This window comes from Pocillopora damicornis, chromosome 2 (assembly GCF_964200805.1).
Source record: "Pocillopora damicornis chromosome 2, jaPocDami1.2, whole genome shotgun sequence".
NCBI lineage: Eukaryota > Metazoa > Cnidaria > Anthozoa > Scleractinia > Pocilloporidae > Pocillopora > Pocillopora damicornis.
Window position 1 is genome coordinate 583,668 of NC_142671.1, and position 121,896 is coordinate 705,563.

General features: G+C 37.7%; 12 protein-coding genes and 1 long non-coding RNA gene across 16 annotated transcripts in view; 8 read left to right on the forward strand and 5 right to left on the reverse strand.

Moving 5' to 3' along the window:
• LOC149049432 (uncharacterized) overlaps positions 1–163 on the forward strand; it is a 2,702-nt gene extending 2,539 nt beyond the window's left edge. The window contains exon 2 of the mRNA XM_089198668.1: positions 1–163. This exon is cut by the window's left edge and continues 285 nt beyond it. Coding sequence (XP_089054794.1) covers positions 1–41 — 41 coding nt within the window. The 3' untranslated portion in view covers positions 42–163.
• A 7,033-nt stretch (positions 164–7,196) lies between these two features.
• On the forward strand, positions 7,197–10,965 carry LOC149049433 (uncharacterized). Its single transcript, XR_016183250.1, has 2 exons — positions 7,197–7,606; positions 9,985–10,965. It is a non-coding gene; the product is annotated as an uncharacterized LOC149049433 (long non-coding RNA).
• Positions 10,966–19,400: 8,435 nt separating this feature from the next.
• Positions 19,401–27,259, reverse strand: LOC113679850 (uncharacterized). 2 transcript variants are annotated; one of them, XM_027196823.2, is made up of 13 exons: positions 27,062–27,259; positions 26,873–26,946; positions 25,754–26,018; positions 24,609–24,680; positions 24,419–24,475; positions 23,874–23,996; positions 23,366–23,625; positions 22,516–22,757; positions 22,311–22,387; positions 21,404–21,505; positions 20,988–21,078; positions 20,635–20,808; positions 19,401–20,295 (listed from the first exon to the last, which is right to left on the reverse strand). In XM_027196823.2, exons 1-13 carry the CDS (start codon positions 27,125–27,127, stop codon positions 20,123–20,125), a joined length of 1,776 nt encoding a protein of 591 aa, XP_027052624.2. In that variant the 5' UTR covers positions 27,128–27,259; the 3' UTR covers positions 19,401–20,122. The 2 variants fall into 2 exon arrangements, with proteins under 2 accessions (XP_027052624.2, XP_089051036.1); XM_089194910.1 differs by having other exon boundaries at positions 25,754–26,039; positions 27,062–27,251.
• A 958-nt stretch (positions 27,260–28,217) lies between these two features.
• Positions 28,218–37,971, reverse strand: LOC113679846 (ras-related protein Rab-27A). Of its 2 annotated transcripts, none has more exons than XM_089194936.1 (5): positions 37,703–37,971; positions 32,587–32,678; positions 32,241–32,386; positions 31,580–31,734; positions 28,218–30,662 (listed from the first exon to the last, which is right to left on the reverse strand). In XM_089194936.1, the coding sequence occupies exons 1-5, from the start codon at positions 37,862–37,864 to the stop codon at positions 30,525–30,527; spliced, it is 693 nt and encodes a 230-aa protein (XP_089051062.1). In that variant the 5' UTR covers positions 37,865–37,971; the 3' UTR covers positions 28,218–30,524. The 2 variants fall into 2 exon arrangements, with proteins under 2 accessions (XP_089051062.1, XP_027052621.1); XM_027196820.2 differs by lacking the exon at positions 37,703–37,971 and adding an exon at positions 34,671–34,859.
• Positions 37,972–38,567: 596 nt separating this feature from the next.
• On the forward strand, positions 38,568–48,529 carry LOC113679845 (guanine deaminase). Its single transcript, XM_027196818.2, has 15 exons — positions 38,568–38,905; positions 39,398–39,489; positions 39,891–40,062; positions 40,368–40,455; positions 40,868–40,967; positions 41,800–41,827; positions 42,182–42,289; positions 43,026–43,139; positions 43,472–43,569; positions 44,034–44,101; positions 45,742–45,891; positions 46,047–46,081; positions 46,408–46,491; positions 47,285–47,312; positions 47,793–48,529. Exons 1-15 carry the CDS (start codon positions 38,750–38,752, stop codon positions 47,912–47,914), a joined length of 1,443 nt encoding a protein of 480 aa, XP_027052619.2. The 5' UTR covers positions 38,568–38,749; the 3' UTR covers positions 47,915–48,529.
• A 934-nt stretch (positions 48,530–49,463) lies between these two features.
• Positions 49,464–50,600, reverse strand: LOC113679844 (cyclin-H). The gene has a single exon (XM_027196817.2). The coding sequence runs from the start codon at positions 50,511–50,513 to the stop codon at positions 49,620–49,622; it is 894 nt and encodes a 297-aa protein (XP_027052618.2). The 5' UTR covers positions 50,514–50,600; the 3' UTR covers positions 49,464–49,619.
• A 13-nt stretch (positions 50,601–50,613) lies between these two features.
• Positions 50,614–55,223, forward strand: LOC113679843 (RNA 2',3'-cyclic phosphatase ANGEL2). The gene is made up of 4 exons (XM_027196816.2): positions 50,614–50,866; positions 52,244–52,680; positions 53,029–53,098; positions 53,561–55,223. The coding sequence occupies exons 1-4, from the start codon at positions 50,701–50,703 to the stop codon at positions 54,814–54,816; spliced, it is 1,929 nt and encodes a 642-aa protein (XP_027052617.2). The 5' UTR covers positions 50,614–50,700; the 3' UTR covers positions 54,817–55,223.
• Positions 55,224–56,357: 1,134 nt separating this feature from the next.
• Positions 56,358–78,112, reverse strand: LOC113679842 (uncharacterized). Its single transcript, XM_027196815.2, has 28 exons — positions 76,787–78,112; positions 74,905–76,210; positions 74,249–74,382; positions 73,844–73,984; positions 72,943–73,019; positions 71,770–71,869; positions 71,266–71,376; positions 71,026–71,124; positions 70,649–70,717; positions 70,460–70,552; positions 69,640–69,705; positions 68,950–69,076; positions 68,088–68,240; positions 67,312–67,379; positions 66,771–66,818; positions 65,996–66,089; positions 65,396–65,472; positions 64,675–64,800; positions 63,754–63,800; positions 62,634–62,724; positions 62,258–62,395; positions 61,440–61,577; positions 61,279–61,330; positions 60,837–60,925; positions 60,196–60,247; positions 59,688–59,773; positions 58,955–59,074; positions 56,358–58,450 (listed from the first exon to the last, which is right to left on the reverse strand). The coding sequence occupies exons 1-28, from the start codon at positions 77,858–77,860 to the stop codon at positions 58,376–58,378; spliced, it is 4,851 nt and encodes a 1,616-aa protein (XP_027052616.2). The 5' UTR covers positions 77,861–78,112; the 3' UTR covers positions 56,358–58,375.
• Positions 78,113–78,162: 50 nt separating this feature from the next.
• Positions 78,163–88,265, forward strand: LOC113679853 (pyruvate kinase PKM). Its single transcript, XM_027196829.2, has 9 exons — positions 78,163–78,298; positions 80,255–80,424; positions 81,020–81,111; positions 81,541–81,657; positions 82,462–82,791; positions 83,145–83,423; positions 84,362–84,461; positions 84,730–84,949; positions 87,453–88,265. Exons 2-9 carry the CDS (start codon positions 80,262–80,264, stop codon positions 87,811–87,813), a joined length of 1,662 nt encoding a protein of 553 aa, XP_027052630.2. The 5' UTR covers positions 78,163–78,298; positions 80,255–80,261; the 3' UTR covers positions 87,814–88,265.
• Positions 88,266–88,331: 66 nt separating this feature from the next.
• LOC149049434 (ALX homeobox protein 1-like) lies at positions 88,332–90,412 on the reverse strand. Its single transcript, XM_089194939.1, has 3 exons — positions 90,232–90,412; positions 89,240–89,418; positions 88,332–88,792 (listed from the first exon to the last, which is right to left on the reverse strand). Exons 1-3 carry the CDS (start codon positions 90,356–90,358, stop codon positions 88,439–88,441), a joined length of 660 nt encoding a protein of 219 aa, XP_089051065.1. The 5' UTR covers positions 90,359–90,412; the 3' UTR covers positions 88,332–88,438.
• A 1,340-nt stretch (positions 90,413–91,752) lies between these two features.
• Positions 91,753–98,061, forward strand: LOC149049435 (uncharacterized). The gene has a single exon (XM_089194944.1). It carries the CDS (start codon positions 92,580–92,582, stop codon positions 97,413–97,415), a length of 4,836 nt encoding a protein of 1,611 aa, XP_089051070.1. The 5' UTR covers positions 91,753–92,579; the 3' UTR covers positions 97,416–98,061.
• Positions 98,062–101,800: 3,739 nt separating this feature from the next.
• LOC113679852 (guanine deaminase) lies at positions 101,801–112,149 on the forward strand. 2 transcript variants are annotated; one of them, XR_016183251.1, is made up of 15 exons: positions 101,801–101,965; positions 103,361–103,452; positions 104,167–104,338; positions 104,886–104,973; positions 105,883–105,985; positions 106,386–106,413; positions 107,276–107,383; positions 108,068–108,172; positions 108,388–108,485; positions 108,920–108,987; positions 109,708–109,857; positions 109,979–110,182; positions 110,267–110,350; positions 110,870–110,897; positions 111,273–112,149. XR_016183251.1 is itself a non-coding variant. In XM_027196826.2 (15 exons), exons 1-15 carry the CDS (start codon positions 101,831–101,833, stop codon positions 111,374–111,376), a joined length of 1,398 nt encoding a protein of 465 aa, XP_027052627.2. In that variant the 5' UTR covers positions 101,801–101,830; the 3' UTR covers positions 111,377–112,149. The 2 variants fall into 2 exon arrangements, 1 of the variants encoding a protein (XP_027052627.2); XM_027196826.2 differs by having other exon boundaries at positions 110,148–110,182.
• A 222-nt stretch (positions 112,150–112,371) lies between these two features.
• On the forward strand, positions 112,372–120,494 carry LOC113679855 (uncharacterized). The gene is made up of 4 exons (XM_027196830.2): positions 112,372–112,743; positions 114,036–114,669; positions 115,346–115,426; positions 116,017–120,494. The coding sequence occupies exons 2-4, from the start codon at positions 114,039–114,041 to the stop codon at positions 118,368–118,370; spliced, it is 3,066 nt and encodes a 1,021-aa protein (XP_027052631.2). The 5' UTR covers positions 112,372–112,743; positions 114,036–114,038; the 3' UTR covers positions 118,371–120,494.
• The last annotated feature ends 1,402 nt before the right edge of the window (positions 120,495–121,896 follow it).

Sequence of the window (121,896 nt, forward strand, 5' to 3'; positions counted from 1 at the left end):
GCGCTCTCGTGGCTTTTATTCGTGAAGTCTCCGTTTGGTGAACCTCACAAGAGATGTATTTCCAGCCAAAAAATCAAATTACTGATTAGTGTAAAACACGTGCTACCACTGTAAGTCGACCGTAATTTGTAACAAACAATAATAATAAAACAATTTGAAAATAGCCATAGAATCATTCCGTTATTGCTAAAGTAATACTTTCGTCCAAAGTGGACATCATTGTAAACATTCCCAAGTGCATGATTATTACAAGTGTTTTAAAATAAAAAAAATACCTCGGGATTAACTACACAATTCTTACTTTACAATGGTTTGCTGACAATGACCAAATTGAAGTGTATAAAAAGAGCTGTTATCCAAATCTCTGAAAAAGCTGGCTACAAATATGACGATATAAGAGTGAGTTATGAAGACGGTCAGGCAAGAGCAGGGCTTACAAAAACTATGCAAGACTACCTGAAAATAAACCAGCGACGAAAGATGGTGATGTCAACAATCACATTTTGACTATCACTGACACTTCAACTACATCAGTTAAGGTGTATGTTCTTAGGTTTGGCAAAGCCGGATGAGATTGTGTTTTAAAAGGAAATATTTCTTCTGTGTTTCTTTGTTTTAGAGTATTCTTTCTCTCCCGCAGAAAAGCACCTCAGAGATATGTTTCTCAAAACCTTTATCTAGGCATCATCTATTCTTTAAGCATATTTTGAAACTCTACGTTTCTATCAGGCGCGGAGCGTGAGAATTCGGGTTCTTTCTTTGGATGCGTAGCGCTTCTCTTTTGATAAATCCTTTATTTACTCCTGGTGGATGACACAAAAAAAAGTTCGTGTACTAAAGGGTCTCTGTCTCTTTTTAATGTGTTTGTATGTCAGGGGTCGATTCCCTCTTAAATAACTCGCGTCTAGGAATGCAATTTCTGAATCTGATATTATTCACACAGCCATCGGCTGTGAGTGTAACTGCTGCCATTTGTATTGATTCTTAAGCAAGACCGCAGAGTTTCGATTCTCTCTGAATGTCGTCTGTTGCCTCTAAAGAACGAATTCGTCACAGATGAATCACATGGCGTCATTATGCTGTTGGCATGCGCCTTTGCAGCCTAACTTCGCTAAAACTTCATTAAATAAAAAACTAAAAATGTGTAGTTTAGCGAGAACTACTAGCCAGCAATGATCACACGAATCGAGTATTTTGTTTTTGATTAGTTCGCTCCTTTAGTAATTTTATGCTCATTTTTATTTTGTGAAAATGAATGTACAATCACATTATTTGCCAATTTTCCGCCTGGGTAAGCCGACAACCTACTTAAGCATCATCAACATCGAATGCTAAAAAACTACGAAAACCATTAGAAAACACAATCGATGATTTATTAACTGCTATCTCATAAAATTATTAAGACGTTTTGACCAGCAAGCTGCTTGCCTAGCATTTTATTTGTCGTCTAGTGATTTCACGCGAGGGAGTGACCAGAATCCTCACTTAACCCTGAAGTGTGATCACAGCGCCTATGGGTCGTCATCATCTCGTAAAGTCAGCTTAAAAACTCTTTACGGTGGCCAATTTATGTTACCAACTCAGTCGATAAAAACCGTATTATTTAGGTATACCCCACTCGATCTATTGCCTACGACTTAATGCATTAAACATTGGTAGTTGATTTTTAAATATACCTTTTATTTTTCCCTTCTTATAGAGAAAAAGAGTTACTAGTTGGTTAAAGTTCTTTCCAAGAAATATCTTCCGACTCACGAGTCGTGATTTCTCAGAGACAATTTCTCTTTCAAGGAAAGTAATATCAACAAGACATGCAATCTCCAGCTAAAAGCTAATTGGAGAAAACTGATAGCGGTAACAAAAAATTTTTTTTTTTAGCTACGCGTTTTTCTTAATATAAGCCAGTAGGTCCCGGTTGTTATCTAATGCATGTTATCTAAGAGAAACCAGACAGTAGACCTGACGACGACACTTGTGGCAAAATTCATGTACAGGAAAGAGGTTTGAAATTCTTTATACTGAAGTGCCTTTTACTGCAAAACCAGTAAAAGAAACTGACAGCATTACTTCACCATTTGCAGTACACCACAATCAACTTTTCACTATAAAAGGAAAGGCAGCCAACTTAGTGGCACTAAAAAGGTAAACACAGCCAACGGTGTAGAGAAAAGCTAAGGCTGACTGCTGTATGAATGACCCCACTAGAACAATAAAAGTAACACTACGGCAGAATTTCACCATTAGTGTTCAGGATGGCAGAACATATACATTTTCCAATGTCAAAGTTCTAAAAGAGTAAAAGTCAGAGAGGTTGATGTTGGGTACATCCCTCTACAATTGCAGCATGTCAGAATCACCAGAATTTGCCCACCCTGAGGCTGAACCTCTGGAGCTGCCAGATTGTTTAACAACCACAGAGACAAAGGTACATTGTAGACATTATTGGTGTCACTCGGGCTGGAAAATACCGCTCCTGCTTACAGCACTACAAGAAAATAATATCTGATGGATTTTGTGTTTCCAAAATCCTGTAGTCTCATTACTGTAGCCTTACCCTGAAAAGGAGCAAATGCAAAGAAAAGTGCAAAGTCCAAGCCAAAGAGGCACAAGATGATATTTAGTTCGTCATGACATTTTTTCCATGAGGAAATTCAAGAAATATTTAACATCCTAAGTCATGAAATCTCACTATGTCTTACTAGAAGAGGCAGTCATTTCAGAAACTCAGTTAGATTCTTCAGAGTTAGAGTTCTTCAGTTTTGAAAAAAAATCTGAATTAGAAAAGGTTGTGGTTATTCATAGTGGTTAATAACAATAAAAGCTAAGTTTTTCGTTTGTCTCACGATATAGTCACGTGTGATGTAGATCGCGACGTTTCGACTGCACACTGCCAGTCTTCTTCAGTCATGCGTGATCTTATAAAGCATGATCCTCTGCTGTGATTAGTTGTTTTTCAACAGCTCTGATTGGTGCATTTCGATCCCCGCTGTTCACTCAGTGATGTGCTCCCTCAGCGGTCCGCTGTCGCACGGCTCTCCTGTTGTTGTGTTTTTTGATCGTGGGCATCCACGCTTCTGGAATTTCTATTCCACTATCCCTGTTGATGTTGTTAGGGTGAAGCCTTATATGAATTGCCTCTTTGACCCTACGTGTGTAGTAATAAGGGTCACGATCAATAAACTTTACTTCGTTCCAGAGTGCCTTGTGTCCGGTATTATGGCATGCTCTGAAACGGCGGAGGTCTCGGTACGGGCGAGTCGAATGTCTCGATCGTGCTCCTTAATTCTGTCTTGCATAGGTCTTTCAGTCTCTCCGATGTACACCTCGCCGCATTCACATAGAATCCTGTAAACTACGCCATCTTGTTTAGCCGGGTCGACAGCGTCTTTTGTTCGTACTAACTGAGATCTTAGCGTAGTCTCCGACTTGAAAACAACGCGTACGCCTTGTTGTTGTAGGCAACGGCGAAGCTGTTTAGACAGACCTTTGACATAAGGTAAAACCGCAGTAGCTTTAAACTCGTTGGCGGATTCGGTACTGTTGTTTGGTTTTCCGGTCTTGGTAAGTTTCTGCAAGAAAGAAAAAGGATAACCATTAGAAACCATCTTAAATAGCAGAGGAGAGGCGACCTTTTCTGAAATAGAAAAGTGTGCCTCTCCATGTTTAAGACATGTGATTACCTCACTAGACCTTGAGCAATGTTGGATGGGGGTTACTCAAGATCGAGGATGTTAAATCAAACATTTTCATCTGCAGGCAACAATGATGTTTTGTTTACATTCGATTACACTGAACTGCTAAAGGACTGTTAAAAGATTACTACAATCCTTGTCTATAATTGTTGTGTCATTATGTCTCTTTATAAATATTAAAGTGTCTCTCTATGTTGAAAATATGTGATGGCCGCATTTGACTTTGAGGGAAAAGAGAGGAAATCGTTGATTAGATCTAAAATAGTCAAAGTGTTACAATTTTTCTGTCCCGGTGGGGATCAACTCCAAACACTACAGAAAACGCTATTGTAGCCAAAATTGTCACTTAAACCACGCCAATGTCATTTCAAATTATACGGTTTTCTATTGCAGGTGCTTAAAGATCAGTAATTACGATAGGAATATTAAAACAATGAGTCAAAGACGATCACAAGCGGCGAGACACTTGAACACGATGGGCGCAAAAGCGAAATTAATGTTTAATCGATATTTACTGTACAAGACTCGTAAGCATTTTAGTTTGGTCTTATCTTTTATTCCATAGTTCCGATATATTCTTTTCCTTATTTTCTCTTTTTACTACTTTTTTCAAAGTTTTATCTCAACGCTATTTGAGGATCACAATAAGGTTAACTGGAAGGCAGAGGGTCTCAATTTGCTGTTGAGCGTAAAAATCAACAAATTTCAACCTTTAGTGTGGTCGTAAAAGAAGTTAACCAAAAAGGAATTTCCTTTAACCGCAACGCAGAGAAACAAACCTTTAGCCTTAAAATGGCCGAAATTTTAAACATTAGCTGTAAAAAACCATAGGGACCCTCTTTTTCCTTGCTGTGAGGGTGTTACGTTGTACCATTAGATACATTTTCCTCCTCCTTTTCTTGCATTTCTCAGAAGGAATGAATTTGCAATCCTCAAAAGAATATAGTGCATTGAAATTCAGTCGTGAATTTATCTTATTCTTTTTGCATTATTTTTAATTCCATCCTGTTTGAACATAATTTACTCATTTACTCCTTCCATTCTTTCCCATTCCCGAGAACACGTACCGGACATAGAACGGATATAGCAGTAAGTTTTTTTGTCTTAATCTAAACCACATCCCGCTTCAGTGTTTAAAAAAACCGAATACGTTCTGGAAAGAGGAAGCGCCTTAGAAATAAAAACAGTATTGATTTTGGTAAAATTTCCGTACAGCCCCATACTACATTACGCATTCAGTTCTTGGATAGAAAAAACAATGACAAAAACAATACGTTGTCAGTGGGAAAACAGATTTGTTTTGCAATAGTATGGGGCTGTGCAGAAATTTTACCTTGATTTTCCTCAGTCTCCCACTCTACATTTCTTTCGGTAAGTTTATGATTCTGCAGTTTCCTGAACTTAGCATGCACATCGTCCTCAAATCTATCGATGTATTTGTCGCTCGGTGCAGTTTATAGCTGAGGTTTTCAAAAGCAAGTGATCTAATGGTTGAAGATGCGACATCTTGAAATTTCAGTCCACGATTTCATTTGGCCACCTCAGTTCGCTAAGAGCAAAACTGCCAGTGAATGCCGGAGGTTTCTAACATCTTGAGTAATTTTTGCTATCAATTTTTTTTATCAAGTTTTCGTTTAGCACCATTTTAAGAAGGCCAAATTATTGCTGCATAACAAATCAAACCATTAAAGATAGGATGTACGTGTCAATAATTCTTGAGCCGAGTCTCATGGTGTTGAATATAACTGAACAATTTACACCAGATATTTCGTACTATGTTTTGTCTTGTTTTGATAGCTTATGGCGTCAAGTGCTACCAGTTTGCCGCCAAAGGATGGGATAACTGTGAGAAAATATAGACAAAGGTGACATCAGGGACGCAGCACCCACACATATAGCATAGGGTTTGTAGAGGGAAAGAGTGGTCAAGTTTCAATGTCCGTTTACGGAAAAGATTGCACTAACTGGTCTCAGTGCAGTGCTGAATCATCTACCTTCTGCAACAGGTGAAACCGAGAATTAACTCTGAAGTGTAAATTAACAGTAAAGTTAAGTACTGCAACAGTAAAGACCCTTCTTTGATAATCACCGACTGCGAAGTCAGCTGCTCGTGGTGGCGACGATTTGTGCAATGGAACCCGAGTAGCAATGGTCAGCGTCATCTTACTGTTGGCATGCGCTGCTGTAGCTCTTTTTCGTAAGTGTCCCAGTTGTGAACATTACGTAGTTTGGAATTACAAACATTACCAGTCTACCGATTTCGCATAATGATCAAGATCTGTGTAGTAGCCGATTCTTTCTCATTAAACATGAGCGGCTATTGTGAGCTGACCTTGTTTGTGACTAGCTTTGGCAATGAAACTGCTTGATGTAGCCCTGCTGTGAAATCATTTGCAACCTAGTTAAAGTTACAACTTTTTCTTTTAAAGAATTGCAAGGGAAGAACATAAACAACTTATGACGTTTCAATATGGGCTTTTTAGTGCCATAAAAAGTTCATGTCAAATGTTACGTGAATCGAGGGATCATAGGATTTTGAACTTCAAACATAAACATTCCGGGCGAAATTCTTCGTTATTTTTGTACAAAATGCCACTGAAGGACAGAATCCAGAGATTTTAAAAACCTCTTCTGTTTTACTCTCATAAATCCAACACCAGTTTTTTTCTTTCCAATATCCTCCACGTGATATGGCTGATACAATGCTCTTTAGCGATAAAGAAACAAGTCTGGTCGGGTCGACACGAAATGAAAAGCGAAGTATCGTCATCAGGATGAAGGCGTTGATACCTAAAAAATTAAATTTTACAATTTCAGAAAGTCTATGAGGCGCATTGTTGGGATCCTTGGAAGGACCCTAATAGAATATCGCGATGGAGTACGGAATTATCAGCTGGTTCTGTTTTCATATTCTGGTGTCTGATGTTAGCCCAGCGAAGTAATATCGATCAAAAAACATTTATTAAGTCGACCTCACATTAACTTGTATTGTGCTTAAGGAATTTAGATTATTAAATCCTCGTAGGTTCAGTCCTAGGAAACTTTCATCAAACATCAGTACGGCGTTACCTTTAGTTGCTATCGACCATATCATTTGGATTCAAAGGGGTGCAGTTTGGTCAGAGTATATAATACACTCAGTCGACTCGAACTATTTCGGGGGAAGATTTATAGTGTCCGTAATAGCGGGGTACGAGGGAGAAATAGATTGTTTTGTCTCTAAACAGATTTTAAATAATATGTAACTACGCAAACATAAAGTTTCTAACATGGCCTCATGAACCAGAAAAAGATCCAGCCGCAAGGAATTGAAGAATGGTTTCTTTACTTTCCTTTATCGTAATGTCGCTTTATATTATGTGAGTCGGGATTTTGGACGAAGTACTTAAATGTCCCTATAGCGAAAGAAAAAAAACAAGAGAAATGTCGCGCGCTGGGGGGAGGAGCATGAAAGTGTCTGCATTTCCGTATAACGATAGTCCGTAATAACGGGAGTTTATTTCAGTCATTTCTTTATGCGTTTCGGTGGGAGGCTGGCTCTTGTCCCCAATGGCGGGGTGTCCGTAATAACAAGGTGTCTGCAAGGCTATAGTCGACTGTATATTACTCTCATAGTCGGTTCTGAATTACAACACACTACACAGCACATCTCGTATACTAATATGGATCTGACGTTTTAGAAAAACCTTTCTGATTTGACACTAATTACATCTTTGAAGTCAATCAATATCGACCCATCAAGAACGTCAACTCCGGGGGAGAATGTAATTTTACTTATGAGTTCCACTGGCTGATCACAAGTCCGTAGAATAACAATCACACAACGACAAAACATCAGCAAAGAAGAAACTCGCCTGAATTCATCAAGATGAAAACACTATTTTTCATCATTCTGACCGTTCTCCTTACCAATGGTAAGTCTTATAACATAAATCACTATTGAGTTCTTTTGTTGTTGTTCAAAGTCGAAGTTAGTATTTCTTTTTAGTTAGTTTTATAATGAGAAAGCAACAAATATGCAGCTGTGCTCTGGTTGGCGTCACGTACGTGTATCGTTAGTTAGTGATAAAATCGTGGTTCGGTAACTATCTCATGCTAAGTGATAAAAATAGAACTATATTTAATCTGAAATATTGTAAGGGTTTCCTTATATTGGTGTTGGGAAAAAGAATGGAAATATTATATTACTTTAAGCCATTTGATACAAAAATTATAATAAGACAGGTTGATTATTTCTTATTCCCTTTGGCGGTCTCATCTGAGTACAATTTCTTTCACCTTTTTCTTATTGCGGTTCTGAATTTGGTACGGAAACAGTTGCTCCGTTTCTACGGTGATTAGATCTTGTTGTACTATTTTGTGATAAGCTATGTTTTTATGATGTCAATTTTCTAGTTGTGATCTCTCTGGTAAAAGTTAACCTCACACAGGAATTCCCGGAAACTCCTGCTTCTTATACTATTGATTACTTTCAGGCTGGTTTTTTTGGTCAAATTCTAAGTCAAATTCACGATTCCAGAATATTTCTTAAGTTTTAGGTTAACACCTTCAACACCTCTTCTTAAAAAGGTGACTCTGATTGTAAATAGCTTATGCTTTTTCATCTCCGCACTGAATTTGTAATTATATAACTTATGCGAATAACACGTAGTTTTCTTAGGGGCGGTACCATGGGTACGCCCCTTCTTCTCCGAATTTTCTGTTTACTCTGTTGTTATATAACAATCTTCTAAGTCTATTTTCTCGTAAACTATCTTTTCAAGCGTAATTTCAATTCTGCCAATAGGTTAATTATAATTTTCATATTATCAATCTTGTCTTCGTTCTGGCCGATCTTAATCGTAAAATTAAGAAATTTAAGGTAGAAGATGATTTTATGATTGCGTAAACAATTCGAAGGTGCATACTTAGTATGCAGGATCTGTCGTACGTACTCTATTGTGATTCGCTGGCTGAAACGGAGCGATCGCGATGTAAGAAGATTGACAGCTTAGAAGTATCATCTTTGGTGTCACCTTTATAAGCTGGTGCACGGCATCTTTCAATCAGAGAATATAGCAAAGTAGAACAGTGTGGACTTATGGCGAAAGGAATAAGTTGAACTGCGGTGAATAAGATCAAGACTGGCTAGTCCCCGAGAGTAAGAGTTGTAATAGGAGCTCATCCAGGAAATAAAGGAAATTCAACCGAGTGTTAGAGAGAAAATACTTCTAACACTCAAAACAGAGATGAATGAGAATCTTGGCGTTGCTGTCTTTGCACCCCAATTGTCCAAAGTTGAGACATTAGATGTCTAACACAAAAAACGGTATCAGCTTTTAAAACTGCATCACTGGCATATTCGTGATTATGTTAATAACAACAGAACAAAATACATACTGATAATTATCTCAAACCACGAGCAGAGCTGCATGCTATTACTAACATACCGAAATATACATGGAAGTCTATAAAACAACGGCAATCGTCGTAATTTGCGTTACTAGTAACAAATGAGCGCGTAATCTCTCACGACTTGCCTCCAAAGAAAAGAAGAATACCTCATTAACTTGACAGTTTTCTAAAACATTATCCAATTAAATACGACACTCTTACAGCAATACTCCTATAAAAGAATACGTAAACTATCAAAACTGCATCCATAAAGTTTAGCGTTTATGTTTACTCAACTACACTGAATCAGAACCAACTGCTCTCACTAACATAACGAAAAATCGATAAGACGAAAGTCTCTAAAAAAACATGCTCAAGTTGTATTTTGATACTACCAAAAGAAAGAGGAAATTTAAAATTGAGAGGAAAATGTGTTTCTAATCCCTCCTCACACTTCAATTGCAAAACTGAGACACGGGAAGGCTTCTCTTATTGACCGCCATGTCAACTTGCTACCTTCTGCAATGTATATTAGCATCACCGTTTTGCTGATTCATCAAAACAGACATCGGCTGTCAACACATGTAAAAAATATCACCCGGCCGAAAGGTTTTCGTCCTATCCATATGAATAACGGATTTTAAGTTATTAATGAACTGTCATATCATCATGCAAAACTTAGGAGATTTTAAGTAACACTAAATATTACCGCCTTCATCTACCATCACGCACTTGTCACGAACGTTGGTGATTAAATGACCAGTTCAGTGACCTAAAAATTTTGTTGATAAACTGGTTGACATCTCTTTATTTGACTTCTTTGTTTTGTTACTCAGTATTGTCCCAGACATGATACACTTTAGTATATTTAAATCATTTTTCATAGTGAAAACCAGTGCTGGTCGTGCTTTTCTTCCAGTAGTTGGGAAAACTGTGACAGGGTACATTCAGCGATGAACTGTCCGTCCGGTTACGACCGTTGTGGAAAAGCTTATGTAAAAAGAGAAGGTACTGGAATTCATATAACGGGTTACAGTAGAGGCTGTACGAACGCCAAGGAGTGCAATCCTGTAACAAATACTGTGTGTTATACGGATGATGGGTCAACAAAAGTCACCAAATGTGATATCTACTGCTGCCATGGCTCCTTGTGCAATGGAACCAAACTGTCAGTGGTCAGCACCATACTGTTTTTGGCATGCGTTTTTTGCTTATTTTTTTTTTAGTAGATTATAAGATGTGATTAACCATCAGATGGTTTACAGTAGCGATTCGTTACATTTGAAATTGTATGTCATAATCCTTTTTCCAGTTGTAATGAGCTCTAGTAAACTTTTACGCGATTTTTTATATGGAGTTTTCTCAGGAAGACTGCTTTAGCAAAAATTGCCATTTACAGCAGTTGTTCTTCCGCCACTGATTAAGCCTATTAAATGGACGTTTTACTTATCATCGTGCGATCCCGAAACAGCTACTCATTGAAGCTTAGAAGAAAAAGCTTTATTTCCCCCCCCCCTTTCCCGAAAACGCGGCAAGGTATTCTACTGTAGTTTTAGTATCAAATAGTTGCTGTTATTTCAAGAAACGAAGAAAAAAAAAGCGACGATTATTAGCGAATCATATGGCTTCCGTTGATGTTCCTTGAGTAAACACCCTTTGGAGAAAGAAGCAAAATTAAATCCATGATCTTGTTTAACGTCAGAACTAATATTCCATGCCGTCAGGAATTTTAAAAGTCCCATCAGCCAAAAGACCGTTTGTAAGAAGACGAGACTTTTCTGATTGTCAACTATTTGTCAGATTCTTTCAGTTTGATCACTTCGCCAATAGGTCATTTCAGTGACGTAATTAAATAATTTACGTAATTTACATAGAAATAAAAATACCCTTGAGCGACTCAGACATCTAGTTATTTTACTTTGTTACGTATTGTTTTGTCGTATCTCAGTTCATGCAGAACATCATGTATTGTTCAGCAGGTTACATCATAACCTTGGCAACAAGGCCGTCGTCAGCAGGTGACTCGGAGAGCTGGGTGACCAGCATTATTTGACACTAACGCCTGGGAGGGGGTTCGGAGGCTATTTGGGGGATCGCATGGTTTTCAGGGGAAACAGAGGGGTATCAGTCGTCGCTAACATAGTACAAAGGAGGTACAATATAAAATTGTCTGTCAATATGGGGGGGTGGGGGGGAGGTCGATTAAAATACTGAAGTGCCTTTTGAGTTTTACACCACTTTCGGATAAGTCCTCGTAATTCCAATAAATTTAGGCATTACTGCTGTAAATTGCGCAACAGAAACCGAAAAAAAAATGTTTCCAAGTTTGCTTGAAAGCCTTTTAAATCATCCTTTTCATAAGGTCTTTTAATTATGTTTCGGTGAAGCCTCTCTCTTTAATTTGTATTACCTCTGTTTTCTCTAATATCTATTGGCTAAAAATATGTTGAAGACGAGATCTAATTGGGACTAAAAGCGGTGAACCATCATCAGCTGATAAAGAAGCTGATGGATCTTTAGCAAAAAAAATGTTGAAAACATGCGTTCATCGTCTTCTGTTGTTTTGTCGCAGATGATGCATCCAGTGTCACCCCACCCCAAGACCCACAAATTATGGAGCCACGTTTCAATGACCAGCGTCGTAACTTCTGACATGCGCTTTGATAAATTTTCGCCGTTAACGTTCGTAAAGTTAATACTACAAATGATGTAAAAGAACAGATAGGGAATAAGAAAACAACATACAGTACAGAGATTAAAAATGATGCAGTTTTAGAACAGACCCTAACCCTAACTCTTAGCTTCATAGTCAAGGATGTGACTCTTGTTGGAACAAAACGTTAAACAGGGAGAATCTTATTTAACGAAAGCCTCATACTATCAACATGGACGAAATCTTAAAACAGATGATAATATTCTTTTCTGTTAAAAACAGGCATCGCAGTTTTTCTTGAGTTAGATTAAGACAACAACGATGCTCTATTTACATTCGATTACACTGAACTATACAACCCTTGCCTTAGTCGTTGTATCATTCTGTCCCTTTAAAAAATCTATAAACGTTAAAGTGTCTCTCTATATTTAAAACATATGATAACCACATTAGACTTTGAGGGAAATCGTTGATTAGATCTAAAATAGTCAAATAAATAATTTGTCCGTCCCGGTGGGGAACAACTCCAAACACCACAGAAAACCCTATTGTAGCCAAAATTGTCACCTAGACCGCGCCAATGTAATTTCAAATAATACTATTTTCTATTTCAGTTGTAGTTAAAGATCCCTAATTACGATAGGAATATTAAAATAATGAGGCAAAGACAATCACAAGCGGCGAGGCACTTGAACCGGCGATGGGCGTAAATGAGAAATTTATGTTTAATCGATGTTTACTGAGCAAGACTCACAAACGTTTTACCTTGGTTTCCTTTTTTTATTCTATTCATCGCTATTAGTTTGTTCTTAGATGTTATCGCTGTCAGTCATTTGCTATCATTAGAAGTTAGACCAAAGCATGTCTTTATCTCTTTTACATTTGCGATGTTTACCCTTTTTCTGTATTATTGGTGTAGTTCTCGTGCTCAGTTTTTTGTGCAATCTCTTCATTTTTAGTTAGGTTAATGTTACGTTTCGCAACGCATTTCTCTTAGTTTAGTTTCTGTTGTATTTCCTTTTAGTTCGAACCACACAACCTCAATCGCTTCCTCGATCAAACACAAATACGTCTCAGCGCTATCTTCTACAATTATTAAAAATCACTTCACATTCCGTGTGCATTCGAATTGTCTATTTAGCCGCTCAGGTAATCTTTTAAAGTTAAAGCGTTGTACCATTTGATATATTTTACTCTTCGGCCTTTTCTTGCATTCTCAGAACGAATGGATTAAACTCTTTCGCTGGTTCCCTTTTTGGCCTTCATCGTGTATTTATTGTATTTTCAATCCTCAAAAGAATGCAGTGAATTGAAATTCAGTCGTAAATTTATCTTTTTTGTTTTTTGTTTTTTAATTTGTTTTTTTGTTTTGTTTTTAATTGCCTCCTATTTCAACATAATTCACTCATTTACTCCTTCCACTATTTCCCATTCCCGAAAGCGCCTCTCGTGAAACTCAAAATCACTATTATATCACCTTGTTCACAAGCCTTGCTCATTAGCGTTATTCACCACTTTTCGCTGTAGAGAATCATTTTTTTCTCCCCCTCTAATCGGCAAAACTTTTAATGATGCCCAAGTTTAATCTCCCTGACTGAAAAGTTTAAGTAAGAAGCTTTACCGTCTAAAAGTACTTGATTGGCAAAAAAATAAAAATGGTAAGATAGATATCATGTGTCTTTAGGATTGCACCATTTAATGAACAGATATAACAGTAGGTTTATTAGTCTTAATCTCGACCACATCACGCTTCAGTGTTTAAAAAAACCATATACGTTCTTGGAAAGAGACAGCTCTTTGGAAATGAAATCAGAATTTATTTTCATCACTATTCCTGTCTACATTCCTTTCAGTAAGTTTATGATTCTGCAGTTTCCTCGCCGCATAAATCTATTGATGTATTTGTTGCACAGTGCAGTTTAAAGTTGAGGTATTCAAAAATGGTATTTCTGACGAATGAGTCTGCGAATAAGGCAGAAATAAATATTTTGTCGGCACGAGTACGACAAGGCCTGGGCCTTGGGCCCGAGCATCATGGGTAATGATGCAGTGGTATATAAGGGAAAGTATCGCACGTGGTGTCCATCTAGGCCTCAGAACCAACCGTTCACCTCTGGCTGATGACAAATTTAGTTTAGTTTGAAAACATATTTTCTTTAGCTGTGAAGCCTCGTAGGATGGGCTGCCAACTGCTCTGAGTTTGGGCCATGGTTCCTACACAGATTTCCTACCCAGATTTCCTGTCATGTTTTTCCCCCAAAGGGGTTTTTTCTGGCAGGTTTTTTCTGGCCTCTGTATAACCGTAGTTATGTCCTTGTAAGCGGTTGCCCATCTCTGTTAATCCAGACTTGGTGAAGTTTGCATGTTAGTAATGTATACCTTTTTTTTTTAATGTGTAAGGAATTGACTGTATATCAGGATTGTATATGGTATATCAGTTGCGAATATACGTATGTATGCATGCCCCGGGCTATGTATGCCTCGGGTTGGTTCTCGGCAGGCTTCCCTAAATAAACTTATTTGGTGTACACTACTGTGTTATTTGTTGTGTAGTGGAGACAAAATGTAGGTATTTTGCCTCCACTACTCAACCGGGCACACAAAGTGTTGATGTCCGGGTGCCGGTTTGCCAGCCAAGCCAGCGTTAATTTAACGCCAAATCGATATGCTTACAAAGGTCTCTTACGATTGAAGTGAACTAAATGTACACCCCCAACCAAGGTAGCTGTGCCACCCTTGAGGTTTTAGGATATCCTATGTATGACGTGTTGTACATAGTTACTTAAGGTGGTATGCATGGACAGCTTTAAATTTATACAAAAACGAAAACGAACAACTAAACACGGCGAGGGCTGACCGTGGAATGCTTTGCCGTACTAACGATCTCTACTTACAAACCAGAATCCCATAACCCTCCGCGCACCTCGCACCTCGCACCCGCCCCCAGTCCTCTGATATGTGCCGGCAAAATATTAATTTATGCCAATTAGGATTACCACAAATAGCTCTTATCGGAGTTGAGCACGCTACCCAAACAATCAAGCGGTATTCTTGTGAGTAAACATCAAAGCGAGGCTATCGGGTCAACATCGATCAGATTTGTGTGAGAAAGTGAGGAAAACTTTTAGAGTGTGTTCCACAAATCTTCCACAAGCGGCCTTTTTTCCGCTGAGGAGAAAGTGCAGTTGATAAGTGGTAATTGCCCACGGCATATTACTAAAGAAAAACTCAAAGAATGGTTGTCATTCCGCAAAGGGACGGCTAAAGATGGTAGTGCACGGTCTGAAGCAACGAAGGCCGAGTTATCTCAAAGGTACACAGATTGCAATATTTTTTGTCCCTTATAATTATTGCCATTGCTTGAAGGGAATATCGAAGCATAAGTTCTATATAGATTTGTTTTACCTGCCGCAGGGTCATCAGTTATATAAAAAATGGTTGGGAGAATAATTTTACGGAGAAGTGGCAACACTTGGCGGCAAGTAAACCACTGGAGCAAACGGCGACCGTCAATTGTGATTTCCCTGGATCTGCACAATGGGTTTCGCTGGTTGACGCGAAGGACGATGTCCCTTCATTTAATATTCAGAATATCGTGTCTTACTTTATTGAAAGAAAAGCTAAAGACAATGAATCCAACTATTGTATTTTTTTGTTCAGTTCGCGCTCCTTAGTTTGCCATTTCTCAAGTAAACATGAGATTTCGTCATTCTTTAACTGAAGTTGATGTTCCCAGTTTTCATCTACAATTTGAAATAAACCTTCACTTTCGAGATGTTCAGTTTCCATACCATCTGAAACAGATTTAAAATCGGTGTTTTCAATGTTTATCGGTTCGGGGGCTGAATGCTGCTGCGATTTCTCTATTTTTGTTTTCTTTGTGTTCAACGTTGCTCGATCAGCGGGCTCTTTCCTCTTTGGTTTTTCAACAGTAAATATAAACTTTGTCGGTACGGAATCTGGCTTCAAGCGAATTCTTTGTCCTCCCATTGGTTTTATGAAGCAATTAGCTTAAAAATGCTGACTACAGACATAAGAGTTTTGGTTTACCGGAGTGTTCTCTCGACGCAGTTTCACGAGCCATTGTGCCAGCAAATTCTTGTTTGACAGCGGCAGCGAATGCCATGATAAGTCCTTGCATTCCGCTATGGAACTTCGGTTTTGACACCCAAAAGCTATGCAATGTTTCACCATGGATAAAGAAACTAAAAACTCGAGAAAATATCAGGTAAATACCAAGCTACTGCTAATTTCCCTCTCTGCTTCCTTATACTTTAGAGCGAGCTAGACCCGATAGCCTCGTTTTGGCGTAAGCTCATCCGGAGACCGCTGATTTCGCGTGCTCAACTCCGATAAGAGCTATTACATGATCCAATGGTTGGCGATGCGACATGTTGAAATTTCAGTCGACGATTTCATTCGGCTTACTCAATTTGCCAGGGGCAAAACTGGGTGTCGCAGGTTTGCAACATCTTGAATAATCTTTGCTCTGAATTTGTTTATCAAGTTTTCGTTTAACACCGTTTGAAGAAGGCAAAATTATTGCTGCGTAACAATCAAATTATTTATATTTTAAGTTCATTGTAGCTGATGATTGTTCTCTGCCACGAGTTCTGCGCTCCGTTGGAAGTCGCTGTCAACCTATACCAGCGTGTACTCCAAATTGGATTATTTTTCCTTCAACTTGTTCCTTATTTTTTGTAGTCTGGTTACCTCGGATTTAAGTTGTCGTAACAACCCGGGATTAGGCCGAGTCTCATGGTTTTACGATTTAGTTTCGTACATTTTAGACGTTATTTTTAAATTGAGGTGGATTTGTCTAGGGGCTGATAATATGATTAAGGACTTACTTTTATTCAGTTGCTTTTATTTTAAGCGTCATTGCATCGATTATAGCAAAACAGGCCTTTCTAATTGGACAATAATTGCATCTTTGAAGTCAATCAATATCAACTCATTAAGAACGTCAACTTCGAGGGAGAAAGTGATTTTACTTATGAGTTCCACTGGCTGATCATAAGTCAGTAGAATAACAATCACACAACAGTAAAATATCAGTAAAGAAGAAACTCGCCTGGATTCATCAAAATGAAAACACTATTTTTCATCATTCTGACCGTTCTTATTACTAATGGTAAGTCTTATAACATAAATCATTGTTGAAGAGATATTTCGTGGTTCAAAGTCGAAGTTAGTGTTTCCTTACAGTTAGTTTTACAATGAGAAAGTAACAAATATGCAGCTGTGCTCTGGTTGGTGTCGCGTACGTGTATCATGAGTCAGTGATAAAATCGTGGTTCGGTAACTATCTCAAAACAGAGATGAATGAGAATCTTGACGTTGCCGTCCTAACTTGTGTTAGGTTATGAAAAACCAAAGGGCAACCGCAAAATCAAATAGCAAATGAGCTCGTAATCTCTCACGACTTGCCTCCAAAGAAAAACAGGAATACCTTATTGACTTAACAGTTCTCTAAAACATTATCCAATTGAGTGCGACACTCCTACAGCAATACTCCTATAAAAGAATACGTAAAATATCAATACTGCATCCCTTAAGTTTGGCGTTTATGTGTAAACTTTATGGACAATTTGCCCACTGAACTAGAATCATGTGCTCTCACTCACGTAACAAAAAATACATAGGACGAAAGTCTATTAAAAAACATTCTCAAGTTGTATTTTGATACTACATAAAAACAAGGGAAATTTAAAATTGAGAGGAATACGTGTTTTTAATCCCTCATAATTCGATTGCAAAGCTGAGAAACGGGAAGGCTTCTCTTGTTGATTACTATGTCAACTTGCTACCTTCTGCATTTTATATTAGCATCACTGTTTTGCCGATTCATCGGCAGTCAAATACGTGTAAAAATATCAGCGGTTTTTGTCCTATCCATGACAAATTTAAAGTTATTAATAAACCGTCATATCATTATGCAAAACTTATGAGATTTTTGTAATACTAAATATTACCGCTTGAATTTATAATCACGCATTTGTCACGAACGTGGGTAATATAATGACAGGTTCAGTGACTTAAAAAGTTTGTTGATAAACTGGTTGACATCACTTTATTTGACTTCTTTGTCTCTTTACTCAGCCCAGTATTGTCCCAGACATGATACACTTTAGTATACTTTAATCATTTTTCATAGGGAATGCCCTCCAATGCCGGTCGTGCTTTGCTCTAAATAGTTGGGAAAACTGTGACAAGGTACAGTTCACGATGACCTGTCCGCCCGGCTACGACCGTTGTGGAAAAGGTTATGTAGAAAGAGAAGGTACTGGAATTCATATCAAGGGCTACAGTAGAGGCTGTATGAACGCCAAGCAGTGCAACCCTGCAACAAATAACGCGTGTAATCTGGATGATGGGTCAACAAAAGTCACCAAATGTGATATCTACTGCTGCCACGGCTCCATGTGCAATGGAACCAAACTACCAATGGTCAGCACCATAATGTTTTTGGCATGCGTTTTTTTCTGTTTTCTTTTTTTTATTTAGTTGATTAAAAGGTGTGGTCAACCATCTGATAGTTTACAGTGGCGATTCGTTACATTTAAAATTATATGTCATAATCCTTTTTCCAGTTGTTATGAGCTCCAGCAAACTTTTTTTAATATAGAGTTTCCTCAGTAAGACTGCTTTAGCAAAAACTGTCAACTGTCACTGTATCAAATAGTTGCTGTTATTTCAAGAAACGAAAAAAAAAAAGCGATTATCATTAGCGAATCATATGTCTTCCGTTGATGATCCTCGAGTAAACGCCCTTTAGAGTGAGAAGCAAAAGTAAATCCATGATCTTGTTTAACGTCAGAACGAACATTCCATGCCGTCAGGAATTTTAAAAGTCCCCTCAGCCTAAAGACCGTTTATAAGAAGACGAGACTTTTCCGATTGTTAACCATTTGTTAGATTCTTTCAGTTTGATCACTTCGTCAGTAGGTCATTTCAGTGACGTAATTAAATAATTTACGTAATTTACATAGAAATAAAAATACCCTTGAGCGACTCAGACATCTAGTTATTTTACTTCGTTACGTATTGTTTTGTCGTATCTCAGTTCGTGCAGAACATCATGTATTGTTCAGCAGGTTACAGTCATAACCTTGACAACAAGGCCGTCGTCAGCAGGTGACTCGGAGAGCTGGGGTTGATCGTATTCACCAATTTAAAAAATGAGTATTACCAAAGTTGTAAGTATTTGTCAGAAACGACAAGCAGCCCTACCATCCGAAAAGTATGCTTAGGAAAGGAACCTTCGTCAGTATTTTCCTGTCTCGATCCTTTGGTGTGAATAAATGACATTTTCCTCTTGATAGGTGACCCATGCATCTTGCCTCGACACGTTTCTCGATATTTTACGCCCGGTGACCAGCATTATTTGACACTTTAACGCCTGGGTGGGGGGAGAGGGCTTTGGGAGGCTATTTGGGGGATCACATGGTTTTCGGGGGAAACGGAGGGGTATCAGTCGTCGCTAACAGAGTACAAAAGGGGGTACAATACAAAATTGACTGTCAATTTGGGGGGGGGGGGGGAGGTTTGATTAAAATACTGAAGTGCCCTCAAACTTTTGAGTTTTACACCACTGTTGGATAAGTCTTCGCAATCCCAATGAATTTAGGCATTTCAAATGTAAATTGCACAACAGAAACCGACAAAAATATGTTCCCAAGTTTGTTTGAAAGCCTTTTAAATCATCTTTTTCATAATGTCTTTTAATTATGTTTCGGTGAAGCCTCTCTCTTTAATTTGCATTACCTCTGCTTTCTCTAATATTTACTGGTTAAAAATATGTTTTGTTAAGGGAGAAGACGAGATCTAAGTGGGACTAAAAGCGGTGAACCATCATCAGCTGATAAAGAAGCTGATGGATCTTTAACAAAAAAACGAAAAAAATGTTGAAAACATGCGTTCATCGTCTTCTGTTGTTTTGTCGTAGATGATGCATCCAGTGTCACCCCACCCCAAGACCTACAAATTATGGAGCCACGTTTCAATGACCAGCGTCGTAACTTCTGACATGCGCTTTGATAAATTTTTGCCGTTAACGTTCGTAAAGTTAATAGTACAAATGAGGTAAAAGAACAAATAGGAACTAAGAAAACAACATACAGTACAGAGATTAAAAATGATGCAGTTTGAGAACAGACCCTAACCCTAACTCTTGTTGGAACAAAACGTTAAACAGGGAGAATCTCATTTGACGAAAGCCTCATAACATCAAAATGGACGAAATCTTAAAACAGATGATTATGTTCTTTTCTGTTAAAAACAGGCGTCGCAGTTTTTCTTGAGTTAGACCTCTTCTCTCGGCCAGTAATTGATCGATCATCTCCTAAGAGTTACTAAACATAACATAACAAACACATCATCCGCAACGTAATAGTGTTATCCTTCAATCAGGGCTTGATATCTCCATATCACACGGTGATAAATTCGCCGTGGGATCGTTAATTACTTCCAAAGGTTCTGGAGTAAGATCGTCCATTATCGTATTGTTTTCAAGTGAAACTTTATCTTCCGTTGAAGTTTGTTCGATCCTGTGTCCACTATCCTCAAGTTTGGTTTCTGTAAATAAGAAAATGCTGAAATAAATTGCAATTCTAACGCACCCTTCATTTCTTTGTCTCACTCATCAAGTGCGTAAGTGACAAAAAATGCGAGCATTTAGGGTAACCAGTGAAAACTCTGGCTGGAGATTAAAACAAAACTCATACAATTCAGTGGTCTTTGGAACAATGTTCGCGCTTTAGTTTAGCAACCCCAATAACGCAAAACTTTGCTTTAAGGTTTCTTTATAAAAATGATAATCCTATTAAATTAGATCACAGGTTTTGTAACTGTTCACAAACACCCTTGTTTTGCAATTACAGAGCGGATCAAAGCACAATCATAAAGGTGCATTACCGGTGGAGGGGACAGGGTGATCACCGCCATTCTCAGTAGGGGTGAGGTGGGGTTCTGCGGATGTCTCTTCTTTAATGTTATCAAGTTCCTCCGTGCCATCTGCTCTACTTTGTTCTGTTCTTTCGTTAGTTTGCACTAAGGACAGATCAAGCGAAGTACTTTCTCTTCTCGAATCTGTAATAAAATAAGATACTGGAAATTGGAGCTAGGTGGTGACCTATCAATGATTTCAGTATAAAAAGCTTACTGTTAATAACAGTTTTTAATGACACCAAGTATCTGAGATAAAACGAAAAAAGGACAAGATAAGATTAGGAATTTAAAAATCTCAATTTCCATTAGAACTCACTCACCTGATCCAGAAATGCTAAACAGTGATTTAAAATGCGCGTAGAGTTGATTCGCTTTTTCTCGCACTTTGGAATTCTGTTTGTAATTTCGTATCTGTAGGAAAAAGTAAAAAATTTCGAATGAACTTAGTCTTAAGAAGCGATCTAATGTTAATTAAATAATAACGATATTAAAATACGTCAATGATAGGTGATCAGAATATCTTCAAAGAGCCTAGTAAAGGAATCTTTGAAATGTTAACAGAAGTTTCCAAATACAGGGGAGATTGAGATCCCGACTGGGATTACTTTGGTCCTGTTCTGGAGATAATATCAAGGTTCATTACAGCACGAAATTCAAATTTATGAGCATCTGAATGAATAACCATGTAACACACAGTACATCTGTACCAGGAAGGTCCAGTAATATTTTACGATACCTTTTTAATGGTCTGAACTATGTCTGGGTTTTTCTTTATGATATCTGGGTTTATCTCCATTTCGAAGATCTGAGTGATAATTTTTAAACATCTTGGCACATCCTACAAAAGGTGGACATAAAACTGTTCAGTACAGGAAATGTTGGCAGATTAAAATGACGAGATGTTATAGTCTACACTCAAACACTGACATTGTGACACTAATTTTGGAGAAAACGGAGTTCTTAAAAAGACGTCTTGGTCGGAGCTTCGAGCTTAAACTTTTTCAGAGTCACTATTTGGCGACCTAAAATCTAAAATGTCGCCAAAAATGAAATTTTAGTTACCACAAAAAAAGGAAAGGAGAACATAAATATTGACACGACGTTCTATGGCGCTAACTACACTCTTTGTGTTCATAATACGCTGGAGAGATATCATCGTTTTTTTGAGGTTCATGCAACATTTTAAGTTTCATTATTAAGATATACGACAATAGATATACAAATGTTTGTTAAAAAAAAACAAACAAAACACAAAAAAACAACGGAGCACTTATAATACTTTAATTGATTATTTTTTCTCATAATAACGTTAGACCATAAGCACCAAGCACTTAAACACTGCAACTCGCTAAATTACACCCAAAACAAAGGTCACCAAATTGTTTACCACTCGCCATAGACACCTATGAGCACTGCTTGCAAACTAGACTCTATTTCCGCAGAGGAGGAACGCGGGCTCATTTAACGAACAGCAGCTAGTTATTGGGCCTACATGCAACTTAAGTCCAAATTCAATTTTGACAATCCAAACACTACAAAATTCTGTCCTTCTTTTGAAGCTTTCCAAGATACACCTAATATTTTGACACGTAACTTACTTTTTTCAGTTGTTTAGATTTTTTTTTAACAAATGAACCACTTACTGGAGCCTCGACAGTGAGAGACATCACAAGATCATAATTCATTTTGTCCAAAATCTCTTCCACTGTAGGAGGTGTTGCTAAATTAAATGAAAAGTTTATCAAACTTTAGTACATGATCACAACGACGTAATGAAAGAAATATGGACTTTACAAAATTTGCTCCACTGCATGTTTAGATGTACTTTTCATGTGTGCTCTAACTCACATTTTCTTCTTTCTCTTTCTTTTCTTTCCTCTTCCCTCTGTTTGTCTCTTTCAGCTCTTTCCCTCGCCTTCTCCCTCTCTCTTTCTTGTCTTGCTCTCAGCTTCTCCTTCTCTTTCTCCCGTTCCTGTTTCTCACGTTGTTTTTCCTTTTCCTTCTCCAGTGCTTTAGCTTTCTCAGCTGCCAGTTTTTCAGCCTTCCTTTGTTCAAGTTTTTCTTTCTTCTTCTTTTCCTTTAACATTGCTCTGAAAGAAAGAAAAAAGAAACAAATTTAACACAGACCACAAGCAAATGTTCTGATTTTGCAACTTAAGGTACCAGAAAAACATTTTACTAATATGTTCATAGATAACGATAATTTACGTATATTTGCAGCACAGGTATTGCTCATCTTTCCAACTTCGTATTCTTCAATGGTAATTGAAGTTATCATGGGTGGGCACTTGTACAGACACTCGACTAAATGTGTTATTAGCTATCATTGGGCAACCTGACTTGTTATAAATCGAGTAAAGGGTGTGAACCCAAAAAGTAATAGTCTTCAAGATACAGCTTATATGCTTCAAGCCTCCGTCTTATTTTGTCTGTTTCTCTGTGTCTAATGCCTTCTTCATTATAAGTTTCAGGATATTGAAATTTCTCCAGTCTTCTGTAATTTCAAAAAGTTTTAACATTTTCACTTTAATTCTTATTACATAGTATCATGATCTCGCTGAACTTGAGTAACATCACTTCCATCAGGTCTACTTTGTAGAGATATCGAATAGCAAATTCCTTTCAATACAGATAAACCTCATTTTAATGAGAAAGCAAATGAACTAGAAGACATTGATTTAAAGGAATGCAATCATACTTCTTCTCTGCAAGTTTTTGGAGTTTCTCCTGTTTTTTCCTCTCTGCATCTTTGCTTTTTTCTTCATCTTCTTCCTTTATCTTCCCTCCATCTTTAATGGCGTCCTTTTCCTCGTCTGATGTCTTTTCCCCTTCCTTTTTATCTTCATCTTTTTTCTTTCTGTCTTCTCCTTTCACCTTCTTGAACTTTGGTTTATCTTCTGCTTCTGTTTTTGTTTTTGCTCTCTTGTTCTTTGGTATACTTTCTTCTTCACTTGTTTCCTTTACAGAAGTTAAATGAACAATTAAATCTAGAAAAAGCACCTAAAACTTTACAACCAAGTAGCTGTCTTATCTCACTCTGACAGATACACATAACCCTACAATCAAACAAACAGTGAAAAAGCGTACATTAAGTCTTGTAATTAAGGCTTTTTGGCCCTCCTTCCCCTGGAGTGAGTAAGCATACTGAATTCAGAAAAATATAATCAGGTGTAAACTAAATTTACAAGTACAGCTATTATAATTACTTTCTGATCAGCATCATTTTCTGAACTGCTGCTGCTACTGTCACTAATGGCCTTTGATGATTTCCTTTTCTTCCCTGCCTCTTTGGAAGACACTCTCTTTTTCTTGGGAGCAGGTTTATATTCCTATAGTAGATGCAGAATGGATGTTGACTGGTCAATGCATTCATTCATTCATACCCTGTAAATAGCATGCTTTTTTCCTTCACTCCCCAGTCCTCAGTGAAGGAGTTATTTATCTTTACCATATCAATTCATTATAAATTAAACAGGAGATGAGATGGAAAAAAATATATCAATTAAGGGATGCTTTTTGACTAAAACTGTTATCTCAAAGCTAAAATTAATATAAATGTAAGGTAGACAGAGAGGATAATTTTCATTAAAAAATCTTGGGAGCAAAAGGCTCCTAAGCACCATTCACATACAAGTCAAACAACACATGGTTGCTAGTTCCGAGCTACTTCCCTTCAAAATTCAGCTTTTAAACCCACTGAGAAGCAATGAGTTATAAATAAATTGTTATAAAAGCCAGTAAATCCATTTACTTCTTCTTTATCACCATCTGAACTTTCCTCTTCTGGTGTTTCTTCTAAAGAACTTTCCTTGAAGAGAAAAACACCATGAAGACTTAACTCACTCTTATAGACTCCATGTATTTATAATCAACTCCTTAATGCTATCAGAATGATAACAATCATCCTGTATACTCAAAATTGATTTTTTAATATCTCAAACCTTGTCTGACTCTGACTTGTGTCTCTTTTTGCCCTGTGGTATCTTCATTTTTCTCTCTTCATTGCTTGCTTCCTATCAATAAGAACAAAAAAGCTTATTTAAAATTTTCTTGACAAAGATATATAATTCAAGAGATGGTTAATATGTATTTTAACTAGGAAGCTAGAGACAAGAAAATTCTACCGATAATGTGACTGATCTTCGATAGAATATTCCTAATAGGAGATTTCTTCTTCTCTGGGCTATAAATATATTGTGTTATTGACCAAGCATAAAGTCAAGTTGGCTTAGTATTGCATTATCATGGGCTGAGATGAAGTCAAGGTTCATGAAAATGTAAAAAAAAGAAACTTAAAAAATACAGGCTAATAGCCAACCATCTTGGCCAAACAAACTTGGTCAATAAATGATTTACTGTAGACATCTGTAGCAAAAAGATTTTCCTTTAACGAAATCAGGAACGACTTGTTTACTGTCAAAAGCTGCAAAGAAAGCTGATAGTGAAGGTTGGTATTTGCACAAAACTCAGTTCTGTTTTTCTTTGTTTCAACTGTCTTTGGCCACTTTTTGGGACTTACAGCTGTATAGCCAACAATGTCCAAAAGCTATGAATTTTGAAAGTTCCCTTCATGCAATTATTTATATTGTGTGTGGGATCAAAGCTCACAATCCTGAAAGGGCAATATGGGCAACATAGTTAGCTTGTTAGTCTGGGTTTGAAACTGTGCTGGGTCATTGTGTTGTGTTCTTGGGTAAGACACTTTACTCTAACTTACAGTGTCTCTCTCCTCCCCAGAAACCTGACAGAATACTAATGGACGATAACCTGCTGTGCACTTAAATCCTCTAGAGGGGAGAGTAACGATACTCCTGGTTGCTTCATGCTAAGGGAATCTGCATAAGCCCCAGCAGGATGGACCACTTAACAAAAGTGCAGATTTTACCTTAAATGACTAAGGAAGTTGAACCTTAGTCTTAAGAGAGGGACAAAGGAAAAACTAAGCTAGTCATGAGGATTACAACTCAGAGCTCATAATTCTACAATGGGATGCTCTTCCAAATGAAGATGCTCCTTGTCAGGCAAGTTACACTATCTACACTTGTACTCCACCCATATCTGCTAAGTCTCAAATATTATTCTTTACCTGTTTTGATGGCTTGGTATCTTCGTTATCAGAGTCTTCATCCTCTGACTTCTTCTCATCCCCAGAATCTTCGTCTCCTTCTCCCTCTTCATCCTCTGAATCTTGCTCATCCACATCCTGTCCACGCATACCCCATTTCACCTTTGGATTCTCCAAAATTTCCACTAAAGCTTCTTTGAAACCTCTTCTTGATCTATTTGAGTTTTTCAAAAATTTATCTTTGTTCTTCTCATATGGAAACAAATCTTTGGCTTGCATCACAGCCCTGGAAACATTGAAAATCATGCTACTAGTAGGTTAATAAGAAGTGAGATATCCTTCAATATGGCTTTTAATTCAAAAGAGGGGTTCAGGGAGCTGTCTCCAATAAAACAGTTTTAAAGTTCTGCAAGTCTGTCAAAAGTAAGGGCTTAAGATTGTGACCAATACAGGCACTAATGCAACTAACATTTTATGGCTGGAGATTAAAAGCTCTGGTTTAGATGCCCCCTTAGCAAGTAGATTTTTGAATGTTTCAATCAAAAGTTACACGGTCTAGTACACTGTCAAGTTCAAAAGGACCTCCTATTGTCTAGTTTTACTTTCGTCTCAAGAAATAAAGAAACTTGCATACACAAAACCCGTCACCAAAGAACACCTCTTGACCAAATTGGTGACTTTCCTAGCAAATTTAGTCATAATAGATTTTTTAAATCTTTTTATATACCATGGTGACCAAGATGGTCATGGCTTAGAGTGCTGGTATGTCTTTGGGCACTCAACCCTACTGTTAAAGATGACAAGAGACATAAAATTTATGTTTGTACACAGTGACTGATAAGACTTTCTATCTTTGACATAAGAGGTTCTGAAGCAATGTGTACACAATCATGATTAACTGATAAAAATCGCCTGGATCATGGTAAATCCTTGGTCAGGATGATCAACACAAATAAACCAACAAAAACAAATCAGTGAATAAGCCACCACAAAGGATTACACGTTACCAAACAACACCACAAACAATTTTGCTTACTGTCTTATGTACTGCAAAAGAAAATTCTTAGTTTACTGCCAACTCTTAATTACACGAGGAAACAAGAAAAATAGTGAACGAAAATGTGATATTTTTAAACTTACGTCTCGTGAGTACCAAAGAAGAAGATGGCAAATTTTTTAGGAGGAATTTTCTCGTCTTGTGCAGGAAGATCGATCTAAATCACGAAATAAAACAGAATGTTCATAACAAATGTCTCCTCAAGTTTGCTCACGCTCAGGGAACAAACTTCCTAGTTAATTAAATTAGTTGTCTAACATTTGACGACTTACTCGGGCTGGCCAATGCGGGTAGCCACGCATCTTGGCCCAGATTAAGTCACCTGGTGAATAAGACATTCCAAAGGTGTTCGCGAGCAAAATTTTGCGGACAATTCATAAAAAAACACTCAGGTAGCACAACTTCTCCTTGGTGCAGTCAGACAGCTTCCTCTGTGCAATCCTCTCTGTGCATGCATTGGGCTGTGTAACCAAGCCTTTGTAGATCTCGCGCCAGATCACTTGGAACTCTTCCTTTATTAGCGATATGACGCCATTTTGGGCCAAAAACAGTTATAGCTTTTTCTCATAATGATTCCAGAATGGTTTCCTAAGGAACCACAAGAGAGTTAAGCGTACAAGTCTTACCAAATTCAAACGAAATAATAACAGAGAAAGAGGGGTGATTATAGTATCGCATTTAACTGGATTTTAGGGGAACATTTATCAATATTATTGCTTATTGAAAATGGGTGATGGAAAGAAGCTTGTTTTAGCCTGAAGTAAGGTTAGGACTTGACAAGACAGGTGGTACATACCTATCAAGAATTCCTTCGGTAGACCCTCAATCACTTCTCCCTACCCCCACTTGGAATGAGGAAGAATTTATCTTCAAAACCAGGCAGGTAGACCGAAAAGAAATATCACAGTGCTTGGTAAGGAATTGTGCTCATCTTTCATTATTAATTTTACAATAAAAGAAGTTGCAATCTCAGTCCACTCCTTTAATTTTATATGGTCCTCCTATCATCAGATCACCCCCTTTCCATTAACTAAGGATAGGTGTAATATACTGTCTCAAGAGAGAGTGAGGTGCCAAGGTAATGGTTTCCTGTACACAGGGCTACACCACAAGGACAGAACTCTGGGATGTTAGAGGGAAAAGTGAGATAAAAGATATATTTGATGCTTTCCACCTTCATTTTGAAAAAGTACTGTAACCTCACCAACCCCAATTGTATTCCTAAAAGATCCCCTGAAACTTGCATGTTTGATGAAGTTGAAGCATTTTTAAAACTTTTTAATTGCATTGTAAAAAGCTACCTTCTAATAAGATAGAAATATCAGCAAAGAAATATTTAATGCAGAAATATGGTAAATATGTATGAAATGTAAGTGGTAACTCAAGAAGTATTTCCCCCTTAAAATAAAGCAATATGTATACTGGCTGTTTATCAACAGAAAATGTTTGTTTATTCATCATAATAATTATTTGGTTCCATTCACAATTTCAAGAGTTTCCATCACGATCTCAAGGGACTGCATTATAAATACTTGCACTGTCTAATGGTTAAATATCACAAATGAATAAAATGATGTTATCGCAATTTTGTATATGGAGAGGCATAATAATACGAGTTCCTTATGATTGTCAGCCACCAGACTGAAATAATACCTGACAAGCCTAAGGACTAATTCTGCAAGGTGGGACAAAATAAAGCTTACAGAAACAAACTACAAAAATTAAAAACCTGTCACAAACATAGACACACAACTAGGAAAGCCAGTCTTCTTGATGTTTGCAGGGAGAGAGCAAGACAGTTCATGAACAATGACTGAATTGCCCCTAAACAACTCTATGGAAATAAAAAATGTTGCCGGCCATTAAAGTTTTCCACTTCAGAGTAGTAGTAGACATATATACAAAAAACTTCTGTTTCAATGAACTGCAGAGATAAGGTCCTCTACCATGTATTCTTCTACTTTTACCTGTCATGGTTAATTAATTTGCTTCATCTTTAGAGGAAACCTCTAACTAGATTAAAAGTAAAACATGAAGCTACCTGGTTTATTCTCACAGGAACATGTACAGTACCACTCAAAAGTAAGTTGACAGTTTCCACTCAAAACTCAGAACTGTTAAGAATCGAGAATTGAGCATTAATTTTCAAGGGACTTTCATCTAACATTTGAGCGCCAGCTGTACTGTACTTTGTAAATTTTTTTTATCATGGTAAATCATTGTATGTGAGGTGTCCTTCCAACCCTCCTCCCTCCCCCTCCACCTACTTTTTCCAATGCAATCTTGATCATCCATTATAATCACACCTAACAAAAAGGCTCAATGATCATCTGTATGTCACAATTTAAGGAAGCCCTCAAACATTTCCATAAATGACGTAATCATAGACCAGGAGAATTTGTTTGAATCCGCTATCACAAATAAAAACTCTGTAACTGCCAAAATACAATAAAAATTATGGTAAACTTGCTAGCTATGCATTGCTATCCACTTTATAAATACTGGTTATATCACAAACCTTGGATGTTCATATTTCATCACTAAATTCAAAAAAGTGCATATGAAACATATTTTCATTTACATGATACTCAGATAATTAATTTGCAATTAAAACTACAAGTTAAATTGCAGTCATACCATACCCAATAGAGGCAGTTTAACTTGTTGCAATTATGCAAAGTAAACCTGTTGCCCTGGGCTTCTTAAGGGTGACAGTTGACAATTTTATATATAAATAAAAAACTTACAGCAAACCAGAGAAAAATTTAAGCAAAATTAATTACACACACTAACACAGTCTCCAGGCACTGAATGTCTCACTTTCAGTCCTCCCAAAAAGTTAAACACATTGTTCTGTACTAATAAATTAATGACTGTAATATACAAAGTCATAAAATTATACATTAAATGCAACTCTCTTGGTGTCATGGATATTATCATCATTAAGTTTTCTTGCATTTCCTCTTTCAAATGTTTAAAGGGAACCTCCACTCTTCAGGCAAATATTTCTAAAAAGGGTAAATGTATCAAACTTAAAATATTTGGAACTAAAAATTGTTCCTCTAACCTTGTTAGTTCTTTTTCTGCCTTTACAGCAAGTTTGAACTTCCTTTGTCTGCCATCTTGTTGAGTGCCCAAGGCACTCTGGGTTAATGACATGTAATGATTGCTGGGCCTCTGCCATGATCCAATGAACAAAGCTATCTGTACTTCCATTAGATATGATTCATGGAAGGAATGGCCCTTGAAATGTTCCAAATCACACATCATTAACTGTTGTCATTTGGGAAGCTAAAAAAGCAAAGCTTGGGATCCTGCTTGGTTTTGGCCCGATTACTGCACTCAAAAGTTACGCAATGAGATATTTTTCTAGGGAAAGCCCAAGGAACCCCCCCCCCCCCCCCCAGAAAAAAAAAAAAAGAACAGAGCATCCATTACATGTCATCAATCCAAAATGCCTTGCACATCTTAAAAAAATCGGCACACATGGGAAGTTTGGAGTTGCTATGAAGGCCAGTTTTGAAGGCCAAAAAAAATAAACAAGGTTAGAGGAATAATTTTAAGTACCAAATATCTTGTGTTTGATACATTTAAAGACTTTTTTTATGATATTTGCTTCAAGATCAGAGATTCCCTTTATGATAGTACATAACTATTTCAAAAGAAAATATTTTCATATGCACTCTAAAAAGACATTTGAGAAGTTATAATTATAATGATTGTTATCTGCCTTGTTCAGCATGAACAACCTGCTTGCGGTTCATCATTTGCTTCATCAACTTCTCTTAGTTTTGTACCTCTGTTGGGATTGTTGTTGAAAACACCATTAGGTAATGTGGCTTTGTCCACACAATTTTCCATTCTTGCCATAACCTGGAAAGTTAAAATAAAAGAAAAGTTGCTGCAATACACTAAAGTTCAATTAAAGACTGGTTACCATTGCATATCGAGAGTAACAGGTGATACTTATTTTGGCTTATTCTGTGGGACTGAGTGTCCTAAAGGAGGCTCCATATGGTTTTTGCTAAATGTTGGCACACACACTGCCATATTGTTTTTCTAGCAAATTTTTATGTTTTAGCTTTTCAAGGTCACTAAAAGCCATCAAAGGCAACGAGCAAGGTTTGGACTATCATTTACTGTAGTAAATGTTATCAAAATGATTTTCGTTATTAAGCTAAGGTTCCACGAAGGGAGGTGGTCCAGCAAATCTTAGGGAATGTGATAAATCTTACTTGAAAGGCCCCTATTTCATTTGTCACAAAACATTACAAAATGGGTAATTGTGAAGAAGAGCTCCCCAAAAAACCTGTTGGCCAACTGTCGGTCAACTGTCGGCCGACAGTTGACTGACAGGTTACCGACAGTCTACCGACAGCTAACCAACAGGTTACCGACAGGTTAAGAAAAAAGAAAAATTGTGTTAAAAACAAACAGTTAATGTGACATAACAATCCGTAATGGTGATGTATGACTCGACAGACTTCACCTATATTGGTATCTGTGTATGCGTAGGACTTTCAAATCTGTCACCTTTTAGCAATCTTTCCCACCATGTTTTCTTTTTGTTTGACCTCTTTTTCAGGCATAGAAGGCCTATAAATGGTGCGGGTGTGGTTGTTGGAACCCTAGATTCCATCACATAAAAACTGTATTGTGTTAAACTGTTTTTAACACACCTTTTCAGATTATTTCATATGTTAACACTTTTAAAGCTCATGCTATGTTTGCACCCAGATCTCATGCCATCAAAAAATCCTACAAAGCCTCCTTAAGATGCACTTTCTTACCTGGTCAAGCAAGGCCTCTACTGATTTGCTCACATTTTGTCCATTAAATGCACTAGTCTCAAAGTATTTCAGACCCAGATTCTCTGCCAGTGTCCTGGCTTCATTTTCGTCAACTTGTTTTTGGTCCTCCAAGTCTGCTTTATTACCAATTAAAACTACAGGAAAGAAAAACAAAACAGTAAAGTACACAGTCACTTAACTTACAAAACACATGCTGCTGCTGCTCTGGAATTGGCCATTAACACAATGACAGGCTTGGTTTTGTTGAACTGGGTTGGGTTGTAGACTGGTCTAGTCCACATGACCTCTCTGGACACTTGAAAAGAATTAGAGCAGGAGGTTCAAGCAATTGATGATCTTGATTGAAGCAAAATATATGCATAATAAACTCTCTGACTGTATAATGCGATAGAGATACACAGTTAAGTGAGCATGTAACTTAGCAGTATTTACCCAGCTTTCTGATTCTATGACAACCAGGCTAACCCAAATGATTGACATGACAGTAACACACTACTGAGATATAAACTTAAATTAGACTAAACAGAAGGAATTTCACATCTTGTTTTCTAAGGACACACTATAGGCCTTTTTTTAATTCAGTCCACTAAAACACAGAAGCAAGATTTTTTGCAATTCAATTGAAACTATAAACACATACCTATATCAGGGTTTTCACAGTAAGCATGGGTTTGTAATTGGCTTAACCAGTTCCTAATATTCAAGAATGACTGTTCATGTGTCAGGTCAAAGACTAGAAGAAATCCCATGGCATCTCGAAAGAAAGCTGTAGTTAAACTCCTAAATCTGGAAAAGAAAGGGGACAGGAATATATTAGATTACTGTGTAAGCCAGTGTTGCAACACAATATACAAAGCTAGATATAATCCCTGACAAAGGAATGTGTGATTCACCCAAAATGAACTTAAGATAGAAAGGATTATCACTGAACAATGCTCTGGTGTTTCTCTTGTGTTAACTTGGTTCAACTTGAAAATACACTGTACCTTTCCTGTCCAGCAGTATCCCAAAGTTGAAGATGCACCCTCTGACCTCTTGTTGAACGGGTGACTCCATCTGCGCCCAAAGGATGATGTATCTGAAAGAAATCTAAATGTATTCTCAAATGACCTCAAATAGGAGATACGTAACTGTTAGTAACATCTAAATGTGACAAACATTTTGTCAGGTTTAATAGTTTTTCCTGTGTTCTATGACTGAAAAATTATGATGATTTTCTTTGATCTCAGTCAACACAACACTAGGTTAAATTGTCAAAAAAAATTGTAAATACATGGCAACAATTTTTGTCAATGACTTTTTATGACATGATTGGGCTTCAGCTATTCAGACCACTTTTTCTAAACAAACCAAAAAATCACTTGCAAAAGTATTCCCGAAAATTTTGTTGAAAAAGTGGTTTTCCTAAAAGCTTGGTTACTGGCTACTTCAGGCAATTTTTCCAACTTCTTGCACAATTGTTTCTCGAATTAAATGCAACTAACAGCTGTTCAATGTGTAGACCTTCCATCTCAAGGTGATAAATGCCTTGTTGTTTGCCAAGGAACAGGTACAAACAAAAAAAATCCTATCAAGAACAAGTCTGAACTAGGTTTGGAATAGATTGTTTCACAAATACATTAGCCATATTCTTTGGAAAATATGTCCACAAGACCTACAAATATAGAAAAAAAATTAGGTCCTTCAGGGAAGAAAATGAGTCTCAAAACTTGGACAAATCTACATTATACAACAATGAAATCAATTTACCTCCCTTGATATACTGACAAACAAAATTTGTGTAATATTCAAATTTATAAATCATACATTTGCATTATTATCTAAAAAGGTGAGCAGCTGGTGTTATGAACTTAAAAGTAACTGTATAAAACATCACAAAACTTCACATTGCGATTCTTTGGCTAAAGTTGATGTAGCATTGATCAATTACTCAGAGGATAAATTAAGGAAGCCGTAACTTCATTTGTTATTTTAGAAACACACACATTAAGATCAGCCACACCATTCACATTTTTAGTCCCTCAGAAGCCAGGTGACATTGAAAAGAGATCTATACACTCTTAGAATTTCTTAGAAGTAAAATTTCAGTTCCGAAGACTGCTTCAGTGAGAAACCACAAAAAATTATAGAATTTATAAAATAGAATCAGTAAAGATTTTGTGGTGATTTAGATAGTTATTCGTGTGATCTAGGTATAGATTTAAATGAAATGATTAGAAATTGAAATGAATCAGACAATGAAGCTATTAAAATTCAAAAAAGAAGAGCTTCACAATTAAAAATGTAAAAACGATGAGATCTCGCCGACAGTTTTTTCATTTTAACGGCTAAAGACTGATGCCTTGGAACCACATTATTGCAAAAACTAGGAATTTTGCATGTTTCTATCTTTTCAGAGGGGAGATTCACAACGAAGTATATAAGTGAATTAAATAGAGAATCTTAAAATACAACGATCGTACACAAAAAATGTTCTCGGGACAATCAAACTTGTCCTTGCTCCCACAATGAACTTATGAACTGCTCTGCTTTGGGTTCAATTCGAACTCTGACATTTTCTAGGTTATCGAAAATACGAGCTTAGATCAGAGCGTTAGCTTTATAAAATATGGAGACAGTGTTAAATGGATATGGAACATCGAGATTACAAGTGATCGCTTAAGTCTCGTCGAGTCAGATGAAATTTAAATGCATACTTCTCATAGAAATCGACGTAAAAAAGCACTTTCACTTTCCATAGTTTCTACAAGACAATCATTAAAGGCTATCTCAGTTGTTGTGTAAGGTTGGATTCGAATTTAAGCATCGACTTAAAGATTGTTTTGTTGTTTTCTCAGAGGTAGAAGACCAAGGCACGTTGTGTATTATCCAAAACAGCGGACTTAATACGAGTTAAATCACAATTTCACCAAAAACTAGTGATTATTTTCTAAAAGCAAAAAGTATACACCCTTGAGCCTGAAATATTAATGTAAAATAAAAATTCTCGACGCAGAGGAATAATATTATTAGATGGATGTCAATGAATGTTCACGAGTTAAATATCAATCGTTGAAACTATGTAACTCACCACTCTCTTTTCGCGAAAGTCTATCCCTACAGTGGATATAAACTTAGGATTAAATGATCCATCCGTGTATTGAAACAAAAGGCTAGTTTTCCCGACGCCTGAATCACCGAGAGCCAAAAACTTTAACAGATAATCATAATCGGTATCCGCCATGTTTAGTTCGGGAGTTTTCCTTCAAACTTTGCGTACAAAACTGATATTTATCTAACGGCTTATCTGATTGGTCTGTTGATAACTCTTGCACTCTCTGATTGGTCACTCTTGGTTTGTTGTTGTTGTGGAAATTTGGCGGCAACAAGGTACGTGCAGTTATATATTAGGGTGGAGTAGGGTGAGGGACTTTTAGTCCATCTCTCAGATAAATACAGCCAGTTAATTAACTGACCGATATAGGAGAGATTTGCCGGTTACCTGCCGACGCTATATGTGGTGTAGAATTAATTTTTGAAATCAAGAACCGTATTTTGTGAAAAGCCACAAAATTCGTCCAGAAACTAGTCGATCGTTCGATACATGCATAAATAACGATTAAGTTATCGCTGATACAGGTCTAACAATGTATTCCATCCAAGCCGATACTGGACCAACATTAGTTATGATTTTGTCCATGGAAAATTCGCTTAAACTGAAGAAGAATGATTAAGAACCAACACCACCGAACTTAATTTAAACTTTTCAACGAAAAACAGGCTCATTCAGCATTCTCAGCGGAGTTGATAACGTGAATTGGCCACCGTATAGAGTTTGAAAGCTGACGTTTCGAGCGTTAGCCCATCTTCATTCACTTTGAAACTCTTTACGGTGGCCAATTTACGATATCAACCAGGTTAGTTATCAACTCAGTTGATAATACTTAAGTACCCCGTCATACTCTCCCACCGACACCGCACCACTGTTTCTTTAGAAACTTACCCCCTTTATTTAACGAATAGTTGGATAAATCTGGTTCAAGAGCTGCCCAAAGATTGATATCAAAAGAAGGTTTGCTCGATCTCATTATTCGTAATTGGCAAAAATAAATAAATGTACAACTTGAAAAAGCTATATAAAAATAAAGTTGGTGAAATCCTAGCATGCGAAAATTAAAGACAACTGCAGTTTCTTATCGCCACTGTTCACAGGAGAGTTTTAAATTTTTTTTCTGTAGAATGACACTTTCGCTGTTATGTCATTTATGTTGCAGTGGTATTGCATGGGAAAATACTTCACAGGTTCAAAAGATACCGCTTGTAGAAAGGTAGGGTAAGTGTAAAAGATATTGATGAAGCATTCACGGAATGGAATATCTCTGATGTACTTGTACTTGCGATTTTAATTGTTTAAATGTTAAACGATTGTTGACTTACAATCAGGGACGAAAGTCTTGACACGCTTCACTACCTTTTCAGTTTTTTTCCTCGAACTTTCATTTATCTCCCCCCCCTCCCCTCCCTCTCTTCGCCATTTTAAAGTTGCCTGGTATTGAAAAAATACCCACCAAGTTCAGGCAACAGTTCTTTTTAGAGGGGGAAGGAACGCTTTCAATTAACTTATAGAGATAAATTACAAGTTTACTGTTCAGGGCCTGAATGTCGACTCTGTTATGCGACTGGTTGTCGACCAACTAATTTTGCCACTTATTGTAGGCTTTGCGGTTCACGATAGTAAGATGAAACTAAACTTTAAAGAGTGACAACGGTGGCAGAGTCCCAGGATTGTCTAGTGTTCAGCATGGGGTTGGTATAAATTGCATGTATTCAGTGAGCTCTAAGCTACGGCCTGTGTCACTAGGATTGATGCGTGTCTTGTTGCACGCCAAAAAACATTAACCGAAGGTAAATCCCCTCCCTGACCCCTAGGATAACTGGAAAAATTTGATACAGGGGTTGTCCTCTTTATCAACTGGTATTGTTCCACTTATTTTGCCAGGAACTTGGAACACAGAAAGATCTGGGTACCCACGAGGAATCGAACCTCAGATTACAGCTTGGATGTTCGACCCGGGTGCCACTAAGCTATGGAGATCTCGTTGTCCAACTGTATGCGATCTAATCGACGACCGAACTAGAAATTTCATCACTTTTCTCATTCTATTCATGCACAAACCAGCTGGAGATTTAGTTTCGGAAACCCAATCACGAGCAATTCTAACCTTTTAAATAACATTCCTCAGGGCTCGATTAGGACTCTCTCCAGGCTGTACAAAATTTTTTGACTCTTTATTATACACACCTGTATGAATTGTATTTACGCAAGTCAAGAGAAGATGAAATGCCTTAACCTTTCTTGTACTGAAGCAATGTTGAGATAACTTTAAAGGACACATTCGAATAAAGAGTTCCGGGATTGGCGCATAAATCTTGCACCTAAAGCGACCGAAACTTGATACTCCATCATTGAAGGGCTATGGCGGAAACGTATGGCTCTCTTTGTTCTTTCAACTACACAATAAGTAATGCGCACTCAAATAAGGAAACATCCGCCCATCAGCTCTTGATAGAGAGGTCCCGACTAAAGTCAGGATCGCTAGACAGGTACCTGCCAGATGTTGACATTTGGTCATCTTCGACTAATGAATTACTGTTTATTGTATTTGTTTGTTAAAAAAGGATCCGAAAGAACCTTGAATACTACTGATATAAGCCTTCAAATGCAAATGCTAATGAGAAGGAATTCATGAATTTAAATCGAAAAGTCGATTACGTGTAAATATTTTTGTAGTCCAAAAATGTATTAGAGAAAAGTAATTTATTTTAATCGATTCTTGTGCTAACCTCATTTTGATACAACCCCCACTCTTGATTCGAACTATAAGAATCGCTACCTTCTCAAGCTCCAAATTATTGCATACGGTTATTGCTTATTAAAGAAAGCGCTTTTTTTGCGACGTCGTAAATTGAATGATCAATCGTATCAGTGGGAAAACAAGAGGAGTACATCACTTTTACATTGAGCAAATATAAGAAATATACAAATCTTCATTTCAACCTTTTCTAAAATGGTATCAGTCGAAAATTTATCTTTATGCCTTTAGGAAGGTGAATTATACATACCACTCGCTTTTCTCGAAAGTCAATCCCTATCGTGGGCACAAATCGAGGGTTAAAATGACCATCCGTGTATTGATATAAAAGACTTGTTTTACCAACACCAGAATCACCTAGAGCTAGAAACTTGATCAGGTACTCTCTTCCTTGGTCTTCATCGTCAGACATTATTACAGACTAGACAGTTTTTTTGTTTTGAGCAAGATGAAAACTACTGTAGACGATTCCTGCAGGGTCGATTTTTGGGAAATATCCCCACCTTGTTTTTAAATTTGGAACGATGCCGGAATCTTTCATGGCTATGTGACATCATGAAGTAAGTACTAAACTTAGGGAGTGACTTTTAGGGAGTTCTATTCACAGAAAATAACAGCTGCCACATGCTTAGCATCTCAGTATATTTAAGGAAAATAAGAACTAAAGCAAAAAAAAATTAAAACGTTAAAACAAAGGGTCGCAAACCGTCCATTAAATTTTTTAAAAACAAAAACCAAAAAAATTCTCCAGGAAAGTTGCATTTCCGTGAATTAAATGCACGTCCAAAGTTAATTTACAATTTGCGCAAACCATTTTTAATAGTGATATTGATATAATGATATTTTGTTTACTGCCAAAGCCACAAAAACGAAAGTTTGACAAAAATTAGCAAAGAAGAGTCTCTTTGAATTCGTTTAAGGAAGGCTTCCGTTACATGGGTGACGCGACCTTCCCTCATCACAAAGCAGCGTGTAAGAATGCACTTGATGTAAAACAACAACCATACTAACAACAAAAACACCCTCTCAATTTCATTTTCAACAACAAGAACAACAAAAATCACTTATGGTGCTACTCATCAATTTGCGTGACCACGATCGTTCCCGCCATTTTTGCAGAATGCGTGACCAACCTGTATCTAAGTGGCTAGAGACAGAACTATTTCCCCTCGTTGTTTGTACGGATGGTACACCCTGTAAACCAGTATCCCTTTGCAACGTTTGATCCTAGCAGCTCACGAAAGTTAAAGGACTAGATTTTGATAGAAGGTTCGGTGTACAGGAAACTTCTTCGCAAATGGAGAAGGAGACCTACCTGCAATCCAACATGGCGGACAAATACCAGTTTAAAAAATGTTCATATGTTTTCCGTGGAAATTTTGTCCACTCCACCTCTGAAAATGCGTTGGAAATATTACCAGACAAAATTTTAGGAATCAGTCCATCCGGAAAGGTTAATATGCTTGCTTGTTGTTCCATTAGAAAGAAATACGTCATTTTCGAATTTGAGCTACAGCACAAGTACTCCGTGGCTAATGCTGGTCGGGGTATTACAAGATACTCAATTTCGTCTACTGAATTCATAATATGAATTGGCCTCCGTAGAGAGGTGCTAAAGGTGATGTTTCGAGCTTGCGTTAGCCCTTCGTGAGAGCGGTAACGCTCGAATCATCAGTTCTAAACCTATTCCCAGCAACCCCTAGCTAGTTGTAAATGTATGCAGAATGCGTTGAGTGCAACTTCTTTTGATTTGTGCCTATAGCATGTTTTAGTCATTGCATTCATAGGACGTGTTTTACATAGCATTTGCAGAGAAGAGAGTTCCTGTATTATACAGATTTTGGTATAATAACATTATCTCCCATATGATCCTTGTTACTGTTGTCATTCCCCCCAGCCCCCCCCCCCCTCAAGTCTAGCTCAACTGCATTTTGCTTGGCTCTAGATTTTGTTCATAGAAAATGGTGAATCAAATCAAAACTTGTTAGAAATGCAGTATGGATTCACTTCAAAGGATGTAATCTTCTTAAAGCCAAGGTAATTAGCCTAGCTTTTATCAACTAAAATTCTAATAGACTCTAATCTATGGTTGTTTAACAACTAAATAAGTAATTTTAAAAAGAAATTGGTGAAATTGATACCTAAAATGACAAGGGGTGTTGGAAAATAAATAAATATATATATATATATATATATATATTTTTTTTTTTTTTTTCTGGTTAGAGACCAAAATTTAGAATTCAGTGTACGGTTGAGTCACTAAAGAAAGGTTTATCAAATGGTTACACAGAAACCTCTGGAAGGGGATTGCAACTGCTTGTATTGACACTTGAATACAAATTAGAGTCTTGTCTGTGTCATATAAGTATTGTTTTATAACTTACTAATTATTAGTTCCAATTTCTTACACATTATTTCATATGTCTGTATGAACAAAGGCAGTTTATCATGCCAGGACTGATTGACACCCATATTCATGCACCACAGTACAGCTTTACTGGTACTGGTTATGACTGTCATGTTGTTGATTGGCTGAATAAGTACACTTTTCCGACTGAGGCCAGGTTTGAAGATACAAACCTTGCACTTGATGTCTACAAGAAATTGGTGGTAAGTTTTTCATAAAATGGCTCTATTATGTTTTCTAATTAAAATGTCACTGAGAACTACTTTCTGAGATTAATTATTTAACAAACAGATTCCATGCTGACAGTAATAGATAAAAGACGACATCAAAATGTGATAACAAAAAAGTGTTATATGGGGGGCAGTTGTAAATGGTGACATTTGTGTCTATGCATCTGTCTTCCAATAGATCAAATGTAAGATACAATAATAATTTTAGCGATAACTTTATTTTACTGGTAATGGTTTGTATCACATTTAGTTTATCTAACAGTCATGTTTCTCTGAAGAGGAGGTTGCTGATGAATGGTACAACAACAGCATCTTATTTTGCCACCATACATCTTAATGCTACAATGGTTCTTTGTGATGTTATTGGTAAGTTATTACCTCACTTTAACAATGAAGTGGAAGAAAGTTGCAGATGTTAACTATAATTAGTAATTAAAAATTTTAGGCCCTAGATATCCTCTGCTAAGTGAAAAGGAACTATATTTAACTCATGTGGACAATCTTACAGACTTGTTATCAAATTTCCCCCATAGTAGTGATGTTCTATGTTTTAGTACTAAAATCCTGATTGTATAAGTCAGTTATAGAATGAATACATGTTTACATTTCCAACTTATGGTTCCTAAAAACCAGCATCTTGTAACCATTTAAATAGTGTTTCAAGTACTTGACCAGCCTGGTTATCAGGATTATTGATCATGTAGACTTACTTTTTTCTATTTTAATCTACTCTCCAAGGTCTTAATAAGTTAAGCAATCAAACCATTTTGTTCCACAGTGGAGCTTGGTCAGCGGGCATATGTTGGCATCTCTGATGTTGATTGTTCCCCTCAGGAACACAGGAAAACAACAGAATGTTGCGCAGAAGAAACAGAAAGGTACATTTCTAACAATTGTGCATTTTTAATGAAATTGTGATACTTGGAATTAACTAAAGGTCATGGTTAATATCTTGAATACAAGTTTTTCTATAAGAAAGGTTTGCAGAAAATAGCTGCTACTAAGAAAGGATATTGTGTGAACCATGGCCAAATCAATTCTTGTTTTTTTTAGGGGGGAGGGTGGGGGGCTCAGGACACTCGACCCTAAAAGTTTCTCTCTCCACTGACAGGAGTTGTGGGAACACTGTAATTGACAGAAACTTTACGTAAACTTAGTACAAACTAGCATGTCATTAGTGGGTATAGTATCTATAATTCATGTCACTTCATGTTAGAGAAACCAAAATTAATAATAAAAGTTTCATCTGTAGTTGGGAGAAACCATGATTGTAAGATTTATTCTAAGATCAAGGAAGGTCAGTTTAGTGGTGCAAGGAGATGATCACCCACCCATGAGGTCATTGGAAATTCTCAGGGGAATAAAGAGCAAGTCTGTTCTTGAGCCTGTTGGTTCACCCAACAGGTGCTTATCCTGCTTTCCAATTAGCAAGAAGCAGCTAGGAGTGTTACTACTTCCTCCTGGATAGGATGCTAATCCACTTCAAGGTTACCCTGCAGCATTTCAACAGGCTTCCCTGACAATTTGCTTGTACCCATTTATACTCCTGGGTGGAGAGAGGCATGCACTGTAAGAGATAAGTGTCTTACCCAAGAACACAACACATTGACCTGGCAAGTCTTGACCCAAAGTCCAATGCACTCACCATTATGCCACATTTGTCTCATTTCATGCATATTAATGTGCTTTAAAATGTGTCTTTATGAACAGGTTCATCAAACATGTGATTGACATGAATGTAAGTAGAATTGTAGGAAAATCTCCTACCTTATTTTTACCTGCAGACATTACTTTTAAATTGCCAATCATAGCTGCAGTATATGTAGAACACTTTTCAAATACAAACATAGAAATTGCTTAATGCGCCAGCAGGTACTGTTACCTGTTGGTAGAGCACCAAACTACAGAATTCAAATGTCTATGGCTCTTCACCTTGACATGAGGACTTTTTTTTTTCTCTGTCTGATATTTATGACAAAACCAATAACAATTTATCTTTTGTTATAACCTCTCACTACTTTCCAAAGTAGATTTACACATATCCTGCTTTACATTTTCTGTCTTGAGTGAAGTATATTATTTTTTTGTGTAGCATCCCCTTGTGACTCCTGTTCTGACGGCGAGAGGAGTTGCACATTGTACCAAATCACTTTTGACAATTCATGGAGAATTAGCCAAAAAATACAATGTCCCTATTCAGGTTAGTAAAAGAGCAGAGACTTAATTGAAATGCACATCTGAATTTCAGTGATAAATTTTTTTATAGTTGATCACTAATGTTTATTTGAGTATGGAAGGTGTATGTATGGAAGCAGGGTTGATGACTTGTGCAATGCCTCATATGCAGCACAACTCAACAACTACTGGCACCATATAAATAACTTATACATGACATTTAACAATTACAAACCAATAAAACAGAACTACCTAACTTTACCAATGGACTGAATCAGACCAATCACAACTTACTTATGCCACTTAAGTCTTACAAGCAATAGCATCACAGCAAAACTGATCAATCAGGTTATGCAAATGGATTTAGTAAGAACATTTGACTAACTACAACCAATCACTTGACTCTGATGATGATTTCTGCTCAGGTTGTCAAAACATCAGTCACCACTACCAACAACAGTCCTTCTCAGGTCTGCACTCTTCCAGACAATCAGACTAAATTTTCACATGTTACCCTGGGGTTCAAACCATTTACCATACTTGGTGAATAGTAAGCAGTGATTGTAAATAGCAAATTGGTTTGCTTCTTGCCAGTTTGAATTTTAAATCTTGCTTTGTTTTATTTGATTCAGAATTTTTGGGCAATTAATTGTTAAATCCCACCAGCCTCACTGCTATAATACATTTTCAAGGGTAAACATATTTTTTCATAGGTTTGACTGATTAATAAATCTCTTACTTGCTATTTACAAAAATTCCAGGGACATTTGCGTGAAATCAAAGATGAACTGGCTAGTTGGAACTTTGCTTCTGAGTTTTCTCAGACTTCTGATTTGGCAAAAATACTTGAGGAATGTGAGCTCCTAACAGACAAGGTAAATCCACTTATTTTAAGGAAGCTATGCCTTGAAAAAGTTTCATTCTGAAGTGCTTCTAGCCATGAAAGTAAGATCAATGTGAGGATTGAATCTGAATTGTTAAATTATCAGTTTTTGATTTTTGAAATTGGGTAGATGCAAAATAAAAATGCAAATGTGAAATATGAACAAAGGATTGGGGGTATACTGTATGATGTCCATTTCAAAGCCACAAGAGTAAAAAAAAAACAAATTTACAGCAGAACTTATACTTGAGTTGACAATAGGTTGTTAAAGGTACAATTTTTTGTAGTACAACCAAATGAATTTTCTGTTTTCTTCAACCATAGGCCTATTATGCACACTGTATTTATGTTACTGAGGAAGAGATTGACCTGATGTTGTTACGCAGCACTGGGGTTGCTCATTGCCCTATTTCAAATTTTGAGTACGTATGGGCCTCTTATTTTTATGTTTCATAAAATTATCACTCTTCAGACTGCTCCTATATAGAGAGCAAATAAAAATATTTGTTGGATGAGAAATTTGATAAGTAAATCTCTAAGTAGTACCACTCCAATCATTACCTGTTTCAGATTACCATGTCATAAAGTAAACTTAAATATTAGAAGTTTTTGATCATGGGAGATCTTACACATATAGCATATACACATGAAAGACATTTTGCAATTTTGATAACATCTTTCTAGGAACTTGGGTTTTCAAACATGGGAGAGTAATTAAATTTTTTTTACATAATATTTCCCTGAGGAATTAATAACTGAGAAGATTTTTGGCTGAGTCTTTGAGGCCTTATGATAAAAAACAGTGATAAAATTGTAATTAAGGCTATTATTTGGCTTTAATTTCCACTATACTGGACTGGAAATTTTATTTTTCTCCTAACTCAAGTTTGAAAAGTGGTGTTGCTGATATCAGACATCTGCTGGATAGGCAGTTAAAAGTTGGTCTTGGAACAGGTAATACAAGCTTTCTGAGACAATGATGTATGTTAACTTAATGTGTGCACCATAACACTGTATTAATTTTTAACTTTAAGTTTATCATTAATTGAGAGTTGCACAAAATCATTGGTAATTGTGAAGAAGAGCTCCCCGAAAAACCTGTCGGCCGAATGTCGGTCAACTGTCGGCCGACAGTCGGCCGACAGTCTACCGACAGCTAACCAACAGGTTACCGACAGGTTAAGAAAAAAGAAAAATTGTGTTAAAAACGACAGTCTACCGACAGCTAACCAACAGGTTACCGACAGGTTAAGAAAAAAGAAAAATTGTGTTAAAAACGAACAGTTAACGTGACATAACAATCCGTAATGGTGATGTATGACTCGACCGACTTCACCTAGTTACCGATCGACGGCAAAGTTGAAAGTATGTAAAGAAACGTTTCTTCCGAAATGTTGTTGTCAGATGCGTATAGGATATATCACTTGCGTAATTTACAACACACCAGACAATCTAAGAATCGCATTGGAAGATAATTTAATCGAAAAACTCGGCCAAAAACTCTGATAACCATAAGCTACGTATCAATACAAACATTTTCGTTCAAATCGCCCAACAATGCAACGCTGCCTCTTATGGTATGTTATGTATGTATCAATAATGTTTACCTTGTGCATTTGTGTTGCTTACATCGTCCTCTATCTTGCAGGTTTGGGATGAATTGCTATTTCCAATTTCAAGTTTAATAAATGATACAACTGTGAATCTTTTTACTCGTTATGTTAAGTAATAAATTACTATACGCAACAATTCGATAATTAGACTTGGATGCGTGATGCGATAATTGATTTAGGCGCGCGCCGCTAAAATCACGATTCTACAAGCCGACATTTCACCACTCACAAAATGGCTCCTTTAGGAGCCACCAAATCTTGAAAGTCAATTGTCAACGTATTACACATGTTGGATGTTGTATCAAGCGAAAACCGAGAGAAAACATTAAGGTTTGTGTCAACGTTTCACGGACAAGCTACCGACAAGCTACCGACAGGTTACCGACACATTACCAACAGTCGGCCGACTGTCGGCCGACTGTCGGTCCACTGTCGGCCGACAGGTAGCCTATATTTAGGGCAAAACCTGTCGGCCGTCTGTCGGCCAACTGTCGGCCGACAAACGGCCGACAGACGACCAACTGTCGGCCGACAAACGGCCGACAGACGACCAACTGTCGGCCGACTGTCGGCCGACAGTTGACCGACAGTCGGCCGACAGGTTTTTTGGGGAGCTCTTCTTCACAATTACCAAATCATTGGTGTCTCTGCATATAGTCTTTATCATCGAAACTATTGGATCTTAAGTCACTGTCCTAATCAAAATTTAATGGAAATAAGTTTCAGTGGTAGAATCAATACCAGATGAATTGTTGTTGTTGTTTTTTTTAATTTTACAAACAGTGAACTGAAATTAACATGCTTAAATGTTGAATAGAATGTACTATAAGCTTCAGTCCTCCTAAGTGGATATATTGCAATGAGTCCACTGGAAACTGAATCAGATGTGCAATATTTTGAGAGGCTTTTATTTAAAGTCTTGATATTTAGTATGAGGAGTTTTAACATTTCCCCCTCTTTGTTTCTCAATGGAGCCTACAGATGTCTCAGGAGGCCACTCTCCATCAATGCTTGATGTCATTCGTCAGTGTATAACTGCCTCCAATGTTGTTGCCTTCAGCAAGCCTGAATCTTACAGATCTCTGTCTTACAAGGATGCTTTTAGATTGGCCACTTTAGGGGGCAGTGAGGGTAAGAATAATCCCAAAACCTTTAGCATAAGGTTGATGACCATGGATTTTTTTCAACTTACATTCTAAATACCCATTATTTAGTTCAATTGGTTGTTTAAACTAAACACTGTGAATTGGGATCTGATTACTAATTATTATCTACTGACATTTCAGTTTTAGGATTAAGTGACAAAATTGGCAACTTTGAGGTAAGGATGAATGTGGTATTTTCTCTAGCAGCTTTAAATTCACAGAGGATCTAGCCTAGCTTAGAACAGTGCTAGAGTGCAGAACAATTTTGATCATATTGTGGCATTTCTTGGAGTGGACCTGCATCTTAACACAGTGTTCTTCTTTTTTTTTTGACATTGTAATGAATTAAATTATCAAATGCTACTTGCCCTCTTTATTATCATCTATAGATTAAAGAAAGGGTAATAAGGACAACAACTGTAACATATAACCTGGTTGAACACCAATTTATTCATTATATAGTGATAATACATGCTTTTGTTTTGAAACTTTTTCAAACAAGGTTAGCAAAGAATTTGATGCATTACTCATTGACCCTGATGCTGAGGACTCGCCCTTTGATTGTTTTGACAATGACACCTTAGAGGTAGGTATATGGCCACTGAAGGGTGATATGATTCCAGTCATCCTATATTCAAGTTTTATTGACTGTTATCAAATCCTTAGACCTACCCCTGGTGGTTCTGTACTGTTTTGCTTCAACAAGAGACTGAATAAAGGGATTCAAAGCTGCTATTAAATGCAACTTGTGTTAAACCAGTAATCATTGTTTATTATTTCTGGAGAAAGAAATGCAAAGTAATAGTTTTTGATCAAGTGTGGAGTTCCTTGATGGTGTAGCAGTAACTTAATGTTTTAAAGATTCACTGTGTGGTAACCTAAGAGCATAAAGTGGTTGCCAGTTGAAATAAATTTTGTTTAGATTGCTAGGAAACAAAAGGAAGAAAAACAAAAGCAAAAAAAATGGACATGTGGTGCACTACCTAATATTTTGTGGAAATGTCCAATTGACTTGATCCATTTGTTATAAAAATGTTACACCTTCATCAGGCTATCAAATATGGGTCACCAAATTGTCAACTTTGCTGCAAATTTTGGTCCCTCAATTTTTTTTTGTTCCTAATGTGACAAAAACATTTGTGGCTGGGAGCACCAACCAATATTTAACACATAGATGCACAACCACAATGCAATTTTGAATGATGGAGAAACTCCAGCAATAAAGATTCCCTCTCTGGGTAGTTTCCTCAAAATATTGATGAACAGCAAAGTAATGTGTGCATGTTAAATGAAGACTATACATTTCAGGCTGTTAAATGTTAGTATAGTTTAATCAATACTTATTTATAGTAATCTGTATTTTTTTTTTTTTCAAAAAGGATGTGATTCAGAAGTTTCTGATGCTTGGTAAGTCCAGAGCTAGAGTCATAACAATTATTACTGATTGAATTTAATCAACACTGCTTCATGAGAGTCTCAGTTTTAAATAATTTTTCGTGTGTTCAATGAAAGGAGGGAATTAACTTAATCTGATCTACAGTCTTCTGAAGCACTATTAGGTCTATCTCTTTGTTTTCTTGGTTGTACAGTTGTACCATGTAGATTTATTACATTTTATGATTACTTTTTTAGTTTTAAATTGTCACTTCTAGTAATTTATTTTTATTCCATGGACCTGAAAGGTTGATGATCACTTGCTCTGCTCCATTCTGATTTTAACATTAAATTTGATTACATAAGATATTTGCATATTTTTTAAAATCTGTGTTGATGGCATACCCTCAATTGACCTGACACTTTTGAGTCCTAACATAAGATAGTATAATTCCTGTTATCAACTTTAATGTCTTACTTTTTATCCTTTGCTATTAAATGCCATTTGTACAGGTGATGACAGAAACATTCTCCAAGTTTATGTGGCTGGGCGACCAGTAGCAGGAAGGACTCTTGTCTCTTCATACTTCTCTTCCAAAAGGAAACAAGGATTAGATATTGAGTTTACTTCCTGAACAATGAAGATCTTGCTCATTATCAGATCTCTTAGAACTGGAACATACCCTTACCTAACAAAATGCCTTAGTTATATTTCAAAATTATATATTCAGTAATACATATTTATACAAATTTATCCAGCATCCACGTCATAGTCATGTTAAACATGCCTAAATTATATTTTTGGTGTAGTGTTTTAAGGCCGAGTGAAATATATTATATTCATTTATGTAAAACTAGGTAGTTTTGAGAAATCAGTTATATCTAATCAAACTTTAATTTGCAGTTCATGTTTCTCTGTTTTGTCTAACTTTACTTTTTCCAAAATATACCCATGCCCCACCAGCAATAATTACACTTAATAATTCACTGGTAATTGAAAATAAATATTAGGTAGACCTTACATCTTTAAAAGGAATAATTTTTACCAAAGGGTCTTGATATTAGCAGGCAAGTCAAGAATTTATCCTTTAATTCACACACTTTCATGCTTTACCTCTTTTCTTGTTGTCACTATTTATCATAATTAGCATTGTTTTACTTACTAAATAATTCAACTTCCAATGCTTTGTACACTAATTAACTGAAGATGACAGAAGTTTCTATCAAAACATGTATTACAGACTTAAAAAGTTTTGTTGCTTTCTTTAATTATTTTTACCCTGTTTAAATTACCAATGTGTTCAGCCACATCTTCCCATAGGCCTTTGTTAGAATGCAGTGCTCATTTGAGTGATGCTGGTAATCCATGATTGTATTTGTTATATGGTTTGGGTCAACTATGCATCTTTGATTGTCCAAAAGCCATGCACTCCCCTCTCAGCCAAACAGATGCAAAACCAAAGCCAGTCACTACTTAGCAACTTCCATTTTCCCCCTGCCTCAGGCAGATTTGCTTCTTTTTTTAAGCTCTTGTTGGCTGCCTTCTATTTCAACAAAAAACATTTAGAGATTTACACTATCAGCTTGATTTTACTGTTTATAATATGGTAGTCTATCATCATGAACCCTGTCTTTAAACAAAGTCTGTCTTTAAAATTATTCATCAGGGTGGCTTTAAGGTTCTTCTGGTAGAAAGGGATTGTTTTAGGGATTTTGTACCTTGTTAACATTCAGTGGTAGGGTAAAGCAGAAACCAACTAAATGGAAGATGATAGAGAGGCATGGTGAGGGAAAATAATCATTTGTCCAAAATCCCAAAACAATAATGCAGCTGGGGTGCAAATCTTAAAATGTAGAGGCCAGGGTGCAAACCAGGTCACACCCATGTCTCCCCTTTAGATCTCAAGCAAGCAGATTTCAGATGTTTCCCATCCTACAGTGGGAAAGCTTTAATCCTTTAACTCCCAAGATCTCATTAGTAGTCCTCCTTACTGTCTGTCAAATGATTCTCATTTTGTTAGTTTGGAGAATTTGGTAGCAGATCAATCAGTAATTCCATAATTGATATCTTTCTTCATTCTCATCACTTGTCCACATGATACTGTATAGGTATAGTAAGGAGAAATTCTGTCTTGGTCACTCATGGTAGTTAGAGGGTTAAAAATGACATTACATAGAGAGGAATGCACAAAAGCTTTAACTTTATTGTCCTTTGAGTTCAAAACAAACTACTAGCACTTCTGATAAGGTACTAACAGTAACTCAACACAGTAGTTATAACTTTGTTCCTTTCCAAGGCAATCTTTTTAACTAGTCTCTTCTGATTTCTTGTCAGAGCCACTAGTCATCAATATCCATCGCTTTCTCCCTTTCTGCTTTCTTTTTCTTAAACAGTTTGTTATCAGGGTTGTTCTCAGGATTTCTACATGATTTCAGCTTCTGTTCTAAACTTTTGACCTCTTCTTTACTCACTGTACATTTCTGAACAGTAACCAGACTTACTACGTTCTCAATCTGGCGAAGAAGAAGTTCGTGTTGCTCACCCAAATTTGCACTTATGTAAGCGCTTATGTACTCACGGGATACACTAAAAAGAGCCGCTAAAGCAATTTGTGATGGCGGGTAAAGTAAGGAAACATCGGTCAACAGAGCTTTTCTGAGAAATTCTGCTACTAACGGACGCCATTTCTCAGGATCACCTGACCTTGGACACCTGGTTTTAAAATCGATGATAAAGCCTTCAAGTGGTCTATACGGATTGTGAACTGTTAAATGGAAGTCAAGACGTTGCACTAGTAGTAATTCATGAGCAAGAATAAAGTCTATGGTCTTTGCCCTCCGATCTACTGGAAGGATTTCTACAAATCTATCCACAGACAAATTATGCTCCTCAACTTTGCAAGCCATGTACAAACAGACCAAGAACATCTCTTTCGGAGGGTGATCCATGACTGATGTTTTTAAATAAAAACGTTTTAAGTAAGCCACAGCTGTTGCTGTCACAGCACTTGGTACAGAAGGTTGAAACTTTTCGCTAACTTCAATCAAAACACTTTGGTAGTATTCGACCAACTTCATTCCTTCCTCAACAATCAAAAAGTCAACATCTTTCTTCGCAGGGAAGTTTTCGCGAAAATTCTCACAGTAAACGCCGTTTACCTCCTGACGAATATGTCGTAGCTCTTCTTCACTTGAAAAAGTCCAATGCTTTCTTTGCGTACTGGTGTGAAACATTTTTGGAGGTTTCTCCTGATCACTTCAAATGCAAAGCAATCTTCCTTGTCTGAGCAGCTTGATCACATTTGTAGCCACGCCTTCACCTGCGGGCTCATGAAGGTCACGCTATTGATACCAAAAGAAAGGTACATTGCTGTGTAAGCGTTGCGAAACTACACGCAACGAACGGGTGACGACATATAGGATGAAAGCTGTAAGGCCGTTCTTTGCTCGAGCTGCCAAGAAGTGTAAATATTCATATGAGGGGGAAGTACATCAGACTTCTGCTGGAAAACAGTTCGGAAGGAAATCTACCGAAATAAACGACGCAATGGAAGCCATGAGCAGTGCATCATTGGTAGACATGCAAGGTTTGCGCGCTTCTTTTCGGAAATATTTCTACATAACCCGATACTTATGATTTATAAACAAAGCCTTAGTTTAAAAATCTGTTGTACTTGCAATTATTTTATTTTATCAAAGGACTGAATTCATGATGAAGTATGTGATTATACAGAAATCTTGCCTCTCGTCTGACATTTGTGTACAGAGAGCTCTAGTACGTTTAGTATTCGTGTAGAATATATTTCGCGTCGCATGAGTCGGAATCGTATAGGGAGAATCATTTCAGTCTGCTCTGCATTGTGTCAATCATAATGTCAGCTTGAACCAGTGCCATCGTATTCGCTTTTATTAATTTGTAAACGTTGTTATGCTGATGTAAGTTACATGTTTGAGTACTGAGGGAAAATCCTCGATCTTTCCTTTTTTTAAATGGTCCTTATTGTTACCTCTGCAAGAGATAGGAATTTCATAACAAGAAGAGTGCTGATACGTAGGCTGTTTTTGATAACACTTCAGACAAGCTTGGTGTTATCAGTGGAATGAGAGGAATGAGTGACATTGAAGAAATGTAAAATGGTTTCCGTGTTTACACAGCCTGATGTAAACACTTGGGAGGTTGGGAGAACACAAGATAAGCGTAGGAAACCACGACGCGAAGCGGAGTGGTTACCAGCTTATCATCAGGCTATGTAAACACAGAAACCATTTTACATTTCTTTTATAAAATAACTAATAAAAGAGGAACGAAAACCGTGTTTACATATGCTTATGTAAAATGGTTTTATGGCCAATCAGAGTGCGCATACTATTTGAATTATTTTATAATAAAAAATTGATACCACTTTTTAGCATTAATTTTTAGCAGTTAATGTCAGTGTTTACACATTGGATTATCACATTATTTCTTTGGGTTACACTGGCTGATATCATTGTTACCCTTAGTTACCCTCTTGTTGACATCAATAGACTGAGGAAACCTTCTGAATGAAGAGTGAAGTAGTTTTCACTATCAATGTCATCAACACAATTGAATGAGAAAACCCTCTGAATGACGAGTGAAGTTGTTTTAACAATCAATGTTATCAAAACAGTTGATAGCAAGGATATGATTACTTCCCTTTTGTGGATCAAATTTTGTGTTAGTGGGAAAGTGATAACAATCAATAGTAACTGATTAAAATCATTATTTTTAAAAGAAAATGGATTTGATTTCTTATCACTAAATAAGTCATGGTAGTGGTGTCAGATTGGATAACTTTTTCACTACTGTTCATTGCTGATGAATTGATGTTACCTGAAGTCGGCATCCACCAGTTCTTTTGAATATGAATTCTATTTTATTTATTTATTTATTTATTAGACCAGGAATGTTTATACTTAATTATTATGATCTTGTGTTGCAGTCCCTGAAGTTAGCAGTGCTGGGAACTTGAATCAACATGAGACTCCTATTAAAAACAATTCAGCCAACTCCACATATTGCACACCTGTTTATCCATCAACAACAACTATCAAACCAGTACAGTCAAGTCAAGATGAAGAGCAAAATGCTTCAAGTGGCTCTTATCAAGAATACTGCTCTGAAAGTATGGAACCCTTGCAGCAGCCTTGTTTTACATCTCCAGATGAGTTGGGACGTAGGTGGCACAATTTGCGAAGAAAATGTTATCGGCCACAGAGAAACCAGAACTTTACTTTTAAAGTAGTTTCTTACAATGTACTTGCTGATGGTTTACTGCATTCCAACAGCCATCTGTACTGTGGATCTGAAGAGTGGCTGAAAGATTGGGAGTACAGACGGAAAAATCTTCTGAAAGAATTGCTATCCTACAAGGCCGATGTAAGTATTGGTAATAGTGAATTGAATTATTGGAAGAAAACCTTCATTAAGTTTGTCAGGAGGAACTATTATCTGTAATTTTGAAATCTCTAAATTAAGAAAGTGTGGTCTTCATGCAAGTCAGCTGAATGTTTCATTTTTCCAATGAATTGAGTGAGGTACAGATGTTGTCACTGCTGGTTCAATCTTCTCCTTGTTTCTCACTTGTGTGGCATCAGAGTACATGTATGTTCTTTGCTTGTGGCAAATGAGGCAGAATATGAATGAATTCATGATATTTTATATGATTGCCACAAAGTTAAATATGATAGTCAGGTGTCTTGAATGTTACATATAATTATGTACTAGGTTTTGTGTCTTCAAGAAGTTGAAGATAGTCATTATGAGGACTGGTTTGAACCTAAGCTGAGGGAGAAAGGTAAAAATGACATTCATTTCTGAGTTTAGACAAGACTAGAAGAGGGCATGACTGACTAACAGAGTTTTTCTCAGGGTTTCTCTTCCCATCTCTAGGAATGATTGAGGGATAAAAGAAAGGCTGGGTATAAACTTGTGGCTAAGCCTCCAATCTTTAACTCATTGTTAAGGTCAAGTTTATCTTTGGTCTTGAGGGCTTTTCATAAGTTATCGAATTCTATGATCTCACAACTAACAAAAGTCTAGTCAAACCAAGATCATGTGTAATGTTTTTTCTGAAGGCTGTCTTCATCCTTATTGTGGTGGGATTATAAATTTACATCAAGGTGTAATTTTTCTTTGATATTTGAGCTCTTTAGAACCCCATAGTTCTCTTGCCTTTTTAGAATTTCTTTCACATGTGCATGTTGGTTAGAGACTTTTCTTAGAACCATGAATTTTAGATTTTAACATATTTTATTAGGTTATACTGGAGTGTACAAGAAAAGAAGTGGTGATAAAACAGATGGATGCGCTACATTTTTCAAGAAATCAAGATTTACGTTAGTGAAATCAGAACTTGTCTCCTTTAATAAACCAAACGTGAAGCTTATGGATCGTCATAATGTAGCTGTTGTGGTTCTTTTGAAACCAAAAGTTCCAGGCCGCTCATCTCGCAATTCAAACAATCTTGTATGCATCTCAAACACTCATTTACTTTTCAACAAAAAAAGAGGAGACATCAAACTTGCCCAACTTGCCTGCTTATTTTCAGAAATTGAGGAAATAGCAAGAATCTCCTCTTCTGGTCAAAGAAATGCAGCCTATCATCCCATCATTTGTTGTGGAGATTTCAACAGTATTCCATTTTCACCAATCTATGATTTTGTTATGCGAGGGTCTCTTAATTACAAAGGCATGCATCGTGATAACTTTTCTGGGCAAAGTCATATGCGCAGGAGTTACCCTCCAAGTCAGGAATTAAGAAGTAATATTATTCCTTGGGAACTAGGAATCACAACAACATGCACCAAGAGAAATGAGTCAACAGAAGTAGAGAGTGTTTTAAGTATTGATTGTGAGAAAGTTGATTTGCAACCCTCAGGAGTGGAGCCCCTCTCTACAGGATCTGCATCTTGTGTGTCAGCATCAAAGAGTGTGTTACCATTTGAGAAGAGTAGACAACATTTTTCATTGTCTAGACAGGCTGGTAATTGTGCTCACTTGCCAAGAAATCACCATTTAGGATCTCTCTGTTTCAATCCAGAACCTGGTTCAAGCACTAAACTTCAGTCAGATGTACGTGGAAGAATATCACTGCAAAACACTCAGCCATCCTCTTTAAACTCCACAGAAAATGAGAATGTTTCACGGGAAGAAGCACAAAGCAGTACACATCTTTTGGCAAAAATGACTGAAAAAAGTGTATACGATGCTACCACAATCCAACGGCACAATTTTTCTGATGTGTTTAGTGTGTACAGGCATTACTTTCAAGATGGGCAGCCAGAAGTGACAACTTTTCACGATCAAGTGTGCACTACTGTAGACTATATATTTGTTTCTCCTGGACGGCGGCAGAACTGCCAAAGGTGTCACCGCCGTCATGGATCCCTACAGATGACAGGGAACCTTGAGTTGCTGTCAGAAAGTGATATACAGACTCTTGGTGGCCTCCCAAATAAGTATATCTCATCTGATCACCTTGCACTAGTTTCTTCATTTTTGTTACATGTTTGAAACGCAAAACAACCCCTAAAATTTACCCAGCACAATGGAGGAGTTTTGTCTCCACATTTTTGTAAGTATTGATTTGTACAAAGATGAAGGTTTGGTATGAAATACAAATTGTGAGTTTCAAATCAGTTGTATTCCTGGTGCAAGAAGGAACTTGTTTTTATCTTCTCCAGCAATTTCTTAGAATTCATAAAGATTTCAACAGAGGATGAACATTACAAATCATTGGGTTCAACTTTCTTGTGTAAATGTTTTTAATAACTTCTCAGGACAGCTGTTCAACTTTCTTGTGTAAGTGTTTTTAATGACTTCTCAGAACAGCTGTTTTTATGCATGTTAAAAGAAAGTAGTTTTGACTAAGAATTTTTTTAAGCTGTTGTCATTACTTAAATTAAAATTGAAGTTAGCAAGCTTTTAGGGTGTGGTTCCTTGAGTCTAAAACAAATCCTCATCAACCAATATTGCCTATTGGGGAATTTTTCTTCTATCAGTCCAAATTGTTTATCAGTGAATCTACATTTAAGGAAGTTGTGGCTGTGGCCGCAGATTTGACCTGCGTTCTAGCCATGGCCTAATCATTGTTCTGTGTTTCCTTGGCGATTGTTCTCTCAACCAAGGAGTAGGAATGGTTAAGGTGATTCCTCAGAAAAAAAAAGTTATCCAACAATTTTTTCTTAGACTTTCCTTAAATTTTCCTTACCAGTGTCTTTTTCTAACAATACAATGAAAACAGATAGGCCACCGTGTTTGATTAAGAGATATGATGAGCCAAACTTACCCCATTTATGCCTGTACTGGCACTAATCACGCGCGTCATTTCATCGGTTCACAGTACATTTTGCTGCAGCTGGAGGCAAGGGTAGGACTGATCCTTTCTTGACCTGAGTGTACGAGCCACGGCGTGGGAAGATACACTTCTACCTTTCAATCTGCGCGTGTGAAAAAATTCCTCGAATAAGCGCTACATTGGAACCGCAGCGCTGATTAAATTTTCTGTTCCAAATGCGGCGATTACTCAAGGTGCCGCCTACTAAATTTCTGCCTCAAATGCGGAGCTTATTCGAGGGAGACGCTTTTTCGGGGCGGCACTTATTCGACTAATATGGTAGTTTGGAGAAACTGTTCTGTTCATTGTATCATGCGATGAACAACCTTAAATGGGCATGCCTAAGAATGAAGCCAATCGTTTCCATGGAAGCGTATATCTCGTTCCTATTACTAGCGCCCGCTCTGCTGGATCAGGGTAGCAGAGGTTGTGGAAAAGAAATTACTGAAACAGGAAATAAAGCACCTGTTTTCCAATGTGGGCATAAAACTTTTCTTGCCTTTTGCGAGTGAAAACACCGTCTTGTAAACATATATGCCATAGCGCGAAAAAGACCTTTTAAGAGTCATCGAAATACTTCATATCAACATGGTAACTTCTAATACACAAAACTGGAAAAGAAGAGAAATCCTGTGATAAGGAAAAATGTATCTAAGAATGCATAGAACAATGGGAGGATAGTCAACACCGTGATAGAACCAAGCAAGAGTACAAAGAGTTGCAAAAAAGCTATTTTATTTTTCCACCTTCTCCAAACTACGTTTTGCATCCATATTATTTATTTTGCTAAATTTACTTTGTGCCAGCACAAACTACCTCGGCCTATAGCATAGACATTTATTTTAATTACAATTTACAGTTAATAGAATTTCGATTAGCTTTCATCGTCAAAGTCTACAATTATTGACTCAATCAAGAAGCTCATTTACAACAATAGTAACAGGTGAAAATTTTCTGTGATCTGTTTTCCTTCTTTCCTCCTCAAGGAAAAAGAAACCAATTGGTCTCAAATTCCCAACGAAGAACTACAAGTCTACATAGGTTAACAGGGTCCCTTCGCTAAAGTAAACAATCCGACTAAAGGACACGCGTAATAAAACTTGATATAAATTCATTGTCGTCTCTGTTTGCGTTGGTCCTCTGCACTAATTGGTCAAACTGAATTGGTTGGAATCACTGTTCCTTTCCTATAATGTGATTTGTTCATTTTGTCTAAGTGACTTGGGTAAAAAAAGGGGATACCGTAAACTAAAATTCGTGTCTTTGCTGTAAACATATTTTTATATATTTTCTTAAATGAATAACCCATCTTTTAATATGTCTTGGAACTGCAAAATTCACCCACTCGATATTTCCATCATTTGAATTAGTCTTTCGATAACTCCTTTAAAAATCCTAAATTATTTGCATTTCTAATTAGCCTGGAACACCTCAAGGTCACGTAACTCCCGAAAACACTGATGGAAGGGAAAGTACTCGGTACTCCAGAGAGAACGAGACAATACTATGACAGAGGTTTTCACGTGAATAGGATTGGTTTACAGTGTATCATGTTCTCTAATTGGCTGAACATGCTGCACGAGCTTTTTATTGTTAAGGTCTTTTTGCGTAACAAAAACTACAATAACCCGTACTAAGCTTTTTTGATAGGTGTTCCAGACCAAGATCAGTTAAATTATACATAGCTCTTTACTCTGTGAGCCTACGTTTGTATTGATTCGAAAAACCTTCCAAGTTAAGAACTTCTAATGCCTGTTATAATAAAAATATTTGGATTTCTTAGATAACCAAAGCATCTATAACACAAATCAAAAAATAGAGAAAATATGTCATCGGTTTACAAAGACACAACTGCTCAGGGTGAGAGTACAATAGAGTGCTGCTTCATGTAAGGTTTCACTTAAAAATAACGTCAAACACACATTACATGGTTCCTGGTTTAAAAAATTAGATGAAAGTGCTTAATTCAAGTTGTTCGCGCTTCACTGTCTAATAATAACCATTTTTATCCATAGTTTAAGGGAAAAGTTTCAAATAAAAAATGCGGAACTTAATAATAATGTGTTTCCTTCCCTCACTACTACAGAAAAAAAACCCGGCTTTTTATCATCATTATCATTATTTCCATCAATGTATTTGACTAATCTCCAATTTTTAACTTATTTCTTTCTGACGAACATCTCAAAATGTTAACCTTAGTTTAACTCAATACTTTCTTCTACACTCAATCTTTTAAATCTGTTGATAGCTATTCTACCCCAAATTGCATACGAAAAAACTTTCATTTTCCTTTAAATACTGTAGCAAGTAGCAAATACTAACAGCAAGCAAAAGTTACCGTTTTGTACAAAACAGTTTTATTCCTAAGTCTTATGTGACGATCTATCCTTAAATATAAGTTGAATTAATAAAAATAAAACATTTAAAAAAAACTAAAATTTCTGCAGCTTATTGTCCTATCACTCCTAGCACTACCTCATACATTGTAGTAAGCGAAAAAAGAGGTTCAACAAACGTTGGTAGATAAGCAGTATAGGAAACCCCCCCCCTCCCTAAAAAAATACCTTGCCAAACTGAAGTGGGTCTTTTATCGAACGGGGCAGGGGAGAGCAATATCTACACCTGGTCAAGCAGGGGTAAAAGAAAAATCTCATCATTCCTTTGATCTCTTCGCTAGAAAATTCTCAATCCTTGGAATTGTTGATTCAAATTTCGGGATGGTAACATAAATTATTATCATCTCCTCTGGATGAGGGGCAGTTCTATCACGTCAATACTCGATATATCCACATGTTTGCCCTCTTCCCAGACCTAGAAACACACAAATATGGAGTACTCTCAACTTCTTTCATCCATACCAAGTGAAAGGAGTACCTATAGTTCAAAATAATTTCCTCTCACGCGCCTAACCTTGGCACTGGAAAAGGTGGTCGCTTAAAGAGAGTGGTCGCTTAGGAGACGAATAAAACAAAAAACTTACTATATACGGTATAGCATATCCTATATCCATTTTTTCCTTTTAAATTATCTTAGTGTGGAGTAACGGAAGGATTCTGCACAAGCTGTTTCTTATCAGAAACTTGACACAAAAATTTCTGCCGGCCACGAAAGTGGTCGACCCGGGTAGTTTATGGAATAATAGTAGCTTAAGGAATTTGAGCTGCAGAAGCGTTGGAGAGAGTTTTTTGACACACGATTTGACCAGACGGTCACTTACTGACAAGCACGGCCGAGAAGAGTGAGAAGACCGCATTACGCAAAATGTAAAATATAAGGTAAGCAAACAGTAAGTTCATTTTAATTGACAATGCTCACCTGCCCTTCCACTCGCCCATTTTTCAGTTTTTTAGTGCCTGTTCCATGTTTTCTATTTTCCTTCCATTTTCCTTCAAATTCCGTTTCACAAACCGATATTTCCCGCCCTTGGCCATGGCGCTGAAAAAAAAAAAGACAATTAAAAATTCTTGTACGAAAAACACCATTGATCTGATGAATAAAACAGCAATACGTGAAAGTCGGTTCGTTAGCAAAAGTACTGAAAATAAGCCTAAAAGCGGAGCTCGCATTTTGTTTTTCCCGCACGTCTCAAGGGCACAACGCCTTGCCCCGGCCAGGACTGGAACCCGTGTCGTCCAACTCGGAGCCCAGTGCACTGACCACTGGACTACTGGACAAAGCCGTGGCGTTGGCGTGCCCGCGGTACAGTTGACCACGCATGTTAAAAGTAGCACCTTGTACAGACGCCCGTACGGTCATAAGTCCAATTTTTTTCGGCTTGACGGGTTACTACTACCATTTAGTATAATTATGGGGCTACGCTCTGCGAGCTCCGCTATAAATCAAAAGGACTGCTATCGGTATTAGTGACAGGCAGTTTTGAAACTTATCACACTCAACTGACGAACAACCCCTCCCTTTAATGTGATGACATTCGCCAAGGCTGTCAAAAAAGTAGTTCTTGTCAGAGCTACCCTGTCAAACAGTTGCTTGTTGCCCAAGGGTTCAAACTGTTCACCGAAATGACTCAAATTTGTTAACATCAAGTTACCATATTATCTTTCCATTCGCCTTCGTATGCTCCCTCAGGAGTATTTTCGACACCTTTGCCGTGTTTGTGTCCATTCTTCCACTCCCCTAAGGTAAAAAGGCAAAATCAACAGAAAATGTTAAATTTTACGGAACCTCAAAGATCAACAACATACCCTTAGAGCTTTTTGGGCCTTTTCAAAACTAGGCATCACCGTTAGTTTTGGAAAACTGTGAACTTGCGTTGAGTGATTGTTAAAAATAATTCTCTTTTACAACGGAGTGAAATGGTAATTACACTGAAGTATCTAACAACACACGCAAGAATTTATTAAGCTGACGTTTCTAGCCCTTCGCTTTGACGAAGAGCCAATGCTCGAAAAGTCAGCTCAATAAACTCCTTACGGTGGCCTATCTACATTATCATCTGAGGTCATCTCAGTTGACAAAACCAAACTTGTAATATCCCCCCTCCCTCCCCCCCCCCCCCCATTGACCACGTACAGGACACCACAAAATGGTTAAGTTACCTTCATAACGATAGCCAGAAGAAGGGTCTGTATACATTCCACGTCCGTTTCGCTGTTAATTCATTGGAAAAGAAAGAATAAAGGGCAAAAATTGGCTTTGATCGACTTCACAACAAATGGAGAAGACTCAAGATTTTAAAACCTGGTTCAATCCTATTTAAAAATTGAGCGCATTTCAATTGAGTGTCATGAGACCAGAAACAAAGTTATTAGAGAAGCCAATTAGAACGGGGGAAAATACCACAGGAAGCCAATGAGAACGCGAAGAAAATACAAGGAAACTATCTGTGGCGCGGGAAACCAGCAATGATCACGTCACGATTGGTTTTAGTTTTGCATCTGATTGGTCGAGAGGGTGGGCCGAGTTTTGAACACCGATCTCAAAGCGATCTAAAGCAAAAATACCGCAATAGTGGATCATCTCAGAAATAGCCAATCGTATCAAGGACACACAACAAACAGCTAAATTGAACCTCCAACTGAGCAAAACGTATTTTGTCACTGTGGTAGGCTTTCGCAGCAATTAGACTAGCTCTCTCTCTTACTTGAAACAACAAAAAACTCGTAATTTTCCACATTTTGTTATTTCTGTTGGCTAAGGAGGAACAAAATTAAGCAAAGTTAGACCTAATTCCCCATACCTTGTCAAACTCCCAGTGACCAGTGTAACTAGCTCCGTTGGAATATTTCAATCTTCCCTCACCATGTCTCATACCTAACATCCATTCTCCTGAAAGAGTCACCAAATTTTCCAACTTTAATCAATGGTAGAACTGAAGAAAGTAACCTAAAAACTAAGATTCTGTTAACAATTTTCTAATATTTTTTAGGGGGGGGAACACGTCTCTGAGGATAGCGTGTTTTATGAAATTCAGTTTGATTTCAAATTTAAATATCAATGAAGATATAATGTCGTAGTTTCCTGGTGTTTCTCTTGGAACCATCCGAGGCTGATTTTCCAAAGATCATGTCCATTTTATTATGCTTTTTGACAAATTATATGATATTCAAACAAGTACTCAAACGGTTGATATGTGGTCAGTTTTATGTCAAAATTGCAGGAACGATCCAACAAAAACCTACCTTCATACACACTCTTCTTGTCGCTGTATGTCATTTTACCTTTTCCGTGGTGCTAATTAAAAAAAAAATTAATTAAGGATCAAAGTTGCGACGTGACGTGATAAAACAAAGTCAACGAGACTAACAAAATCAATTGTCAAAGAAGTGATCCGCCTAGTTACCAGCCCATTGTTCCAACAGCCGTCATACACTGATCCGTCCTTGTACGTCATCCTTCCCGTCTTACTGCGCAAGTCATATTCAAACACTCCCTCGTAAACATCACCATTGCTGTACTTCATAACTCCCTGACCAAACCGCTGTAAACATCAACACACAAAATTACTATCATGGGATACCAAACGGTTCAAATAAGACTGGAAACTGTTACCAGTTGTTTTTTTAGTTTACAGTGCAGACGTCTTGTTGGAGAGAGCGAGTAACCAAAACAATCACGCGATTCTTCACTAGGCCGCTTTGTTTGACTCCGGTTAAGAATGGACGGAAAGGGGCGGGGCATCATCCCACCCTTTGCCTTCTTCTTGCCTATCTTGCGATCTCCTCCCCCCCACCTACGGGAGTAATTTCTTTCACTACCAAACCTTCCTCTGCTCTAAAATTCAATGTGGCGGTAAACATTTGACGAGTCATTTTGGTGCCCACTCGCAAAGAACACGTCCGCATTAACCCTTTAACTCCCATGATCTCATAAGTAATTCTCCTTTCTGTCTGCCATATAGTTCTTGTGATGTTAGTTTGGAGAATTCGGTATTGGATCGACTAATAATCCTCTAATTAATATTTTTCTTTATTCTCATCAATTGTCTGCTAGATATTGTACTGATACTGTAAGGAGAAATTCTGTCTTGGTCACTCATGGGAGTTAAGGGTTAAAAGAATTCGAAGTTACGAGCCAACAACAAAACGTAATACTGCCAAATCATGATCCCTTCGCTTATGTTACGTAACTCTAAGAACAAGAACAAACAGCGGTGCTTACCGTGTTTTTAAACCAGTTTCCGTCGTAACAGTCACCATTGGCGTACTTCATGTATCCTTTGCCTGTGATATGATCTCCGCTCCATCCTCCAACGTAATGAGTTCCATCAGCCCTTCTGTAGTCACCGTTCCCTCCCCGCTAAAATAAATCAAAGCCAAGAGCCGATTTACGTTGCTTACGACCAACACTTGAAAGAGCTAACTCCATAAATGAAAATTTAGACGGTGGGCTGACTCCGCGAACGGGAAAGATGAAGAGAACCCTGTGTTCTGAATGGCTTCCCGAGCGGGCGAGAAGACAAATTAATCAAAGAGGGGTAGAAAACAACGCAAAATGAAGAAACTGAAGATACTGTGAACGGATCTTGATCGCAAACCTGATCTTCCATCCACTGTCCTTTGTACACAGAGCCATCAACATAATGCATCTCTCCGTGTCCACTGATCCGATCATTAGCAAACTGACCACTACAAAAGACAAACAAGAAAACAGAAGGATTTTTAATGGCAAGTACATGACAAGTCAAATGGCACACAGCTGTTGGAGCATACCAAATGTCAGTGCTTCTGGATGGAAGGATGACATTCCAGATCATCACAGTTACCCTAAAGCATTTTGACATATTTCATTAATAATTTGCTGGTGACTCTTCCCTGATTTAGATGTTGGCTCATTGAGTCAGTAACAGTGTCCTTTATAAGAACCAGGATCAATATCCCCCACGCCCCCACGGTGAGAGTCCAATCTGCTTGACAATGAGCCAGGCATACCAGCAGCAGGGCTGCTTTAACCAAGATCATCTCTTCTCTTATGGTTGTTAAAACGTCGGTTGCTATCACAAACCCCAATCCTTTTCAGCCTTACCTTGCCCGGTCTATGACACAACACGATCGTTGGTTCCCTTTAACCCTTTAAATCCCAAGATCTCATTAGTAATTCTCCTTTCTGTCTGCCAAACAATTCTCACTATGTTAGTTTGGAGAATTTGGTATCGGATCAATTAGTAATCCCATAATTCATACTTTTCTTTATTCTCATCAATCGTCTGCATGATATTGTACAGATATGGTAAGGAGAAATTCTATCTAGGTCCCTTAACTTATGTTTAGATGATTGCAAGGTTAGTCGTTGTAAAACAAAACAAAGCAAGGTGAGGCAACGAGACTTTGAAAAATACACACCCTCCCCCTCCCATATTTTATTTTTACCCTTCAATTTTCACAGTTATATGTAATCTAATGATAAAAAAAAATTCAAAGTAGGCATTATGTTAGTCTAAGAGCAGCCTCTAAATTCATGTTGCGCCACACACGGCGAAGCCCGTGGGTTTCTTATTAGAGAGCGATGCAGCCGTGCGAGAGGTCACGCAAACTTCACTCGACAGCTCGCATTTCGTGGCTTCTGCCGCACGCGTCCCATGGCCTGATGACGGGCTTGTAATTTGACGTCAGTCGCTGACTTTTATTTGAACCTTATCATTTATCGTTTCCACTCACTTGTAAACGTCACCACTGGGAAACTGCATCCACCCTTTACCATGTTTCTGTGGAAAGAATAAATTAAGATGAGGCAATATCGTTTGTTTATAAACAGCCTTCCAAATGACTAAGCATACGTAAAGACTGCAGACACACCAACCGTACATATATGAGATCCTACACACTCACTTTACTAAGCTAGGGGTAGAGGTTTATTTATTAGCTGTGCGTTCATCACCATACAGAGCATGTGGGAAGGTTGGAAAGCACGACAAATGCGTAAGCGTTGCTCGAGGTGTAACTTCTTGATTGCTCTCTTTACTTCCAAAGCCCTTATTATCTCGATGTATTCATGCTGTTGCATAAGCCGATAAAAACAACAACATTGTCACCAGTTTTATTATTGTCTTAGGAGAAAATCCCTCTGCTACGCCTCAGTGCATCTATACAGCGTACACAAAAAGAATATGAAGCACGCATGCGCCGATGAATTTAACAACACAAACTTACTGAATCTCAGTGGATAAGTCATAAACACGCATGCGCAGTTTAATCTAACCCCACCAAGTACTGAATAAGTCATGATGGATAATGTGCCATGACTGACCTATCCTGGAGTGCAGGCGTCTTATTAGAGCGAGCTAACGTTACAAGCTTGATCTAGAGTTAGAGTTCACTGTAAAGGCGAGAAGAAGTTCTTCTTGCCCCAACCCCTCCCCTTCCCTTATTTTTGATCGTCACTCGCCCCCTAGGTACCAGTTTCTTTCTCTCCCCAGCCTTCAACTGGCTCAATAATCAAAGATGGCAGCTAAAATTTCCACGAAGAACGTACTGAGTACACGCTCGTCAAAATTACGGCTGCTCTTAAGGCTATGACTAAACTAACATTAACACGGGAGACATTTAGACTATACATACTTGGCACCCTACCAACCCTACCTTGCTCCGTGTCCATTCCCCTTTGTAAGTCAATCCACTGAAACAACACAATTCTCCATACCCTTCGATTTCATTGTGAAAAAACTTCCCAGAGAACTCATCTCCATTTTTGAAGGTAATGGTACCCTAAAAAGAAAAAAAAAAACACCCTTCAAAATGTATGGATGTCTATCGTATTTGAAACATAGCGCGCTTATGCGCTTACGCTTCTCTCGTGCTCTTCAAACTTTCCGCGTGTATCCCGAACTTGATGTACACACGCTAAGCACCAACCATTCTCAATTAACTTGACATACCATTTGCTCAACAACCGCAAGCCTAAAAAAACAACGAATTATTAAATAACAGTTTTGGAAGGAAAAAGAGAGAAGCTTAATTACAAGCTCAGTTAACAGATTAAGTGACGAATATGTGACAAAGAACAAAATCTGAGTACCCCGAGAGGAAACCAACCCCAAATCTTTGGATGTATTTCTCTGGTTGACAAGTAAGCTCAATATTTACCATCTCTATATTTTTACTTTCAAACATTGTCGCTTCCCACACCCAACCTCTATGTCTGTTTTTTGCATCAGATTATAAAATCGAGAGGTCTGAGGTTTATGTTTCGGAATATCATTTGTTTTTTTTTTTGGCTGAAAAACTGTTATCATTGCTCATTAATTATAACGATACTACAATAAGATGACAATAAATATGGTTATATTTGAATACACATTACCTGGCCATGCATGTCACCCTCGTACCACTGTCCTCTGTAGATGTCACCATTTGTATATTCCATTACTCCTTCGCCATCTGTATCAAAGTGCAAAAAATAACCATGTCATGATTGCAATTCACACACTGTTCCAACCCTTTACTGCGTTTCATGTTCAAAGGCAGAATTTTTTCTTTTTTTGCCTTTCTATATACTAAAGAGGAACGAAGGATTTTGTCTACAAATTGAATTTTCCCTCACAAAAGAAGCACAAACTACCCTTTGACGTATTCTATATAATTCAAAATTTAATTTAAAAAAAATTCATAGTATGTCCTTTAACAATGCATGAGCTTTAAATAATGAAAGGTTTCACCTACTGGTATTTCTTGTGATACAGAAGCCCTCATTTTCCAATACACAATTTGAATTTATAACAGTTAACAACCAGCCCACGCCTTATTACCCATATGACAATTAGATGCTTCCTCCTCAAATGTTCCTTTGATACGTGATCACAATGTGTAAATAAAAAGAAGAAAAAGAAACCTCCAGACAGTAAGTATCTAACAGTCAGGGATGAGTCAGAGATCTTCCTTTGCGTGAACATTGTGTACATACGCTGTTTATCATCCAACCAATCTCCTCTGTACTTGTCTCCACTATTGTATGTCAACTCTCCCCAACCATTGCGATCATCATCCTCCCAGTTACCCTGAAAAAAATAATGAGAAATCAGGCTTCACCTTTTAAAACTTAATTTTCCAGCACCACACCCTGCGTCTTACAACCTAATTATCCTTAGTTTATAATTTAACTGTCCTGCAATCTTTTTCTCTTAACGAAAATCATAATTATCGTCAGGTGGAGCTTGCTCGGTTTTCCATGACACGTTTCTTGCATTTTTGTCTGTTATTCAGAGCATTTGGGAATTCTTCCATCCTGTATCCTGTAACATCCGTCAGTTGGTCGACATATGTTCTCTTTGGGTGTCCTGATGCTTGTTTGCCATGGCTTGGTCTCCAGAGTGGTGGATTTCCTGCTAGTTCATCTTTGCTGCGCCAGTAATGTCCAGCAAACCTTAGTCTTTGTTTGCGTATTGACTTGCTGATAGGGAGGGGGGGGGAGGATGTTGCCATATAGTTCCTTGTTGGTTGGGTGATTTTTCCAGGATTTGTTTAGGGCAGTGCGAAGCACTCTTGTGTATGCACCATCTATCTTATATTCCAAAGTTGATGTGAAAGTCCAGGTAAACGAAAATAACCTTACATACAAAACTCTGCACCCAACAGAACTAAGCCAGTTGGTTGGCTCCTAATTGAATCATTTCAAGACAATAATTGCCACATAAATCATTTGATAATAATTTCAGTTGCCAAGAGAATTGCAAAGATACCTGATATCTGGCTTGATTTGGCCAAGAAAGTGTGCCTTCACCACTCCTCTGAAAGAAAAAGAAAAATTTTTAAATATTTCATTCAATATTCTGCATTGCAGAAATATGGTGAGGTTTAAATCTTGTCAATGACCATTTTGAACTGTTTCTGTTTGGGTGTCAACAACAATGGAAGTTTCTGTGTAGGATTTTGTAGAAATCTGGTGTTCATGCATATTAACTTGCTAAGTATCAAACCCATTTAGTAGCAAATTAAGGGGGTGAGTTTCAACTTTAAGTAAATATACTACTTGTACTGATTCCATGATTGTCAAAATAGCTGCATTGCAATTTCTTAAACCCAGTGACTTGTCAAAACTAAAGCAATAATTCCTCTCTGGATCAGTGAATGTCTTCAAATGATTCATAACTCAAATTCCCCTATAATTTGACCACAGTCACTCAACCTTTGGCTCACAGTTATTGAAAACAAAAGAGGAACTTGAAACTACCACAAGAAAAAGATTACTACTAAAGTTATTTGATCTTTTCTTTCACTTACTTTTCCTGAAACAAAATTACCACAAAAGTGCCGTCCATCCTTGTAGGTGAAAGTACCTTTGCGTGTCTCTGAATATCAAACAGAATTAGCAACTTTTCACCATTCAAAGACTAAAGGTACATGTGGCCAATTTTTTTAAATCCCAATACAGAAATGGCAATTAATAATGGTAATAGGACTGAGTGAAGTCAACTCAGGCCTGTAGTCAAAAAGCAAACATTAAAATTGTTTTTAGAAAATGCACGTTAAGATATGCATTTGGCATATGTAGTGAGTCCTGCCCCACACTTCAAAGTGCTAAGCTACCTTTACAAGATTCATAATTAAAGCAGTAAAACCATTGTTGGAGTACACCCTGCAATAACAGGGAGTAGGTATTGAGGGGACTTTTACTTAAAATACAAATGTTTCTTTCTTTGCATTCATTTTTACTGTAAAGGAGACAATGGCTCTTAGATAGAGTCCTCTAGCGGACACTTTAAGTCTTAGAAAAACTGAACAGTTTTAACACTATAATCAACATGATCAGTTCACCTGGTTACATGCAAAGTTTATACAACATGATAAAACACACCCTGAATAAACAATATCCAATGGGCCTTGTTTGGAGTCATGAAAGAAGCCAACAATAGAACTGGTTGATGCTCAAACAACTGAAACATTAATCTTGTTATCATTACACAATAACATTTGCTTTGATCCGTATTTCATTTTTCCATCATAAAGTGGACCATTTCAAGGGTTTAATTAACAACCATTTCTCTGTACAAACATACCAATCTCATCTTTGTCTGTTGCTTCTGTTCCATGTAACGCCATGGCAATTCTTGTCCTGAGCTTCTGAAGCCAATCTTTTTTCTCTGTTTTAGTTCCAGCTTCTACAAAGTAAGACTGCTCTGGCGTGTAAACTTCAAGAGAGTCTTCCTTTCCTGAGAAAATGACAGAATTCTCTCGAGTTTTCATTGTTCAAATTCATCAATCACTTACTTCTTAAGACAGTTCATGAGATGCATTTAAGAGGATTTAAGGGCATTTTCCTCATGATGCTACACCTTCTCTGGATTGCAACTTGATATCTTTCCTCTTTCCAAAAGTTTCTTTGACATGAATCACAACTTCAAAAATTAAAGCAAAGACTATATATACATGATCAACTTGCACAGCTTTCAGTCAGAGCTTATTCAGCAGTGGTATTTCCAATGAGTACAAGCTCTTTGATCAACATTTTCCAGTTGAAACTGGAATTTGTTGCATCAATGTTTTCACAAGGGGGGAAAGGTGGAGAACCTGGAAAACCAATGGTGTAAAGTACAGAACCAATTACACACTCAACCCACACATGCTGCCAGATGTAAGGAATTGAACCCAGGCCATGGTAAAGACAAATGGGTCCTTTCAGCCATCCCTGCTCTCTGCGATGTTAGAGTTAAATTTTCCAAGAAACTTCTACCAGTCAGGGTTAAACCACTGGCCAGGAGTCAAGCCTTCCAATTATCAAGCTCAATGTGACAACAACAATTGATAAAATATTACATATTAAATTAATATAGCCAGATATGTAGGCCTGAGGTAAATTCGAGCCTTCCAAAGGGTCATCAGTTGGTAAAAAGTTAGTATTAGTATTAGTATTTTTATTACCTGATTGTGGATTGTTGCCTTCAAGATCCATGCACCACAGAGTGGCCAGCTCAAGAGTTTGCTCCACTTCACTAGTCTTGCTGACACCCTTCACAGCAAACACCAACATGTCACCAAATAACAAGCACTGGACAGAAAATAAAATGATTAAAAAGGAGGAATTGATCATGATATAATCATATTATATATATACACACACACACATATATATGTATATATACATATATTATATATAAAAGGTTGTTTAAGTCTAGTACATTGAGAAACATGAATTTATCATGAGTATTCTATTTATTACTATTTTCTAGTTAAGATGCATAGCAGTTCATCAGAGGTCATATTGCCCAGTGGTTAGTCAGATTTCCCCCACAATTTGTTGCTCCCATTAGTTGTCCCTGTAAGAATCACTCTGAAGATAACCAAGAAATTCTGTCTCAGTCACTCAAGAGAGTTAAGGGTTATTATTTTAATAGTTTAAATTTCACATATTAGATCAATATTTGTATATTGTCATCCATAGTAAAATTAGAACTATATCAGTAGTATTATATAACTGTAAATATGTAATTCAGTCCTCAGGCTGCCTGTATCTATCAACTAACTATCTACTATCCACCCAAAGCCTTTGAGTTTTGACAAAGAGCTGAAGAATAAAAAGTCAACATCAGAGGGCAATTTGGGGATAAGTACCTTGCGAGTCTTCTTGCCTGATAGGACCACATCAACCTCTTTGATTAGAGCTTGACCTTCAAATGCCTGTTGATATGTAAAATGATATAGTATTAACAGAAGAATGCATCTATACAATAGATGCTTATTAAGTGACATATGCAGTATAAGAAACTATTATTAATTGCACCATCAAAAATATCATCAAAAATATCATCAAAAATATCATCAGTTATCAATAATGATTGGTATAATTGCAGAAGTGATTATAAAGATGCATGCGCTCTGATTGGTTGAGGTTTGCATCATATCCCACTGCATTCACCTTCCATGAGGTGATTATAACAGGGGCACTACATTTCAAAATAGCTAACTCAGTGTTACAGAAGAAAAGAAAAATGTGATAGAAAACAGTTACAATTCTGAAGAACACAAAACATGCTACTAAGTTTGGGGTAACACTTTTCAAAAGAAAAAAAATGAAGTTTTTGTTGATTGAATTAATTAAACCCATTACATTCTAGAGGAAACTGGCTGCTTATCTGGATGCTAGTAATCAAAACCGATTGGATCAAGATGGTATCAACAACTGATGAGTTTACAACAGAATTCAAAGGCACCTGAGCAAATATACTAAAACAATTTTTCACCTCAGGCTCAGTGAATATTGTTGAATAATCCTCTCTTCTGTATCTCTGGGATTATTCAATAAAATTCCCTTTGGCTTTACCAAATAGTTGTTAATCATTAAATGGTTTAATCTCTTGATATATGCACCTCTAAGATATGCAAACATTGACTTAGCAGAGCTAACAACATCAATTATAGCTTTGAATCTCACCTCCAAACCTATAAGTCTTGATCTCAACTCTACCATTGCTTTCTGGCCAATGGATGTTTGTAACTGATTGTTGATGAATGCTGCTGTGTTTCTCTTTAGTAAAAGAATAGTACATAAAATAGCTGTTAGTTATAAGAGCTGCCATAACAAATTTTAAACCTTAGTATATCAAACGAATACACTTGTTACCATTGCACTCAAAGCCTTGTTCAATTTATTTCGGTCTGGGTGATTCTCTGGCGTCCTTTTGTAAAGATCCTTGAAAGAAAAATAACAAAATTTTGCTGCATCAACTTGCATAACCCTTTCACTCGCATGATCTCAATAGTAATTCTCCTTACTGTCTGCATACAATTCTTATCATGTTAGTTAAGAGAACTTGATATTGGATCAACTAATGATTCCCTGATTGATATTTTTCTTTATTCTCATTACTTGCCTGCTTTATATTGCATTGATACTGTAAGGAGAAATTTTGTCTTGAACACTCATGGGCAGTAAAGGCTCAGATAATATGGATTTGGTATGTAAAGCAATACATTAGGAATCACTGACAATGTGCTAACCTCCAGAAGAAGAAGATATCTTGGAATTCTTTGTACCACTGTAATCAGATATGCAGGAAGATTCAGCCCTGGCTGACAAACTGGATGTTCGTAGCATGACTGAAGGAAATTATTAACACAGTTAATCTATGTTGCCTCTAAATCACAAAACCATACCTTAGTCAAAGGTACATATAGACATATTTATTAAATAGAAAATGCTGAAAATAAGACACAGGTATTTTGAAGTATAGTACTTACATTTAAAAAAGCTTCAAATTCCTTCTTTTTTATCTTTTGCTTGTAAAGAGTCTCTGCAGAATCGTAGTTAGTACAATAATCCGCATATTTCTTCTTCATTCGTTCAATAACCTTGAATAAGGAAAATAACAATCAGCTACTATTAATAACTGAAGAGTACTGTCAATAATTGGACTAAGAAGAGGACAAACAAGTAAAGGGATCAGTTTGAAGTTATCTCAATTTCTCCTTAATTAAATAAAGAGGTCCACTTAGTTTCACTTCTCGTATGGCTTACAGTCAGTCTAACCCACAGTCTGATTGTTTATCACAAGGAATCTGGTTTAGTCCTCATATGTTATTTAAAACCTTAGTTGGCTTTCAGAGGAAATGTAAAGAAAAACATCCTCATCATGCCTCAGTTCGAGAATAGTCTTGTAGAATTCTGAACCCTAAATGTTTATTTAACAGAAGCTTGTTATATGCAATTAATATGTTGAAGAGTGTATCATTTTAGCCACCCACCTCATCTGTGAAAATGTCCCCTACACACTGCTCTTTGTCATGCCAGTGGTTGATTAGATAAAGAAGATTAAACAAGACATCTTTGTTGATTTGGAAGATACTAATAAATGAAAATACAGAAAAACATTTTACTCCAGTATGGAAGACATTCATCATTGTATTCTAGGTCAAACAATCCGAAAGACCATAAGCATGGTGACATCTTGATCAACAGTTAATCAACAGTCTTATGTCTTGCTAGCTACATAAACATGACCGAAAGATTAAATAACTGTAGACAGCAGTGTATGAGCCACACCATTTTCCCAAAAATTTTCATAGAAAATCAATTGTGTCACTCATCTGTGTGAACATCTAGAAAACATGCCACAAATTTGCATAAATTGACACCATTTATTGAACATTTTTAAGTCTGCATAACAAAAACTAAACAAGGATAATTTGATCATGGCTTTTGCAAGTTTGGTGGCTCCTAAAGTGACATTTTTGTTCATAAGCATTTTAAGCTTAATATATTCCTTGCGTTGGCTGGTGTTATGAACCTTCCTTGTTAGGATACCTTTATATGCTACATTGAGAAGCTAAACTTGACTTGACAAGGAACCTAGCCATGTACTGTGATAAAAATTAATATTTCAAAAGCTACTTAAGTCCCCTCCTTCCCTTCTCCTGATCAAATGCTTGGCTTCTAAGCTACAAATGAGCCAACAAACAAACCAAAGATTTCCTGTTTCTCTGTGGAACTCTATTGAAAATCAGAAAGGAATGGAAAGAAAAAATACTGGTTGAACAATACCAGAGTAAAATCAAAACATAAGTCTGAGCTGGCAAAGATGATTTCCATACTATTACAGCTGACATTATAGGTAAGGGTTCACAGTATTCTGTTTTCAACATTAGCAACTGTATGCAAAATAAACCAACTTTTTCAACACTCTTCAAGTGATTTCTTTCAATTTCTTTTCAAAAAAGTGTTTCAGAAACATGATTTGCCAAACTATGAGGTGCAGCTTATCTGCAAGTGTGGCTTATACCCTGGTGATCATAGTATGTAAGTCACTAAACATGAAACAATGAATAAAATTTATTAGAAAACATGGTTTAATAACAAGTCTCTGTCATGAAAGTAAACATTAAGAAAGTCATGAAATTTTCAAATTATCTTTGACTCACTCTTTTATATTACTAAACATTGTTTTGATCTCCTTCTTGTCCAACAATTTGTTTTCTTCGCAGGGCTTCATGAATAACTACATAAAAGAGATAAAATGTTGATTAGGAAAGAAAAAAAACTTTTCCAATGTGCACATGTGTAAGAACAATGTAGGTTCTGTCCTTTTACCTCAATGTGAGGGTTCTTGGGTGTGAACATGGCAAATAAAAAAGCAGCTTTTGAGATTCAGCCAGGTTATGGCTCCCACTTTTAAGAAATGGTTCCATAGTAACTACTGTAGCAATCTCTTTACGGCAAATAGGATAACAGACCATTGGTTTTATCAACCAAATGTAACTTGGGCAACCTTAAGCTGATGTTTCAAATGTTACCCTACGACAGAGAGAAGGGCTAACACTCAAAACATTAGCTTTAGAAACTTTTTGGGGCAGCTAATTCACATTTGCAACTCAGTTGATACAATCAAATTATCTTTTTATAACCCCATCTGACACAGCACCACTGACAGTAAGTACAGTAGTAACTACTGTAGCAATCTCTTTATGGCAAATAGGATAACAGACCATTGGTTTTATCAACCAAATGTAACTTGGGCAACCTTAAGCTGATGTTTCAAATGTTACCCTGCCACAGAGAGAAGGGCTAACACTCAAAACATTAGCTTTAGAAACTTTTTGGGGCAGCTAATTCACATTTGCAACTCAGTTGATACAATCAAATTATCTTTTTATAACCCCATCTGACACAGCACCACTGACAGTTTCTTTAGTTACATGTACTTCCCCCCCTTTATCTTGGATACAAGACCCTTGCTAACTCTCGGTTGTGTCTGATGTGTTATTAGTAGCCTTTTTGGTTACATAGCATACACTTTACCACATGTATCTCATTATACCTCACCTGGACGATAGTTTCCAGTCCTCTGATGTAACTCCTCTCTGTGGTATATAACTCCAAGGCTATCTGTGCCCGTCGATTGATTGGAAAGCCTGGAAAGGTGCCCGGCATGTTATCTGTGATAAGGGTTATAGGGTCTTGGTGCTTTAAGAAAAATCAAAAATATTATTGGCAGTCAAATATTACCAGTTTCTTCAAATCTGTAATTTTCTGCCTGTTCATTGCTTTTAATGAATTTATTAGCAGTGCTTAGCTGATATGGACCAGCTACTGCAGAGTCAGACCAAACCACAAATTAAAACTAACAGCATTGTACCATCAACTCTTTAAGAAAAGTGCATGAATGGGTTGTTAAATCCTTCAACCCTTAAAAGATCATTAACACTTTAAGTAGCTACATTTACATACCATTGGTTCAGTTGAGGAACTGGATGTAAAAAGGCGAGATGCAACATCAAAAACATTGTTTGGAAGTGTCATTGACCTTTCTGATCGCCCACGTTTTGGACGCTTACCAACCTCTCTTTGAGGATGTCTAACAGCTGTAAAAAGGGAAACACAAAAAATTCCAAGTTGTAAAGGACAAGTCCTGACAAAGCTTTAAGTAAAAATCATTCTATGGTACTTCACTGACCACAATCCAAATTTACTGTACTAAGATAACCACACAAATAACTTACCAAAAATATTTATAAATGCAATTGCTTTTAATACATGATTGACAGCTATTTCTTCGATAGTTTATCTTAAGAATAACTCAGACATCTTAAGAAAGATTTAAGCCTTTAAAATTTCTTCTCCAGCAGCCTACTGTCAAACAGAGACACTTAACTAGAAGGAAAATTGATTTGATACTTCCTTATTGATGTCACAACAAACTACATCATACAGGGTATTATCAACCCAGTTGATAAGATGAAATGGCCCCCATAAAGAGTTTCAAAGCATACATATCGCAGATATCATACAGTTTGTCTTACACACAGCTCGTTAACTCTTCAGGCTGCTCATGTATCTAGTTAGATCTCACTAGGTGAAAAATCAGATCTTAAAATCAAGTTTACCTGCAGTACTAAAAGACAAAGAATATCTTAGATTCTTGCTTTGGGCAGCTATTACTCTTGGAGGAGGTGAAGGTGTGACCTCATCATGCTGCTGTCCATCAGGGGACATTCCATCTGCCTCAGATTCAGATGCCAATACAGATGACCCATCTCTCTTAAATGAGCCACTGTTTTGAATTTTCTTCAATTCTACATGAACATCATCTTCTGGACTAAGTAATCCTGACTCTGTTTCAAAGGAATACCCTTTGGGATTTCTCAACTTTCTTGGGCGTCTTTTAGCCAATACAGGAGAAGGAGTATCTATACCTTCTTCACTTTCATTTACTTCCTTGTCATTTCTTCCATCCACACAATCGTCCATGGTTGATTCATTTGTTACTACACATTTTATTTTGCAATGGGTAGTTTGTTCTGTGGACACCGTGCCATCAACAGCAATGACCATGGTTTTTGAATCCTCTCCATTTTGTCCAGAATCATCTTTGCTTGTTTCATTTGTAAATTCATTGCTTGACTCAACATTATTCTCACTCATCATTTCTAATTTTTCAATATTTTTGTAAACATTACGAAATTCTTTATCAAGATCTAATGTCTCAGATATTGTTTCTCCAAGCTTTTTTCTAGCCTCATCTGAATGGGACTGTTCAGCATTTCTATCAGGGGACATGACCTCATTTCCATTTCCTGTACTCACTGGTGTTTGTCCAGTATCAGCAACCTTCAAGACTCCATTATTACTTATCAAAGGAAATGACCCAGTCCTTTCAACTGGTTGACTCTCTAAATCATCAACAATTTTGGTGTCACATGATTCTTCCATTAGGTTAGTTATAGTAGAATTTGAATTCATGGCATCTGTTAGAAAAACATTTTCATCACTTTGATCTGAATTCCTAGTGCTAACCATATCATCCTTGGTGGATACTGCTGAAGTTCCTTTGTCATTGCATGCTTCATCTTCAGCCTTTGGAGACTGTTTTGAGCTATTTCCAACACCAATTGTATCATTTGTAGTGATATCCACTATAACTGGACACTCGGAAGGAGGAAAATGAGAAAGCATTTGTCTTCCAGCATCATCTTCCTCACTATCACTCATAATGTTTAATGGAGATGCTTTATTTTCTCCTGTTGAATCCTCCACTGTTTTGAAGGTGTTGTTCAATGAGTCCCCTTTGTTACTGTCATCCTCAGAATCTGTTGTAACATTCACAATCTGAGTAAAATTTGGGAAAGCTGACAGGATTTCTTCTACTTGGAATACTTCATCATTGTAGTTGTATTGTTCAGCACTCTGTTCCTGTTTGAAAGTAATAAAGACTGATTCAAACAGAAGATGCTACTATTTTACAAAAATAACTATGGTGTTCAGACATTGAAATATGCTTGAGCTATATAAATTTAAACACTACCCTCCACAATTTACTCTTAAGATAAGGGGGTGGAGATGCACACATAGAGAGGCCAGAGGAAGGGACATAAAACTAAAACATTAAAAGGGTGAAACTAGATAAGAAATGTAAAACTTTTGTTGTTTCAAAAACATTAACCTGCAACGTCTCTAAATAGAGAGCAGGAGTATCATGGAAGTCAAGGGCAGGTGAGTGGGCACAGGAAGTGGGAGGTTCTCTCTCATGTTCTCCTTCTTCAAAGTGGATTTCATAGCTGAATAAGGCCAGATTTACCACATATCAAAAACAAGAACAATCCCATTCAATCCTGATTTGGGTGCAAAATAAATATCAAACAGCTATAGCAGTATTGGAATCATTAACTCAATCATTTACATTATAGGAAGACTGAAAATGAATTATTTTAATTATAATTAACCTAATTACTGCTTGAAGAAATCAAATTAAAGTGAACAACATCCCACCTCCTGAATACCACGGGCTTCTTCTGCATAGCCTACATCATATTCACCCTCAGAGCTCGTGTAGGAACTTGAGGACCACTCCTGATCGCTATCGCTGACAGAGCGTTCTGTTTCCTCTACTGCACCAACCTCTGTCTCCACCTGCAGATCACTGTCAGGGGAATCAGTTGGGACAAGGTCAGAAACATTGGCATCATCCTTTACCGCAAATAAAGTTTTGGTTTCAATGGTTTGCAGAGACGGCTCCTTAACATTAGAGATATTCTCCAAATATCCATCTACAACTTGAAATATTGATCTCTGATTAGTCTGGTCAGACTTCTGGAATTCACAAATTTCCTCGTGGTCTGCGGTCAAAGCAGTTGCTTCGTTGCTGTTTTCACCGTTTACTAAAGCAGGGCCATCAATATTTTCTGACGTTGTTGACGGTCCTACCACAATTTTCGCAGCTTCAGGCAATGTCAAAGACAAATCTTGGTTAGTTTCCGCCTCTTCACCGGCTGAGAAAAAAGATTCTTCATCTTGAGGACTTGCGCATTCTTCTCGTGAATTTTCGAAGCCAAGAGGAAGTTTCTTATCGTCTTCAGTCTCGTTCCTTAGGTTTGAATCTTTTTCAATCGCTGCATTTTTAACTGAACTCAGCGCTGCTTCGGTATTATTTTCACTGACAGCTATATTATGCGACCATGCGAAGGAATTCACAACACAAGTCCCATTGGAGCCTTCATCGCTCGAGACAATTTCACCCACACAGCTGTCTTTTAAAACTCCATTTTTTGTTTCAAGTGATTTAGTATCTGTCACTTCTCTCTCTGATAAATTTTCTTCATTGAAAGGCTCCCTGTTTTCTTTTACATCTCGATTCAGCGATTTCTCCGTAGCTTGGGTGCTTGTACCGCCATTAGTGATCGTTGAACCTTGGTTGCAGGCAGGAAGAGATGTGTTATCGCCTGTCTTATTGCGTTTTCCAGCTTTCTTTGGACGTGCAGGGGGAGTAATCTTCACCTCCTCTGATTCCATCATCATGTTTTCTTTTCCTTGTGATGTTGTAATTAAATTTTGCTCCCGATCCATAATTATTTCCTCAAACGCTGGGATAATGTCAACCACAACTTGAAAACACCCAAAAAGAAACGATTAATCAGTTCATTGTCTCATGCTTTGTTAGGCTATTGCAAAATGCACAGACACTCTAACCAAATATTTAGATCAATCCAAATTATAGTCTTGTAAACAAACCAAATCATCTATTGTGTCAAGTTGCGACCAAACTTCCAAGACTTCTCGCCTCTTGACGATCATTGCATGTAGAGTCACGTGCACATCAGCGGAAGTTACCTAGGGTGGAACGGAAGTGAGTAGCAAAAACACCTGATTGGCGGAAAATCAAGGGTACATTAGCCTGGGAGAGAAAGTGCGAATGTTCGCGTTGTTAGCCCTTGAGAGTTTTTTGCAACGACTGGTGTGCTGTCCGTGTCTACAATCTTCATACTTTCGTTGCAATTTGAAAAGGTAGGACGTTTGCTTTCACGGAGTAGCACAATAACCGGTGTCACCTCAGTTCACCTCAAGTTTCACCTCAGTAACAATAGCGTCCATTTTTCTTTTGCATCCATTTTTTGTTCGATCAAAGCGCGAAGTATGTGCGCGCAATACAAATAAGTTTGTCATTTCCATTGCACAAACGACTGGAGAATTGTACTTTCTGCTTAAAATTGAGCTTTTTGCTCATCATTGTTAAAGAAATGTGAGATTGTTCGGCGTTCGTAGTAGAAACAGTAATCACATTTCAGGCAATAGGAGGGAGTCGAACAGTAGTCAGCAAACACTTATCTAGTAATTTAATATTTCTTGTTCCATTTTGCTTTCATCCGGAGAGACGCAAACCTTCATATCCTAATCGCTTCTCGAGATAAATTTTGAAGGAAATTGCACCTCGAAATTACATTAATATGCCCGTAACAAAATACACCTTTTCTGGCAAGTTTCCTTATTTACCGGTACACCTTTATTGCTCCAGAACGATAACAAGAGTCGGCTAGGTTAGGTTAAAATTTAGATGTCTTTTCAAAGCAGGCCTTTTTTTTTCACTTCAGTAACAGGTAGAAGAATAATGTTTTGTTTAAAGCTTTGTTTTATAATTAGAATAGATTTCTCGCTTAATCCTCCACAAACTTACAACCTTATACTTCAGGTTGCGACTTATTTTTAGCGACTCCTTAGTTTAGCTAATTGGCACAAGCAACCAAATCGCCTTGGAAAAAGCTCGGTAAATTCAATATGGGTGGCTGAAGTGTACTCTCCAAAGCAGTGGTTGTGCAAGTTCTTTTCAACTCTCTGACGCCCAAAGTTTTGTGTCTAAGAAGCTGAAATTTCTAAGTGATGTTGTTAGGTGGAGCTACCACTTTAACAGGAAAAAACTCCACGAATACATAAGAATCTGCAGCAAGTAATAAAATATAAATACTTCCTAACAAAGGGCAGAGAGCAAACCATGCAACTCTACTGGTGTATGAGGCACTTTGCTAGTTTTGTCTGGGAATATGCTCAACATTATTACACAAAATGATCATTATATTGAAATAGAAAAAGTGTACAAAAAATAATGGCCAATTATGTAAATTGATAGGCATATGAATAACTGGAAATAAAAGAAAACTGTTTATTAATTAATTAACTAAATATTTCTATAGACATCAGAGTTGCAGAAGTATTTTGTTGGTTTTTGCATCTATACATGAATGGAAGGAAAAATTTAAGTTTTGCCAAAAAATCTTGATGTCAGTGTTGATTATATGAGAAGTAATGGCTAAATTGAAATTAACATTAACAGACGGAAGAGGTATCAAAATTGTTAAAAATAGTACTGTTTATAAAGTTACCACCTAGATATACTTGTAATAGTAAGAGTCTGTATCATTACTGGTAGGGAATGATGGTCAAAAAATTATCAAATAGGTTTTATTTTGATCAGATATGAGAAACTTGAAATAACAGAAGCATTAGAACTGTGTTGGAATTAGCATTAGTGGAGGAAATGGATGAATCTTGGACGTGAAGGAAAAATAATTTCGAACTGATCTTTAAGAAGTTGAGCTTTGTAAATGTTTTTTTTCCAAATGATTGTCTGTGGCAAGTATCTTATTAGCTGGCTTGGCTTCATTAATTTTGTTGGAGTATCTACATTGTATGAAAAGAACCAAGTTATATATCAAGTTATAGTAAGTATTGAAATGATATGTTAAAACTTTCTCAGAACTCAACTGATTTTGCTTCAACTGAAGTAAAGAGTTTCCTTATACAGAAATTTAGAAAAAGGTTCCCTTCAAAAAGGTAGATCATACACACTAACCACATACCATGTGCCACGGATATTCTGTACTTGATTATCTTTACAGCTGCTTGTTAAGTAGAGAGAAAGTCTCCAGGTTGAGGTTACAAACACTAATTTGTTCTGTTGTGACACAGCTGAATTATGTCTGCAAGAGGTGCACGTTTGGAATACGTGGGAGACTTGGATCTGCGTCAGGAGCAGTGGGCTGCTGCCCAGGCTACAAATTATCTGGACTTCATGGCAAACCTTGATATCGACCGAGATCCTCGCACTATTCGTAACTCTGGCCTGATCTGTACTTTAGGTAGGTAACAGTCTGGGAGCACTTATTCAAAAGGTGGTTGGCATATCATTTGAGGATTGCCATTTAAACATGGTTTTGAATTTTTTCATAAAAGCATCCATTTTATGTTGTGCACTGGAAACTCTCATCAAGGATTTTACACCAAAAGAAAACTTTAGCCTCAGTCAAATAATGTTGTCCTTTACTATGAATCATAATTTAGTATTAACTCATGCTATTACTGCTGTTCCTCAAAGTACTCACAAAGGTGGGACAGAAAGTGATTAAATAAGTGATCTAATAGTTAGACAATGAGTAGACTCCTGTATAAATCAACCAGATATAGTGGGGAAGCTCTTTGGCTTGAGAGGTATTTCTACTGTAGCCCAGTATTTATATCTTTAAAGTCAGCTTTGAACATGAGTGGACCTCAGTGTAGGGCTCTGGGCACTATACTATAGAGTTATTCCCCAAAGCTTCCTTGTGACATCTGTTATTTTTTCTTGGACTGTAAGATATTGAAATTGAGCTGTTTTGCACACTGTTTGGGTCTTGAGGGATGAATACTAGACTAGAAGTTTCTATTTGTAAAATTTGCTGTGTCAAATTTTTTTAGGGCCAGCTTCAAGGAGTGTGGAGATTATCTCCCAGTTAATTGAGAATGGCATGAATATTGCAAGATTGAATTTCTCTCATGGGACTCATGAGGTATTCTTTTTTGGCAAGTGTTTTTGTTTTGTTTGGTTTTTGTTTCTTTTTTATACTTCTAGAATGAAATAATTTATGACTGGTAATATTTATACAGATTCAGGAAGATTCATTATGTTCAAGATGGCTAGGGAAATTGTAACAATACTTATCCTTGGAATAATTTGTTACATGGGTTAGACCCATGAAATTAATACCCTCTTGTGTAGTGAAGTTTATCATAATTTGCATGTTTTACACACTCTTTACCTGAAATGATAAATATATTCATCATATTAAATCCAGAATTTAAGGACAGAGTCCCTTTCTTCCTTGAAACATACATTTTAATGGCAAATATCTGATATAAGCAGTGCCTGCCTACAGTATTTTTGCACTCCAAGAACCTGTAAGTAATGCCTGTCTTTCTGGACTTTCCGACATTTCCAGTATCATGCAGAAACCATTGAATTGGTAAGGAAGGCAGCAGTTGAAGAATGGCCTCATGCTGTTGCTGTTGCACTGGACACAAAAGGACCAGAAATCAGGACTGGGCTGTTGAAAGGGGTGAGTGCTCTGTAAAACTGCTTGTAATTGTAATAGGACTGGACTTCACACCATTATGTGTCTGGGTTCAAGCCTTGGCTGAAGTTAGAGTCACAAAGCCTCTCTACACCCAGGAGCCAAATGGGTGCTGGGTGAAAATCATAGTTTGTGTGGCTGAATGTTTTAAAGAAGGTTTGACTTCTACATGATGGATGGGAAATCCTACTTCCTGTTATTTTGTTGCTTCCCCAACCTCAGTTTCTCCTTAAAATTCCAGTAAAATAGTGGATATACACAGGTCAGAATGGTCAGCAAAACTTTTTATTAAGAAATGCTACAGTGGTAACAAACAGGAGGAGGTTACAGTAATTTTTCTCATTGCTACATGCTAGTGTAAGAGGTGGTGGGCTAATGGTTAGTGTGCTGGAATCTTGTTAAGAGGTCTGGCTCTGAAACCTGCTTAGGTCAATGTGTGTTGTTGGACAAAACACGTAACACTCACTGTGCCTCTCTCTACACGAGAGATAAATGGGTACTAGTGAATTGTCAGGGAAGCCTGATGAAGTGGTTAGGGGTAACCTTGCAATAGACTGGCATCCCATTCAGGAGGAAGTAGTGATATTCCTAGTTGCTTCATACAAAGGAAAGCGGGATAATCTGTGGCTGGGTGGGGCACTTGGTGCAAGCACAGAATTAACCAACCTTACCTGACCTTACTTCATGGGAGAGAAACTAAGAATAATGCTAGCCAGAATGAATTACTCTGCTACCAAGACTGTTCCTTTTTATTAAATAAATGACAAGTCTTGTTTTGTTAATTTACAGGGTGGCAGTGCAGAAATTCATTTGTCCAAAGGTGATATCATAAAACTTACCACGGACAAGGCATTCTTTGCTGAAGGAGACAACGAAACCCTTTATGTAGACTATGAAAACATCACAAAGGTGATGAAGGAAGGTGGAATTATATTTGTTGATGATGGACTGATTTCACTTAAAGTCGTGGAAATAGGCTCAAACTATCTTCAAGTTGAAGTGTTAAATGATGCTAAACTTGGGAGCAAGAAGGGTGTTAACCTGCCAAATGTTGAAGTCGATTTACCAGCAGTATCTGAGCAAGACAAGAAAGATATACTTTTTGGTGTGAAACATGAGGTGAGGGTTCATTCGTTTATTTGTTTTTTGAATATGTTAATCACGTACTGTCATTGATTTCCTAAAAAGAGTTCTTAAAGATGCCTTGATATTCAGCTTTGTTTTGGGATAGTGAGTTGCACACTTGTTTAGCAATCGTTTTTTTTTTTTCTAACTTGTTGAAAGATTCTTTTTCAAGATCGGCTCGCGAAGGTTTTAATTTCTGATGATTGGACTGGCCAGTACAGAAAAGTTTGAACTTATTTTCCAGGTTGATGACTTATGCTCTTTTATTTTCATAACCCTTACTTTCAAAATTTTTAGTCCTAGAGAGTCATACGTTATATCTATACATGTGTGTACTTTTTTTGCAGGTTGACATGATCTTTGCCTCGTTTATTCGTAAAGCTCAGGACATTCACGACATAAGGGATCTTCTTGGTTCGAAAGGGCAAAATATCAAGGTCATTGCCAAGATCGAAAACCACGAAGGAGTAAAAAAATTTGACGAGATTATGGAAGCCGCTGATGGTATCATGGTGGCCAGAGGAGATCTGGGAATTGAGATTCCTCCAGAGAAAGTGTTTTTAGCTCAGAAAATGATGATTGGTCGTTGCAATAAAAACGGAAAGCCAGTAATCTGTGCTACACAGGTAATCTCAAGGGCAAATGAAACACAGCTCAATGATGCAAATTGTTGCATGTGCTCTACTCGATTTTAATGAGGAGAATTGGTTGGCCAGAGAAGAATACTCACACGGAGAATTCTATTTTAGATCTTAGGTGACATTAAATTCAAAAGCCACTTTTAAAATCGGTCAAAAGTGAACAACCACCGGAATGATAAGGGCTGGGAACCAGATTTACGCAGATGGCAAACATCGAAGAAAAATTTTTTTTTGGAAAAGATTAATTAAGAAAAGCACAGTGAATGCCATTGCCTTGGTCAAAAATTAATATATTTAAGCAGGCGCTTAGTGGCAATCAAATAGGTTTGCTCCAATTGCCTGATGAAAAATTTTGCTCCCCTAAAATTTTCAAGTAAAAGCCAAATGCAAAAAAGCGCAGTTTAAGAGGTATTTCTTCACATCAAACACAGTCCTTCTTGCGAGCGCAACAAAATTTTTTCGCGGGCCTCGTTTCTCGAGCGCTCGTTTACATGAAGAAATTTGACGTGAATTAAAGTCAGTCACCAACGGTCAACTTTTAGTCGCTGGTTGCAAAACCTAATTTTTATACTGCATAAACCCAAAATCTGGTGACCCGAAAATAAACGAAACCTTTATGCTCACTACCAGAAGAAAACTTTCTGTCCAGGTCAGTCAATCCACTGTTTTGATAGATAAGAGAAGACTGAAACAAATCAACCAGAATTATACAATGAGTGGCCTTATGAGTCCGTTGTTATTTACGTTGTGTGTCCAGCAGATTTAAGAAAAAAATGAAGGTATTTTGCTGCCCCGATTTGATAGTCCAGTAAATGAAGCAGCGCTGAAGAAACATCCAAACTAGTTTGCGGATTGTAAGTCAGTTGAGGACGCGTTTTGTTTGAAATGTTGTCAATTAATATCATGTTTTATTTTTCCCACAGATGTTGGAAAGTATGATTAAAAATCCTCGTCCAACTCGTGCGGAGAGCTCAGATGTGGCTAATGCCATTCTGGATGGAGCGGATTGTGTTATGCTCTCAGGTTTGTGTCAGTGAATTCAACCAGTCAGAACAGTAAGCTAGAGAGAAGCTTAATTAAGCTGGGGCGAGGCATGTATTTTGCGCGGGAAAACTCGCATGATCTATGAAATTTGATTGGCTGAGTGGACAGTGTCGCCTCAGAAATAACCAGTAATTAATATTTGAGAAAGAGAGAGGCAGCATGAGTCGGTTCTAAGGATCTTAGATATGCGCAGTTTTGCGCGAAGTTATTCTCAATTGTTTTGTTCGTTGTTATTTGTTTACTCAAGGTGAGACAGCGAAAGGTACTTATCCAGTGCAAGCTATCGCCATGATGCACAAGATTTGTCGTGAAGCAGAGGCCGCTATTTATCATCGTCAGTTGTTTGATGATTTGAGGCACACAATGAACAGGGTGGCTGATACACACGAAACGACAGCCATCGCAGCTGTGGCAGCATCATTCACAGCAAATGCAGCCTGTATTGTTTGTCTTACACACACGGGGAAGTAAGTTAATCGTGTTCAAAAGTATGAGCGCATTTCGATTTTGTTATTCAACTAAAACCAAACTACACCTTTTGCCCTTCAAGAACGCAAGATCAATTTTCACTTTAATGTGAAGTACATTCTTTAATGCTATTGTGTAATCAATAATGACAGTTTTCAGCTAGATTAACAACTCTAGAATTTCAATTAAGTTTTTGTTCCAGTAATTGCCTATCCTTCTATTGCTTCGCGGTTTAAGCAACACGGGATGTTGGTTTGCATAAACCTAAACAGGGCGTGAAATTAATTTTTTTTTTTTCTGATAGCCACTTGGCTCCTAAATTCTTCAAAGTGGTAGCCAATTCAAAAAAAGTTGGTCGCCATTTTTAAAGACAAACAAAACCTTTTTTTACGCACGTTCTAGATAGACCCTCCAAAATTAAGTTAGGGAAAAGATCTTTAACGTGCTACAAAGTGGACACTAGGATGGATGATATGCAACATTCAAGCTCACCTAAATCCAAGATGGCGTATAGTTATCGATCGAGATGCATGTGCTGAGTTTTGGAAACAAACTTAACAAGGAAGTTTGCCGCGGATTTATCTCTTCAAATCTTTTTTATCCCCTATATCTCTTGGTAAGGTTATGATGAAACATTCTAGTCGCCAATTTGGTGACTAATTTTCAGGATTTGGTCGCCAAAGTGGAAAATTGAGTCGCATTGGCGCCTGTATTAGGCGCAATTTCACGCCCCGCTAAACCATTGAGTGCGTTTTCGGACCGGTATTACGTTCTTCGGCCTGCTCTGAACAGAATTCCCTGGCGATAGTCTCCCAGTGGAATGCCTTGACGTCTTGCTTTTTCCCAGTTGTTTAACTCCTCTTGAATGGCAGGTTAAGAGATCTCGGCCTTGATTGTAGATTTAAGAGTACTGATCGCTTGTTCCACGATGTTGACTGAAACAGAAAGTAAGGAGGTAGCATCTTAAGCTCTGTATTTGCTTTGGGGTTGTTAGCATTCCGACGTGCTGGAGCTCCATCATATTTAATCATCACAAGGTCGTCCGGATTCAGGTTCTGTCTTGCGCAAAGAAGTCGTTGAAGAGGCGGGCCTTCATTCTTCCAATTTGCTCTGTGAGATGGACGAGTCCATTCGGCGGAAACACAGCCATGATGATCGTTACATTTCTTCCGCACATTTCTTCATACTTAACGATGCGCTCGCTCGCCAACTCTCACTCTTCCATGACTTCTAGCCGTTCAAATATTATAGCCGCATTCATGAATGAAAACGGGGTGATTCACAATCCCCGAGGTCATGCACCAGTTAGCGTCATCAACGCGCATCTGAATAACATCTGGCTTGTCCCTATCCGCTGGTAATGGTCTAGCCTATTTCACACGTATCAGCATCCCGTCAAGAGCTTTTCCAATCTTCCTTTCGTGTACGAAAGGTTTTACCTGCAATCTTCTTCGAAGCTCTTGGTTTATTTCTCTCAAAGTAAGCAGGCAGTTCTCATTGATTACGACACCCAAGCACTCTTTCATTTCTTCATCCACTTTAACGTTGTTACGACCATCACGTGCCCTTTCACGTATTCGTCCCTCCCGGACATATTTTGCTATAATGCCTTTCGCTGTAGACCTGTTTACCCCCAAGGTATCTGCAACCAAAAGGTAGTCTTCGTGCTCGTCTTCAAACGTCTTTACTAATCTTTCTCGATGCTTGTTTGGAACACGGTTACGTATTTTGAAAGCCATTTCTGCAAGAAGAAACTGAACAGCTTCTTTATCAGATATAAAGACTCTTCGAAATCCTGTAGGAAAATTTAATAGTGAAATTGACATTTTATTGACGAAGAATAGAATGGCACTAATGAGCACTCAGTCGCATTAAAGAATGTTTTTACGTTAAAATGATTCGGTATTGGTGTTGATGAGTACTTCTTTTGATGTAAATATTCTAAATGAACATGCAAAAATCAAGACGACAATTTTTTCGCTCACTTGATCGCACTTAGGCGTTAATGTTCTATTCACTGAACCTACTGAAAATTTATCTTCCGCCCTTGAAGGGCAAATAGTGTATTTGCAACGCTCGATTAAGGCAAAGGAAAATGTCACGAAGAGCCAACGAGATGTCTAAGTAAATGAATGCAAACTGAGTGGAGGAAGAAAAAACGGGACCATTGAGTTTTGTATTTTATCTGATTGGTTGAGAGGGTTATAAAGAAAAACTTGTGCAATAACGTTAAACGTCTTTTACTCAGCTGAAAATATTCCCATTTCTCTCTGAGATATGGTGACTTAGTAAGGTCATTAATCGAACAAGTTGAATGTAACTACAAAATGCTCGGCAGTACACTATGTGGTGTTCTTACTCCAAGTGCTGTAAAGAATCGAGTCAGAAGAATTTCCAACTAGGTGATGTGTAAGTTTCTTAACCGTATTTCAGAAGAAATTACACTAAATTTTTAACATCGCATTTTTTTAAATAACAGTTTGCTTTTGCTCTGTCTTTTAGGACTGCTGAAGTTGTGTCACGGTTCCGGCCTCGTTGTCCAATTATAGTAGTGACACGTGATGCGCGCGTGGCCCGCCAGATGCATTTGTACCGAGGCTGTTTTCCTCTCATTTACGACAAACCGCCCAAAGACAATGTACTGGAGGAACATGATGAGAGACTCGAGTTCGCGCTGGATATGGGCAAAAGGATGGGCTTCATGAAACTTGGCAATACGTTCGTGTTCGTATCTGGGTGGAAGGCAGGTGCAGCTCACACTAACACTATCCGTATACTGACTATTATGGAGGAAAAGATTCATATTGCCAAGAGCTTGTCGGAGTCCGCTGACCTCAAAGGAAAAATGCAGATTCCCAAGTAGTTGTCAGCATTCGGTAGCTGTCTTGAATCCCAATTCCGTGTTTTGCTGTTGTGATCAGGGTAAAATTAGAATCGTTAACTACAATGGTTTTCCGTATTCTAATTGAATATTTTCGTTTTAAATAATAAGAGTGAATTTTGGAAAGAATTTTTTTTATTTATTAGCGCTCGATGGCTTTGCTTTCATTTGGTCTAAAGTTTTTTTACGTCTTTCGTGGATCTAACTTTTCAGTACTGGTGTGATTTTGGGCTTTGTTGTGAAATATAGCGGAAATGGAAAGAGTGAAACAAGTGCGGTGTGCATTGGTGAGAATACCGATATCATAAAACTTTGTTGTATAATCGAAAAAGTAATCAACAGCAATCAACTTTAAGACGCACTAAATGGTGAAGTCTGTTATCATAGAATATTAACTGATGTTTATGACGGGTCTAAATAAAGATATGAACTAATCTTTGCGACGTTACCTCAGTTTTCGAAAAAAATAAATAAATAAAGGAACTCCAACGGGTTTTGACAAATTGATGTCAAAGGTTTGTGTTACATACAAGATTGTTGGCTTGTGGTTTCACTTCTGCCCATACTTATTAGTAACATACTGAGATACTCTTATACTGTTGATGAGTTAGACACTTTTTGAAGTTTTGAGAGAACGGGTCAGACTATGAAAACCAAAAAACTTCGACATGTTTAAGTTAAACTTATCCGCATATGGGTCAGGATATGTTTGTGACTGATGCTCCGTAACATCTGTGTCAAGAGCTCTCCTGGTAACGGCTTGTAACATTCCAACATCACTCGACATTACAAAGCTGTTTGGGTGAGGCACATTAGGTGAGGAATTCAACAGTTGAAATTCTCTTGGTGCATTACCAAAGCAGCAGACGTGTTGAGCGCCGTCAAACAAACTAACAGCAGGATTTGAACTGCTCCCACGGTTTTCTTTCCTCCACCTAGCTCGTCTGTTCTTAAACCAAGTCTGAAAGAGATTGGTCGGAAAATTGAATTTTGCGAAGAGACTTTTGCTGCTGGGGAGAGAAAACTAGTAACATATTTCACTTTACAGTGTGATGAAATCTCACTGAATTGAAGCCAGCCTTTTTGCATTAAATTTTGTAACCACTCAAGAGTGGCAACTGTTTCTCTGTCTGTACGGCAGTAATGCAGAGGTCATGCAAACTCTACTCCCTTATTTGTTGGTAATAACCTCGCAACAATTTTTCGGACACGAAGCGACCCAATCAGCATTTTGTACTTAATCCTTAAAAATTTTTCGACTAAGCATACGGTGTTCTGCTCAGCTCTATTTCGATACATTTATGCAAAGAAACCCCTATTTGTGCTTCTTTTACCTTCATGAGCGGGTTTTGTGATACCGTTTGCATTTCTACTTTTAAAACTGGCAGAAAAACTACGTATATCTCACCAAAATGACTTCTTGAGAGGTCCCTAGTTTCTGTGATAGTGATTGCCTTATCTTTGGTGAAATGTACTGTGATTGGCTGATGGTTTCCAGCTCTTTCCGTTGCCAGGAAGTGAACTGTGTTCTCCGTTTTATGATTAGCTTGCCTGGGTCATTTCCTGACAACCCTTTTGGCTGCAAAGCTGAAAATAAACGGTCGTGGTCAAGAAATTCTTAATATCAGGGGTTTTGGACATGTAGTCTTAATAGAGTAATAAACGATTTTGTAGCCAGTTACTCCATTATTTTAGCTTCGATAGATTAAAACCAAACAAACAACTCCAGCTCTAATAAAGAAACCAAGAGAAACGTAATCAATACGGTGGTGACGAGCTTGCCTTAAAAACAGCTGAGCCTAGGGTACTATTTAAAAAACAAGTGCAATTGTTCAAACACGACACGATGTACGAGTTTTTGAAACAGCTTCCGCGCCTCGAGAAGAAAGAAAAATGGAAATATTCACGAATTTTTCCCATCCCGTTGGCAAGTTTTCTAGTTTCGTGTTAAAGAAATGAGTTTATCAGAGTTTGATGCTTGAACTCATTGTGATGCGTTAACTCATCGTGTTAGTGGCTGTCTTAGGATCTTCCATTATACTGACGCAAAGTCAGCTGTTTGAATCATTGTTTTAGTGGGTATCTGAGAATCTCAAAAGGAATGCTCAAAAGCATGTTACCCAAATGGTTTACAAGTAACTTATGTGGAAAAATGCAAAACTGAGACGATAAGAATTAAATTATCCCCTTTTGTTCGCTCTCTGTTAATCCTGACACAGCTCAAGAGACCAACTCAAATCTATGTTCTAACAAAGGGCTAAAGTTCTAAACGTCAGTTTTTCCGATTCGTCAGGGTGGACTATCTTTTTATCAACTTTTAGTTGGTAATCAGCAGGGTACAAGCTCTGAGGGATCGATCGTACATTTGCAAATTATTCGTGCCTCACGATTGAAACTTACAATCACGTGCCATGATCTCAGCGATCCTCTGCTGCTGACTGAAGCTGATCAAACTGGAATTAGAGCCCATCTCTGGCCTGGAATATACATAAGTGAAGCTCGTTGCTGTTGATGGATTAGTGTCCATGGGAAAATATGACTCAGACTGAGTCCGGCTACAACTGGTAACAAACGGCGGGAAAAAGGCCATGGCCACTGGAAAAAATAGGAGAGTTGACCCTTTCTAACATATAGATTTATAGCCTCACTTTGTGAGATCCTTACGTACATTCTGCATCATAGACATCCTATGTTAGGTCAACAATTCTTCCGGCAGAAAGTGACGTATTCTATTATTACGACAATTTCAATTCTACATAAATCTAAAAAAGTTCAACTACGACAAAGCTTCTGGTCAAAATAAAATAAATCCCGAGTCTGTTAATGTTTGTGGCTGTGGTCGTCTGGGAAACGAATCCTGTGACGACCAGTCTTTACGAAAGCAGAGTTGCGCCTTAAATTGATGTTGCAATCTTTCCCATTTTTAGAATTTTTATCGTTGTTTATTTTTATCCGTTTCCCCAGCAACATAACTTTTTGACGTATTTGCCAACTGGGTGTTAATCTGATCAACTGCTCATTACGAAAGAATTTTAGACCGCTGACCACAATGGACGTTGTACAGTTTGAGAAACGCCTTCCGTCGCCACATTAGCCTGGAATTTTGAGTTTTTCTTACGTTATGAGATAAATTGTCTACATTATAAACTCTCCTCCAAAGTGCTGCTTTGAAGTTAAAGGGAAAAATGATTGAAAAAAACAACGGAGTGGCCAAATTAAAAATCCCAGAAACCCTTTTAGTTCAATACGTGCAGATCACGTTCCGATAAAAAAACTAAAGGTGATGACGAAAAGCGACGTTGATAAAATAAGCTCTCATTCTGTTGAATGGTCAAAATTTCAAAGTAAATCAAATATCTTACTTAAGCGTTTCTCATGTACTGTAAATGTATACTTTTTATAGGGATAGCACGAATAATTTGCATGTTATTTCAGTTACTGAACGAAAATGCAATACCTTAAATGGTTCTGATAAAAACAGTTTTAGTAATTCATATTTTGTTAAAATCCCGCGTGGTATACCGGCATTTTAAAACATCAAGTGAAAGTTTAACTTTTAATGGTTTGTCACTAGATCAGTTTAATTTTACACTTTACTTTTTCCCAAGAGGGCACGGTAACGATTCCTAAAATCTGATTGGTCGTTAATGAGGTCCGGATTATCCTATCGACGCCCACGGGTACGGTTACGCTTTCGTGTGTCGCCTAGTACATCTCCTGTTTCCTTGCTTTTTTTCATTTATGTATTTCGCTTTGCTGGCTGGGCAGCATTAAATTTTTGAAGACTCCGTTCATGATCTCAAGCCGATTAATTTCTTAATAATTGTTTTCTCTCTCCCTCAAATCACTTTGGTTGCTTGCAAAAAGTTGGTTTCGAAACGAGTTTTTGATAGCAAATATGTAATTGAATGGATTGTGTTATGGAGAGCGCCCATGTTTTTTAGAGTGCGTTGTGTTACATAATTATTAAAAATAGAACGAAGAAGTTTCTAGAACATTCAGTCATGATGACTAAGCGAGAACTTTAAGGAGAACCTTCTAGAACCGTGACTCAGCATATTTTTGTTATGATGTAATCATGGTGTAATGTTTCTAAAAATAACAATATTACAGATCTCTAGAACATTCTAGAACTTTTCCGAAAGATATATAAGGAGTCACGCTAGCTTAAAGAAAAAAGGCCTTTTAGTGAGCTATAACTGCTGTTGCGAAGAGCCCAGAGGAGCGAGAGCCGGACAGAGTTGTTTACTGGAATTGAAAGCCGTGTGGAAGGCTACGTGAGAGAAAGAATTACGGACGTCGACAGTTTGTTAAAGATTTTCAAGAGAACTGTGAGTTGTGCGGTAGTGCACTGAGATTTAAGTAATAATATTTGTAAAGGGCTCTAAGTTATAGGGATACTGATTGTATTAGCATTTATATCGCTCCGTAGATAAGTGAAAAAGATAGTTATTGTATTGGTTGTCGATATCGCTTCGTAGTTATTACGTTGGTCAATAAAGTAGTTGAGTTGTACGAGTTGTATCTTTCTGGCGGTTTGAAAAATACCGTAACAGAAATTGGGGGCCTGTCCGGGAGCGAATTTTGTGGAAGTGTATTTAGAGCAGAGGTAATTGTTTGGGAGCGAATTTTGTGGAAGTGTTTGGCATATAAGTTATTGTCTAGGAGCGAGTTTTGTAGTAAAGGTTATAGTAGAGTATTCTAAAGATAAGTTATTGTCGACTTGAGTAGTCATAGAGTATATCAAGATGTCAAAGTTTAATCCAGAAGACTTTATGTCGAGTCCCGACAAAGGAGTATTTAATGCGTTAAGGAAAGACGAACTTATTTTATTAGCAAAGCACTTAGAGTTAGAGTCTAAGCAAGCAATGAGAAAGGATGAGATACGACAGATTATAGTAAACCACTTAGTGGATACTGAGGTTTTTGAAGGGACAATGTTAGAAACATCGTCAAAAACAATGTTAGAAATAAAAAAGTTGGAGATGCAAGAAAAGCGAGAGAAAGAGGAAAGGGAAATGCAAGAACGACTGAAGAGAGAAGAAATGGAGAGACAAGAAAGACTGAAGAGAGAAGAAATGGAGATGAAGAGAGAAGAAATGGAGATGAAGAGAGAAGAAATGGAGAGACAAGAAAGACTGAAGAGAGAAGAAATGGAAAGACAAGAGAGGCTAGAGAAAGAGAAACTGGCTTTTCAGCATGAAATGGAAATGAAAAAGTTAGAGGTACAAATGAAATTAGGATTAAGCTCGGATAGTGAAAAGCATAGCGAAAAGTTTGATGTTACAAAGAACATCAGGTTAGTGCCTCCATTCCAAGAAAAAGATGCTGATAAGTACTTTTTACACTTCGAGAAAATAGCTAGTAGTCTTAAGTGGCCTAAAGAGTGCTGGGTTATGTTATTACAAAGTGTATTGGTTGGTAAAGCTAGGGAAATATATACACAGTTAAGTGTAGAACAAGCTGTAAGTTACGACGAAGTTAAGGATCTTATTTTAAAGGGTTACGAGTTAGTTCCTGAGGCTTATCGTCAAAAGTTTAGAAACTATGAGAAAGTTAGTAGTCAAACCTACGTAGAATTTGCTAGGAGTAAGGAACAGTTATTTGATCGTTGGTGTTATTCACAGAAGGTAGATAAGAGTCACGATAAGTTAAGACAGTTGGTATTAGTTGAAGAATTTAAGAGGTGCATTCACAGTGATGTCCGAACGTTCATTAACGAGCAAAGAGCAGAAACGTTGGAAGACGCTGCACGGTTAGCAGATGAATTTTCGCTGAGTCACAAAGTGAACTTCGTGGAAAAGCCCCGTCAGCCTGACAGTAGATTTCAGCCTCCCTCCGCATCACGATGGGTTGGAAGCCAGCGGAGTAAACACAATGACGGAGCACCTCCCAAACGGAACCCTGGTAACCATTTTACAAATCGTTCCAGCTCCACCTCGCCAGGACAAAACAGGTTTGTTCCAAATAAGCCCATCAAGCCACCAACCTGTTATTATTGCAGAAAAGAAGGTCATCTGATTTCCAGTTGCCCAGAAAAGTGGAGATCTGCGCAAAAATATGGTGTGGAGTCGAAGCCCAACGGATTTGTTGCCAAGCCGTCGCCTTCAGTTTCTGAAAGTGAATGTACACCTCCGCGATTTTCTCGAGAGAAGACCCAGACAATCTCTACAAATGACGTCAGTGGTTCGTCTAAATCTGTCATGGATATGTTCCAGCCCTTTATTCACGATGGCTCAGTATCATTATCCCGTGATATGACAGATTCAGTACCGATCAAGATTTTAAGAGACACTGGAGCCTCACAGTCTTTGCTATTAAGCGACACGTTGTTGTTTTCTGAGAAATCGTCCACTGGTGCAAGTGTTCTAATCAGAGGAATCAGTTCCGAGTATACCCCAGTGCCGCTCCATACAGTTTTTCTGTCGTCAGATCTTGTGTCTGGTCCTGTGAAAGTTGGAGTACAATCAACATTGCCGTTCGATGGAGTACATCTTATCCTTGGAAATGACCTTGCAGGAGACAAAGTGGTCATTAATGCTGTCGTTACAGAGAAGCCTAGTTCAGAAAAGTCTCCAGACCCCGTCGAGAAGATAATTCCTGGTCTTTATCCTGCATGTGTAGTAACGCGAGCCATGAGCAAGAAGAGGAAAACCAGCGATGAAGAAATTGCCTTAGCGGACACCCTTATCAGTCGAGTTTTTGAGGATGAGCAGCCAAGTCCCTCCCCTTCTGAGCCAACAGAAATCCTACCTGAGAAGAATTTAACAGATCAGTCTGAGAAGATGTCGACCTCTCAGCTCATCGCTGGACAACGTGAAGACCCAGAAATTTCGCCGTTGTTTTCAAGAAGCGTTAGTGAAAACGAAGTATCACAGAACCCCACGTGTTATTTTACAAAGAATGGAGTGCTAATGAGAAAGTGGAGACCGCTCGATGTTCCAGCTGAGGACGAATGGGCTGTTAAGTACCAGGTTGTTGTCCCGAAAACTTACAGGCAAGACATTTTAAGTATGGCACACGAGACTCCCCTGGCTGGCCATTTAGGTGTGAACAAAACTCACAGGAAGATCTTGAATAATTTCTATTGGCTCAACCTGAGAAAAGATGTAGCTGAGTACTGTAGGACATGTCACGCCTGTCAGATGGTTGGGAAACCAAACCAGACCATTCCAAAAGCGCCACTGCAGCCTCTGCCAGCCGTTCAAGAACCATTCAGCCGTGTAATTGTTGATTGCGTCGGACCGCTACCAAGAACGAAGTCTGGAAATCAGTTCTTGTTAACCATCATGTGTGCGTCCACCAGATTTCCTGAAGCCGTGCCCCTGAGAAACATCAAGGCCAAGACTATCGTCAAAGCTTTAACGAAGTTCTTTACGCTGGTCGGACTTCCTAGCGCTATCCAGTCTGACCAAGGTTCTAATTTCATGTCTGGTATTTTTCAACAAGTAATGCACGAGCTTGGGATCGCACAGTATAGATCATCCGCGTACCATCCTCAAAGTCAAGGAGCTCTTGAAAGATGGCACCAGACTTTAAAGAACATGATGAGAGTCTACTGTTTCCAAACAGAGAAAGATTGGGACGAGGGAATCCACCTATTGCTGTTTGCGGCACGCGAGTCCGTCCAGGAGTCCCTAGGATTTAGTCCGTTTGAGCTCGTTTTTGGGCACACTGTGAGAGGGCCTCTTAAACTGCTTAAGGAGAAATTATTGTCAAGCAGTAGTGAGTCCATTAATCTTTTACAATATGTTTCAGACTTTCGTACTAAGTTATTTAGAGCTTGTGAACTAGCTAGAGACAATCTTAGTTCTTCTCAGAAGTTAATGAAGAAGAAGTATGATGTAGACGCTGTAGAACGTAGTTTTAAGCCAGGTCAAAAGGTTCTTGCATTGTTGCCAGTGCCCGGTAACACATTGTATTCTAGATTTTTTGGTCCTTATGTTATTGAGAAGAAGTTAAATAACCTTAATTACGTAGTAGTTACTCCAGATAGGCGTAAGCAGACGCAATTGTGTCATATTAACATGTTGAAGCCTTACCTAGAGAGAGATAATAATGTAGTTAAAGAGCCCGTAAACGTTAATGTAGTTATTTCTGAGCCCGAAGACTTAAGTAGTGAGTTTAGTAATAGTCATCTCAGTCCTACTGACACATCAAAACTCACCAACTCCGATGTGCTAAAGAATTTGGACTCCAAGCTGTCACACCTTGAAGAGAGTCAACGTCAAGACCTACAGAAGCTACTTGAAAAGTATAGTGACCTGTTCCCTGATGTACCATCCAGGACAAATCAGATTTACCATGACGTGGATGTCGGTGATGCTGCTCCTGTTAAACAACACCCATACAGGCTGAATCCGAGAAAACAACAGTACCTCAAAGAAGAGGTAAAATATTTGTTGGAGAACGATTTTATCGAACCAAGCAGCAGTAGTTGGAGTTCTCCATGTATACTCGTGCCTAAACCGGATGGGAGCTATCGGATGTGTACCGATTACAGGAAAGTTAATAGTGTGACTAAGACAGATACCTTTCCAATCCCAAGAATGGATGATTGTATCGATAAGCTGGGAAAGGCAAAGTATGTAACGAAATTTGACCTTCTCAAAGGATTCTGGCAAGTACCGTTAACGGATCGCGCTAAGGAGATATCAGCATTTGTAACTCCAGAAGGACTCTACCAATACAAGGTCATGCCCTTTGGTATGAAAAATTCTCCTGCTACCTTCCAACGTCTCATTAACAAAGTCATCGCCAACCTTGAGGATTGTGAAGCCTATATTGATGATGTAATCATCTATAGTGAAACCTGGGAGAAACACCGAGAAACTATCCGTGAGTTCTTCAGGAAGTTGAGCGAGGCCAAATTAACAATCAATCTCTCCAAAACCGAGTTTGGCCAAGCACAAGTGACGTATTTGGGACATGTCGTCGGACGAGGACAAGTACAGCCAGTTAACGCCAAGGTCGAAGCCATAATCAAGTTTCCGCGACCAGAAAACAAAAAGCAACTGATGCGTTTCCTTGGTATGGCTGGTTATTATCGAAGGTTTTGCTCTAACTTTGCAACTGTCACAGAGCCATTGACAAAACTGCTCAGCAAGAAGGAGAAATTTAATTGGAGCGACCAGTGTGAAAAGGCTTTTGAGGAGCTGAAAGCCATGTTACAGAGTGCCCCTGTTTTAACAGCGCCTGATTTCTCTTCACCGTTCAAGCTGGCTGTTGATGCAAGCGATGTTGCCGCTGGTGCTGTGTTGTTACAAGAGGATGATGAAAGTGTAGAACACCCGGTTTGTTATTTTTCAAAGAAGTTTAACAAAAGTCAAAGGAACTATTCCACCATCGAAAAGGAATGTTTAGCACTGCTGTTAGCTCTTCAACATTTTGAAGTTTATGTTAGTTCCTCAAGTTTGCCCGTTGTTGTGTATAGCGATCACAACCCCCTCGTATTTCTTCACAAATTAAAGAACAAGAATCAGCGATTGTTGAGGTGGAGTTTAATGCTGCAGGAGTATGTCTTGGACATCCGACATATAAAAGGAAAGGATAATATTATTGCAGACTGCCTCTCGAGACCTTGAGCTTTGCAAGAAAGTTTTGCAAACTTTCTTTTCTCGAAGGGGGAGGGTGTTATGGAGAGCGCCCATGTTTTTTAGAGTGCGTTGTGTTACATAATTATTAAAAATAGAACGAAGAAGTTTCTAGAACATTCAGTCATGATGACTAAGCGAGAACTTTAAGGAGAACCTTCTAGAACCGTGACTCAGCATATTTTTGTTATGATGTAATCATGGTGTAATGTTTCTAAAAATAACAATATTACAGATCTCTAGAACATTCTAGAACTTTTCCGAAAGATATATAAGGAGTCACGCTAGCTTAAAGAAAAAAGGCCTTTTAGTGAGCTATAACTGCTGTTGCGAAGAGCCCAGAGGAGCGAGAGCCGGACAGAGTTGTTTACTGGAATTGAAAGCCGTGTGGAAGGCTACGTGAGAGAAAGAATTACGGACGTCGACAGTTTGTTAAAGATTTTCAAGAGAACTGTGAGTTGTGCGGTAGTGCACTGAGATTTAAGTAATAATATTTGTAAAGGGCTCTAAGTTATAGGGATACTGATTGTATTAGCATTTATATCGCTCCGTAGATAAGTGAAAAAGATAGTTATTGTATTGGTTGTCGATATCGCTTCGTAGTTATTACGTTGGTCAATAAAGTAGTTGAGTTGTACGAGTTGTATCTTTCTGGCGGTTTGAAAAATACCGTAACAATTGACACACTGAAGCTATAGGCTGTTATGTGTAAAAACCTGTTAATTCTTATCATTCAGCTTTTTGCGATCGTATCGGTCGGGGAGACTATGTCACCGTTCTAAAAATTTGGTGAAAGTTTCCTAATTCCTTGAAAGAAAAGTTGTCTCCAAGGAGTCGCGACTCGTGAGTCAGAGTAGAGGGTTTCAATAGGGTGATGGCTTTTTTCGATTAAAGGTTAAAATTTGTCACTTTCTACGTCTAATGGCTAATTTTTTGGCCGTTGTACGGCTAACGGTTAACCCCATGAAGACCCTCAGTGTATAATTTCATGGGATGTACTTTGATCATCTAGATACTCACTTTCCGTAACTGAAGCCGCAAATAAAACGGGATTTGAAAGTTTGATACATATTATCAATGCCTTGAGTCATGACCTAGAGCCAAATATTTTACAGTCCAGCCCGAGCAAACTCGGTCAATGAGCATTTTATCATATGACCACTTAAGAGGACGCGATACACGGGCATACGCGGGACAACCACAAAAAGTATTCTGCAATTAAAACTTTTACTTTGTTTTTCGAGTCAGAACAAGAGACTCGCAATTCATCGAAAAATACGACTTTATTACTCTTTTCTTTTTTCCTTTGGGTTTTTGCTACAAAGCCGTGAGAGCGCAGGGCCGGACGGCGGCCTTTTGGGATCGGCTCCAGTCAACCTTTTCGGCCCTGCACTCGTCAGCTTTCACTGTGGTTTTCTACGGGATCATGCTCGCGGGGCCAAACGGGTCATGTTATTCCCTCAGTTATTCTCAGCTGTTTTGGAAATGAACTTAGTACATGACCCAACGTAACTCAGTTAATAAGCTTTTTCTTTCTCTTCGGATTTTCCTTCCTTGCTAACGCCATCACGTGTGGTCCTCATACAGGAATTGTTGCCAAGTATAATAACCAAAAGCGCGTGGGGCCGTGCGGGTCATATGATAATTCAACCATGTGGGATTTCTTCATCAGAACTAGAGTGTCTGAACTTACCAAATTCTTCATCAATCCTGCGTCAAACACAGAAATTAACTGCGGTATAAAAACAAAACAGGGATAAAATGATAATGAAACTTAATTGCTGGTAAAGTGTTAACGTAGCCTTCTGTCGCCGTTGTCAAATCAGCACCTTTCAGATAAATTTCATAGTTGGAAAAATGACATTTGATTTATTTCCAGAAACAGAAGTTATTTATGAAAAATCGGAACAAGCCACAACATTCCCTGATGAGACTTGATGAACAGGTAGTCACATGATATCGAGGTCGGTTGTCATATGATATTGTAAAACTGATTTATCATCCAAAGATTACAACTCAAGGAGGGCTTACCATGATGGCACGCAGCATGATGGAACTCAGCACCCTTTGCACCTAGGCCATAAATCTGAGCGCAAAAAGCTCGGCCTGTTAATTAAAGTACAGACTTCGAGCTCGGTTGGTATGGGGTAATCGTATGCATTATAAAAATTCCAGGATAGGCGTTATTTTAGGAAGTACACATTTAAATTCAGGCTGGGCCTCTGTAACGCAGGTCCAATGGACCTGTGATCACCCTTAAGAGTGCAATGATATAAAAGAGCGTTTTTGTTTCATTTAAAGAGTTAAAGAAAATGCAATGTTTGAAACTTACCAACATAGATGCAGAGAAAAAACAAGCAACAACTTTCATCTCGAAGACGTTGTCTATTGCGGAGGACGGACTGTTTTTGAACAAGGTCTGAAGCGTAGTGCAGCAAAGATAATGACCAGAGAAGCTTTAGGCAGTTCATTTGATAGCAAACTATCAAGAGTGGCTTTTATTATCGCAGTCAATTCTAGCCAATCAGCATCTTTCAGAAACAATATCACAGTTGGAAAGATGACTTTTTATCAATTTCCAAAAATAATTTTTTTTGCGAAATTGGAACGGGCCAAACACACCCTTAATGAAACTTCATCGCATAAAAGGAGAAAATTCCCTCAATGGACTAAACTGCAAATAAAACAGGGATTTTAAAATAAGGTACTTATAACCAATAATTTAAGTCATTTAGACAGGTAATCACGTGATATCCAGTGTAATTTGGAATAACAAGCACGGGTGAGGTTTTTTATTTGCACAAGGAAAATTATGTGATAAATTATTACAATGTACACTCCAGTACATTTTGATGTCACAACAACCGCGTTACATCACAAAATCAATTAAAGTTTTTTAAATTAAAAAAAGGTTCAAAGCCCATCCTCAGAGACCCAGGGGGCTGTGAGTCGATTTCAAGTCAGGGCAGAAGAGCCCCTAAGGACATTGTCTTACAAGACTAGTTCCAAACGGTCGCAGTTGTTCTGGCATCTGATTGGTGCCAGAAAATCTTTGTGTTTTTCTGCCCAATCAGAGTGAAGTATGAATAAAGGGGTAAGTTTCTAAAAAAACTGTGGTGCTGCGTCGGTGGGAGAGTATAGCAGGTAATTTAGTGTTAACAACTGGGTTGAAAACGTAAATTAGCCACCGTAAAGGGTAAAAAAGCTGACGTTTCGAGCGTTAGCCCTTCGTCAGAGCGATTCAGAGTGAAGTATGCTTTGGAGTCCTTTCATGTGTTTTAACACGGACATGTACATGAAGCTCAGTTGCTAGCCTTGTTTGTTTAGGCCGTGCGACGAAGCTTTGCTAGAGGTGAAAAGTTTCTGTCTCAGCACACAATGTAAGAGAAATCGATCAGATTGTCCACGAAAATCTTATCAGAAATTATACTTAATAACTTATACTTAATGCTGTGAGTGAAACTTTGCCAATCCCGTGAAGTTATTTTGTCGCACGGGCCACGCAGGTATGTCAAGCAATTGACACTCACAGCAAATTACACGAGAAATCTAGGACGATTTAAGCTTATATCTCGTCTAACGTTTGAAGTGACATATTAACGCCTGCAACCATTATGTTTTGTGCGAACGTCGCAAATTTTGAAATACGTTCTCCTGTGATACCTACGAAAGTACTAGGTATAATTTCTGATGAGATTTTCGAGGACAATCTGATCGATTTCTCTTAGATTGTATGTTTTACATTTCCCAACCCTTTTTCCGTTTATTCGCATTTGCTTTGATCAAAACGCTGGGCGCTGTTGTGGCAAGATACTCAAAATTACAAGAATTTAGCAACCTTTCGGTGGCTTTTAATTCTTTTGTAATGGTGTGGTAACTTTTAAAACTTTGTAAAGTTGATGCTTTTCAGAAAGGTTGTCATTTCTGCTTGGGCAAAAATACCTGCATGAAAGGATTACAGGAGAACCTGCTAACTCGAACTCCTAAGGGAGGAAAAAAACAGTTCAAGTTAGCAGGGGCTCGAGTTAGCTGATTATAAAGGACTGAAAAATTGAGCAAAGTGAAATCGAATCTTGCTCAAAGGCACCAACCCAGTTTCTCCGGCACTGGCTGTAGAGATTTGCAGCATCGATGTTTAACGGTGCTGGTGCGGGCAACAGTTGTTCCATCTCTCGTAGACCCTCTGTAGGTTCTAGCTGTTCGATTTCTTCTGCCTTTTTTGACGACAGATTGGCAGATGACGTGACAGCTTTAGCTCAGCTCCGTGTCTTGTACTCGGATAGGGCACGCTCTTCCAATCAATGACAGGGCGCCTTATATTATTAAAAAATTATTCGAAAGAGCCTGAGTACAAGTTCAATTCCCATTCTTCCTCTGTCTTAGTCCTTCTCGAACTGTAATTCAAGATGGCGGAGGCAAATCGCAGAACATCGCGGTTGAGCATAAAACATGTATTTTCAGGAACACTTGTGCACTCTACTGTAGCCAGTAGAATGGAAATATGTCCAAAGAGGATTATAGGAGTTGATCATGACGGAAAGGTAAATTATTTCTCGCTCCGATTGAGAAGTCGGTTCTCGTTAAATTTTGCATTTACAGTGCACACAGTGTTCTGGTTCTATTGTTTGTTTTGTCCAATCAGCATTTTGTTACAAACTTTAAATTCAGCTTTGTACTTTGTGTTATTCAGAGCTAAAGATGACAGAAGAGCTGTTGGAACATGTTTGTTAATTTTAAAAGTGTCGATCATTTTCTTAAATTAATTATAATCCCTTTTCACGCAAATTCACGCGTCGCGAATATAAAAGGAAAACTTCAAATCTCTCTTCTCGTGCGGAAGGCTTCACGGAAACCCAAAGGTTTTTACGAAATGAAAGAAAAAATTCACGACTAACGTATATTTCAGAGGCAAACCACGCCTCACACTGGTTCATAAATTCCCGAATTACGTTCGCTTTTCTGTAAAATTCACGTGTTACATATTAATTTTGGCCTTAATCACGCATCACCTATAAAGCAATTTGCCGCCCTCTTTCACGACTCTGGCCTTCTTGCTTAACTTTCCTAAAAGTTCTTTGTTTATAGACTTTGTCTGAGTAGTTATTGTACCTCGTCATGGATGGTAAATGCACAATGAAGTCAATTGAAATAACATGGCGGAAGATGGAAACGTTGTTGTCATGGAGTTGAATGCTTTGCACTTCCAATTTTGAAAGGAAGGCAAATCACCTAGAATTGTCTTCTAGGAACAGTTGAAGAAGGGAAAGCTTCTCCTAAAAATCAGAGCTCACGAACAGTTCTCTAAGGGTACCAGTGTACTGTCACTACTTGACTGCTGGAAATTTCTATCATTTTATTGTAGATGAGGGGCAAAGCCTGCATCATCATTTCTGTTTAACCCTTTACACCCTAACATCAGTATGCTTATTCTCCATACTGTTCACTATGCATTTCCTAAGGTGCTGACAAGGAGAATTCATTTAAGAATCACAAGCTTCTTTAGTTGGTGATTATTTCCTTTAATCTTGTGACCTTAATGTGTGATTTTGGGGGTGATATTTAAGGAGAAATTCAAATGGTTAAAGCAGCTAAGAATGTAAACGCCTTTAGGCTCTGCCTACTGAATGCACTCCTTAGTGGAAATGTCACGCACAGATGAATCATTTCAATCTTCTATTCTTGTCTAATTTTTGTTTTAGTTCACTAGTTTTTTTAACATGTACTGGCCTTTTGTATTTATATTGTACTAGCCTTAGTTTTCACTTATATATATTTTTAGGCCAATGCAATGTTACTATAATATTACAATAATTTTAATGTAGGCTTTATAACTGAAAAATCCAGCTCAGGAGTTGCAATAAATGTATGTATGTATGTATATGGTTAATGTTGGGCTGCTCACTTTTATAACTGAAAGTGTTTTTTTTTCTTGTTAGATAATTTTTGTTGATAATGCTTCTTGTATGGAGGAACTTGCTGAAAGGTTTGGATTTAATGAGAGAGATGTAATCACCCTAAAAGAGAACAGGTAGAGTAATAATTTTTTTTTATTGATTTTTGTTCATACATAAAAATGTGATAACTTTTTCGGGAGAGGATTTGGTAAAAGTTTTATTTGAGGCAAAAGTAAGTGCAATCTAAGAATTTGTACTTTCATTCGAAAAAACATTAGCGTGTTGTGATGAAGAGAGTCTATTTAATATCCCCAAGTGCAAATATTCTTCCATCTTGTTTTTAGTCCAAATACATTGCAGATTTTTTATTGTAACATCTGACGGATTGTTATTGTATAGTCTGATTGCTGGGGTGGGTGTAATCCTGAGAAGGACCATTGTCTGTTATAGTGACTGAAAAGTTTTTCATTGTGATGGTACCCCTTTCATAGTAAGTTGTTTTTATCAATGCTAAGGTAATCATGTGAATCGGTCACTGTAAAGAAATTCTAAACCTGATGTTTCAAGTGCAAGTCCTTTGTCAATGAAATCCTTAGAGAGCAGATTTGCTCTAACATAGGCCAACACTCAAAACATCAGCTTAAGAAAACCTTTACAATGATCAATTCATCTTATCAACTCAGTTGGGAAAACTGAATTATCTTGTACTATTAATAACATCACAGTTTCATTAGAAATTAAATACCTTTAACTCTTTCGAGGGTCACTTGCAGAATCTTTTGGAATATGGCAGACATCGCTGTACACTTGAATGTTAATAAATGTTTCTTTGTTATGACTTTTTTTAGACAGTTTTTGATGCCTGGATTAGTTGATACTCATATTCATGCTCCGCAGTATATATTCACTGGAACAGGCTATGATGTGCCTCTCCTACAGTGGCTTGAAAAGTATACATTTCCCTCTGAAGCAAGATTTGCAAACAAAGAATTTGCTCAGAATGCATACAGAAAAGTTGTGGTGAGTTCTATTCACTTATTTTTATTTAGCATTTATCAGTCATTTTGGAAAATCTTTCAAAATGACCAATAGTGGGTAAATGAATAAATTCTGTGTATGATAGTCTTTTTGGAAAACAAACACAGCTTGGAGCAGTTTTTAATTACTACTAGTTTTTTTTTTGGTAGGTTTTTACTTTGCTTTCCAGAAATTAATTATTATTCGAACAGAATACAAAATACTCACTTTCATAGCTAAGTTCTGTTTCACATTCAGATATCTTGAGTGAGAAATGAGGATTATTATCAAGAAACTCTAATTGGAAGGGGGAATAAAGATTGCATTTTGGCTTGTGGAAGGCTTGTTTAGTTGAAGGCTTTATCTAAAATAATGTCCATACCTGGAGCTGGTATTGTCACATGGCATTTTTATGGAGACATCTTTATACAATCAAGCACCTTAAGGTGTAGAGATTTGCTTTGAGATAATAATGTAACTTGAAAAGAACTCAATATTCTTGTTCACCCAGACACCTGAATATCTTTTTTTTATATGTAACACGATCAAGGAAAGATTACTCAAGAATGGAACAACCACTGCATCATACTTTGCAACTATTCACTATGATGCTACAGTAGTCCTCTGTGATGTTATAGGTCAGTATGAAAGGCTGAGTCCCTTAGGAGCTTTTTCCAGTTTCTGTAGCATGTAGTAAGGACTTGTACAGGTTCTGGAAAATCTTGAAAGTCATGGGAAAAGACTATGGGTCCTGGAAAGTCCTGGATTAATCTGCTTAACTCAAGCAAAAAGTTTTCAGAATTTCTTTTAGAAGTAATGTGTGTAGCAGGTAATGAGAATTTATTTTGAAATCTTGAAGATTGAAAGGGTGCTGAAAAAATCAATCTGAGCCCAGGGATGTCCTAGAAAATTCCTTGAAGTTTTTTCTCTGAGAAAGGGTACAAACCCTGATGTAGTGATCAGGAGTACCATATTTTCTACTTGAAATCTGTAAAATGCTGCCCCATGATTAAGTGCTGTCCTTAAATGAGCCCTGCTTCTAAGAAAAAAAAAATAATGATGTCTGGAATTTCCAGAGCTCTGTCATCTGAAAGTGTGGTGCTTATGCAGGACAGACAACTGCAGTATGAGTTTGTTTCAACTTTGTCTGGGACAGCCTAAAATGAACCCTGCATACCTTAGTATTTATTTAGTGGTAGAGACTGTTAGATCATTAGATTTTTATTGAACTAATTCATTACATTTTCTGTAGTTTCCTTAATCCCAAATTTTCATCAAATTTTCATGATTAATTTAGATTTCCATTCTTTTTGAGTGAAGGTACATGCATGCTTATTGATCATTTAATTAATATATATATATATTTACTGTGTCTAGGATCATGTGAATTTGGTAACAATTGCAATGTGTCACATGGTTTTGGTGCATTTAAATTTAGCAGATGCCATTAGCAAGAGTTAAATGATGTTGAGTGTCATTAAAATGTTTGTAAAGTAGCAAAAAATAATTTTTTTTTGTTACACAATGCATATGCCAAATTTGAACAGCTGAACTTGGACAACGAGCATATGTAGGAAAAGTTTGTATGGACAGGAACAGTCCAAACTACTACATTGAGGGGACAGAGGACTCAGTTAAGAATGCTGACAGGTAAATTGTCTTCAGGTAACCCTTTCACTCCTATGATCTCATTAGTAATTCTCCTTAGTGTCTGACATATAATTCTTATGATTTTAGTTAAAGAATTTGGTATTGGATCAACAAATATTTTCTATATTCTCCATTTGTCTGTTGGTAAGGGGTGTAAGGGGAAATTCTGTCTCGTCACTAACTCACTTGGTTAGAAAGCATGTTTAACCCTATAAAAAGGCTTATTTCAGGTAGCCAGTACTACTAATATTTCTGTCCTACTAACTGTATCATGTTTTTTAGGGTTAAATATAGTATGTTGTAATAGATATGTTGATACATACACTTATATTTTAGTACAAAGCAAAACACTGGTCGTGAAAAAGATATGACTGTTTATTTCAATTTTTTGTTTCGGCAGGATTATTACCTATATATTAGGGATGAAGGTAATTAAAAAGTAAAAAAAACGAATGCCTGTATATGTAGCGATGAACTTTCTAAATTTGAAAGGAATGACAGCAGAAGTAGCTCTAGATAGCAGCAACTTGGCTTCCCTGATGTGGTGGGGTGCCTCAAAAAAATCCCTGAAAAGAAACTAGCAATGAAGAATTGCAGAATGAAAAGTGATGTTCATTTGGAAATCACAGATATCACAAACTGTATTCTTTCTCTGCAGACACACACATACACCCATACACCCATAAGCATTAAAAGAAGCTAGTGTTCTGTAATTTTCCATACCCTTTGACACCCATTAGTGACCAAGACAGAATTTCTCCTTACAACATCAATACAATATCAAGCAGACAGGTGATGAGAACAAAGAAAAACAATCCATGAGGAGATTATTCATTGATCCAAAACCAAATTCTCCTGAACAACATTACAATAATTTTAGTAGAACAATTACTTGGCATAGTGGTTAGAGCACTGAAATTTAGCTTAAAAGAATGGGGTTCAAGGTCTTGCCAGTCAATATGTTCTGTTCTTGAGCAAAGCACTTTCCTCTCATTTGGCATATCTCCTCCCCAGAGCATAAATAAATATTGGCCAAGTGTCAGGAGAAGGGGGGAGCCAAGTTTGGTTGGACTGGCATTGCATTCTAGTGGAGTGAAAATAGTCCAAGTCACTTTATGCTGTGGAAATTGAGATAATCTCTGGCCAGATTACACTGTGGCCTCTTGGCACAATCCCCATCTGTACTTTGAAACGGCTTGAAGTTTTAAGAACTTAGTGAACTGTGACTGTCTTCTGCTGTTCACATTCATACTCATTCTGATGACTGCATTAATTCTTTTTTTTTTTTAGAATCCACTCATTACTCCTGTCATCACTCCAAGGTTTGTTCTGAGTTGCACCTCAGACCTGATGAAGAAGTTAGGGAATCTTGCAAAGGATTACAACCTCCCCATACAGGTCAGTTAATCCAAATCAGGAACTAAACAGTGCTCAAAGCCATGTCTGAAAATTTTTCTTTACTTTCAATACAGAAAAATGTGAATTTAAGTCTGGGGCAATAGGTTTCCAGATTTAGTTTTCAGCAATGATAACACATCTTAAACTTCAAAATTAGTTTCCTTTTATAGTGTTTAAGTGGTGTAATGTATAGTACATGTGTAATGCCAGAGAGGTGTAATATTGTGCATTGTACGTTAAGTACATGTAGAGTGAAGTGAATGCACTTTGAAGGAGGCTCATCTCTCAATGTTCCAGCAAAGCTTCAGTTGATCAACTTGGCATAACATGTTGTTTGATTCCCTTGGTGCATCTTGTCCCTGCTTGGATGGTATTTTTGCTCCTAAGGGTGATTAACCTGTAACTTCTCCCTCTAATATCCACACATGATTTGTTAAACAGATAATGAAAATGTCCAAACTTATCAGGAGGAAGTTGTCATCTTAGTTTAACACCAAGTTATTGTGACTAGTTTACAAGAAAATGTGCAGTAACTAGAAGGAAGAATAAACAATCAGATGTTGGAAGATAATAAAAGAGTTTTAATATCCTTAAAAAAAAGTCCTCATACAATTAAGAGTTGTGATGCCATATCAGTGTAAATTTCAAAGAAAATTTATTAATTCTATTGTCTTTTTCCTCAAGAGTCACTTAAATGAAAATAAGAAGGAAATATCGTTGGTTAAAGAAGAATTTCCAAATGAGAGCTATACTGCAGTGTATGATAAGCATAATCTTCTTAATGGAAAGGTGAGTAAATGAGCATTTAGTAATTTTGCTCCCTTTGTTATAAACTGTGAAACAAGGTTTTAAATTATCACTCTCATTATAGATACAGTGATAATAATTCTTGTAATGGTAATAATCATAACAATAAATTACTAGCTAGTATAGATCAATAAAAAGTTTTTGGAGGTTATGTATTACTTTATTTGTTATGACGGTATTTATGAATTCTTTTGCAGACATATATGGCACATTGCTGCCACTCCACAGAAGAGGAAATTAATCTTATGTTAGAAAGAAATTCTGCCGTCGCTCATTGTCCGACATCAAATTTTAAGTGAGTAATATCATGAAGCTAAAAGTTAACAAGGCTAATGTGGAGTTGGTCATAACCTTGAAGTTAGCTGAGTTTTTTGAAGAAAAATGTTAGAGAACAGCCAGCAGAGCTTTTAAGATAGATTTGTGCATATGTAATACGAGCATCGTATTTTAGAAGTTAACGTCGAAAATTTGTAGCGATTTTGTCGAATTTTCGTGAAGACTTTTGTGTAGGCTTAGGAACGCGAAATGTCGAGGGACAATTTACCTCAAATTTCGAGCAGTAATTTCAGACTGTAATTAAGTTTGGGGCTTGGTTGAGTGTGTGGAATATGAGACTGAGACTGTTTTTTTTTTCCCTATAAGTTTTTGCTATGAACTGCTATTGACAATTCCTAGGGTTCTCTTTTGCCAACTTCAAGTTCCGATAAGTTCTACCTTTGTTTGTTGTAGCATTCGAAGCGGTGTGGCTGATATCAGACACTACTTGAACAAAAAGATCAAAGTTGGATTAGGGACAGGTAAATTTTTATTTCCCAACTACTTGGTATGTAGAAACCAACATAAAAATCACGGGAGTGATTTTTATGGGGTGGGGGTACTTCTTAGTTATAGGCTAATGGGGATGTGCCGCTGGATGGGTTCGCATATTCACAACTGGATTAACTGTAATGAGGTTACATTTTTAATAGAGTTAGTGCAATAGGGTTTATTATGGGGATTTTGAGGGTAAGAAAATTTTGGAAGATTTGCGGTTAAAAAGGGGTTTATAATTGGCCACAGAATAGACTGTAATGGGTTATGAGAGGCCAACAGCACATACCCAGCAAAAAATTGACCCCAATACTTCCCTTCTCCCCATTCCTGGATCGAATCCTTATCTCCCAAGAGTGACAGAATAGGAGTTTTCTTAACAATATCTGTATACATCAAGCAGAAAGTTGACGAGAAGATGGTAAAATCGAAACTAGGAAGTCCTGTCTGCTTCAACACCAAATTCTTAAAGGTTTTATGAATGTATGGCAGAAATGGAAAAGAACTGACAATTACACGAAAGATTTTGTCTTGGAATGAAACAGTTCAACTCAAATAACAAGGAGTAGAAAATACGGACACAAATTGATCGAAATTTAGCAAGTGTTATTTTTCACAGCTGTACAAGAAGTAGAACATGTGGGACAGCGCAGACGTGAAGGAAATGAACTTTAGGGAAAATTGACTCTATTGATTTTACTCAACAGATGTTTCTGGTGGAGAATCACCATCGATGTTGGTAGCCATTCGTGATTGTGTCAAAGCCTCCAATGTAATCAGTTTTGGCAAATCTGAGGAATTCACAGCCCTAACTTATGAAGAAGCTTTCTTTCTTGCTACTTTAGGTGGTAGTCAAGGTGATTCATGCATCATTAAATCTCCCTCCAGCTTTTCGTTTTTGTTTTTTTCAGTCCTTTTCAATGATACTCCAATTGCAAAGCCTAAAATTTTGGTTCGCATTTTCCATGTGTTTCCTAGAGGAGAATTTACTGTTATCGAGGATTTCAGCAGGATTGTGAAGAGGGCATGAAAATTCAGCGGAAAACAATTTCGAGCTTCATTTCCTTTCAGTCCTATGAAATGTCTGTCATTGTTGCGGTAGTCCATGGCAATCTTTATCAAGTGATGTGTTTTAATTCCGTTGTAGTGCTTGGACTTGACGACAAAATAGGAAATTTTAAGGTAAAGTGAAGCGTAATACCTACCGATTTTCACGAACACTTCCCGATGAAGAAGCTTGACGTTTTGTTTAACTTTTTTATTTAGGTCGGCAAAGATTTCGATGCATTATTAATTGACGTGGAAGTTCCAGATTCCCCATTTGATTGTTTTGATGCAGATGATTCAAAGGTAGGAGTTATCCATTTTTGGCGTTCTACTGATTGTAAAAGATAGTTTTTTTCGTTTCTCAGCGTTTTAAATCAGCCTTAGTTTGTCCACTTGCACCGTCAGTGACTTAAATATTTCACGTCCTTTGTATTGTATTGGTATGTTCTCGTTTAAATGTAGTTACTCATTAATTTCATTAATTATTTTTTGCGTACTTGCGTATTTTGAAATCGGGCTTGATACTTCTTTTTAGTAACCCCTTACCCCCTCTCCCCCTGGTATCAGTTGGAAGTTATCCTGAGCTTTCGAGGCTCAATGACCAACCGCTGTTCGGGAAAAGAGCCCGTACATGGCAAGGGTTGGCTTGCTGCATCATCTTCTTGCGTATCTTGTATCGTTCGACAGAGACGAGTGACGCGACTAAATGCTGCGCTTGTGTATCCTTATTAGGAACTGTAATTGAGTGAAAGACAAAATGGTTTTTAAAAAGACATGTTGATCTGTTCTTTTTTTTTTTTTTTTTTTTTTTTTTTTTTTCAGGATGCAGTCCAAAAGTTTCTTTACCTTGGTGAGTAAGATCGACAATTTGATCTCACTTGATTACTGTAAGTTAAATTTTAACCTATTGGTCGTCGTGAGTACGAAGGAGGAGAGGCAGTCAGTCAGTTAAACAGAAAATTTCAAGTATCGAAAGTAAAACTCCAATTATTAACGTAGAATGAAATGAGTAGAATACTTATTAAATTAAATGTACGTACATGAATTAAAAGTGTCATTATTGATTATTCGCACTCTATGCGACGAATCCTACTTTAAAATTTCTCTGTGTTGCTTAGTTCCGGTTGTTTCCGAAAGTACCTTTCAAGTTTCTGTAGCAAAAAAATGAAAAAATCGGAACACATGTGTTTGTAACAATAAAGTAACTGTTGTTTTCTTATTGTAGGAGATGACAGGAACATTCGACAGGTTTACGTGGCGGGCAAACTTGTGACAGGAGAAGATTTCAAAACCCAAAGTGAAGTGGTGTATATTGAAATCGATGACTGACTGCTCAGGAGTTTAGTTTACCGTAGATCCTCGAATAATTGTACCGAGCGCTTATTTCAGATCTGGGATGAACCGGGGAGGGGATGGTGGAAGGCCTTTATTAAACCTTAAGCGCTGGTTTCACTTTCTCAAATTGGCCACTGTGTTAGCATTAGAAACGTCAGCCTCAATAACTCTTTACGGTGGCTAATTTACATTATCAACTCAGTTGATAAAACCGTTCTATCCTGTAATACCCTCTCTAATGGAGGGGGTTCTTTAAAAACTTACCCCCTTTATTCAGTAATATGTAATTTTTGTAAGGTGATATTCAAATATGAACTTAAAGAATTTTTCAGAGCCACGATCGGCGCTTATGGTTACTTTGCCAAACCTAACGTGTGTTTAACGGCGACGTGACGTAAGATGTGATAATGTAGCGATTAGTGTTGGTAGTGCTATTTGTATTATAAGTTTTAAAAAATTGTTAGAAGCGGTTTGTAAGGTAAAAGAGTAGGTATGCTATCATCTGTACGTAATTCTTCTGTAAGTAGGTTTAAATACAGTATATTTGCGTTGCGCGTATATTAATGTAACTAGCGCAAGTAATTCAATGTACTCTTAGTTTGTTGTCGTCGTATGTAGATGTAAAATCCATTCTTCTTCACATAAATGTGAGAGGGCACTACCAAAGATATTGTAATTCAAGCGAAAGTATGCAGCATTGTGATTTCTGAAAAGTAATGTTTATTTGTGACATAAAGTTTAAAGCCGAATAAAAAAGTCATTTTCCATTTGTGGTCTCTCGACCTCGATTGGGTAGCTGACATTTTCGTGAAACTTGATGCAGTTAAAGGCGGACAAATTTACCGTGTCGCTTTGGCATAACACAATGATAAATTTTGCCATTACAATTTGTGTCACATGTCATTGCAAAATGAAATTGCTGGCCAATTGAAACGAGACCCCGAAAACTAAACCCAGTCATGAGGAATACACACGCTCAGTAATAATAATGGAGAGCGGAAAAACTTGATATGGCCTCACTAACCCAAAGATCTTTTCTTCAATCACAAACGTGGTCCATTTTCCTTGTGGCAACAGGCAGGTACCTTACGCAAGCAAATTAAAGCTTCCGAACAGGGAACGAAACAAGTCGGTACTTGACTGGGTTTTTATTATTCCTCTGGGCAAAGTGAGTGCAGGCGCAAAAGCCAAATCGCACCGTCACAGACCGTCACCGACCACTGACGAAAGGGCAAGCGCCAGATTTCGTTTTATATACATGCAAGAAACCATCGTTTTCTTTCATCGTTAGCTTCGAGAATCGAACATTCTCCAAATTCTATTTGCTGGCTGTAGTTGACAGGGAGGTTTCAGTTCATTGGGTAAGCAGAATGTTTCAATTGTTATTCGAGCAAATCCCTCAAACAGTAATCCTTCACAAGATTTAATCGACATACATATGCATCAAAAGAAACAGCTGGGAAATATTTTTATATCGTTGCTAATGAGTTCCTAAACAATGAACCATCGATAGATTTACTTCATCTGAGTGCAATTTCTCGATCAGGTATGTTTTTAGTGATGATGTAAGGCTGCCAAACATTCTACGTAACTGAAAGCGGAAGATCTAATAAGTGTGCTCACACTGTTCCAAAATATTTCGACTGTTTACACAAATGTAGTTAATAAGCATCGTTCAAGTAGTGATAGAACTTTCATAGAATGGTTTTTTAATTAATGTGTGGCATATCCAAGCATAATTTATAAATTTAGTTTGAGTTCTCGTTCATTGATGAGGAACGTGCCCGTGAGCGATAGGCATAATCTAATAAATGTATTAAATTTCTCGGCAAATAAAACTAGCTTTGATTCATTATTTTTCCTATTGAAGAGGGGGAATGAAGTAAATGTAATCTTCACTGAAAAAATGTGACCGAGATTTCTGACCAATATTAGTGGAAGTTTTAGGACTTGGGTTATATGCATCCATTTCAGTAAGAGACTTTGGTTTTTATTGTGTCGTGACGTTGTACAATGTCGTTACGAAACAAGAGAACGTGTTATTAAGATTGACATTTTTTAAGACGTGTCGTCTGGATGTGATTTTCATCAAGCACTACGACAAAATTAGGTTTATGTTACACAAAAAGAGAAATCAATTTAGACAAAAGGTTTAAGCGAACTGTTCTTCAGTCGGAATAATTGTGTAAGCGAGAGAGGGTTTGTTGTTCCAATTACATCAGTTTACAACAATTGAAACGAGGTCTAATTTGACGATCAATGGACATCGAAAGTTCCACTTAAATAAGGTCTTCGAAGTAATTAGATCTTTCTTTAAGTCCTGAAAAGAAGCCTTTTAGACAGTTTTTGCGAAAACGTGAAGTATAGGTGATATTTCTGCTTGAATTAAGATTGTTTAGAACGTGGTTTGGATGAAAAAAGGTTAAAGTTTTCTTTCAATAACCGGCCTTTGAGTTTGTGGACTGTGCGATAATGTTTGATTTACAAATTAAAGAGTAGCGTGGTGGGTACATGATCCAGTATCAAATATCTTTTAAAGGTTGGAAGTTGTCTGCAATAAGATTTAATGATTGCTCTAAGATATGCACCATTTTCAGTGTGGGACAAAATTAGGTTAAGCTAACCAATTTGTTTGGTATTATTTGTTAACCAGCGGATGGCTTCTGGTCCTCCCTCAGTGGCTTCAACCAAGGAGACAACAAACTATGCACGGCTTTGTCGTCTTCTGGTGGATGTCGGGTCCCAGGTCTTAAGAGACACATTTGATGGTATACATTCGCCGGAAGGACTCCATAAAGTTTTGGCTCGTCACCCAGAACATGCAAAACTACAGTCTCTTCGGAAGAAGAAAGTTATTAATCCCACACAATGGGGGAAGTTGTTCCCTGTCGTTACAGCTTCTGTTTCATCAGCTAGCTTTGATATCACACTCTTAGTGGTGCTATTGAGAAATATCTGTGGTCTTAGTCCTCCTATCAATGGTTGGGACCGTCTTCCTCCTGTAGCAGAAGGCAGTGCATCAGCTAACATAGCCAGGGTGAAGTTTTACCGAAATACTACATACGGTCACGCTGAGCAGGCTGCAGTCGATGACACCACATTCAACACCTTATGGCAGGATATCGGTGATGCAATAGTTGGATTAGGAGGAGCAAAGTACGCTGCAGCTATTATCAAGCTCAAGAATGAAAGTATGGATCCTGATATGGAGGAACACTACAAGGAGTTGCTATCAATGTGGAAAAAAGATGAGGACAACATTAAAGAAAAGCTTGTAGAAGTGGAAGGTATGTTACAAAAGTAGTTGTTTTAGGGTTGAGGGCTCTGAAAAAATGACGAAAGCGATTTTTAGGAAGTAAAATGCGACAGCTTGCATACATATTTGATACTCTGCCAAAAAGTACCTGAAATGTACGAGAGGTGCGTTCAGAGCAGGGCAGGCTTTTTTTGCTCTTGTGTAGGATACAAGTACATGTAAAATAGTCTTACACCTCATGAAGGTGAAGTGGTGGGGGATAGCTTGGCTATTCGGTGGATGTGACCTTATTTGTTGAATCTTATTGTTTGGTGGATGCGGACATTTCCATAGATCCCGGTTAATGTTGTGAAAAAGTTTGCATTAAAGAAACTTATAAAAATGTGAACGTAATCGTTTGTCCTGCGATAGAGTCACTTTCGCGACCTTTCAGATTCCCCCTGTTGGTCTTTTCAGGTGGTCAAGGAGACTCACAGTAAGCAGGTGAAACGTCACGATCCATATCGGAAGTGACTACATCGTAAGAAAAATGATCAGATTTCATTTCAGAGGTATCGCTCTTCCCATTTTCACAATTTCCCCATTCAAATTTTATTCTCTCACACGTTTTCATAAAAAACCATACAGAACTTTTAATTTAAAGATATTATGAATGTAGTGAAACTTTGTCGACTTTATCAACATGGAAACATTCTCGATCATTAAAGGAAAGCTTGAACATGTTGAAGAACAAGTAAAAAACGTCAGTGAAAAGTTAGATGCCATCCTTGGATCAAAGCAAGCTGAAGGTCAGTCTTCGAAACATTTAATACCGTTATCAGAACGTTATATACTCTTTCTTATTATCTGTGAACTTAAGAGGTTTGAAAGTGGCGTACAGGAATCAGGCGAAGTATTTGAGAAATGATTATGTAAGATGTGACTTTGTCTCAAAATAATTTGTGATTACCGTGTTGTGTGACTATGTTACAATAATTGGTATGGTCACTGTAACCGAAGTCACGCGTAATTGTGGTCATTCATTCATTTGAAATATCCACGTACTTTTTTGCAGTCGAGTGTATGATTGGTTTATACACACATACAAGCTAATTGTGTTGTAACCTAGAATGCCCCGAGGAAAACCGGGATACCAGACGAAATGCTTAGAGTATTGTAAACTGCTGGTTCCCTATTCCACCACTTCTTGGTCTTTGTGGATATGTAAAGTGCTACACAGATAGCGCTGTACAGATAGTGCTGGACAGGTAGTGCTGGACAGGTAGTGCTGGACAGGTAGTGCTGGACAGGTAGTGCTGGACAGGTAGTGCTGGGCAGATTGTGTAAAAGCTCGTGGAACGCATGTCAGCATATTGAAAAAGCCAAATTCTTCTTTCAGATGATTTTGATCCAACTGAACTGATCGATGGAATACGACAACTTTACAAAGTCCGCGATGGATGGTTGGCACCATTTCCGTGGTGCGAGGACTTTTGTTTTCATCTTGGTGATATCTATACCAGACTCAGAGTGGTAAGCAGAATGAAAGCAGGAGGGAGAGCCACAGGACACGTTGTTACCATGTCTGAAATATTCAAGTCGCACGAAGAATGTGAGAATCCAAGATCATCGTTAATTGAGGGGAAGCCTGGTATGGGAAAAACCACATATTGCAAGAAACTTGTTTATGGTTGGGCGATTGGAAAGCAAGAAACAGGGGGCTTCCTACCAAGCTTCAAAATCGTGTTGTTCATCAAATGTCGCGATATGAAGGGAGACCTATGGGCGGCTATTGATGATCAGCTTCTTCCTCGAGGTATCGATGAGGCCGAGAAGGAGAAATTCTTCAACTTCATTCGCCGCAATCAGTCTGCGGTTCTGCTGGTCCTTGATGGATTGGACGAAGTTTCTGTGAGTAAACTACCAATGTTTGCCGAAATCATCCAAAGAAGGCTTCTTCCAAAGTGTTACCTGGTTGTTACAGCGCGACACGAAGCTGGAGTTCAAGTTAGAAGACATTGTGACACATTGCTGGAGGTTGAAGGGTTCACTGAAGAGGATGCGCGAAACTTTATCACCAAGTACTTCAAAACAAGGGAGAATTTGGCCAAAACTCTCATCGAAGAGATTGGAAAAGATAAAAAGTTGAAAGACATGGCGGCAAATCCTCTCAACACCGCACTTTTTTGCCTGGTTTGTGAGGACTTTGAAGGGGTCTTCCCAGAAAGTAGAACGGAGCTGTATGTGGAAATAGTGCAATGTGTTTTAAGAAGATACAAGCAAAAGAAACAACTGCCAGTAAACGGCGAAGACTTCATTGAAGAGTACGGAACCCAACTAAAGCACCTTGGCGGGATAGCACTTAACGGTTTGCTCGAAGACAACTTAGACTTTGACGAAAGTCAGCTTGGAAATCACAAAAGTGAGTTACCTGGATTTGGATTTCTCTCCGTTCAGCCTGGAGGCAGCAAATTAAGACCGCGCCGACGTTATGCTTTCCTTCACAAGAGCTTTCAAGAATGGTTTGCCGCGTACTATCTGAGTCGTCGATTGATTGCGAAGGAAATCAGCCCCAGCGAAGTAGCTGTTGACAAGTGTTTCATCCAACAGTTGAAAGAAGTCCTTCCATTTGTCTTTGGTATCTTATCAGCACGATGCGAGGAGACAACGGTGATCCTAGTCAAGAGCATAACGTCACACTTGAACCAGGAGGTGGATGAAGTCAGAGATAGATGGTTCAGGGTTGTATTGGACTGCATCAAAGAATGCAAGGAGGAGAACGATCTACCAACTCGCTTGTCACGTGATTTTGGCTCGCTTCTTCAACTGGAATTTGTCTCTCTTGAAAGGTCAAACGTTTGTGATCCTGATGTTGTTATTCTGGCTGAAGCACTTAAAACCAATACAACCTTAACAAGTTTACATATTTCATTCAATGCAATCGGAGAAGAAGGCGCTGTCGCTCTGGCCGAGGCCCTTACAAGCAATTCGTCCCTGAGAGTGTTGAATTTAGGTACTAATAGGATTCTTGGTCCTGGAGCCTGTGCGTTAACTGGTTTACTCAAACGCAACACAACTCTGACGGAATTGTTAGTACCTTTCAACAACATCCTCGACTCTGGTGCTGATGCTCTGGCCGAAGCCCTGAAATGCAACGTGTCTCTGTCAAGACTAGATTTGTCTTTTAATAACATTGGCCATCCTGGTGCTACCACCCTAGCGGGTGCCATTAAGTGCAATGGAACCCTGACGGATTTGAGACTGTCTGGCAATAAAATAGGAGACGCTGGTGCTTCTTTCCTTGCGGATGCAGTACAAGTGAACGCCAATTTAAAGATGATTCTTTTGGCTGGTGGTTCCATTGGAGATGCTGGTGCTACTAGTCTGGCTGAAGCACTCAAATGCAACAAAACCTTGAAAGACCTGGGTTTGCACGATAATGATATTGGAGATTCTGGCACCACTGCTTTAGCAGCTGCCCTTGAATGCAATAATTCCTTGGAAAGGCTGGATTTATCGAGCAACAAAATTACTGATCATGGCGCTCTCGCTTTATCTAATTCCCTTAAGAGTAATACTATTCTGAAAGAGCTGTATTTGGCTCGCAACAGCATCGGTTATCGTGGTGTTAACGTCCTAGCTGATGAAGCTAAAGGCAGCACGACCTTGACGAAGTTGTATTTGTCTGGCAACAGGGATGCCGAGGCTGTAGTTCGGGAACTCCGCTCAAAACTTGGCGATCTTATTGCGTAACCCAATCTACGTTTAGACTTTCTTTAACACTTTTAAATTGACCGTAGTGTAATCAAAGTCAAAATGATTACCGCAGCTAATCAGATGTTAAACATTACGAGGAGCCAATGGGAACGCAAAGTAAAAATATGTCAACGGACTCAAATGCAGACATAACCAGATCGATGGTGATTGGTTTTAGTTTTGAATACGATATGTGGAGATTGGGTACCAATTGTAATGCAAAATGAAGGACCGTTGCAATCTGGAAAGAACGTGGCCCCTCAAAAGTATTGAAAATGGTTTTAGCTGAACAGTAAACACTCCGCATTTCTATGAAATCGAGTCTTACCTGTCTGCTGATCTAAGCAACATCATAAGCAGGCTAAGTAGTAACTAATGGTAACTATCTGTTTCTTAACTACTCTACTCTGCTCTCCTCCTTGCATTCTTAAATACTCTAAAACCAAAGTTATGCTGTGGGAACGCATCAAAGGCTCTCGAGAGTTGCTAGTTTTAGTGTTTCAGCTTTTGACAAGACCTTTAGAAGGACCTACCAGTATAAGTATCTCAGAGTCATGCTCGATCCAGGCCTTTCTTGGAGTGATCACATCGACCATATTGCCTCCAAAATATCTGCTAGGCTGGGCATGCTGCGGGAAGCCCGCAAAATCATTCCTCGAGAGGCCTGTATCACATTCTATGACTCCTCGATACTTCCACTGTTCGACTACTGCCGTGTAGTCTGAGATGGCTGTGGAAAACAAATCGGGACTACCTGGACAAATTGCAACTGCGAACACCTCACATCATCGAAGGGCGTAAAGTAGAAAATACAGGCAGTACTTTTAACTGACCTTCCTTAGAAAATCACAGGAAATATCACACTTGCCTACAAGTGTTTAAATGCCTACACAGTCTCGGGCCCGCCTATCTTTTGAATGAATTTAGTTTTTTCCGCCAATACCATGCCTACAATACCAGATATAGACCTGCTGCGATTATCCCTGGCTAAAACATCTAAATATCAAGGTTCCTTTAGCTACAAAGGTGCAGAGGTGTGGAATACTCTGACTAGTAAACTACGAAACATAAATTCACTGCCTATTTTTAAGAAAGTTCTCAAACTTCATTTACGGAATTGATGTAGTACCCTTTGTAATGTAACGTATATTGTATATCTTATGTGTAAATTTTAATTTGTGTTAGGGGCTCCCTTTGTATTTCATATTTAACCATTGGTTCATACGTCAGCGTGCGTTCATTGAGATATGAAGCACGCGGAAAGTTTGGAGAGCACGAAAGATCCGTAAGAGTTAATCGAGGCGTAGCCGAGAGAAACTCTAGCTTCTTGAGTGCTCTCCAAACTTCCCAAGTGCTTCATATCTCGATGAACGCACAGCTGACGTATGAACCAATTGTTTTATAACATTTTCAACCCAATGGTTTAAATGTTGTAAAAGGGTTAATATTCCCTCTGCTACGCTTCAGCGCGTTGATAATTTTGTTTCAGGAAAACATTTCGCTATGCTGTAAACGATCTTGTTTAGCTTAAATTGCCGCCGAAGTCTTAACCAGTTTTTTAATAGTAAAATCCCAGAGTAAAAAATCGCGGAGAAAATTTTTCTCTCGAGGGATTTGTATGCAGACGTCATGAACTTGCACAATAGGAATATGAAGCACGCTCATGCAATTGAATTTGATTAGACAAATTTACAAGCCATGTCATAATTCTAAATTCATTTTGTTTTACTTAATATGTCCTAAGCAGGCCCCCATTCAAACCAGTTTGAAGCTGAACTGGGCCAGCCTGCATAAATATCGCTAATAAATAAATAAATAAACTGTAACAAAATAGCGTCAGAAGCCAATTTTGCGTTGTGCGAAGACACAATGGATCCAGTGGATAATATAGTATGACATTCATACAGTAAATACCTGGTTGTAAAAACGATGTCCATTGAAAAGTATATAAACCATGAAAGATGAAACTGAATCATTCATCACAGCCGGTAAAGGAACCACTTGACATATAGTAGTTTAATCAGTTCTATGTTGGTTGGTATTACTAAAGATAATCTTAACTATGAAAATAATGAATGCAAAGTACTGTGGCAAGATTAAAAGTGTTGTCTGCAGATTTTTCGGAAGAGAATCAACCTTGCTTCTACGAATAAACGATCTCGATTCGCCTTCTTCCCAGAGTCTCGCTGTCTCGTTTCCCATCGTTTACAGTCAATGAGCTTTTCTCGTTAAATTTTTAGTATCGTTTATTTTGTTGAAATAAAAAGAACTCAGATTTCCAAAGCAACTGAATGATAAGTGAGGACTGAACAGTGATAGCAAAGCATGATTAAAAAGAAAATTACAAAGCATTGATGTTCATGGTCTGAAGCAAACAGAGCGCTAGGAAAACTGAGAAGAAGGCTATACGCAATGCACTAGCAAGTAAAACAGACTTTTTTTTTGCGTTTTTCGTCAAACGCCGGTCAGCGCGAGGAGAGCGCAAGGGCGAGTCACGCATAAGGTGAGTGCTCTTTTTACCAAGCACGCGGTGTTATGCAAATATTCCCATCCTGCTGTAAAAAGACTTAAAAATATTCAAGAACATCGGAAACTGCAACGACAGATGATATCGAGATCGTTATCATGCGAGGTATGAATTAAAATAACTTCCCAGCGTGGTGCGAAATTAAAAATAGACTTAAAAAAAACAATCATAGGTCACGGGGATCGATTTTCACAGTTGATATTCTCTTGCTTAAAAGTGAATCGCGTTTGCCTAGTTATGCCTGAAAACGCAAAAATTACGCTCGTTCTGCAGGGGAGCATCGGGCCGTCAGCATGGTTGTCGCATGAAACTAATGAAAACATGGAGGTTGCAATATGATTCCAAACCTGAATTTCTACCAGTCGCTTGAGTGTGGGCGTAGAACTTTTAAAACGAGGCTTGAAATAAAGGTTGTGGCAGGCCACAGTCACCAAACGAGAAGCATGAAAATTGTGGTCGCCATCACTTTGCTTCGTCTTAGTGTCTACTGTGGTTACTGCTGCTTCTCAGATTCTTATTGTGATCACCAATTGTGATATCATTCTCGTTCAGCTCCTTATTCTATGTGCAAGAAAACATGGTGTTTATCCTATAAACATCTCCTGATTTTGCCCTGAAACTTACTGACCATCCACAGTTTGCTTGATTTTGATGCTTCATTTGTGATTCTTTCAGTACATCTTTCAAACATGAAGATGAAAAGTACTACATGTTTACACCTAAAGTCACTTATAAGTTAAAAGAGATGTCGAGCGTGCTAAATTATACCTGTAAGATAAGACCGCCAAAAGGAATAAGAAATGATCAACTGGCTTATTATAATTTTTACTGAGTGGCTTATGCTAATATATTATTTCCATTCATTTTCAACGTTCAAATAAGTCAAAAAACACCTATAGTGAAAATTCTTGCTAGATGCCAATTTTGTCTTTTAACCATTCATCCTAAATATAAACAAATGACTAAATCATATTGAACTGGCTGACTAACTGTCTA

What these genes read in the sequence shown, in the direction of transcription:
- LOC113679850 (XM_089194910.1), bottom strand. Translation starts at nt 27,127, where the DNA reads ATGTCTTATTCACCAGGTGACTTAATCTGGGCCAAGATGCGTGGCTAC. An exon ending in TTCTTTGGTACTCACGAGAC is followed by an intron (nt 26,040 to 26,872) that starts GTAAGTTTAAAA and finishes ACCTACTAGTAG; the next exon opens with CATGATTTTCAATGTTTCCA. An exon ending in AGAAAGAGAAAGAAGAAAAT is followed by an intron (nt 22,388 to 22,515) that starts GTGAGTTAGAGC and finishes CATTTAATTTAG; the next exon opens with CAACACCTCCTACAGTGGAA.
- LOC113679846 (XM_089194936.1), bottom strand. Translation starts at nt 37,864, where the DNA reads ATGTCTGACGATGAAGACCAAGGAAGAGAGTACCTGATCAAGTTTCTA. An exon ending in ACTTTCGAGAAAAGCGAGTG is followed by an intron (nt 32,679 to 37,702) that starts GTATGTATAATT and finishes GATTTCTTTCAG; the next exon opens with ATACATCATCCTTTGGGCGC. An exon ending in GATACTGCTGGACAGGAAAG is followed by an intron (nt 32,387 to 32,586) that starts GTACAGTGTATT and finishes TTTCTTTTCCAG; the next exon opens with ATTTAGGAGTTTAACTACAG.
- LOC113679845 (XM_027196818.2), top strand. Translation starts at nt 38,750, where the DNA reads ATGGAGAAGGAGACCTACCTGCAATCCAACATGGCGGACAAATACCAG. An exon ending in ATGTCTACAAGAAATTGGTG is followed by an intron (nt 40,063 to 40,367) that starts GTAAGTTTTTCA and finishes GTTTCTCTGAAG; the next exon opens with AGGAGGTTGCTGATGAATGG. An exon ending in AAAAGTTGGTCTTGGAACAG is followed by an intron (nt 44,102 to 45,741) that starts GTAATACAAGCT and finishes TGGAGCCTACAG; the next exon opens with ATGTCTCAGGAGGCCACTCT.
- LOC113679844 (XM_027196817.2), bottom strand. Translation starts at nt 50,513, where the DNA reads ATGTTTCACACCAGTACGCAAAGAAAGCATTGGACTTTTTCAAGTGAA.
- LOC113679843 (XM_027196816.2), top strand. Translation starts at nt 50,701, where the DNA reads ATGAAAGCTGTAAGGCCGTTCTTTGCTCGAGCTGCCAAGAAGTGTAAA. An exon ending in TGCTATCCTACAAGGCCGAT is followed by an intron (nt 52,681 to 53,028) that starts GTAAGTATTGGT and finishes ATTATGTACTAG; the next exon opens with GTTTTGTGTCTTCAAGAAGT. An exon ending in ACCTAAGCTGAGGGAGAAAG is followed by an intron (nt 53,099 to 53,560) that starts GTAAAAATGACA and finishes ATATTTTATTAG; the next exon opens with GTTATACTGGAGTGTACAAG.
- LOC113679842 (XM_027196815.2), bottom strand. Translation starts at nt 77,860, where the DNA reads ATGGATCGGGAGCAAAATTTAATTACAACATCACAAGGAAAAGAAAAC. An exon ending in TTGGTTGGATGATAAACAGC is followed by an intron (nt 65,473 to 65,995) that starts GTATGTACACAA and finishes ACTTTGATACAG; the next exon opens with ATGGCGAAGGAGTAATGGAA. An exon ending in TTCTGGCTATCGTTATGAAG is followed by an intron (nt 59,774 to 60,195) that starts GTAACTTAACCA and finishes TTTTTACCTTAG; the next exon opens with GGGAGTGGAAGAATGGACAC.
- LOC113679853 (XM_027196829.2), top strand. Translation starts at nt 80,262, where the DNA reads ATGTCTGCAAGAGGTGCACGTTTGGAATACGTGGGAGACTTGGATCTG. An exon ending in TCTCTCATGGGACTCATGAG is followed by an intron (nt 81,112 to 81,540) that starts GTATTCTTTTTT and finishes CGACATTTCCAG; the next exon opens with TATCATGCAGAAACCATTGA. An exon ending in TTTTTGGTGTGAAACATGAG is followed by an intron (nt 82,792 to 83,144) that starts GTGAGGGTTCAT and finishes CTTTTTTTGCAG; the next exon opens with GTTGACATGATCTTTGCCTC.
- LOC149049434 (XM_089194939.1), bottom strand. Translation starts at nt 90,358, where the DNA reads ATGGACACTAATCCATCAACAGCAACGAGCTTCACTTATGTATATTCC. An exon ending in TGAGATCATGGCACGTGATT is followed by an intron (nt 89,419 to 90,231) that starts GTAAGTTTCAAT and finishes GTTTATTTTCAG; the next exon opens with CTTTGCAGCCAAAAGGGTTG. An exon ending in CCTCTCAAGAAGTCATTTTG is followed by an intron (nt 88,793 to 89,239) that starts GTGAGATATACG and finishes AATCTCTTTCAG; the next exon opens with ACTTGGTTTAAGAACAGACG.
- LOC149049435 (XM_089194944.1), top strand. Translation starts at nt 92,580, where the DNA reads ATGTCAAAGTTTAATCCAGAAGACTTTATGTCGAGTCCCGACAAAGGA.
- LOC113679852 (XM_027196826.2), top strand. Translation starts at nt 101,831, where the DNA reads ATGGCGGAGGCAAATCGCAGAACATCGCGGTTGAGCATAAAACATGTA. An exon ending in ATTACAACCTCCCCATACAG is followed by an intron (nt 107,384 to 108,067) that starts GTCAGTTAATCC and finishes TTTTTCCTCAAG; the next exon opens with AGTCACTTAAATGAAAATAA. An exon ending in ACAAAATAGGAAATTTTAAG is followed by an intron (nt 110,183 to 110,266) that starts GTAAAGTGAAGC and finishes TTTTTTATTTAG; the next exon opens with GTCGGCAAAGATTTCGATGC.
- LOC113679855 (XM_027196830.2), top strand. Translation starts at nt 114,039, where the DNA reads ATGGCTTCTGGTCCTCCCTCAGTGGCTTCAACCAAGGAGACAACAAAC. An exon ending in AAAGCTTGTAGAAGTGGAAG is followed by an intron (nt 114,670 to 115,345) that starts GTATGTTACAAA and finishes CGATCATTAAAG; the next exon opens with GAAAGCTTGAACATGTTGAA. An exon ending in TGGATCAAAGCAAGCTGAAG is followed by an intron (nt 115,427 to 116,016) that starts GTCAGTCTTCGA and finishes TTCTTCTTTCAG; the next exon opens with ATGATTTTGATCCAACTGAA.